The sequence below is a fragment of the Marmota flaviventris genome, chromosome 4 (genome assembly GCF_047511675.1).
Source record: "Marmota flaviventris isolate mMarFla1 chromosome 4, mMarFla1.hap1, whole genome shotgun sequence".
Lineage (NCBI taxonomy): Eukaryota > Metazoa > Chordata > Mammalia > Rodentia > Sciuridae > Marmota > Marmota flaviventris.
Window position 1 is genome coordinate 74,399,457 of NC_092501.1, and position 144,179 is coordinate 74,543,635.

At 38.9% G+C, this 144,179-nt stretch overlaps 1 protein-coding gene and 2 pseudogenes across 4 annotated transcripts; 1 reads left to right on the forward strand and 2 right to left on the reverse strand.

The window, feature by feature from the left end:
• Positions 1 to 4,736, reverse strand: part of LOC114102446 (cytokine receptor-like factor 3) — a 10,252-nt pseudogene extending 5,516 nt beyond the window's left edge.
• A 28,522-nt stretch (positions 4,737 to 33,258) lies between these two features.
• Positions 33,259 to 114,725, forward strand: Ercc6 (ERCC excision repair 6, chromatin remodeling factor). 4 transcript variants are annotated; one of them, XM_027947932.2, is made up of 22 exons: positions 33,287 to 33,332; positions 34,060 to 34,152; positions 38,639 to 39,074; positions 40,892 to 41,012; positions 43,122 to 43,233; positions 49,006 to 49,720; positions 65,197 to 65,325; positions 70,044 to 70,202; positions 76,678 to 76,813; positions 86,339 to 86,509; positions 86,984 to 87,160; positions 91,388 to 91,504; positions 95,612 to 95,707; positions 99,065 to 99,280; positions 100,112 to 100,222; positions 100,749 to 100,868; positions 101,298 to 101,392; positions 102,759 to 102,904; positions 102,991 to 103,695; positions 108,348 to 108,552; positions 109,322 to 109,397; positions 111,538 to 114,725. In XM_027947932.2, exons 3-22 carry the CDS (start codon positions 38,653 to 38,655, stop codon positions 111,958 to 111,960), a joined length of 4,452 nt encoding a protein of 1,483 aa, XP_027803733.2. In that variant the 5' UTR covers positions 33,287 to 33,332; positions 34,060 to 34,152; positions 38,639 to 38,652; the 3' UTR covers positions 111,961 to 114,725. The 4 variants fall into 4 exon arrangements, with proteins under 4 accessions (XP_071467378.1, XP_071467379.1, XP_071467380.1 ...); XM_071611277.1 differs by lacking the exon at positions 34,060 to 34,152 and having other exon boundaries at positions 33,259 to 33,332; XM_071611278.1 differs by lacking the exon at positions 34,060 to 34,152 and having other exon boundaries at positions 33,259 to 33,332; positions 38,643 to 39,074.
• Positions 114,726 to 138,851: 24,126 nt separating this feature from the next.
• LOC114102460 (phosphatidylinositol N-acetylglucosaminyltransferase subunit C-like) lies at positions 138,852 to 140,297 on the reverse strand (annotated as a pseudogene).
• Between the last annotated feature and the right edge of the window lie 3,882 nt (positions 140,298 to 144,179).

Below are 144,179 nucleotides of genomic sequence, written 5' to 3' on the forward strand. Positions count from 1 at the left end.
TTTTGCTCACAGTTCTGGAGAATGGGAAGTCCAAGAGGTTGGTGCCAGCATTTAGTAAGGGCCTTCTTGCTTCCTCAGAACAAAACAGAAGATATCACATGGTGAGACAGAGCAAGTGAGCCAGAAAGGGCTTACTTTTACAACAAAGACACCCCTCCATAACCTGTTAATCCATTCATGAACCCAATTGCCTTTCAAAGGTCCCACTTCTCAACACTGATGCACTGGGGACTAAGTTTTCAACACATGAATCCTGGGGAAGTACCCAAATCATAACATGGGTAAAGAGCTGAAGGGTCTGGGTTTGCAGCTCAGTGGTGAAGCTGCTTGCTTAACATGTGTAAGGCAATGAGTTTGTACCAACTGGTGCTATCCATGTTCAATCCTCACCACCACATAAAAATAAACAAATAAAACAAAGATATTGTGTCCATCTACAACTAAAAAAAAATTTGGAAAAAAAAAAAAGGAGCTGGAAAACAGTGAAGATGATGACCGTGTTCTTCCTCAAACAATTTCATCTTCCAGGTGTCCTCATCTGAGATAGGGAGGGACCAAGACAGAGAGTAGTTTTAAATTGGTTTAATTTATAAAATGGTTATTACACTGGTATAAAATGGAATTATATTTTTATTATACTGGGCTGCCAAGGATGTATTTATTTATTATCTAAGTATAACTAGAAATGTTATAGAATCTATCTAAGATTTTAAATTTAGGGTTAAAAATAAATGGCCTGCAGAGCAGGTTTAAAGGCACAAAGGAAAAGTTATAAAGTTAGTCTCTGCTGACATCCCATGAATCCTGTTCATTAAAATAACTGATTAAGTGATGTAAGTGAAAATACTGGAGTAGATGGTTCCCAGGGCCCATTTTTCCACAGAAAAAGGGGAAAACCCAGCAGACGCTGTCTGAATCGACTTCTTCAGAACTCTGAAAAATAGCCAGAAGTTTACAGCAACCAAGAAAATCCTGAATCAAGGGGGGTGGGGGGAAAGAACTTAGGAATAGTTAGGAAAGCTCTGCCTTGGCCTGTCAGTGGCCTTAAAGACGGCAACCTGCGCTCCCAACGTGGGACCCTGGCCCATGCTTCCAGAGCGATCAGAGTTGACCTTTTCTGATATAATTGTGATTTCATGCATGATCACACCCTGCATTCTCTATCTTATCTAAAATCAAGCTGTATGAAAAGAACAAAAGATGATACTGGCCTATTATATACATCTGCTCAGGTATTGTGAAAAAATGCAAAAATAATAAAAGCTTTTTAGATTTTAAAGATTGTTGATAATGGAATAAAAGCCAGATTCCTGAACATGCAGCACACAGTCAATGCACTCATGTGGAAAACACACAAGTGAACATGCATTACAGAACTTTAGCTTCTGTCTGGTCTATTCCTATTGATTTACTCTGAAGTTTTACATGACCTAGGATGCAGATAGAGATTTAATAAAATAAAGGTACATTACATATTTCTGATCTAATAACCAACTTTAAGAAGAAGTACAGTGGAATGATACAAGATGTTTTGTATCTTTCCAAACATTTAAAGCTAATTTGATTTTTGTTGTAATTTGATATTTTAATTAACAGTATGCTGAAGATGAAATTGACTGAATGATAGTTGGGTCCATAGGGTTCAACTGTCTTATTGCTAAGTATACAAAATGAATCCAGTAAACACTTTCCATTTCTAATGGCCTGAAAAACCTACTTTAAAAAAATTCAGGTACAGCTAAACTGGGCTGAGGATGGCTACAATAAATGAAAGTCAAGCAACCAAAACTCTAAAACACAAACACTTTCTATCCAGGATTTAAAAAAAAAAAGAGCATCCAAAGCAAAGAGAACCAAGACTGACCAAGTAGCCAGTCAAAAACCAATTCTCTGTTATTCAAGCTAATAGTTACTTCATTATTATTGGTGGTTCCTAGAGTCACAGCTTTGATGTCAAATGTGACAGTGGATCCATAGGTCACTGCAGGCAATTTACTGGTCGTTTCTTTTCCGTTTATAAAAACTGCACCATTGGTGATCTTGCTGCAGAGATTCCTATCCATTCTGCTTCTCTCTGAATGTTAATGTCTGTGCCAGAAATAGGTTGGAGCGCTGTCATGAGAACACCTGAGGATTCAGAATCATTCCAGAGTGCTGCATTTCTTCAGCTGTTCAGGCTGAATCCCTCAGAGCCAGTTGTCCACTCATGAGGCACCTATGTGGGGGATGTTCCAAGGACTCCACTCCTGTCAACCATCTCGTCCGGTGCAGACCCTAAAATGATAATCAATATTGCGGTCTCTGTGCAATACTCTGAATTCAGTTTCAAAATGATTTGAAGTATATTTATAGAATTGGAGCCTGTCATCTGGGTTTAAAGTGATCATCCACCTTACACCATCTTAGTATGATGCCTCCAGGTTTCTCTATTAGTTCTTCTATCTGCACTGGTAGGTGAGATGCTACTGTTTCATGCTTTAAAATAATGTCTTTATGTTAATAATTGAATCATCCAACTAAGCAGATAAACAAGGCATATAAACCAGTAAAGGCACTTCTGGTAAACTGCCCAACTGAATGTGTGAAGCCTTCATGGTAAAGTTCCACTGTTTCTCATTGTGCTTTTCTATACCACTAAGAATGGCAATCTTCCCTTCCTGGACCAAGTCCTCTGCAGTGTTAACTCCATGTTTCATGAGCTTCTGGCAGTCATCTAGTGGTTTAATGGCTTCCTGTTTAATGGTGTTCCCTACTTACAAAAGGGTCACAAATCATTTATCCAGGAGCTTACCAGGCTTCCCTTTAAGTCATTAACCTGCCATTCGAGGACATCCTTTGTCTGTGATGCACTCTTTTTGATTTCTGTGCCTCCTGCAGCCCCTGCAGTCTGCGGTCCAGCGCAGGCTGGTAGCTCTACACATAGTCCTCCATGTTCTTGCGAGCCTCCTGCAGCAGGAACTCTGGGTCAGCTCCATTGCTGCTCTCATCAGGCAGTGTAGCTGCTGCAGCATATAGCCTAGAGCAGGTAGGCGGAGCAAGTAACCCTTATTTTACTTAATAATGGCCCCACAGTGTAAGAGTATTTATGCTGGCAATTTTGTTATAGTATATTGTTATAATTGTTCCATTTTATTATTGGATATTGTTATTAATCTCTTACTTTGCCTAATTTATGCATTAAGCTTTGTCATAGGTATATATGTATAGGAAAACACACAACACACAACAAACAACACACACAGAGGTATACTATGAGGAGTTTGGGCATCCACTGGGGTTTTGGAACATATTCTCCCTCCATTGATAAGTAGGGACCACCATAATGGCCAAGAACTTTCCAAGTTTGACATTAAATTACACACATAAGAAGCTCAACAGACTCAAAGGATAAACACAAAGCTACCCATACAGAGCACATTATAATCAAATTGTTAAAAGCCAGAGAGGACAAAAGAATCTTGAAAGTAGCAAGAGAGAAGCAACCTGTTATACACAAGGGTCCTCCTTAAGATTAAGAGCTGAATTGTGTTCAGAAATCAAAGAGCCACAAGGAGTTGGATGACAGATCTAAAGTGCTGAATAGAAAAAAAAATCCTGTGGACCAAGATTTCAGTATTTAGCAAAAGCATCCTTCAAAAATAAAAGAGGAATTGACATTCCTAGATAAACAAAAAGTAATAGGGTTTGTTACTAGTAGACCTGCTCTACAAGGACTGTTAATGGGAGCACTTCAGGCTGAAGTGAAGACACTAGACAATAATTCACAGCCATACAGAGAAATATAGAATTCCAGCCAAGATAATACAAAGGTAATACAAAAGCTAGTATTATTAGATTTTGATATGTAATTCTACTTTTTGTTTTTTATATGATGTAAAAAAACAAATGTTTAAAATAATACTTATAAATCTACGATAATAGACAATATATAAAAATGCAATTTGTGACAACAGCAATATAAAATGAGTCAGAAAGAGTAACAGAGGTGCAAAATTTCTGTATACTACTGAAGCTAATTGATGACAATTCAAATTAGATTGTTATAAATTTAGGATGCTAGTAGTAATTCTCATGGTAACCACAAAAAATAAAATCTAAAAACTGAAGAACAGGAAATGAGAAGGGAATCAAAGGGGTAATTACAAAAAGAAACAAAAGGCAAAAAGAGGAGTAGGAAAAATATAAGATACACAGGAAAAAAAATAGTAAAATGACAGAAATAATTGTTTCCCAGTAAGTAAATACTTTAAATGTAACTTGATCAAGCTCTCTAATCAAAAAGCAGTGATTGGCAGATAGAATTTTAAACAATGATCCAACTATTATAAGCTATCTACAAGAAACTCATTTTAGATTCAAAGATGCAAATAGGTTGACTATGAAGGTCAGAAAAACATATTCAATATTCCATGCAAATTATATTCAAAACATAGTCGGAGTGGCTATAATAATATAAAAAAACAGACTGTAGGGAAAATTATTACAAAAGATTGTTACAAAAGATAAAGAAGGCATTCTATATTAAGAAAGGAGTCAATTAATTAAGATATAACAATTAGCAGGGTGTGGTGCATGCCTGTAATCCCAACAACCCTGGAGGTTGAGGCAGAAAGATCACAAGTTCAAGGTCAGCCTGGGCAACTTAGTGAGACCCTGCCTCAAAATAAAAAATGAAAAGGGCTGAGGATGTACCTCAGAATAAGGCGGGCAGTCCAGGTGAGGATGAGAGTCATCATTATGACCTGAAGAAAAATAGGGTTGTACAGGAGAAAATAACACAGGAGAGGGGTTTGGAGCCTGGGGTCTGTCCATGGATAGAGAGGACAGTGGTGGAAAAGACCATGGAGAGGGTAAATATCCTGTAAGTGGGGCAAAGGTAGATCACAGAAGTGGTCTATGTGAAAGTGTGGTTTTGAAAACACAACGTGAGCCAAGGGGGCAGATATGACAAAGGAAAGCAGTCCAAGACAAGAGTGAGAGTTTGGCAGGTGCAGCCAAGGACAGAAGTTGAGTAGCAGTGGGGCTAAGTTTGTCCAGCTCATCCCTCAGGTTCCCACAGTGATCCAAGCCAGGTCCAAGTTATAGAACCATATATGTTACCAGGTAGAGGGTCCTCAGGTCTTGTTTTCCTGAAAGAAAAATTTCAGCTGAGAGACACAGTTAGAAAAGCATAAAGGGTTTATTTAGTGGAACAGAAGCAATGCTCTGAAGTATATGGAGCACACCGCCTCCAAGAGGAAAGGGGTGGGTTTTCTTCTTTCTGTACTCTAGGGAGTACCATATAGGGTCTTATTTACCTAGGTACAGTTGTATTTGTAATGTTAAATTTAAAAGTCAATAATATGTTGAACAAAAGAGGACTGGGAAGGAGTGAAAGAAGAGAGAGAGACTTAAGGAGAAAGATGCATGATACAGTACTATATCACAGAGAGAACTGATTTTCAAAAGGTTAATTTATCACCAAATTTAATGATCTGATTCTGTCTCCAGCTCTCTCCTTTGTGCATGTGATCTCTCTCCCTCTCCCTCCTCCATCCTCTCTCTTTCTCTTTCTCTCTCTCTGTCTCATTCACACACATACACATCACAAAGTCTAGCACCTGAGGTTCATGGTTTGAAGTTTTAGTTGTGGTCTGCTCAAGACATAGAAAAGCAGTAGAGATCTTTGGAAATGATTGGGCCATTTGATATTTTGAAATAATGGTTTAATCCCACATCTTCTCTTATAAATGGCTAAAAATTACTCAGAACTCTGTGTTGACCTACCCATCCATGCTCAGCCAGGGACTGACTAGGTATAATTTAGCTCTCATGTTCTAATGAGGTTTGGAACAATCTTTCACTCTTTGGCAAAACTTGTTTTCTGCAACCTTGGTGAAAATTCTTGTTCTTAGCCATGACATTTATAAGCCTTTCATTCTTGTTTTCTATTTTCCTCCCCCATTTGATAGTTCTGGCCTCATTACACTAGAATTTTACTGTTTGCCAGTGACCACCACCCTTACTTTATTTAATAATAGCCCAAAGTCCAAGTGTAGAGATGCTGGCAATTCAGATATGCCAAAGAAAAGTCATAAGGTGCTTCTGTTGTGGTTTAGATGTGGTGTCCCCCAAAAGCTCATGCGTGAGACAGACAATACAAGATTTGAAAGAGAAATGATTGGGCTATAATCTTAACCTAATCAGTGAACTGATCCCTGATGGGATTAACTGAGTGGTGACTAAAGGCAGGTAGGGTGTGGCTGGAGGAAGTGGTTCGCTGGGGGTGTGGCTTTGGGGAATATATTTTGTATTTGGAGAGTAGAGTGCCTTTTTCTCTCTGCTATCTGATCATCATGAGAGGCGCTTTCCTCCACTACATTCTTCTGCCATGAAATTCTGCCTCACCTCCAGCCCTGAGGAAAGGAGCCATCCTTCTATGGACCAAGATCTCTGAAACTGTGAGCCCTCAAATAAACTCCTCTTCTTTTACAGTTGTTCTGGTCAGGTCTTTTAGTCACAGCACTGAAAAAGCAGACTAAAACAGCTTCCTTTAAGTGAAAAGGTGAAAGATCTTACCTTAATAAGGAAAGAAAAATAATCATATGCTGAGGTCGGTAAGATCTACCAAGAATGGGTGGGGGTGGGGGAGAAACAGAGAGCACATTCATATGATCATTACAGTATATTATTATAGTTGTTCTATTTTATCATTATTATTGTTAATTTCCTACTGCGCCTAATTCATAGATTAAACTTTATCATAGGTACATAAGGGGAAAAAACAATAGATAGGGCTTGGTACTATCTGCTGTTTCAGATGCCCACTGGGGGACTTGGAATGCATCCCCCACAGATAAGGGGAGATCCCTGTAACACTGAATTCACTCTGACCTCATCTTCTCTCTCTGCTCACCCCACTGTAGACCTTCTCATGCTGGCCTCCTCTTGGTGATCGGGGCTCACCTCCAAGATCACTTTCTCAGAGGAGCCTTATCTGACTAGTGACCAGTCTTTCCAAGTTTCCTCATCTCTCACCAGGCACAGTCCCTCTATAGGGCCTTCCTTCAATGTTCCTCAGGGCATTTACCTCTGTCTGACTTTATTGCATTATTTTCTTTCTCTATTGAAACATATCTCTCCAAGAGAGCCAAAAAAATGTGCTTTTGTTATTTACGGTCATATCCTCAGTGTCCAGAGCAGTGCAGGTTTGTAGGAGGCAAGGTAAATATGCACTGATGAGTGAAAGAAGGAAACCGAGGCTCGGAGGAATTTGTTTGCTTGCCAGGATACACATCAGTGCCTGAGCTGGAACCAGCCCACATGTTTCTACATTTGCTCCAAAGCTCCTGCCCTTCCATGGGCTCAGTGACTATCAGGAGAAGAGCCCCAGAAACTTCTCCTCTATAGAGCCCAATGAGGTGCCCTTGCAGAGGACTTTCAAGATCATCTAGGGACACATACTCAGTATCTTGTAGTTGAGTCTTTGGAATATTTGAGTAGCCAGCTTTGCTGTGGGCAGGAGTGTTCTTGAGTATGGATGGTGTCAATGGTGGTGCCCAGCAGTGTGGTCTTTACAGGGAGGACACTGCCCCACAGAATCTGGCTGCCCATGGGATCTAGGGCCTGGCTGTTCTTCCACAAGCCTTCAACCATAGAGAAATGATTTAGTGAACCATCTGGATGGTCAATAGCAGGAAGGTAGGATTCAGAATTTCAAGTGTTTAGAGAAAGCTTTCAAAGTACCTGGGTTGTATATGGTTAAGGAGTTGTGGTCTGACTTGCCCTAAAACCATATATAGGGTTCCTGGGGTTAGAGATTTACATTTTGATGGCTAAGTATGGCAGGGGCAGGGGAATCTGAGGCACTGAACAGAATAGGCCATCTTATAAAAGGGACGTTTATGAGGATAGTACCACAATCCTCAAATGATCCTTAGCTGAGTCTGAGGACTCAGGATGGAGGGAGAAAGGACATGAAGACGTTTTCAAGTCTAAGAGGTTATGTGAGCAAGAACAAACGAAGGCAGAGAGGTAGGGTTAATTCCACACGAGCGCTGGCCCACAGGATCTAGGGACAAATGGAGCATAGAATCAGCAGCAGGAGTGAACAAAGGCCACTCCAACACTTTTCTGCAGGCCAGGAAACTTGGAAGGTCTTACCCCTCAGAGGCCCTGCCAAGAATAGAAACCTGGGCAAAATCTCCCAGTGGGTCTTAGTAGACCTGAGCTTCATCTAGTCCTTGATGTGTGACTTGGGAACCTCGGCTTTTTCACCTGAAAAGTGGGATTAATAAAAACAATGAAGAATTGTCCAACAATGAAGAATTGTCAAAGGATGTGATGAAAACACACTGTGAAAGGCTGCAGAGCAGTGTCCAGCCCCAGGCCTTCCCTGAATGGCACACCCCCAGCTCAGCTCTGTGTACCTCCTTTCCACAGACTTCTGGAAGCCAGCAATGCATCCCAGAAACTCCCAAGGAAACAGCCCCCACCCCCAGATTCACTGGAATAAAAGAAGAAGGGCTCCTGATAGGAGAAGATGGTTGGGCACCAATTCTGCTCCCCCCCACCACACCCCAGCAGCCCACCCCAAGTCAATAACACCTATAAAGCCACCATTTCTTTATGACTTCTTCTTCTCTGTCAAGGCTAGTGTGCTTAAGAGCCACACACTGCTGTGTGCTTGGGCAGTCCCCCCATCTTGCTTCTTCCGAAAGTACACAGAGCTGCCATGCCACAACCTTGTATTTTTCTAGTTTTATGATGTCAAAGATGACTCATTAGGTTGGTGTTAGCTTTACTGATTAATCTTACTTATGCACATGTCTTATTTCTCCCGGAAGATTTACTGGGAGCTTTCATTTCTGCTACACTAGGAATAAAATCACAGGCAAGTCTCTGAAGCATTGTATATTGCAGACTCCATCTCTTTGGCCCTCCACATTAATTTCCTTCAAATGACACCAAGGGGCCAATATGCTGCACGCACACCTTTGCTTTGATGAAATTTTTGCTTTCATTTCTAATCATTTGTGGAAAAAGCTCTTGCTTGAGTTTGTTTAGACCTTTTGGGCAGGGAATTGATCTCCAAGCCACTTCCAAATTGCTTCCACGTTGGAAACTTGCTGAGCCCAGCATTTTCTCTGCTGGACCAAAAGATTCAGTTCCTTTATCAGATGGAAACCAATACTCACCACACTGGCTATGATTTCCAGACCTAATCCTTAATAAGGATTTCAAATCTTTAAATTAAAGCCATGATCCCAAGGTATTAATTGTTTGAAAGGAGTTTACATCTTTTTCTTGAATATTGGTTTGAATTTTTCCTGGCACATTTGCTGAGTTCTACATCCTGACTTCTGCCCCTACCTGTGTCACTTCCATGTGGAACCCCTAGGCTAGAGTAGCCAACTACAAATAAATATTAGATCTCTTCAGTGAGAAACATGAAAGAGTATACGTTCTGGAAAACAATATTACCATAATACTCCACAACAGTTATTCTGGTGAGCAGGAAGTCAAGATGATAGTCAGGAATAGCCACGAGGTAGAGGGAAACATAAGAAAACATTGGTCAACAGAGGGAACCATTCTGAGGATGTCACATAGGAGGAGGAGCTTCCTTGAGAGAGGTGGAGTCAGAAATGTATCATCACCCATACTTTCGCTTTGCAGCAGGAGAAAATGTTAAAATGGATAGGCAGGAAACTTGGGCTCCTTAGAGGGCAGTTCTCCATGTGGAGGACTGTTACACTACAGGACAGAAATCAAGCCTCAACAAGGTCAGGAAAACTCCCCTGTAAGGGACTGGGATGGATGAACTAAATGATAGTGAAACATATACTGCCTGGTGCTCAGACCCCCACCAAAAAAGGGGAGGACAATAACCTGATTGGACCACAGAGCAAGTGGGTGAAGAGCTCCTGGACACTGAGTGCCTTACCCAGGATTGGTTAGTAGGCTAGCTCTCTTGACCCTGTTTGTATGGTTACACCCCGATACCTTTATTTTAATTTATTTATTTTTATGTGGCACTGAAGATTAAACCCAATGCCTCACAAGTGCTAGGCAAATGCTCTACCACTGAACTAAAACCCCAGTCTGGAGAGTGAAATCTTTTATATATGTATATGTGTGTGTGTGTGTGTTTAGTTGTTTATTTTATTCATTTATTAATAGACGGTGCTGAGAATTGAACCCAGTGCCTCACATATGCTAGGCAAGTGCTCTACCACTGAGCTACAATCCCAGGCCCAAGAGAGTAAAATTTTTTTAACACTTTGAACAAACTTAAAGTTTTATGAAACAAAAGCATCATCCAAAAGATGATAAAATGAGGGCTGGGAAGCTGAGCTCAGTGGGAAAGGATTTGGCCGTGCCTGCACAGGGGTGAGGCTCTCCCTGGGTTAATTCCTAGGGGAAAAGGGAAGATAAAATAAAAGAGAAAGGCTGAAGGTGTGACCCAGTGATCTAGAGCATTTGCGCAGCATACACAAGGCCCTGAGTGTTTTCCCCATCATAGCATCACCAAAAAAAAAAAAAGAGAGAGAGAGAGAGAGAGAGAAAGAAAGAAATATATTATTTAGTGTGGATCCTGGAGGCCACCTCTCAGCTTCTACCCGGTCTCCAGGTTGCTGGGGAGATAAGCCCTTTCCCAGCAAACTCTGAGGATTCTTGTTGCAGTGGCCTGAAGTTGGCCTGGGATTCTGTATTTAATGTCAACACCAATAACAGTTGACATTTGATAAGAGATATATGCCAGTCATTGTCCTCAATTTTTCATATATATATATATATATATATATATATATATATATATAGTCCCTGATTTATGAAGGTTTGACTCATAATTTTTAACTTCACAATGGTGGAAAAGCAAGAGGCCTTCAGTAGAAATTGTACTTTGAGTTTAGAATTCTGATCTTTACCTGGGCTAGTGACACACAGTATGAAACTTTTAGCCATGCTGGGCAGTGAAAGTGAGTTGTAGCTCCCAATCAGTCATGTGGTCATGACAGTAAACAACTGATATGCTACTGTGCTGCGTTGCTAAGTTAGGGTTTTGATAGGCTATAGGTATTAAGTACATAGTCAACTTATGATATTTTCAACTTACAATGGGCTTATTGGGACATAACTTCAGTGTAAGTTAAGGAAGATCTATATATTAAATTATTTAGTCTTTACAAAATCTCTGTGAGGTAGGAACTTATGATAATTGGAATTCTAAGATAATCCCCAGTGACCCTTTGTCCTTGTGTGAGCCACTCGTTTGGAGTGTGGGCAGAACCTATGCCTAGGTTATCTCTCCCATGATTTTATTAAATTTTATGGCACAAAGGGGCTTTGAAGATATAATGAAGATCTCGAGTATATTGACCTTAATATAGGGAGATTATTTTTAGTGGGTGAGCCCTAGATGAATCCTTAAAAGGGCTTGGTCTCTTCTTGATGAAAGAGATTTGAAATGTGAAATGAATTGGACACGAGAGAGGTTCTCCATGCCTGGCTTTGAAGATGGAGGGGGCTATATGGCAAGGAATGCAGGTATCATTCTAGGAACTGACAATCAGCAAGGAAATGGGGGCCTCAGTTCTACAGCTGCAAGGAACTGAATTCTGCCACAACAGGTGATCTTGGAAAGGAGTCCTGGGCTCCACATGAGAATGTAACATTGGCCAATTCCTTGATTTGAACTTTGTGACATACTGAGCACAATTAGAATACAGTCATGCTGAACATGAACTTCTGATCTACAGAACTATAAGCTAATAAATAGTTGTGTTAAGCAGCTAAATTTGCAGAACCTTGGGCTAAGGATGTAGCTCATTGATAGAGTACTTGTTTAGCATGTGCATGCATACACACACACACACACACACACACACACACACACACACAAATATGGCACTTCTCATAGTAACAGACACCCAAGATGGATCTTGGTTCTGTAGAGCGGCATACATCCATAAAAAGTGCCCAAAATGTGGGCTGAGGCTGAAGGAATTATTTTGGGGGGAATTTTGAAAATCATGATAGAAAAAACTTAAGTCATCCTGAACAGACTTAGTAGAAATATGAGATTTAATGATGCTACTAGCAAGGGCTCAGAGAAGGAAATGAGGACTATTTCATTGGAAACCAGAGGGAAAGGACTCCTAGTTATGTAGTGACAGAGGACAGAGTTATCTATTGAAGTTCTGTGGAGAATTTGTGATAAACTTGAATGTTTATATATTCTTAGAAATGAAAATATATGTATGTGGGGGTATATTTCTCTTTATACTCTATCATATATATTATTGGTTATATTTATATTCTTTTGATTCTGCTTCTTTGGAGAACCCTAATTGATATAGACTCATTTCCCTAGTTGTGATATTGCAGACTTCTCTGCTATTCAGACCTTCAGCTGTGGACTCTCCAGGAAGGGCTGGACCTCAGCCCTCTTCTCTGGGGATGCTCTCAGCTCTAGGAGTTACAGCTGCACATTAAAGCCACTATTCTGATATTCTTTAGAGTTCTCTCTATGTTTTTTTTTTTACCAGCTAATCCCTTATTACTCTAATCCCCTGTTATATTAATAATTCTTTATGTCAAAAATTTCTTAATAAATGATGGTGTGGTTTTCACTCTTCTATCTGGATCCTGATTGATACCAGGAGTCCTCCCAGGAGAAAGACAACAGAGACAGAACTTGGAGTTGCTATGGTCAGGTCTTTGAGCTTGAGTGCAGTTCTCAGCTCCTTGTTCATGGAAGATGGAGTGCCAGTAACCCACAGCACGTGGATCATGTTGTCCTATGGTTGGCCATGATGAAGTATCAACAGAAGCAAGTTCTCTGTTCTCAGGAGTCCAAGTGCTTGTTGGACTGACCTGCTTTGGTAATGATGATGATTCCAAGGACTCTGATATAAGATTGTTTTCTATTTTAAGCACACTTGAATACTTACAAATAAAAAGTAGGCAGCACAGGTTCCCTATCAACTCAAGTCACAGTCTGAAAACTGGATTGCTAAAAACAAAACAAAACAAAACAAAAAACTCATTCCTTGTAACTGAGCTGATAACATTTAAAAATCAAACAGAAAGTTTAATTTTTTTTCAGAGTTGCACTTAAATTTTAGAGCATTGGTGGGTAAAGAATGTGATTCTGAAATCTAGAATGGGAAAATCTTGTTGGACTCAGAAAAGAATGACAATCATGAACCTCCAAACTGCTCTGCAATGCTCTTACCTATGGAAGAATTTTGCCCTCTGGTAACATGAGGTTTCCTTTGTCTGAAAATCTTGTGAAAAACTTCACCCAAGGCAGAAGTCTTTAAGAGGGGTGCTCATATTCCTCAGAATCTACCCACACTACCTCCTGTTGCCACTAGATCCCTAACTAATGTCAAATCTCAGCATCCTTCAGGGGAACAGGTATACACAATGACTTCTCCCCCTTGAATAACTTACACATAAAAAATTACAAGATTTTATTAGTGTATATGGTCAGAAGCCTGGGAGACATGAATAGGAGTAGATCCTAGGATGTTAGATCAAGCAGAGTAGAATATCACACTAAACTAAGCCTCATTCATTGATATGGGTGCATCTCAATGGGTGCAATACATTCTGGACTTAATGCATTAGCACATGCAGCTGGAGGTGATTCTAATAGCTTTCTTTTTTGATTGAAACTTGGGCATGATTGACCTATATTTAGTGAGGATAGCATGCTAGAACTTCCCTGGCATGATACAAAGAATGGAATTCAAAGGCTATGGAGATAGAAATGTTGGACAGGACTTATCTACTCCCTCCCAACTACATTCTCAGAGAAGGTACAAAAGATATTCCAGTCACTAAAGCACTGAGAAATACATCAGTGAGCAAAGCATCTGCACTCCTGAATGGCTCTGGTTCATTTCTTTAATAGATCACATATTTCTGTAGGAAATGTTGATAACTAAGATGAAATCCCTGAATAGCACAGACCATAACTGTCCAAGACACATATACCCTAAAGGGCAGCATAGATGTTAAGGCACTCAGAATGCCTTGACCCACAGAGATCTTTGGCAGTGGCCAACTGATCATGATATTCCTAGGAATTTCATAGGTGGGCAGTCTACTTTAATACTTTTGGATCTATATGGTAAGAAATACTTTAGGTCGGGTAGCCAAAGGTCTGAATCAAGCCTCAGCTTCTCACTCCATTTGTAGACCTAAGACAACTCACTTGCTCAGATATTGTGACAATAGCCACACCCACCAAATGCCTGAAATTCATGCAGAATGTCCCTGTTCGGGCCCAACTATGGCCCATGTCCTGCGCAGTGATGGATTCAAGGTCACTCCGTGTGAATTGGGCTGGCAACTAAAAGACCACACAAACAGAGAAATACCTTTTTCGGGGACAGGGCTGGCTCTGAGACCCCTGAGTCCATGCTGGGGGGCAAGAGGAGCAAGGGAGGCAAGGGGCAAGAGAGCAAGTGCACCCGAATCTTTGTTTTTATTAGGGGAAAGACATTCTGTAGAAAATTCTACCCAAATAAGGCAAGGGGTTGTGTTACAACAAACAAAGGGGTGCAGCCCAGTCCCAATGTGTGACACCTCATCCCAGAGCTGCACTTCCTTTCGGAGGGAAGGTAAGGCCCTTGCTTCGCATTGCCTGCAATGCCAGCTCCACGCCCCATTACTCAAGGATAAGGGGGCATGCTTAGCTCCTGTTCAGGGCGGACAATCAGAGCCCCTTGAACAGAGAAGTCTCTTGAGGTAGAACCCTATATCACACCATCAATATACACTGTAAGTCTTTTTAAGTCTTTTCCAAAGCAACTATTTATCAGAAATACTGCATGTGAAAGAAACAAATTATAAGACCTTTCCAAGGTTACTAGACATTGATTCTGAGTTGACAGTAATATTTTGGGGACCCAAAATATCACAGTGGTCTACTAGCCAGAGTGGGGGTTCATGGCAGTTGGGTGATAGACTCTTGCCTAATTCTGACTCACAATGGGCCCTGTGGTCTGTTGACCCACTATGTACTTATCCCCTCAGTTCTTGAATATATAATTGGGGTATACATACAGAACAGCTGTGTGTGAATCCCCACTTGGCCTCCTGACTGCAAGGTGAAGATCATTAGGATAGGAATAGTTAAAGAATAACTTCTACGTTCTTTAAGGTAGTAAACCAGAAATAATACTACATCCTTGGGAGAATCGCAGAGATGGACATTACCATAAAATACTTGGCGGGAGGAAGGGTGATGATGCTGTAACATCCTCATGTAATTCATCGTTTGGCCTATGCACAAGTCAGGAGAATCTAGAGAATGTGGATTATTACAGACTTAATCAAATAATGTCTCCAATTTTATCTGTCCCAGATGTACAGCTTTTCTTGATAAAATAAATACAGCTCCTGGTGCTTCTTACACAGTCATTTACCTAGCTAGTACCTTTTTTTCCGCATACCTACTGCTATTGTTTGGGCATAACTTGAGTGTCCCAAAAAAGTTCTTATGTAGAGTTTTGGTACCTAGAGTGGTACTGTTGGAAGATGATGAACTTTGGTAGGTGGGGCCTTTTTTGGGGTCCTTACATCACTAGAGAATGGCCCTGAAGGGGACTGTGGGACCCAAACTGGTCCCCTCTCTCTCTGTTCCTGTTCCAGACGAGACTGTTCATTCTGATATGTGCACCTGCCATTGCCAATTGCCTGTGTTCCTCATCAGAACTGAGTTGATGTGGTGCCATGCCTTTCAGTCTCCAAAACTGTGAGCTAAATAATGCTTTTCTCTTTATAAAGTTAGTTGCCATCACAGCAACATAAAGCTTACATATCCGGACTAGCAGTATCAGTTTGCTTTTACCTCTCAGGGTGAATAATACATGTTCATACTTTTAGAGTCAATTCTGAGCTCTGCCCTATTAGAATCCACTAAGATCTCAATCATCTTAAAATTTGACAAAACATCATAGCCTTCCACTGCATTGATAATATCACAATGATCAGATCTGATGAATAGGAACTAGCAGTTTCTTTAGATTCCTTAGTATGATGCATACAATTTTCATGACTGCACATCTACATGAGCAGTGGTTGTCAAATTCATTTGTCCAATGTACCCATTTCTATAACAAATAGATCTTAATACCCTTTACACACACACACAGAGAGTTTTCAAAATCATGATGTTCTAGCAGAAAAAAATAAAAGGGAAGTAATTTATAATGAAAGAATATTCATTTCAACAAGTAAATGCCTGGGAAGGCCTATACTCAAGACAAATAAACATTGAGCTTATATACAGAATCATCATGAGTGTGATAAGCCTCAACAAAGACCAATACAGATGTACTATACCAAAGTTGTAGGTACTAGAAAGAGTGTTGTTATTGGGGATGTCATTTTAAAAATGCTGCCAAAGTCCTAGCTACTCTCATTTCACATACCAATTGCATTTCTGGAAAATCCTTAAATATTAAACTGAGCAAACAGGACTTTATGTTTTGTTTGCAGTTCAATTCTATGCTCAAATAATTATACACAGGTTTATCACCTATAGGATGTCTGGGATATAGGATGATTCTTCTTTCTCACATCCTACTTATTGAGAATATTAGAATTTCTGACCCCTGACCACCAAATGTCTATGGTGTGCCCCCATCATTGTACCCACTACTCCCCTTCATGAGGACCAGAAATGGATGTGTGATGCCCCATCCATTTTTGGAATGGCCATGCTGTGAATGATTTCTCTAAAGTTAGTGTGTTAGGAATTTAATCCTCAATGCAACAGTATTGGGAGGAGGTATTAGATATAGAATTGAAAAAAACTCAAGATAGTGTGACCTAGGGAAAAGGAGTGAAAAAGAAAGCCATATATTGGTAGCTTTCATCTCTTTCAAGATAAATCCTTTCAAGATGCTGGCCACAAACCCCCAACCCAAAAAAGCTAAATTCCTTAGTGCCCAAACTGACTTGCTCACCATATCACCTCTCAGTATAACCTATATAAGTCCAAACTCCTCCTTTGGCCAAGGGCTCATTTTCCACCAGGAAAATGAGTCCATTGGAAGTGTAATCCTGTTCCTGAATAAAAGGCTGAGATAATCTGTGAAGTTTGCATCCAGTCCAGTCTTTTTGTGCTAGCAGGTGGGACCTTTAATAGGTGATTAGGTCATGAGGGCTCTTCTCCATGCATGGATCAATGTCATTATTGTGGAAGTGAGTTCATTATAGCAAGAGTGGGCTTATTTTATAAGTGAATTTGACTCTCTCTCTTTCTCTCTCTATTCCTCCCTCGGCCCCTCCCCCTGCTCTTTTTTCTTTCTGTTTTCCACCATGGAATAATGCAGAAGGTCCTTGCTAGATGCTTGCCTGATTCTGAACTTTCCAGCCTCCAGAACTGTAAGAAATGAATTTCTGTTTATTAAAAATTACCATATGGTATTCTGTTACAGCAGCACAAAACAAACTAAGACCAGCCAGAAAACTGGAATCATTCCTGCAGAATTAGTTACTAAGACACAACAAAATGGGGATCCCACCAACTTACAAATTGCTCCCAGAAGGAGGAGCGCTCTGTGGTCTCATTTCTGCTGCCCTTACGTTTTTGCTAAAACACATCACTTGATGTGTGACACTTTCATTATTTACTGCTCTGAGTCTCGGAGAGCAAAGCGGCCAGGCTGGTCTCTGCTCACTCATTCATTAGTTTTAATTAAACCCTCTAATTTTATTTATGCTGCCACAAACTGATTAACAATTTGCCAGCATAGAGCAGGAAGTCTCAAAAAGTACCTCAAGGAATCTGTGGGTCTCAAAACACAGACCTTACAGAAATGTGGTGGGCTGTGGGAAAGGGTTTCTGCCAGGTTGGAAAATTTGTGTCAGCCGATGGGTCTGAGATCTGGGGTTCCCCAGGGGATGGGGCATTAGGAGACTGTCTCTCTCTGCAATGCTTATGTTCATGCGGCTGTGGGAGAGGGAACATGCCTGGGCATGATATCCTGTGTCCCTGGAGGGAAGGTTGTGTGAGCAGAGATCCTATTCTCTGATCATGGGAGAAATGGACTTTGATCCAAGTAGTTGGTTACAAGAGTCTGGTGAATACTAAAGGGGAGTTGTGAACAGACAAAAAAAGGACTCCAGACAGCCTGAAAATGGTATTGGGAAAGTTTTCTAAAAAGTCTGGAATTGAGCTAACCTATGAACACCAGATTTACACTCTGAAAGAAAGAACATGAGCAAAGAATCTGACATTTATTCCTCCACTCTTCAAGGGCCAGGCACATTGCTTGTTCCAAATACTTGGGAGATAAAAATGAATGAGTGAATGTTAACCTGGTGGATTTTAATCCAGCAATGTGCAAATATGATTCTCTCTCCCAATAACCACTCTATCCATTTTACTTTTTCAGATTCCTTTTCTGTTCCTTAAAGTGGGAAGAAAAAACCCTCAGTCTCTTCCATATAATATCCAGGTCACTTTTGATAAGTTTGGTCAGTATTCTGACATGAGAGTAAAACCTCTGCATCCTTTCAGGCAAATATTCAGCTTACTTGGCTATTAAGTTCCCCTGTCCAGGGCTGGGAATGTAGCTCAGCTGCAGAGCACTTGCCGAGCATGTATGAGGCCCTGAGTTCAATCCCCTGGGGGTGGGGATCCCTTGCCTAGGTCTTCAGAAGCAGTGACCTGCTGGTAGAGACCATGTGGCCTAACTTCCTTCCCAGATCCTCCTTCTTCTTTATTTTTCTCTGTTCCCTGCCTTGGGTGCCTGAGCCCCAAGTGTGGCCAATATAGGGGAGATGTGAGGAAGGTCTTATTTAGGGACTACTGGCTCTTGATATAAAGGGTGTCCATTTGCCAGCTTTTTTTTTTTTTTTTTTTTTTTTCAGAACCTGGGATTGAACCCAGGGGCACTCAAGACTGAGCCACATCCCCAGCCCTTTCTAAAATTTAGTTTGAGACAGGATCTTGCTAAGTTGCTTAGAGTCTCGCTAAGTTGCTGAGGCTGGCTTTGAACTCATGATCCTCCTGCCTCAGCCTCCCAAGATGCCAGCTCATTCTGCATCTCCTTTCAATGCTATCTATCTGTGCACTCTTCAAGGTCCCTGGTGGTTTCCTTTGTGTGACAGCAGGTCTTCTCTGGCACTCTGAGCCCTCATAAGGCAGTCATCTGGTTGTTTTCCATCCACATCTTTGTGCTGAGTATTATGGCAGCATTCTGGGTCATCTTCCATATCAGTTAGCTTTTGCTGTACAACAAATCATTCTAAAACAGTGATAAATACAATTGAAATTCCTTAGTTCTAACAATTCTGTGGGTCAGCTAAGAATTTATCTGGCCTTAGTCATTGTTACTGATCTCTAAAGTTAGCTAAAGGCTTGATTAGGGGTGGATAATCTAGGTTGGTCTCACACATCTTGAGTTGACCTGACACCACTGGGATGATGGAGATGACCTGAACTCATTCACATGGCAGTTGTCATAAGAGTCCTTAGAGAAAACTTTAAAAATTTTATGAAGTACAATAGATCTAATTTTTTTTTCTTTTGCTGCTCATGTTTTTGGTCTTATATCTAAGAATCCACTACCAAATCCAAGGTTATTAAGATTTACCCTAAGTTTTCTTGCAAGAGTTTTATGATTTTATGATATACATTTAGGTCTTCAATCTATTTTAAATTGTTTTATATGTGGTGTAAGGTAGGGTTCGAACTTTACTCTGTTGCATGTGGTATTCACCTATCCCAGAACAGTTTGTTGAAGAGATTATTCTTTTCTTACCTTGGCACCCTTGTTGACTATCAGTTGAGCATAGATATATGAATTTTTTTTCTTGACTATTCTATCCCCAAAATCTATATGCCAGACTAATCTTCTAAAATGCAAATCCGATCATATCACTTATTTCTTTAAAAACTCCAGTGGGTTTTTTTTTAAAGAATAAAATCAAAATTTCATGCATAGCTTACAAAACTCTAGATATCTGACCCCTTCTTATCTTGGTTTCAGTCACAGAGCCCGATTTCTAGTCTTTTTTTTTTTTGGAATGGAACCATTGTACACTGCACAAACCATATCTACTGATGGAATAAATAAGTGAAAAGTTATACTGCTGTATAACACAACAACAACAAAAAAAGAAAATCATTTAAGAGGCAGAAAAAATTAGGTAATAGTAAAAAAAAGGACTTCATATTTCTAACTAGGTCCTTGACCATAATGAACTTCCAATCATGACATGATGATGGGAAGTCACCACCCCACATGAATCCGTCATCAGCTTTCCAGGTTATGGGTGTAAGTGTCAGCACTTTGTGGAATGTATAACCACAGCTTCCCCACCTTCAAGTTTTGAGGGGGAAGGCAGGTGGGGGGGGGAGAAGATTAAATTTGTCCTTGGAGCCTTTTAGGCCATGGGACCTGAAATCCACAAAAAGCTTTCGCTTAGGATCCTCCACCCCTGCCTCAGCCGGCTGAAAGGTTTGGAGGGGAAGAGGGCAAGGGGTGCAGGGCGGGTGGGGAGTAGTGCCTCATAGTAGCAGACTGCATCGAGGAGGGAACCACATTCTATTTCTGCAATCTAACCACTCAGCATGGAACGCTGTCCAGGGCAGGGCTGCTGGTGCTGCTGGTGTATGGCCTCCGTGGGGCTCAGCTGGTCCCAACCGCTGGCCCATTCCTACCTTCAGGCACTTCAGAGAAAACTAATGACAGCCTCAGTACTATGGGTGTCTTCATCCTTCACCACCAGGCCAGTTCCCCTCGCCTGTCCAGAGAAGCCAAGAGCAGAGGAGGCCCGGGCTGCCTTCCTGTCTCCATGGATGTGTGTGTTGGAGTCTCCTTCAGCTGTCTGGGTTGTAACCTCTCATTTTCCAAAAGAGAAATAAATTCCAGATTCATCTTTCATAAAAATAGAGTTTTGCTGAAAAGAAAAACAATTCTCTAAATCTGCAGGATCTGAAGGTAAAGCAGCCTTGAGATACCCTGAGACATGGTGCCTCTGGTCACTTCCATGCCAAGGCAGAGCACAGTTACCAGCAGAACTGACTGCTTGAGGGGCACAACTGATAAGTACAAGGATTTTTTTTTTTTTTTTTAAAGACAGAACCTTTCAGCATTGCTAACTTCAAAATTAAGATTTTCAAAGTTTTTTTTTTTTTTCTTCCCTTACTTCAGGAGACATTTTACATGAGGCATTTGAAATTCAGGAACATTCTGATTCTTCTTGAAGTGCAGGAAATAGATAGGCTCCCTTAAAAAAAAAAAACAACAAAAAAACAAAAAAAAAAACCAGGAGCTTCATCTTTAGAAACTCTTAGAAAATGGAAGCTGGCAGATACTTCCCATGGTGGTCGAGAGAAAGATCCGCATGTCAAAGTTGTACCTGAATATGCACCAATTAGCCAAAATAAAAACAAAAATTCCCAACAAAACCCAAAGTCTCCCTCTCACCCCCCAGTAATACACAGCTCCAAGGCAATAAAGAAAGCTTAGGAAAAGATTTAAGTTCTGAGAATCTGTATATTAATTAAGAGCAAACCAGGCCTCAAAAGTCAATAAGTAGGCAGTGTGTCCAAGGGGGCATCTCCACTTAGAGAGGACTATCCCAATGTAGGCTGGGCACGGGGTAGGGGAAATTGAGTGGCTCATTTGTGGAGGATGGGCAAATCATTTCAATTCGTTGGTGCCTTGTTTCTGGCCTTTAAGGCCCAACCATCAAGGCCTGATCCCTGGAGGAGACAACAGCTTGTCCTCGGAATGAGATTCAATCCAAGTGTTGGCTCTGAGAGTCAGAACATTATGCAGAAATGAGTGGGTTTCCTTTGCTTGCAATCTTGCCTCTGGGGGTTGAGAGAGGTTGTGTGGGGGGGGCGGGAGGAGAGTGGTGTCAGAGGGCAGCAGGTTTCTGTGGATTTGAAATTCAAGGAATATCCTAAGAGAAAGTTCAGCACCCACTATTCCTGCTGCCTGCTCTCACCTCCTGGCCCTGCTATTGTCTTAAGGAGACAAATGTTCAGTCAGCCAGAGAAGTCACTTTGACTTTGGAGGTCCAGGAGAAAGCAGTGATGGAGGTGGTCCTGATAGTGGGGGCAAGAGGGTGGAAGTGCCAGAAAAATCTAAGAACTTTGCATGTCCAACTGGGCTGCTGGGAGCTTGGAAACACCCAGCCCCCAAGGCTGGGAGGAAGGTGGGGCATGGCCTGGACACTAGGAGGCCAGCCCTTGGAGACTGGGCCCTGACACCTGTGACTCCAGGGGTTCTGGAGGCTGGTGCCAACCCCATCCAGGGCTCAGGGTGTGCCCAAGTCCCCCCCTTTCGATACTGGGCCAGCTAAGGAGGGTCAAACTTCCCGCAGTTCCACCCTGCCTGCTCCACAGCAATTCTGGGCAGGGAAGAGAGAGGTGAGGGAGGTGGTGGCTGCTGCATCAGCGGACTGAGAGGGCACTTTGTAAAGGGAGATGCAAAACAACTAAGAAACTACCAGAGGTCACCTCAAGGCCACGAGGCACTTAAAAAAAAAAAAAAAAAAAAAAAGAGAGAAAAGGAAAAAAGAAAGAAAAATGAAAAAGAAAAAACAAAGCAGAAGGAATTGGTAGAAGAGTGAAAAGCCCCCCTCCCCGCCCCGACAAAAAGTAAATTCCTGATGGGTATCACTCTCAAATAGCTTATATGGTTAAATGGAGAAGTGGGTAAAACAGCAGCAGCACAAATGTAATCTTGGCTTGGGAGACAGTCTGGACACTTCTGAGCGGTCAACACGCCTCCCAGGAGAGCCTCATCAAGATTCTGGTGTCTTGCTTCACAGCACATTCTTCAGTGTCTGAGAAGTTTCCCCGATCTGGGTTTTCTGGGATCTGCACTTGGTAAACTCGAAATGTTAGCTGTTCCATTTGTGCCCAAGAGGAATCACTGTGGCTGAGTTTTTCTGGCTGGACATCTCTGCAGCCAGCCCCGACTCTGCAGATGGCTGTGTTCTTCTTTCTCTGAACTGTTCATTGACTTTTCCATAGCAGATAGTGAATACAGTCTTCAGCTTCTTCGGGTGCTCCCTCCATCAGCCTGCGCTTCATCCACTTTGGAGTCCATGCCCTTGCTGGGTATGGCTGAGTTGGGCACTGGAGCAAGGCTGGAGTTGCTGCTGTTCTGTTTGATGGAGGAGGCTCTGCTCTGGAGCTCTGGTTGCTGTTAACGTCGCGCATGTCCATCACCCCAGGGAAGGAGTTGTTCTCCGGAGTGGTGACCTCGAAGCCACACTTGTGATCTTTGCCTTTTTTCTTTTCTTTCTTTCTTTCTTTTTTTTTTAGAGAGAGAGAGAGAGACTTTAAAAAAAAAAAAAAAAAAAAAAAGACACAACATCTTTGTTTGTATGTGGTGCTGAGGATCATCCTCTGAACCCGGGACGCACGCATGCCAGGCGAGCGCGCTACCGCTTGAGCCACATCCCCAGCCCTGCCTTTTTTCTTATTCTTGTTTTTGTCCTCAACATTGACTCCGTCATAGGGACCCACTTGTAGACTCCGTAACCCTCTTGATATCATCTTTGGCCCGGCTCCTGATCTCGGCTCCTGGACCGGCCTGACTTGGTTCTGACGCGGGGCAAGCCTGGAGGAGCGCGCCCGCCAGGTCCTGCTCGAGCTCCGCGGCCACACTCGTGCCCACACACACTCTCACACACCTATGCACACACAAAGCCTGATGCCACCGCTGCGCGCCCCGGGGGCCCAGTGCCCAATTTCTAGTCTTTATACATGCTAAGTTGTGCTTGCTTTATTCCATTTGCATGACTGTACCTTGTGGGGAATCCTTCTCTGCCTGAGGCTCTGATAACTATCTTTTTCCTGTAATTCAGATTGCAACTGAAATGTCTCCTATTCAGATACCACTTCATTCTCACTGCAATGGTCTGAATGTGTCCAAAAGTTGTGTGTTGGAAACTTAATCCCAATGCCATGGTATTAAGAGGTGGGACCTTTAGGACACGATTAGATCACAGGACTTTGCCCTCATGAATGTATTAATGTTGTTATCATGAGATTGAGTTTGTTGAAAAAGCAAGTTCAGCTCTCTTGCTCTCTGTGCTCTCTTGCCCTTCCACCTTCTGTCATGGATAATGATGCATCAAGGCCCTCTCAATCTTAGCCTTCTCAATCACCAGACCTGTAAGAAATAAATCTTCATTTTTTAAATAAATTATCCAGTCTCAGGAATTCTGTTATAGCCACACAAAACTAATACATCCACTAAAAGATAGTCCAGTTACTCTGTTAACCTATTTCAAGTTCCTTAATAGTACTTATCACTTTATATTTTTATTTGCCTAATGCATTTTTTCCTCTCTGTGCTAGAATGCAGGTCCTAAGAGTGCGGGAATCATGTCTGCTTCATTCACCTCTGTGTCCCCACATTCAACAGAGCACCTGCTTCATTGTAGTCACTTAATAAAATGAATTTGTTGAAATGGAAAATGCCCACACCTATTGCTTGGTGCTCTCATTCCACTGCTGCCTGCTTGTTAAATAGCATCCTCTGAGGTAGGCTGATCAGAGGGAGCTGCACGGATTGATAATTACAAAACAAACACGTTTCTATTTTACTTCTCCAAATTAGATATAACATGCCCATACCCTCAGACTATTTTTTAAACTATTGCTACAGTCTTTTATGTTTAAAATCAGTTCAAATCAGTTCCCATTGATGTACTCAGAATCATCGCAGTTTCATTTTCAAAATCTCCTTAATACCTAATTCATTAGTCACAGTAATGGTTACTGATAGTAAAATTATATTGAGATAGCAGAGTGTGCTAAAGTCAGGGAACACTGAGACTAACTTTCTACCTTCCAAAGTTTGAATAGAACTCTGCTTGTTTGTATCTGTTCTGTTATTTTTGGATCAGCTTTGGAAATTAAGGTGTTTAGTGGAGATTACTTAAAAGACCCTAAAAGATTGGGGGAAAAAATCAATCCCCAAAATTAATCAGGGAGTAGTTTGAGAAAAAATCAGGGAAAACAAAAACTTGAACAATATTATGTGCTGTGATTTGGATGCGGCTCATACCCACCAAAACTCATGTTGAGGTTAAATTTCTTAATGTTGCTATATCAGGAGGTGTGGCCTAGTGGAGGTAGTTAAGTCATAAGTGTACCACCCTCAGAATTCCATCTTACAGGAGTCTTGTGGTCTTGAGGGATGGGAGCCACATAGCCTCACTGGAGGCCATCAGGTGTGGTCACTGAATGTTGAAATTTTACCTTCTAAACTGTGAGCTAAATAAACCTCTTTTCTTTATAAGTTATTCTACATCGGGTATTTGTTGTCATAACACAAAACAGACTAAGAATATGAAACAATAAGATGAGGAGCAAGAAAGGAATGTAACACCAATGATAGAAGAGTGACAAAGAACTAAGGGGACTGTTCATCACCCCATCCAACCTCAACCAAATGCACACACACAACACATGTATAGATATATTTTTCTTTTTTAAAAAATATTTTTTTTAGTTGTAGATGGACACAATATCTTTATTTATTCATTTATTTTTATGTAGTGCTGAGGATCAAACCCAGTGCCTAATACTTGTGAAGCAAGTGCTCTACCTCTGAGCTACAACACTAGTCCACATTTTTCGATGTAATCATATGGTTTTTATATGCTTTTAAAATTATTTGCTCATTTTTTTTGTTTTTTTAATTGATTTTATTTGCTCATTTATTGAACATTGGTTTTTCTTATGGCTGCCAACATAATTCTAAATGGGATACTTTTCCTCTCTTTTTAATTATTTTTACAGTTTTTATTGCACTCCTAATATATTCTACTATTTTTTTACTACCTTTTTGTCATATATATCGGGGAAATAAAGCAAATTAGTGCATTTTCATTACCCTGAAGATTTAAAAAGTGAAAGTCAACTTAGCCCTTCTACTCTATAGGGGATGGAAGGAGTTTCTTACACAGGACACTAGACATATAAAGGCACAAGAATAATTTTGGATAATTTAAATGAGTTAAAACTTGTAAAGCACTCAAGAAAATGCACAGCCCAGAGTAAAGTCTTTTTTTTAATATCTATTTTTTAGTTGTAGTTGGACACAATACCTTTATTTATTTATTTTTATGTGGCGCTGAGGATTGAACCCAGGGCCTCGCTCGTGCTAGGGGAGTGCTCTACCGCTGAGCCCCAGCCCCAGCACCCCCAGAGTAAAGTCTTTAAGTGATAAATAAAATATATTAAAGTCCAAAGCAATAAATGTAATAATGGAGATGATTTATGGGTATGGGGGAGATGTAAGGGCCTAATTCTGTTTAAAGGGTCAGGAAAAGCTTCAGAAAAGAGAAACTTTGGGCTGACTCTGGAATGGTGGGAGAATTCCAAGCAGAGGGATCTGCATGCAAAGTCCAGAAACGGGAGAGTAACAAGTGGGGGTAAACATTACAACTGGTCCAAAGTGATGGTTTGTAGAGCCTGTCCATTTCTATGATGTGAATATACTCATAATAGCCAATTTCAAGCTACCAATGTGAGGTTACAAAAGGCAAAGTGCTACTATGGATGGAATTGTGTGCCCCAAATTTCATATGTATTTGTAGACAGGGCTGTTAGAAAGTAGTATGGATCATCAGTAGTTGGGATCATCAGGGTAGGATCCTAATCCAACAGGGCAGATACTTTTTAAGACGAGGAAGAGACCCAAGAGCTTTTTTTCTCTATGCCATGAAAGGGCACATTAGAAGGTAGCTACTTGCAAGCCAGGAAGAAAGCTTTCACCAGGAACCAAATTTGCCTACACATTTGGCTTCTTGGGCTCTGGAAATGTGAGAAATAAATGTCTGTTGATTAAGCCAGCCAATCTATGAAGTTTTGTTATGGCATCCTGAGCTAAAACAATTAAGAAAACATATGCAGGGAACATTAGGCTTGGTAACACTAGGAGCTGACTGCAGCATATCCTGAAAGACACAGTAGTGAGTAGTTCCCTAAATTTTGAGCATAGAAACCCCAGAAGTGAGGGAAAGAAATGATGCAGAAAAATAGATGGCTCAGAGAAAAAAGGGGCTTGAATGAAATGTTAAATTACTTGAGTTTTATCCTTCAGGGATTGGATTTGAGGTAGAGAAGGGATATACCTGTGGAGGGCTGGCAACTGCATGCAAATAAAAGAGATGCAACAAGACTTGGGGTAGAAGGCTGGCTGCAGTAGCTAAGGCAACCAGAGGAGATGGAGAAGGTGGGATAGTTGTGTAAGCTACAGAGGAGGCATAACTGTTGCAACTTGGGGGACTGATTGGATATAGGTAAGAAAAAATAGATGACTTTGTTGACATACAGGTTTCTAAGTGCATAAGTGCATATCACAAACTTGACACTAAAAATCCCACCACTTCTTGTATCTTTTTAAAAATTATTTTTTTATTCTAATTTGTTATACATGACAGCAGAATGCATTACAATTCATAGTACACATATAGATCACCATTTTTCATTTCTCTGGTTGTACATAAAGTAGAATCACACCATTCGTGTCTTCATACATGTACTTAGGGTAATGATGTCCATCTCATTCCACCATCTTTCCTACCCCCATGCCCCCTCCCTTCCCCTCCCACCCCTTTGCCCTATTCAAAGTTCCTCCATTCCTCCCATGCTCCCCCCCTCACCCCCATTATGGATCAATATCCATATATCAGAGAAAACATTCAGCCTTTGGTTTTTGGGATTGGTTTACTTCACTTGGCATGATATTCTCCAACTCCATCCATTTACCTGTAAATGCCATGATTTTATTATCTATCTATTTATTTATTTATTTATTTTAATTAGGTATATATGACAGCAGAATGCATTTTGGTTCATTGTTGACAACTATAATTTTATTCTCTTTTAATGCTGAGTAATATTCCATTGTGTATTTATACCACAGTTTCCTTATCCATTCATCTATTGAAGGGCATCTAGGTTGGTTTCACAATTAAGCTACTGTGAATTGTGCTGCTATAAATATTGATGTGGCTGTGTCACTGTAGTATGCTGTTTTTAAGTCCTTTGGGTATAAACCAAGGAGTGGTATAGTTGCGTCATATGGTGGTCCCATTCCAAGTTCTCCAAGGAATCTCCATACTGCTTTTCAGACTGGTTGCACCAATTTGCAGTCCCACCAACAATGTATGAGTGTGCCTTTCCCCCCACATCTTTGCCAACACTTATTGTTGTTTGTATTCTTAATAGCTGCCAATTTGACTGGAGTAAGATGAAATCTTCGAGTGGCTTTAATTTGTATTTCTCTAATTGCTAGAGATATTGAACATTTTTTTTCATATATTTATTGATCAAGTGGATATCATCTTCTGAGAAGTGTCTGTTTATATCTTTGGCCCATTTATTGATAAGGTTATTTTTTTTTTTGGTGTTAAGTTTTTTGAGTTCTTTACATATCCTAGAGATTAGTGCTCTCTCTGATGTGCATGTGGTAAAAATTTGCTCCCATTCTGTAGGCTGTCTCTTCAACTCACTGATTGTTTCTTTTGCTGAGAAGAAGCTTTTCAGTTTGAATCCATCCCATTTATTGTTTCTTGATTTTATTCCTTGCACTTATAGGAATCCTGTTAAGGAAGGCAGGGCCTAATCCGATATGATGAGATTTGGGCCTACTTTTTTTTCTGTTAGGCACAGGGTCTCTGAACTAATTCCTAAGTCTTTGATCTACTTTTTTTTTTGTTGTTCATTTGGAAATTATATTTAAACTTATTTATTTACATGGGCACATTACAGAACATATATATTTACAAACAAACTGTCCGAGATCTTGATCCACTTTTGAGTTGAGTTTTGTGCATGGTGAGAGATAGGAACTTAATTTCATTTTGCTATATTTAGATTTCCAGTTTTCTTTTTGGAGACGCTATCTTTTCTCTGATATATGTTTTTGGTGCCTTTGTCTGGTATTGAGATAACTGTATTTATGTGGGTTTGTCTCTATGTCCTCTATTATGTACCACTGATCTACAAGTCTATTTTGGTGCCAATACCATGCTGTTTTTGTTATTATTGCTCTGTAGTATAGTTTAAGGTCTGGTTTAGTGATGCCTCCTGCTTCACTCTTCTTGCTAAGAATTAATTTGGCTATTCTGAGTCTCTTATTTTTTCCAGATGAATTTCATGATTGCTTTTTTTGCTTGTATGAGGAATGTCATTGGGATTTAGATTGAATTGCATTGAATCTGTATAGTGCTTTTGGTAGTTTGGTCATTGTGACAATATTAATTCTTCCTATTCAAGAACAAGGGAAATCTTTCCATCTTCTAAGGTCTTCTTTAATTTCTTTTTTTAGTGTTCTGTGGTTTTCATCATAGAGGTCTTTCACCTCTTTTGTTGATTCCAAAGTATTTTTCGAGGCTATTATAAATGGGGTAGTTTTCCTAGTTTCTCTTTCAAGGATTTGAAAGACTAATGTATAGAAATGCCTTTAATTTATGGATATTGATTTTATATCCTGCTACTTTGCTGAATTCATTTATTAGTTCTAGAAGTTTTATGGTGGCATTTTTTGGATCCTCTATGTATAGAATCATGTCGTTGGCAAATAGTGATAGTTGAAACTCTGGCTAGAGTTTCAAGAACTATGTTAAATAGTAGTGGTGAAAGAAGGTATCCTTGTCTTGTTATAGTTTTTAAAGGAATGCTTTCAATTTTTCTCCATTTAGAATGATGTTGGCCTTGGGCTTAGCATAAATAGCTTTTACAATGTTGAGGCATGTTCCTATTATATCTTATCTATATTGTTTCAGAGTTGGTGAGGCTGACAGCAGAATTTCCATATTCATATATCCTATTGGTAGGCTTCAGCTTGAGCTATTTGCAGTTTGGTCTTAAGTTCTTATCTCTTTCATGATGACTGTAGTCAGGAGAAAATATGTTCTCCAATGTTGTGGTTTTTGACAGATTTAGCAAAAGAGAGAATTTAGCATCTGGAAGCTGCTGTTAACTGAAAGAATTCTTTGAATATTTCTCTCTAAAAGTTTCTGGTGTCTTATTAAAGAGTTGTGGACCAACTGCACATTTTTGGACATTTTTTTTATCTGGCTTATCCCATTTTGGTCCTTGGCATACTGTTTCCTTCCCACCTTTAACCCTGAGCATCTGGTTCTGAGTCATGAGCTCTTTTTAGCCATCTCATGGATTCCCAAGGGCGCTGCAGTTCCCTCAACCATCTAGCCAGTTCTTTGCAAGGAAATAAGACACCTGCCTATACAACCAGTTAATAAAGTCTAAAAATGGAATAAATGATGATCCACATAGGTAAGTGCTGCTAACTTCCAAACCATATAAGAATTCCCTACCTGAGGCTCAAAATGAAAGTCAGACATGTCTCATGAAATTGTGGGCTCAGCCTCCATGGCTCCACTGGCATGTTACTGGGGGGAGTGCTGAAGCTGGAATAAACCGTGGTGTGTGTGTGTGAGAGAGAGAGAGAGAGAGAGAGAATGTGCACATGCCTAGGGCAGAAACTAGGTTGAAGAATGCAATGAGACGGTGGGTGTCTGCACGTGCAGTGCTCTCCTTGGGGACAAGATATCCTTATGTATGCTGCTGGAAGTGGATGTGGGGCTACTGTGAGGCTCAGGTGATACTGACAGAGTCTGGGGTCTATTCCCCGTCAGCCTGGATACAGGTTCAATTAAGACCTCAAAGAGTGCCAACAGGGAGTGGTTTTGACAGAGCTTTTGTGGCACCCACACAATGATGCTTCCACTCAGTGGTGGGCATTGGAGGCTGACATCATTCTCAGGATGTGAGAACAAACAGCAGATAGCAGCAAAGGAGGCCTGATCAGGAATGATCAAGAGACTGGGAAGGTATGAATAAAGAGTTGTCCTTAATATTCAGGTGAGCACAGAAATGATCAAATCTGACTTATCACAGCTCATTGGACCTTATTACCATTATCAGAGGAGGGAGGGCAGGAGAAACTTGGCTTAGACAAAGTATATTGATCTTTTAATTAACTAAATACTAATCCATTTAAAAAGCTTTATTGAATTAATAGTGAATATTATTCTGCTTCTTCTAAAGTAAGAGGATACAAAAGAATAACTACAACTATGTGAGGAATGATGCATAGTTCCTGTTTGCTACTCCAGCTTCACTTTTCATTTTTCTCCACCCTACTCTGTGCCCTGGAGGCTGATCTCTAAAGTCAGGCATCAGCAGGCTCCTTAGCCCTCCAGCTTTCAGTTGGCTTTGACAATGGGAGACAACAGCATTGGAAATAATAGTGGAAATTGAGGTCATTCTGTATTTATTTCAAGAGGTCTTCTCCATTCTGCTATTCACTTCTGTCTGGGTCCTCCCACTTTTCCTCCAGGCCTATTTGCTAGGGCTGCTCTAACAAAATATTAAAGCCTGGCTGGTTTAAACAAGAGAAATTTACTTTCTCCTAATTCTGCAGGCTGCAAGTCTGAGATTAATATGTTGGCAGAGTTTTTTTTTTTTTTTTCCTGAGACCACTAACTTTGGCTTGTCGATGACTATCTTCTCTTTGTATTCTTAAATGCTCTTTCATCAATGCATGCCTCTGCGTTTAAATTTCTTATAATGGCAGCAGTCACAATAGATTAGGACCTACCCTAATGACCTCATTTAACTTAATTTCTTTAATAACCCTATATCCCCAAACAGTCACATTCTAAGGTACTGGGGGTTTGGATTTTAACATATGAATTCAGGGAGACACAATTTAGTCCATAACAAATGGGCAGAGCTCCTGGTCCTTACTAGCCCCAGGGTTATTTACTGTGCCATAGAGTTTTCCTAAACCATGCCCACATTTTTATAAAAGTTATTAATGGTCAACTGCCCCATTTGTGGATACAATTTGTTTCTTCTGATTGATGCATAGGTCTCTAAAAATAGTCCGTGTTATATGGGTAATCTCATTCTCAAAATTGTTGGGAACTGCTGGGTAAGAACTCTGCTTTCACTTTCAAGCACTAAAATTAATATCTACCAACTATACCTATTTTCGGGTGGCGGTGCTGCGGATTGAATCTGAGGCCTCTTGCATGGTAATCACTGCCTCTACCACTGAGCAATGTACACAGCCCCACTCAACATTTTACTTAAGAGACCACTAGAATTTTCCTTTTTAAAATACATTACAGTTTCATGTGGGATGACCAGAGTGGATATCTATCATTAACAGAAGTAATATGATGGTGTTACAGAACATTATTAAGTCTCCTTCCCAACTCATTTTCCCATTGTCTAATTTTAGGCTTCAAAATGAGAAAGATACACTCTCTTAATCAGGCTTCAAATATCTGTTTGATAGATACTTCTGCTCCTAGAGGACTTTTGCTGCTGTGTCCTCTTCCAGTGCTGGCATTCCTGAGTTGAAAAGTTCCAGTTTGATATTCCCACCATTTCTTTCCTTGGGGGAAGTTCAGCTTCCTTCTTTTGTTCTGAACTAGCCTATGAGCGCATATCTTCTTTCTTTCTTTTTGTGGCCTGGAGATTACCCTACATCCCCATCCTCTTTATATTTTGAGAGAAGATCAGGCTAAATTTCTCAGGCTGGCCTAGAACTTGCGGTCCTCCAGCATTCCATGGTCAACTTTTTCCTCGAATGCTCCAAGCTAAAATTATTATCTGGTTTAAAATCTTCCCTACCACTAAGATCTAAGGACAGATACATAATGATTGACTGAAAGTAATAAGAAATTTATGCAGGTTCATATGGGTTGCCTGCACTGCTCATTGCCTTAAGGCATAGGGAAGAACAGAGATAAGACCTTTCCCAATTCTTCAGGAGGTCAGAGGTGCCAGAGAATAAGAGAGGTAACAATTCCATTGGTCAAGGCGATTTACCAGGGAGGCACTCAATTGGAGCTGGCTTGCTTCCACAAGCTTACTTTCTCTTTAGGGTTCACGGTTAAGTAGCAATATTTACATTTAAATGGCCAATTGCATATCCCTCTCTCCCTTAGAAACAACTTTTAATTCTTATAACCGCTTTACTAATGAGTTGTTTTTTTTTTTTTTTAAACCAGGGGTGATACACTGTTCTCTAGCCACTCAATTAGCCAGTGGCCCAGGTGATAGTAACACCACCCTGCCCCGAGGTAGTAAGACCAGACAGTCCGCTTGCTTCAGACCACGTGGCCTAATCGGTGCTTCCAAAGCAGGTTGGCAGGCCAGCGCGTGCGCCGTCACCCACGCCGCGATGTTGGGGGCGGGATTTACGGCGGGCGGAGGGCGCATGCGTTACAGCCGATTGGACTGTGTTCCGTGGTGGCAGCGGCTTTTCGCTTTACGTGTGTTGCAGTTACGTGGCCCTGGGGTGAGTGGCGACCAGGTTTACTGTCGGGTGGCGGGTGACTGGTGCCGGCTCGGGCTTTTCCAGCGGCCACGTCCCGCGCCTTTGGCTTCTGGCCGCGGCGATGGAGCCTAAAGGTACGGGCGGCCGCGAACCGGTCCTCTGCCCGGGCGCGCGCTCTCTGGTAGGCTAGCCTGCGACCGGAAGTGACGCAGCGGCGCGCGCTCCTCTGGGGTTGCCCTGTTCTGGGGCGTGGAGCTGGTAGCTAGCTGTTGCGGGTCTTGGCTCCCGGCGGGGCGGGCTAGCGACCGTGCATCTACTTCACCGAATCTTTTGAGGCCCCGCGCCCTGTTTGTTCTCTATTAAAATACTAGAGTTGTTCGAGAGAGGTTAGTGTGGTGCAGGTCTGGAGTCTTCTGCGTTGCTGTACTCAAGTTGGAGTAGGGGAAGTAGGATTGAGCAGTCCGCTTATATATGCCGTAACCTGGTTTTCTTCACAGCGACCATCTTCACAGCTGTCACCCTGTTCCAAGCTGTCGTCATTTTCCCTTCTGAACATCTCCCAGTTTCTTCTCATTGCACTTTCTCCAATCTATTATCCCTTCAGTAGCCTAACTGGTTTTTAAATCGGGTCACAATGTCATCACTGCTTACAACTCTTCGAAGCCATTCCATTGCACTTGGAGTAAACTCCAAACTCAGCTTTCCCAGACCTTGTGTGACCTGACTCTTCTTGCCCGCCTCTTCACAGAGTTGTTCGTATGTACAAACAACCCTCCACACCAGGATTCAGCTCACCCCTGGCCACAGAATCCCCTAGTGCTCAAGGGAGAGGACACTGAAGGTAATGTTTTCCCAGATAATTAAGGCTTACAGTGTGTTAGGAAATGGATGAATCGAGTTCTGATAATTTCTGTTTAACTCAAAATTGGAGATAAAAAAATCCTCAATGTTGCCGTGGCATACGCCTGTTATCCCAGAAGCTCGAAAGGTTTAGGCAGAAGGATGGCAAGTTCAAAGCCAGCCTCAGCCCAGGTGGCGAGGTGCTAAAGCAACCCACTGAGACTCTGTCTCTAAATAAAAAATATAAAAATAGGGCTGGGGATGTAGCCCAGTGGTTGAGTGCCCCTGAGTTCAATTCCTGGTACAAAAAAAAAAAAAAAAAAAATCATTGTTTTAGTCTTCTTTCATTTTCCCAAATTCACCAGCTCTTCCTGGCATTAGCAGCTACACATGTTGTCTCTTTGCAAGATGTTCACTCTACTTTTGGTCTGAGTAAATCCTGTTCATCCTTCAGATACTGGCTTTATCAGATAGGCCTCATTGACCTTACTCCTACCTCCACAATGTCAGTTAGGTTTCTCTTATTTTTTTTTTCCTAAAGAGCTCTGTATTCTCTTCTTATGGTAGTTACCATGATTGCATTTGTATATCCCTGTCTCTATATAGACATACTTTTTAAGATCTTTCCCAAGAGACTAAACTCTGTAGGGAAAGGAATTAGTTTGCCTAGCACATTTTTTGGTGTAATTGACTCTTAATTATTTGTTGAACTAATGATTTATTTCACTTCTGAAACTCTTCGTTAGCTTTCTTTTTTTTTGGGGGGGGGGCGGTTAATCCAGGGGTGCTTTACCACTAAGGTACCTCCCCAGTCCTTTTTATTTCTTTATTTTGAAACGGGTTTTTGCTAAGTTGTTGAGGCTGAGCTCAATCGATCCTCCTGTTGAAGCTTCCTGAGTCTCTGATATTAGTTGTGTGCCACCAGGCCTGGCTTTAACTTTCTGATGAAAACCTTCTGGTTTCCTACCATGACCAGATGCTAGGTGCATTTTCCACCTCTCTATCCCATTTCCAATCCAATCCCTTTCTGGCTTTTTTTTTTTTTTTTTAAATAAACCTTCCAAGTATGATTCATAACCTGTTGTATTACCTGCTTTTCTCAACATCAACTTCAGGAACCTTTTGTTCTACCACTTCTACTTTGAAAATCCCCCATAGTGAAAGTTTCCCCAAGGAACTACTCATTGCTAGAGAAGGAAATTATACAGTGTTAGGAAGTGTTGGCAGTTCTTGGTTTTGGGGAGCCAACAGCAGGTACCCTTAGTATTCATTCTGCATTAGCCCTCTTGTGTTTTTAAATAGACATTTGTTCCAGAATTCTGTTCTTCTCCATCCCCCATCCCAACTTTGTCCCCTGACCCAGGAAGTGCCCAGATGTCCTATCTGATGGGATATTTTTTCTGTGGTCCACTTCAGCTTCTTTCTGTATCTACAGATAGGTACATCAGGAGTTATTCTTTTGCCAGAATCAGAGAAATAGGCATCCTTCTTTCTGTTCGTTTACACCCTGGATCTTCTGCTGCTGCACAGCTTTCTGGTTAGGTCGTCTCTGTATCTCTTTCAGTCATTACATTTTCTCATTTTTCTTGCCCTCATTTTTCTTTCCCCACTTGCCAATAGATCTCTTATTACTTTATCATTCCATCTACTTCTCTCCCATAACCAACCTCCTTAATTAAAGGAATAGTCCACTCCCTTATAGGGTGCTCATCTTCTGCTGACTTCATAAACCACTACAGTCTGGATTTTGTCTCCATTGCTCCATTGAATCTTCTTTTACTAGATAACCCAGTGACCCAATCATGTCCAAATTCACCAGACCTTTTCTTGATTTCCTTATGTGAATATGCCCTGTCATTTTCTACTTTTAACCATTCCTCTTACCCTTTTTTAAATTATTATTTGTTTCCCCAAAATTTCTTTATTTTAAATCTTGTCTTTGCACTACAATACTATTAATATTTTTGGTTGAATTGACTCTTTTTTTTTTTTTTTTAACTTAAAAAATAAATCTGGCCTGGGAAGTAGCTCAGGCGTATGGCACTCACCTAACATGCTTGAGACCCTGGGTTCAATCCCAAGGATTGGGAAACAAACAAACAAAAAGCCCCCCCCCCAAAAAAAAAAAAAAAACAAAACAAAAAACACCTCTTGCATGCAGATAAGAAAAATTAAAACAGAAGTGTTTCTTATTTAGAGGCTCTTAGAAAAGCTCTGAACAAGAATCCTGCCCCTTCTGTTGCAAAGGGAGGCCAAGCTGAGCCTTTCTCTAAAAGATAAACAGAAGGCCTCAGAAGGGAGTAAGTTTCTCCCTCTAATGCTGGGAATTGAACCCAGGGGCGCTGAACCACTGAGCTACATTTCCATCCCTTTTCACTTTTTATTTTGAGGCAGAGTCTTGATAAATTGCTGAGGCTGGCTTTGAACTTGTGATCCTCCTGCCTCAGCCTCCCAAGTTGCTGGGATTATAAGTGTGCACCATTGTACCCCGAAACTTTCATCTTTTCAGTGTTAGCTTCTTTTTACTCTCTAAAATGATGACCTCTGGCACTTGTTAGAGCCTTGAAAACTCTGGGGCTGCTTGCTCTGCTGGTGTGTCCATATTCTTTCTAGAACTTTCCCTTGAGCTCAGATTTGCATCCTGACTGCATTCTGTACCACTATGGTGACTTCTGAGCTCCTTGCCAGCTCTCCCTGCCCCCCCCCCCCCCCCACTTTTTCCTTCTGCTTCCTTTCTGACAGTCTTATTTTTTTGTGTGACTGGATTTACTGGTAACTCAGTTACCCAAACCAAACTTTATACTTTAGATCTATCTGAACCTTACTTCCTTTCAGCAGATATTGAACACCTCCTCTAGGTATTAAACCATGGGCCAGAAGTTCAGGTCTTAGCTCATCCATGATGTTTCTTGAGCCCCAAACACAAAGCATTTTTCCCTCTTGTTAGTTCATGTGGCCAGTAGTTGACCTGCCTTATTGTGTTGTTACCCCACATGCTGAATCTCCAGCACAAAGTGAGCCACTTTGGGGCAGATTATGCTAAATTCATGGCAACTTTGTATCTTAGTGTTTTGTCTCTGGGATTGTTTTATTCAATGAGGAATGAGTGGGTGGGTGGGAGGAATTTGTGATCATTTCATAGAAATAAAGTTTCAGAAAACCTTAATTTATTCATGGTTAAAATCAAGTCTGTCTCTTGATTATTATATTACTTTTTAATATATTTATATGTTACACAAGTAATTGAGTGAATATATTCTCTTTCAGGCAGTTCCTAAGTATATGAATAAAATGTAGATGCTTCCTTTATTTTTTTCTGTTCCCTTTACTTCCTCCTCCAACTACTGTATGTTTAGTATGCATCTTTTCAGATCTTTGTGTGCATTCCATACACACAGATGCCCACATGTGTCACATATGCCTACATGTGTCAAGAACCATAAATGTGTTCATGGTTTTATATCAACACCACAGAAAATATATAAAGGCTACCTTAAACTATTAAAACCTGCTTAGTAAGCATCCTTGTACTGATGTATAAGTAGAAACAGTCTCTGACTTAGAACTTAACATTTTTTTAACTTTATGATGGTGTGAAAGTAACTTGTATTCAATTTGAATTTTGCTCATTTCCTGGGCTAGTGATATGCAGTATGATCCTTCTCATGATGCTAGGCAGCAACAGTGAGCTACAGCTCCTAGTCAGCCACATCATGAGAAAGAATAACTAAGGCATTTGAGTGTTCTATATTTCTCTGGAATTAATACCTTGAGCTAGAATTAGCTGGGCAAAGGTCAAGTGCAATAAAATTTTGATAGATATTGCTAATTTGTCCCCCAAAAGGGATGTATTAATTTATATTCCCACCATGAGTGGGTGAAGGTGGGTCCTGCTTCTTGTCTGTATTGAATATTACCATGCCTACCAAACTGATGAGTGAGAAATTATATTGTATAATGAAATGGAGATATTTTTGATAATATTTTTGTTAATTTCTCTGAGATTCTCATTTGTTCAAAGTTCTAGATAGATGTTTAGCCTCAAAATTTTTAGTGTCAGATTCATACAGAAATTCTCTCCTTATGTCACTGACTCATAAATTTTAGTTGATTGTGCTACTCTAATGTAACTCATTTGTGTCTTAGCACAGTGAAAATGCTAACAGGAAAGACAGCAGCCAGACCACTTCAGCTGTTGGGAATGTTCATAGTGTCACTCAGGATTGTGTTGCTGGCATGCTCAGCTGGCTGCCCAGATGTCCTTGTTGATGCTACTGCATTTTTTTTCTTTTGTTTAATTTTTCTTATTTATTATCAGAAGATTTATAATTTGTGCCCTTTTTAGAAATTATTACTTGGAAATTTCAATTTATGTAATTGGAAGGTTATTACTTGATACTTTAAGAAATCAGTGTATTAATTATACAATGTTGAAGAAACTATATAATGATCAAATCTCTATGATCAAAATATTTCTATCCTTTTAGATAGTCTGTACAAGATGCCAAATGAAGAAATCTCTCACTCAAGTCAAACTCAGGAGCAAGACTGTTTACAGAGACAACATATTAGTACTAATGAAGAATCATCAACTGAGCAAAAAAATGGTGGGGATGCAGAGAAGAAGGAGCACCTCCCTTCTCCTTCCTCCGACTTTGGGCCCTCTACTTCTACTGAGGGCTGTACATCGACAGCTGCAAGGAGAGGTCCAGCCCTGCTGCACATTGACAGGCATCAGATCCCGGCTGTGGAGCCCAGTGCACAGGCCCTGGAATTGCAAGGCCTGGGCGTGGATGTTTATGACCAGGCTGTGTTGGAGCAGGGTGTGCTTCAGCAGGTGGATAGTGCAATCCTTGAGGCTAACCGCGTAGCACAGCTCGTTGACGCTGAGAAGGAGTATCGTTCAGTCCTGGATGACCTCATGTGAGTGTGGCCCATATCTTTTTTGAGAGTTTATTTTTAAACATGGCAGAGAAATCTAGTTAATACTTATTAATAATACTTCCAGAAATGTAAGAGATGTATAGAACCTGTTTTTTGGGAGGTAGCATCAGTAAGGGCAACTCTCCACTTTGACTTTGGTCCTTGCCCCTTCCCTTAGGAGCAGTGATGCACACAGTGGTGTTGCACACAGTGGTTAGGGGCTCAGCTCAGCCCAGCCCACAAAGGCCTATCTTGTGCATAGTGTCCTGAAGAGGTGCTATTTAGGACTCATTGCCACGTGCTGTGTGGTCTTAGGAGAACTATGTCTGAATTTGGGCAGTTTCCTATTTGAGATACCAGAAATATACTGCCCCTTTATCACAACCCTGTAGTTTCTTTTCAGCTTGCTGTCCTCAGATTGAGTGTTCAGTCCCTTGGCAATTTTTTTCAGATTTGCATTTCTAGAAATAATAACTCCCTTGCCTTTCCTTTCTTCTGTCCTACTTTTGACTTTCTGTAAGGAAAGATGAAACATGGAGACCTCATTTTCACTGACATGGGCTCTGTTGAGCATAGTGTATTGGTGGAGAAGAGAGGGACTGGGCCAGGCTGTGGGGTGAGGACAGGAGTGGGGAAGTTGTGGAGAGTTAAGCTTACTCATCATTGTCATAGGGCTGAGTTTGGGACAGGTCAGGCAAGCAAGAAAGAGAAACTGAGCACTAGACTGACTAGTGCTCAGGCAGTGTGAGGCAGTATTGAGGTAGCTGGGGAGGGAGTGTGTGGAATCTGTGGCTGTCTGGTTGGGGAGTCTATAGTAGTGGTGCTGTTGGTACTTTAAGCATGTATCATCTGCTAACAGAAAATTTGTAATTTGTGCCCTTTTTTAGAAATTATTACTTGGAAATTTCAATGTATGTAATCGGAAGGTTATTACTTGATACTTTAAGAAATCAGTGTGTTAATTATTACAGTGTTTCTGGTGTGTTCTCTTGGCCTCTTTTTTGTTTTAATTTAAATTACCTTTTTGGGGGGCCTTTTGAATAGTGGGTGCTCTTGCATAGTTGTTAGTGACCTTGAGTGTTGAGGACCTCAGTTCCTTATAATGACATACCTTTTACATTTGATCTTGAAAATGTGTCCACTTCCTCTGGAGGTTAGAGATAGGAAAATGCTGTGGATTCTTAAGGCAGAGGACACTATGGCTGGTGATGTGGTACTTTAGATGGCCAATAACTTGTATTGTTTATCCTGAAATCCACAAAGGATACAAACAGCAAATTGTACAAGTGTCCAGAAGATTGAATTTGTGTTTTGAAAATTGGAAGCTATAATTCTGTTATTCCTGTTTTAGGAATAATTTTGTTTTTTTTCTTTCACATAATGAAAGAAAAATATTGTCACAGATTTACAGTTTATATAAGAAAATGTTTAGGAACTTTTAGGACTTTCCAGACTTTGGGAGGTTTCCATAATGGGCTTTAAAAACCTGTGTATGCATTTCTTCATAAAAAAGGGCAATGTATTACATGTTGTCCTAGCAGCGTCTTGAATAAAGTATACACTTAAAAAATGATTGTAGAAGGAATGAATCAGTTTAAAAATGGAAATGAGCTGATTTAAATCAGAAAAACAAAAGAAAACCACTAGTAGTTATCTTAAACTTCTAGTCTATTTGTGACCAATAAGAATGTGCATTCTGTTTTAGTTTCTTTTTAGTTCATAAGAAGTAGAAGAGACATGTTTCTAGCATTTGTCTTATTATTATATGATATAAATGTTACCATAGTGGAAAATAGATAATTTATCTTATTTTTCAGGTCATGTACAACATCTCTAAGGCAAATCAATAAAATTATTGAACAGCTTAGCCCTCAAGCTGCCACCAACAGAGACATCAACAGGAAACTAGATTCTGTAAAACGACAGAAGTATAATAAGGTGATTCCAAATAATGCATAAAGTATTAACACTTTTGAAAAAGTCACCATGTGAGCCCACTTAATAATTTAAAACATATTCTGGGAAGTATTTGTAAGATGTAAAGCAAATGTTTTTCCTTGTAGAGAAATTTTGAGTCACTTTTATATGTTTAAATTGTTTCCCTTATACATCCTTTGTTATACAATATTTTTAAAAACCCATACACAGACACACATATTTATACACTATACATGCCTGTATGCATCCTTGTGTACATAGTTGAGAGTAGTTCCTATGTGACTTTGCATGCTTCCCCACTCTGTTCACTTACATAGTCTTTCTAAAGTGACCATTTCCTTTTGCTCTAGTCTGGTGTATTGGTCTCTCACTTAAATCTCCTTGTTTCCTGTGGGCTTTGTTTTTCTGTTTAGCTCTTGGTAACACTGATTGTCTTCACCCCTGCACAGTGCTTCTGCTTCTTATTCTGAGAGGCTGGTCCTTCATCCTTACCTTAAGTATTACATTCACTACCCAGATGCATAAGGTCAGAGAACTTAGTTGGAAAGATCTATTATGTAGGATGTTGTTTTTATGAGTTTTGGTAGGAATTATGTATACCTTTATGAAAGTAATTGCAGTAAATAGGAATGACTAGTTTTGTTCATTTCAATTCTGCCTTGACTTATAGCCTTATGCTTACAGTTGATCATTTGCAGCAGGTGGGGGTCCTTGTATTTTTAAGTTCTACTTGTGGGGGCATACAGTCTCATTTCATGTGGTTCTCCTTTTAATTTCCACCCATCAATTGATTATCTTTACCGCCTGTCTCTCTTACTTTTGGAATTGCAGCCCACAAGACAGAGCTAGTATTTGTTTTATACAGAGAGGATCCCCCCAGATCAGAAAGGGGGCATCTGGCCTCTTGTGGGAACATGTGAATTGATGTGCAGAGACCTTTGAACTTCTTGGGCTTCTGGGAGACTAGGATTTCAAGGATGGAGAACAAACTTTAGGCCACTTCAGAACCTTGTCTAACTTAATTATATTTTCCTGTCTTTCTTTTTTTTTTAATATTTATTTTTTAGTTTTCGGTGGACACAACATCTTTGTTTGTATGTGGTGCTGAGGATCGAAACCGAGCCGCACACATGCCAGGCGAGTGTGCTACCACTTGAGCCACGTCCCCAGCCCAATTTTCCTGTCTTTCTTTATCAGCATCTTGATGTTTAGAGATAAACTATTCAGAAAGAAAATGTTTTAAGTGGGATTTTGTTGAGAGAAAGACTAAGAAAAAATTGTAAGTCATTGTAGTGTAGTGTTTATGTTCAGGTTTCCTCCTTGCTCCATACTCTTATTTAGAGTTGAAGCGTTCTTTTTTTTCCAGTGGTGCTAGGGATTGAATGAGGGTCTCATGCATGCTAGACAAGTGCTCTACCACTGGTGAAGTTGAAACATTCTTTTTCTTGTAAAAATGATCCAAGTACTCTAGGCCCAGTTAATTGGGAAGCTGTAGGAAGGCCACAATATGAATTTTGATGATATCAAGGAAGATAAGACAGAGGAATCTACTGCAGTCAGGGTAAAGAAGCATGGCGATATGTATTTGCTTTTGAGTTTTGTGATTGGATAGAACACTATAAAGGATGTCATAAATACGGTAGGTTATCTAAGAAGAGTGATTTTTAAAAATATTGAACTCTGTTTTTTATGTCTTATCCCTATGTCCTTTTGCCCTCCATAGCCCATTGGCTGCTCAGGTCAGAAGCACAGAGAAGTTTAATGATGTATCCAGTATGCAGTGGGGAAGCGGGTAGGCAGGGAGGGCAATTCCACTCTTCCTCAGTTGGTACATGCGATTTAAGTGTCCAATTTAAGTGCCCAAGAATGGGGAAAGCTCTATGCCACACAGTGAGGAACACCTGTGGGCAGGCATGTCTATACAACAGGATTGCTTCAAGATTAACTTGCTGCAGGAAAGTGAGAGTTGTTCAAATAAGGCTGTGTGTAGTAATAGTAATGTAAAGTTTATTTTACTCTTCATTAAAGTTTTTAAATTTCATAGCGCTGTTTTATTTAACAATAAACCACTGCATTATCCTGTTCTGTATTTGGTATTTATCTTTCAAGGAACAACAGCTAAAGAAGATCACTGCAAAACAGAAACGTCTGCAGGCCATCCTTGGAGGAATAGAGGTAAGAGTGGAACTGGATCATGCCAGCCTGGAGGAAGAGGATGAAGGTGAGGACACTGGGAACAGTTTCTTTGTGTTCTTGAATTAATGCCTCTTTATATATGCCTGGGCTTTGAGAAAATTGCCTTTCTTTGTCCTAGTATTAGACTGGATCTAGGAATATTTTTCTCTCTACACTTGCAAAACCAAGCCTTTTCAGTCAGATCAGGTTTTTAGAGAATTTAAAGGAAAAAAAAAATGTGTATATATGTGGGTGTATATGTATACACACACACACACACATATACACATACACACTTTTTTTTTTTTTTTTAAAGGCAAGGGTGCTTTACTACTGAGCTATATCTCCAGGCCTTTTTAAATTTTTTGGCCAGGGTCTTACTAAGTTGCTGAGGGTCTTGCTAAACCTCTGAAGCTGGCCTTGAACTTGGGATTCTCCTGCCTCAGCCTCCCAAGTCATGAGGACTACAGGCCTACACCACTGTGCCCAGCTTGAAAGTAAATTTTTAACTCAGTTCTCTAGAGGCTGCTGATGGACGTTTAGTGATACATTTAATAAATTGGAAATTCTAAACATGGTTATATAATTAATTTGATAATGACACTAATATCTTGATTGAATTACATTTTGAAAGCCCAGCATCATCAATCAGCATCTGTAGAATTGCTCTCACATTTCTTTAAGGATCATATTTGGCAGGCTTTCCAAGCATCCATTCTGTTATATAAGAAAAGACATTCAGGTTTTATCATAGCCATGATTGCATTAAATTACTGCTTTGGATTATTGTCTTTTGGAAAACCTTTTTGGAAAATGCATAAGCTCTGGAACTAAATATCTTTGCAGGTGTGTGTGTGTGTGTGTGTGTGTGTGTAGAAATTGTTAGTCGCTGCTCATTTTACTGCCTGAAATTTAAATTAAGCTTTCTTAGTATAAGCGCTTCAAGCAAATATTTCCTACTATCTCTAGTATTCACCAAGACAAGAGTATTGTTCTGAGATGTGCTTTTTAAAGTTCAGTCTCACAATATTCATTATCTTAGGATCAGTGCTTTCTGCAACTGTGGTACATACTTCTCAATTGGTAAAGGGTATTTGTTCCTGTCTAGCTGTCTAAAATCTGCTTTTACTTCCTATTGTTACTTTGGTAAAACTTTGTCCTGGGTTAAAAGATACCTCTTTAGACCTTGCCTCCCTCAGTCTTTTGACAGTGTTTGATACTTCTGTGCCATCTGGGATCCTTATCTTTTTCCTGGTTTTCCTTTCTGCCCTCTGCCTAAGTCTGTTGCGTTGTTTTGGTCAGCTTTTCTGGTATTATCACAAATGCTGATTCCTCAGGATTTTTTTGTTGAGCCCCTTTCTCATTTGATTTCCTCTCCCCAAATATCATCTACTCACATGGCTTTGCAGCCACTTACTATCTTAGAGATATGTTGCCATCAGTTTTTGAGTTCCTGATTCTTATGATAGCCCTCCATCTGGACACCAGCCATCACCTGGGACTCTGATCTCTCTTACCATCCTATCTCCTCCTCTCTCTCTGCTGAGGCAGTAGAGCAGAGGGCCTGAGAGCACAGTTTTAGCTCTGCATTGCCAGGTGGAATTTGGCTGTGTTCTTTACCTAAGTCTCTCTGAACCTGCACAGTATGTGTAAGTGTAGCAGCCCTCCCTCATACTTCCCTGAGGCTTCCTTTCCCCAGCTCTCCACATAGTGATCCATTTCATAAGGTGATTGTGAGAATTACCTGATAGTAATTTCTTAGAAGTGGATGAGAACAGATTATAAACAAAAGGAAACTTTGACTTTGCCACTGTGATCTGGAGGGTGACAAGAGTGTATACCCACACCTTTCCTATGTATTTAGTATAGGAACTGAAGAAAGGAAATACAAAGTGTAAAGATGACAAAGAAGAAATAAAACCATCATTAATCATAGAATTTTTGATTGCTTATGTAGAAAATTCAGAAATTGATGTGCTTAGCGATATCATTGAATATAGGATCAACATATAAAAACTTGTCATTTTTATATGCCAAGAAAAACAAAATATAAAATTTAATAAAGATGCCAGTTACATTGAAAATCAAATACTTAGAAAGAAATTTAGCAAAAAAAAAAATGTGTTTTTTCTCAAAGTCCAAATGTTCTCTCTGATATGCAGATGTTAACTCACAATAAGTAGGTGGGGTAGGGAAAAATAAAAGTATATTGGATTAGACAAAGGGGAATGAAGGGGAGTGAAGGAGAATGGGAATAGGAAAGATAGTAAAATGAATTGAACATTACTTTTCTATGTTCATATATGAATACGTTACCATTGTAATTCCACATTATGTACAACCAGAAAAATGAGAAGTTGTACTCCATGTATGTGTAATGTGTCAAAATACGTTCTACTGTCATGTATAACTAAAAAGAGCAAATTAAAAAAGAAAAAGAAAAAAAATGAGGTTTTCTGCAGTGTTTCCTACATACAAAACTAAAAAAGGCCACTGAAAAATCAAAGACAAGTAAATGGAGATACACTGTGGTTGTGAATTGAAAATACAATGTTGTAGAGATGTCATTTATCCTAACCAGCTATAGTTCCAGCGCAGTCCCAATATACATTTCAGGTTTTTGTTTTGTTTTAAGGCAAAGGACATGAGGGAGGAAATCTAAAGTTGACGTTAGAAGTCATTAACAATCCAATTCTAAAATTTGTATAAAGGTGTGTTGGGCCAAGAATAGCCAAAGCAATCCTGAAGAACAAATATCAAGAACTGTCATATAGCTGATGTAATTAAGACAGTGTAGTATTGACACAAGGATATACAGACAGACCCCTGGTATAGAAAAGAGGGCCCAATAAATAGGCCCATGCACATAGTATCACTTGATTTATGGCAAAGCTGGCAGGCAATGCTGTTGAGAAGAATGGTCTTTTCAATCAGTGGTGCTGGGTTAATCCACATAAAAATAAAAGAAATCTTGACCTGTTTCACTGTGCACAAAGATAAATTCTGAGCAGATGATATATCTGAATGTTGATGGTAAGACAAAGCATTTAGAACATCACATAGGGCAAACATTTTCATGATTGTGGTGTTAGCAAAGACTTAAATAGGACACAGAAATGCTCTCTGTAAGGGAAAAGATTTATTAAATGGACAGTATAAAAACTAAGAACTGGGCTGGGGTTGTAACTCAATGGTTGAGCGCTTTCCTTGAATGCGTGAGGTACTGGGTTTGATCCTCAGCACTACATAAGATAAATAGATGGTATTGTGTCCATCTACAACTAAAAAAATATTTAAAAAAAAAAACTAAGAACTTCTGTTTGTCAAAAGATAGAATTTAGAGGGTGCAAATGTAAGCTACAGAGTGTGATAAGATATTTGTAGAATATGAATGAATCATAGGACTTGAATCTAGAATATATAAAGAACTAGAAATCTTTATTTTGTGAAATGTAGATGGATTAAGAGAAAAATGGGTAGAAGACTGAAACATTTTCTACACAAAAGAGGCTGTCCAAAGGATCAGTAAATCTATGAAAGGTGCCTTGTTTCATTAGTCATCAGGAAAATTCCAAGTTATAGCCACAATGTGGTATCACTATATACCTATTAAATAGCCAAAAAGAATGGCAAGAATATAGACCAGTTGGAACTTTCAAACTTTGCAAATCTGTTTGGCAGTGTCTACTAAATCGAATATACTCAATTATATATGTTTATTGTAAAAGGGTGTGTATGAGAATATTCATAGCAACATTATACTTAGCAGCCCAAATCTAGAAACCACCCAAGTACATTAACAGTGGAATGGAAAAATTATAGAATACCAGCAATAGTAAGAGCTAACAAATGGCAGCTTCATTCAACAAGTTAGTGTGGCTTTCACAAGTGCAATTCTGACTAAAGGCAGACACATAGAGGAGCACAAACTTTCCATTGATATGAGGTACACAGCCAGGCATCACTCATCCATAGAGTCAGGCCTGTCATTATCCCTGGGTCAGCTGGAGGTGGCACCAGCTGCACCTAGGGGGATGCTAGTAATTTCTGTTATTTAATCTGAATGCTGGTGCATAAATATTTTTTCTAAATATCCATCGAGGTTATAATTTGTGTACATTCTTGTATATTTTATTTCAGGAGAGCAAGTTTAAGGAAAAACTGGCTTGTATAAGAATTATAGATTTTAGAATATGGATTCCTTCCTGTTAAATCTTAAGTTTTTTGGTTTTCAGATTATGTGGTAAAGTAAAGTAATTTTTTTGCTGGAGATTAATTTCAACTAGTGAGAGAGGGATTTCTTTTTTTTTTTTTTTTTTTTAAGAGAGAGAGAGAGAGAGAGAAGTTTTAATATTTATTTTTTTAGTTTTCGGCGGACACAACATCTTTGTTTGTATGTGGTGCTGAGGATTGAACCCGGGCCGCACGCATGCCAGGCGAGTGCACTACCGCTTGAGCCACATCCCCAGCCCGAGAGAGGGATTTCTACATGACTTTATACTTACAGGGGAAGATTCTCCATGTTGAGGGGAAAGTTCTCTGTATTGTTAGGATGGTAACCATTATTCACATGTAACTGTAGGACTCAGTTAATTTAATTTTTAAATAGCTACAGTTGACTGGCAAATACTTGCTGAGCAGTACAGAGATAACACTTTGAATTTTTCCTGTTTAGATACATGGTGATACCTGAGATGTCTGTTTTAATTTTACTGTCTTGAATTTAGGTCCATCTGAATGTTGATACTAGCAAAAATATGGAAACTTGGATATTATTTTTTTCTTGTAGGCTACTCTTCTGTTGATAATTTTTATAGTTCTAGGCCTGTCTTTAGTTATATAAAGTATATTTATAATGTGATATTTAAAACTAAAATTCAAGTGTATTTTTTTTAACTGAAAAAAATTTATACATGTTTTTAGGGTGCTATGTGATATTTCAATAAATGTGTATATTGCATAAGGTATAATTCAGGTTGAACATATCTGTCTTTTCAAACAGTTATCATTTTTCTATAGTGAAAACGTTCAAGCTACCTTTTCTTGCTTTTTGAAATATACAGCATGCTATTGTTATGAAGGGTTACCTGCTGTGACACCAAAACTTCCCAACTATAACTCAGTACCTTGAGCAAGACCATTCTTCCTTCCCCCTGCTCTCCCCAGCCATTGCCACCATTCTGATTTCCACTTTTATGAGCTCAGCATTTTTAGATTCTGAATATGAATGCAGTCATATAGTACTTATTTTTCTGTGAGTAGCCTATTTCACTTAGCACAATGATCTTCTTTTTTTTTATTATTTTATTTTTTTTTTAATTTTTTATTGTTGGTTGTTCAAAACATTACAAATTTCTTGATATAGCATATTTCACACATTGATTCAAGTGGGTTATGAACTCCCATTTTTACCCCATATACAGATTGCAGAATTACATCAGTTACACATCCATTGATTTACATATTGCCATACTAGTGTCTGTTGTGTTCTGCTGTCTTTCCTATCCTCTACTATCCCCCCTCGATGATCTTCATTTCCATTCATGCTGTCCCAAATGAGAGAACTTCATTTTTTTTTTAATGGCTGAATAGTATTCCATGTTGTATATATACCACATTTATATGGTAGGATATTTTGAAGAAAAGTTACTGAGAAGTCATCTTTTTGAACAGGAATATATTAAGTGCTATAATATTTATACTTTATTACATTCATGTTTTTATGTGAATTATTGGTAGGTACCTAGTTGAACAAGTGAATATTTCCAATGTACTCTTGGGAAGTTTTATGCTAGTCACATTATTGTTGCTCTTTCAGAGCCGGGGCCGTCCTGTCTTGGCAGTATGCTCATGCCTGCCCAGGAGACTGCCTGGGAAGAGCTCATTCGCACTGGTCAGATGACACCATTTGGTACCCAGGTCCCTCAGAAACAAGAGAAAAAGCCTAGAAAAATAATGCTCAATGAGGCATCAGGCTTCGAAAAGTATTTGGCAGATCAAGCAAAACTGTCTTTTGAAAGGAAGAAGCAAGCTGCTAATAAAAGAGCAGCCAGAAAAGCCTCAGCCTTGGTCATGTCTAAGGCTGGCCCAGGACCACATGAAAACAAAACAAATCAGAGAAGCAAAGTTCTCTCAAAAACAGACAAGTGCTTGAAAAAGCACATCAGGAAGCTCCAGAAGAGGGCACTGCAGTTCCAGGGGAAGGTGGGGTTGCCAAGAGGGAAGAGGCCCCTTGAGTCAGAGGCCAGGCCAAAGTCAGAGGGAGATTCTGAGAGTGGGGAGTCTTGGTCCTGTCTCACAGAGCAGGAAGAGGAGGCAGAGGCTGGCCTGTGTGGAGATGCCACTGACTATGAACTGAGGTCTGTGCTCAAGGGCAGGAAACGCCAGAAGAAAGCCTCAGTGCAGGAGGTTGATGACGATTTTTTCCCAAGTTCTGGGGAAGAAGCTGAAGCCAATGGAGGAGGAAAAGGAAGTCGAAAAGTAGTGAGATGCCAAGATGATGGAGATGAAGATTATTATAAACAGCGATTAAGGTGGGTCTGCAGGAATTGTGAGTACATTGTACTGCTTACTTGATGTTAGGCAGCAGCTTTATTAATGACACGTAAACATTCTAGGTCCAGCTTACTTTTCTAGACTCCCATGTACAAAAGGTTGGGCTTCCTGCAGCTCTAACCTGCTAGAAATAGGAGCCAAGGTCTCAGTGGACCTCAGACCCCAAATCCTTATAATTCCAGGTCTTGAGCCACACTTGGGGGCAAGTCTAAGGTGAAGAGCTTAAGAGAAAGTCTAGGGAAAGTGCATAGAGAATACAGATGTGAGAGTTGTGTGGCTTCTACTCAGAGTGGTCACACTGTAGTAAGTGTAACAAAAGCAAAAGATTGTGTTGTGTATACTGTTTTTTTTTTTTTTTTACTTATTCATTTTGAAGCAGAATAGTAATTTTAGAAGTCTTTTAAGCTTACTTTCTTAAATCCCTCCTTTCTTGTCTTGAGAAAATAGGCATCTACAGAATTATAAATCTCTGTTGTGTTAGAAATGTACTTTGTGTGTACAGTGTACCTTCCTTTTCACTGTGATTTTTTTATGCCAGAGACTGACTTTGTCTTTTGCCTCTGTGACTTTATTGGTATGATACAGGTGAGATGAAAAGGAGTGAACAGGTGTAATATGAAGTCAAAATTGCCATCACCACATGGTTTTTTTCGAGCCTGGCAATCTGTACACTGCAGGCCTCTCTGCCATATCTCACCGAGTGCTCTAGATTTCTAAGGAAGTCAGAGGGAAAAACGAATGGCAGTACTTCTTGATTATTTAATATTGGGGGGCTTTTTCCTGCTTCTCAAGAGTTTTTCCTTATTTCTCAACGTGGGAAGATCTGGTTTATTGTATTTCTCATACAATAAATAGCCTTTTTATTTATTTTTATTATTCATTTTGAAGCAGAATAGTAATTTTTAGAAGTCTTAAGCTTTCTTAAATTCCTTCTTTCTTGTCTTGAGAAAATAGTCATCTACAGAATTATAGACCACTTTCTTAAATCCCTTTAAATGATGCTAACCTACTATTTTTCTTCTGTTTGGAACCACTAATAGCAGGGACTGGAGGTACACGTCTATAACTCCAGCTCCTTGAGAGGCTGAGGTAGGAAGATCGCAAGTTCAAGGCAACAGAAACTTAGTGATACCCTGTCAAAAAATAAAAATGGCTGGGAATGTAGCTCGGCAGTAGAGTGTCCCTGCGTTTAATCCTTGGTATTGCCAAAACAATAACAACAACAAAAAATTCTTGGACACTGCTTTTCAGAGTGGATGCAGCTCGGTGATTTTAGTAATATGAAGCCCTGTGACTTAAATCCAGTTTTTGAGAGCTGTTATTCAGGTTCCAATAGTACCTCACATAGTACTCATAACTGAGGAATGATTTTTGTCATTTCTCACTGCAACTTTAGTGTGCATACTTGATATCTGTAACATTGTTTGAGGAATATTGCTCAATACTCTTGAACAGTGAGCAATGTCAGTCTTCTTAATTACTGTAGAAAATTAATAAAAGTGTTAATCTCAACATATTGATTATAAGTGGAGCAATATATATTCTCATTAAACTGGGTCAATATTAAATATATTTTAAGTATATCAGTATTTTGATCAAGAGCAATTTATTTTGATTGAATTTTAAATGTGGGTGCAGTTTAATTTCATGGCAGTAAGTTTTTCTTAATAATGTTAAGATTGTAAAACAATTTATTATTTCCAGAGCCATATCATAAGCCAAATTTTTTTGCTAAAGTTACAGTAAAATCTCAAATGAATTTCAGAAATATCAATAACTGTAATTGCCGCCAAAATACGATAGCTCTTAAAATTTTATAGCTAGTTATTAAGGCTGTTAAGCTGCAGATATCCACATTGAAAGGTTTGTATTACATCTCCTTTGGTGCTCTTTGGATTGGGGGAAGTTAAAAGAAAATAAAATGCTCAGGATTGAAAAGCATATTAAGAACATTTGAGAACTGCCAGTCACTCTATATTTTGTTGCTTGTTGCTAATCTTTGTAGATAGATTGAAATAATAATGGTATTTCTTTGAGTGAAGAAGAAAAAGGATTATGTATTTTAGCAATGATTTAATGATGGATGATTCCCCCCAAAAGTCACATAGTTTAAAATTTGGAAACTGAATTTTTCTTAATGGTTAGGATTTAGGAATATGGACTCAGGCTGAGAACCTTGTACAGAACTTCACAGATTCACATTGGTTGTAGCCTGCTAATTGTAATACACTTTCAAACTCTTGGAAGTGAGAGTGGGTGCCTCCTAGACATCTCATCCCCTTTATCCTCTCAGCTTGAGAGTCCATAGGCCTTTCATTAGCTATAATGAATAGTTTGTCTTGACTAAGCATCTTTGTTTTGCCTGATGTTCAGCAGGCATTTCCTGTTGGGCCTTTTGAATAGCATGATCTTTTCTGGAACTAGGCAATAGGAGTAATGATCCTGCTTCCTTTGAACTGGCCTAGGACCTCAGCTCAGTCTTGGCGGTTCTAACCATTTTTCAACTACCTGTGCATTTTCTCCTTCCACGTGTTTTTCTTTCCTTCTGTGTATCCAAGTGCATATGAAGGTTGACTCCTCAGGGGTGTGCCCCTGGTGTGTGTTTCTCTGCTAACATTCAATGGTGGGGGGGTGGTGAGTCATTGCTTAGAAGTAAATATTTTGTTGATTCCTATTCACGTCAGTGTTCTGCAGGTTCTATCATTTTCTGTTAGGATATGGCACTTAAAACATACCACTGTTTTAGAAATCGCAACACCAAACCCTTTGGTTCAGGGCATTAAATTCCATTGGTACCTGTGCCCAGACCTTGCTGCCTCAGTTTTGACTTACTTCCCAGGCGAGATGTGAAGTCAGTTCCCATTGCTTCATCTCTGCTTATACTATGTGAATGCACGTCTTCATTCTAGGACTGACTTTTAGGGTTCCTGGCAAAGAATCTTCAGGCTGTTAGTGACACGAACACAGATAGGACCTAATGAGATGTGAAGGGCATAAATGAATTTAGACTGAGGTGTCTTAGGATGGGGAGAGACTTTGTGGAGGAGGTACATTCCAGTGCAGAACCCTGTCAGAATATTGACAGAGATACAGGTTAAAAACTTTGCATTTTTCCCAAAATTTTAGGTGTATCACTGAGAAGAAAAGGACTTGCTTTGCTCTAAGATCCTTAGAGATCTCATTTGGATTACCTTAAGAGATTAGAATGGTGGCATGATCTGCAGAGAGGCCCAGCTTTTGAACTGTCCACATCAGGACAGGGATTCACATGTACTTCACTTGGCCTACTGTCTTCTATCTTAGGGGAATGGACATCTGTTCAGTGGGAGGTTGAGGCCCTGTTTGGGTTCACTGGGAGAGTGCCACAGTTCCTTAGTGATCTCTATCCTGGGTCAATGGGTGAAGAAACCAGCAGCATTTATACCAGCTATTTGCTACCTTTAAGATAGTCAAACAAATGCCACTGATTATTCTGGCATTTTTCCCAGCAGTAGTCAGAACTGCTATGGGCACAGACCAGGCCCACTTCCAAAGACTATTCTGTCGTCTCACTGAACCAGACCTAGTACTTATCACTTGAGTTTAACCCGAAGCTCACTCTTCTGTTTTCACCTACCAGTTGTTATTTAAGTTGCTGAGTTAACTGCAGGTGCTTCCTTAGCAAGAAACCATGCTTCCTGGCCCACAAACCGATTTTGTGGCCCCTGGGACCCCCAATACTGGAGGTGCAGACTCAGAAGGTCTAGTGTGGGGCCACTGGGCAGGTCTTTGAAACAGCTTTCCCATGTCATTCTGGTGCACTGCGTTGGGAACTACTGGATGTATATAAACTGATTTTATATACTGTTTTCCTTTTTGAAGCTGTAGTTGTTAGCCAACTTGGTTTATATCAGTTTTTCTAAAATCTTCCCTTTTGTGCTCTGCACAGTTGTATTTACATAGACAAAGGCCTGGAAGGGGACTCAGGGTTAGTTCATTCAGCTAAATTAGCTGCACTAAGCTCAGCTAAAAGCAGCAGATGTTCTGGTTGTTATGGGTGTGTGCACATAAGAATCACCTGGGCACGTCTTCAACAGGCAGGAGCTTGACTCAGCTGCTGAGTCAGGGGCAGCAGGTCTGGGTGTGGAGAAACTGGGCGTGCACTTGTGCTTTGACTGAGCTTCACTGATTCTGATGTGAGGTCTGTGGCATTCTTCATTATCATAGGCTTTGGTTTAGAAAGAAATGTGCTCCCATTTAGGGGACCTTTGAAGTGGTTGGAAAGAATTGTAAGGATTTTGGGGGTTTGAGATGTAATGCTTTTATTTTCCTACTCATCCCAAAGTCAGCATAGTATTGCTTCTGTGATAAATCTCCAACCCAGCCCCACCGCCAGTCAGTAAAACATAAGAGTTCAGAAACAGACTGTTCTCTAAGTGCCTGAGTCTCCTCAAATTATCTGGTACATTGAGCTAAGCTGCTGAGATCACAGCCTGAAACTGATTAGAGTTGGTACCTTTTCATGGTTTTAAGGCTTTCCACTCTTTCCCCACCTTTCTGCACTTGTGATGATGTCTTCTGTTTTAATTTATTTTTTTAGTTTTTTAGGTGGACAAAATATCGTTATTTTATTTTTATGTGGTGCTGAGAATTGAACCCAGTGTCTCATGCATGCTAGGCAAGCGCGCTACCACTTGAGCCACATCCCCAGCCCTGTCTTGTGTTTTTAAATTGTGAAAATATAACAATATTAAGCTGGGCTGTGGTGGTGCATGCCTATAATCCTAGCTATTGGGGAGGCTGAGCAGGAGGATGGCAAGTTCAAGGCCAGCCTGGGCAACTTAGTCACACCCTATCTCAGAATTAAAAATAAAAAGGGCTGGGGGAAGAGAAAAAAAACCTTTGCTGTAGAGCACCCCTTGGTTCAATCCCCAGTACCACAGAAAATATGAATAACAACAAAAAACAATTATTAAGATGAGAAAACTACCTGTATCTGTGTTTTTTGTTTTTATTTTCTACATTATTCCAGCTTTTGATTCTAGACATATATATCTTTACATTGCTGTAATTATTGTGGGCTATACAAACACTGTATCATAGTCCTTCCAAGTTAATCATTTTGCATATAGTCTCACTGTTAATAAAAGACAGAGCTGAGGTTTGAAGTGTCAATACCATGTAAATGTATTTCCTTCCATTTTGAGATTGGGTGGAAGGTGCAATATCCGGGTGTGACCACACGGTGGTGCCAAGAACCAGCACACAGCTATTCCCATCTCCATGGCCTAGAAACCAAACCTGAAAGCTGGGATCTGGGAGTTGGGTTGGAGGAGGGTATGAAGAGATGGCTAGGGAGTCTAGAAGACCTGAAAAGTATGGTGTAGATCATGTTGGGATTTGCCTCGTGATCTGGTGCAAACTGAATCTGTATGATACCTGTTGCTAGAAAGTGTTTTCAGTAAATTTTGATCCTAAAGGTTTTTCTTTTTTTTGTTGACTCATTGAATATTGAGTTAAAAAAGGCTGATGGGGACTCCATTCATTGTGTAAATCTTATAGAATGTCTTCTAACTGACCAGTAGGCTTAGTCATCTGGGAAAATAATGTTCCTCATTGTCTTCATTCTTCTTCAGTGTTGCTTCTATGGCCAGGGAAGGTTGGATCCTGGTTTGTAGGGTTTGCTTATATACATGCACGGTTCTGAGAAGGGGCAGGCCGTCATCATTTTTAGAGACTGAGAGGATTGAGCAGTCACTAGACAGGGGTCCAAGGAGGTACCTCCAAGGTCATTGCGACCTGAACTAGACCCTGGTAGGTTCTTGACTCGATATGGCTGAAAAAAATTCTAAGATGCATCAAAAACGAGGCACAAGTATAGATGCCCCTCACCTCTCAGAGAGGAGCAGACCATTAAGACACCATGGTTGAACCGTCTGGCTACATATAGGATTTTCTGGGAAAGAAAGTGCAGGTCCCCAGGCAAGCTTTTGTGAAAATGAAATTCCATGTTAATCATTTGATATTTGGGCTTCAGAATATTTCTTGGTTAAACAGTCTACTCATAAATCAGTTGTGGGCATGTTGTATAAATCTTTGAATCTGGTGATGTTGAAATCAATTATGTTTTTGTCCTAGTTGATCTGTTATAAGCAAACACTATGGGTTTTTTTCTTCTAACTAAAGAGACAGGCAGGACTGGTCATGCTCAAAGATTTGGTTCTTCATCTAGTAAGGATCTTTTTGTCTTCCCTTAAGAGCCCACCTATCTGAAAGCCAACCAGAATAAATATTTAAAAATGTCTTAAGGATTTGCTTGAGCAAGAGTGACATCAGGTATGGGTGTGTGGGGGAGAGCGTATAAGAACACAGAGTTAGTGTGTTTGGATGTTTACCACTTGGTGATGTTTCACATCATGTGTGGGCTATTCGGTTTAGTCCTTACGGGCTCTAGGAGATAGGAACCTGATCCCTGAGGGTGATGTCATTTAGCCAAGGTAAGATTAGTGGAGGAAACTTGGGAAGGAGTGTGAAGGTGGAAGTGATCCAGCATCTGGTCTGCTGCAGTGGACTCAGATGAGCATTGCTGCAGGGACTGGTTTCTCTCCTAACTTGGTGGGACCAGCTCTCAACTGTCCAGAGACCTTGCTGAAGGCCATGTCTGCAGAACCTCTGCTCCATCTCCATTTTGTTGTCTCTATGGAGCCTCTTTCTCTTCCTTTTGCCAAGAGCCCATTTTTACTGGGAGTGTTCCCTGTCTGCCTTTTGGTTGGATCCTTGATTGCACTGGGTGAGCATTCAGCAATTTTATGCCCCACTTAAGCAAAAACCAAATTGATTACTTGTATGTTTTGTTTTAAAGCCCAAATTACTTGATCTCTGAAAAATCTGAGTTTAGTGAAAGTTTAATCTACATTTGATCCAGAAGCCTAAATACAGTGACTTAAAGATTGTTTTTATCTATTTCCAGGAGTTTGTTTCTTTTTTAAAAATAAGCCAGTGTTCTTTTTTATTGTCTTCTTCTAGGAATCTGTATTTTAAAGAGAAAAGAAAAAGTTACTCCCTTAAGGATGTTTTCTTAGAGAGCACTTTGACTTCTTTTAAATGACAAAACTGAGACACAAATGAAGACTAATTCTGCTTCCTGCTCTGTGCACACCTTTCATTCTCAGCTCTGGGCATAATTGTCTGCATCAGTCTTAATTTACTCTGTGAGATCTGGACTCCTAACTGAGGGTATTTCATCTGCTCGGATGTGCCAATTAAGTCCACCCAGATAGACCATAAAAAGGCAGATAAGAAAAGTAAAACACTGAGTATCTCAATTTAGCAAATTAGACTAATCTGTAAGGAATTCTTAGCTGTCTGAAGTAGAAAACCTATTGCACTACAAAAATGCAAACTATATTAAATACCCAGCTTGGTGCCTGAATATATTTTTAAAAATCAAATTGTACTCATTGTGCTGCTGTTGTAGAATTTCTTTCATGGAGATTGCAATAAGTGGAGAATGATTCTGAGGTTGAAATTTCACTCCATATTAAGAATAGTTTAACTCTGTGGTGTATAGTTTTTTCTTTCCCATCAGTATAGATTTAAACTGCTCTAGGCTCAGTGACCTTTGTAACACAAAAACAATATAAAGGCAGAGCAGTAAGGACAATTTTGAATTTTAAGCACCTCAATGTGTGCTTAAATTTTATTGAAGTTTTGGAGGAGGCATGTTCATTTACTAATAAGTGATCCAAGGCTGCTCATATTTGACAATCCCCATCAATAGGTGTACCTTGTCCCTTTTTTATAGGTTGGTATAGGCAATGTATATGTCGATTTGTCTGGTATTAATGCATCTCATGTGATGGTTCAGTCGAGATTGTCTGTGATCAAAAGAACTGCTATGCTGCCATTGCTTTTACTTGAAAAAGTTTGCTGGTGTCCAGTGAAGAGTGAATTTTGACTTAAATTTGCTCAGTGCTGAGGCAGGAAGGGATCATGTTATCGTACAAAGATGAAGGCAGTTTTTTTTGCCCCTAGTGCTCATATTTTTTAAAGATAAAATTTGAATCAGAGTTTTAAAATTTGGTTTGCCCTTGTATAATTGTTTTCCTTATGTGAGAAAAGGGAAGTTCTATGGAGTGGTTTTTGTTTTTTGTTTTTTTTTTATTTTGGTACTGGGGATTGAACCTGGGGCTCTTAACCACTGAGCCATATCCCCAGTTCTTTTGTATTTTGAGACAGGGGCTCATGAAATTGCTTAGGGTGCTAGCTTTGAATTTGCCATACACCTGCTTCAGCTTCCTGAGTAGCTCCAATTATAGGTGTTCACCACCACACCAGCTTCTGTGGAGTTTTTTGAGACTATATTATGTCATAGAGAGGACAGATTCTAGAGTCTGATTATCTGGGCTGGAGGCTTCATCACTGTCTTATTGGTAATCTTTGGCAGTTACCTTCATGTTTCCAGTCTGCCTTTCTTTAACTATGAAATAAAAAAGAATAACAATAGTAATAATAGAGTATCTGCCCCATTGGATTGTAAGGACTAAATGAATTAATAAATGTGAAATACTTAAATCAGTGCTTATCACATGGTGAAATCACTGTCAGCCATTATCACCTATATTTGTTTTTTGACTCTGAATTTACAAATATATACACATGTACATATGTGTAATCTCAGAAAAAATTTGTCCAGAACTAGCCAACTTTACTTAAGGTGACAGTATATTCGTATAGGTTGGAACTCACAGGCGGTGGGATCTGAATGTAGAGACTCCTCATCTATAAAATGGCAACGGTGATAATATCAAGGGTGGTAGAACTACAAAGATAATGCTCACTAACTCTTAGCTATTCGTATTTTCACATGCCACTAGCTGAAACAGGACAAAGATTCCACAAGCCAGTAAGATGCTTGAAAAGAGAGTCTGTGTGAGCCACAAAGAAGTGCTCATAAACATTGAAGTATATGAAAAGGAGATCTCTTTTCCAAGTAAAAGACAGTTTACAATTGGTACTATCTAGTGTGTATAACCAAATTATTAGCTGTTACACAGTTAATTTTATTGGTGTTATGCTTTTTGTACCTTTCACACATTTTTGTTAATGTGATTAAGGCTTACTTTTACAAATACAGTATCAATAGTTGTCTTATTTCTCCTTTGAACACACTAGGGGGCACTGGATTTCTTTCCAGGGGACACTGAAACTTAACTGTCTCTTTACTTTTGAGGGCAGCATAAGTAAAGATGGCACTGTGGGTCCTCACAGTTATGTTCTATGGCAGATGTGCCAGAGCCTTCCCTTGGGAGTTTTCTTGTTTCTTCTCCTGGGACTCAATTTCCAGACTTCTTGTAATTCTAGATGCATAGGATGGCATGACCACAATGTTCTGTTCACCTTGACTGGCCAGTGTGGGGTTGGGTAGCTTAGGGGCTGAACTTAAATCCTGCCTGCCCAAAGTTACAGTAGGTGTTTTGACATTGGTTACTTTTAATTCACATTAACGTGCAATTAATTAAAAGTTTTTGATTTCACTTTTTTTTGTGAATGTTATGTAATCTGCCAAATATTTCAAGATAGCTTCTGATATTTGTGTAGCTTCCCAAATGTATTGTACATATACCATCTCACTTAGTCCTTAGAAGACCGTGTATTTGGCTCATTTTGTGATCAAGAAGACAAATGCAGCAGTGGTGAGTAACATTTTCTAAAGTTTGGATCTCCCTTTCTCAGGTGAAGCCCTGTAATACAGCTGTCTGTGTACATCTTGTTTTCATTTTTTTGTAGTTAGCACAAATCTGTGTTTATTATTGGGTTCTGCTCTAGTAGCCACCATTGGAATCTGATGGGGGCCTTAGAAGGTAGAACATCCTGTGGAAATAATACACTCACTTTGTTTTCTTTGTGTCTGTGACTGATAACAAGTCTTTAGTAAAGACAGATGAATATGGGAACAACAAAAGCATTATTTCCTTCTTAGGAATGTACACATAATTTAGGACTAGTTAAACTCCTTTTCCTATCATAAGAAGAATTCTTTGGTAAGCAGTTGAATCTTTTGACCAGCCTTTTTTACTTGTCCTGAGGAAGCTTGGACCAAACTTGGAGTTTTTGATTTCTTCCCATTGGCTTGGATACAGAAACCAGTCAGTCTTGTTACAAAGTGGACCCACTGGTGGACCCAAAAAGTGGAGCTCAGGTTTGAAAATATGTTAAACAATTTTCATTTCACTTATTTTATTTTTAATTATTTTTAAAAATGAGTTTTCCCTCTTTTTTAAATATTTATTTTTTAGATGTAGATGGACACAACACAATGCCTTTATTTTTATGTGGTGCTGAGGATCGAACCCGGGTCCCGCCCATGCTAGGCGGGCGCTCTACCGCTGAGCCACAATCCCAGCCCAAGAGTTTTCCCTCTTTTCCTTTTTCTTTCTATCCTTCTCTCTTTTTCTTTTTTGTTTGTTTTTGGTTATAAGATTCTAAATTACGAATTTCTTTCTCTTTGCAGTCACTCTCTTCCAGGGGTCATTCTTTATCATAGATTGTAACCATGTTTATTCAGTAGATAGAGTTAGGTGTAGGACATCAGAAGTCACACATGTAGAAGAAGCAGAAGATGAGCAGGAGGTAGTCTCTAAATAAGATGAAACAGGAAGTTTCTAGAACCATTTCTGATGACTTACTTTGACAGTTTTCAAGCCATGTCCCTCTGTCTGCTTGTCTTTTATCTGTAGCCCAATTCTGAACTTAATAATTTGGCATTTATTAAGTGTTTGCCATGAGGAGAGCATCGTGCTAGTCTCTCAGAATATAAAAATGCCAAAGTCAGTCTCTGTCTTAAGACTAATGGGAGACCAGATGCGGATTTCACAATATGCTAATACTTGGTGGGAGTTATAAAGGGCACTTGGAAGAGAGGATGTTAATTCTGCCTGGTCAGGGAACATTTACTTGGATCAGAGGTGCTGCTCTGGGTAGGGATTTGAAAGGTTCAAAAGATGGGTGGATATGCATGTTGATTATGGTACTAGATATGCAGGTGGAGAGAGTTGAGGAAGCCACATACAATACATGGCATAATGGTGGCTAGCCATGTTTTTCTACTTATATGAACATTCTTGAATGCTGGAAATTCTAAAATAAATTAACTTTAGATGGTGGCAACTTGCTCTTGGGTATATTCTTAGGTTCCATTGATGAGAGACCTATCAGTTTACACTGGTTCTGATGCAGTTGAACTAGTTTTAGGCTGAGGTGCATCTACAGGTCATTGTTGCAGGATTAGCACTAGACCCTGCAACCTGGACCAGGGTCTCATTCCTGCACAAATGTGGACAAGCCAGGGAGTGTTTTCTGGGCCTGCATCTGATTGGAATTATAAGTTTATGTTTATTACTGGCTTCTTTTCTAAGTGGCTGCCAGTGGAGTTGATAGCAGGCTGAACATGGCAGCCATGCGAGGAGTTAGAAACCCTGCCAGGGAACACCAGGCCCACTTCGTTTTATGTGGCTGCAGCTGTGACTATTACATGTGCGGATTTTTTTAAATGAGAGGATAGAGAACTTGAAAAAGTTATTTCTTTTCTAAAAAGGTAAGTATTGGATAATTTACTGCCCCCTTCTGCTTTCTCTCAGTTAGCTGGTGTATTTATTGAAGTAACAGAATTTAGACATTTTGGAGCCATTCCTAATGGTCTGGATTCCAGCTCACTTAGGCATAGATCTTGACTTTGACCTGCCCCTAGCCATTTCAAGTTACTCTGTGTCTGCATCTGCCTTTGTTTCAGCCATATAGTAACCTACCATACTTCATGACGGCAAATTGTTTACAAATTTATGGAAATTTTTAAAAATTTATTTTTGGAGCTGGGGATTGAACCCAGGTTCTTGTGCATGTAGAGCTAAGCATGTATTCAACCACTGAGCCACATCGTCAGCCCATGGCAAGATTTTTTAAGTACGATAGTCCAGCAGGTGTCTTATGAAGGGCAAATATCTACGTATATATAGTGATCACATTCATAATAATTTACTGAACATCCCATTTGATGTTATCCTACTTTTAATTCAAATATGCATGTTCTATTAAACATTTGTGGTGCATTGCGTTGTCATGTGCATATTTTGTTGCATTGTCTATTGCCTGTTTCTTTCTCTATGTGAATGTGGTAATAGTGCCAGCTGCAGGGTTATAGTGAGGATTTTAGCAAGTTTAAGTAAGTGAATGTAGTACCGTTTTAATTGATTAAGCACTTCTTATATTTTAGGCTTTGTTTTGAGTCTTTGCATGTGACACCTAGTTTAACCCTCCCCAAACCCAGTGAAGTAGGTAGTGGTGGTCTCCCCATCACAGGATGGAGGAAACGTAGGTGCTAACAAGATTGGTCAACTTGGTGAGGGTTAATGAGCTAATAGCAGCAGAATTTGATTCTAGCCAATGTACACCCAGACTTTTGTGGGCCTGTGCTTTTGCATGTCTAGCCTATAATGTATATTCATAGCACTGCTTCCTCTTATGGTCAGATAGCTTGCTGAGCTCAAGGCTTCAGGATAACCTGGTTAATATACTGAAGAGGGCATCTTTAAGATACTTGATAGCACCGATGGTGGGGAAAACTTCTCTGTGTCTGTATTCAGGTGATATGAGCTCCACCTCTCCCTGGTGTACCACATTCTGTATAGCCCTCTTGTTGGCCAGCACCTTGCTGCATCACTTCTGTGGGCATGCCTTAAATGGTCAGCTCTAAGCCACACGAGGAAGCAAGGAAGCGTTGCTGTAGCTAACAGAATCTCTTGCTTGAGCTACATATGCCTGAGATTCTATCAACCTGGTATTTTGTCTGTAACGTGTATGTGATTCTGCTGGGACAATTTGTCTTCACAATGCTACAGGTACTTGTAGGTCATAATGATTTTTCCCCGCCACCTTTACTCATCCTTTGGCCAAACTTAATAAATGTTCAGTGCTTTTTGTCTTTGTGAAGCGGAAGGCACTGTGATGCAATCACTTCTATGGTGGCTTATGTGGTTTTCTAGGTACTGAGTTCTGTGGTGACATGATGCCTGTATATTTTAGGAGGGTGAGAGAGAGGAAGGAGTAGAAGGTGAAACCTTGTCAGTGCAGAATGATGTGGTGGGAAATTTAACAGCCTCAAAGATTTACTGGTTAAGTCCAAGGAAATAGCTGTCATCTATCAGTGAAGTTTAATACATGATACTCTGGTATGGAAATTTGAATGCTATTATTGTGTCAAACTTCTAAAGCCTGTATCTTCTGTGTTTTCATTTCTCTTCCTGTAAAGTCATCTTTGAGAAATTGCAAAATGAAGTCTTTTTAAGTGGCTGTGATAATTTTTGCGATTCTTTCAATTTCACATCATCCACAAATTTTCTAAATACAAGTATTTTTTATTATGCAGATATTTGGTACTGAATTGATAGTAAGGTTGGGTACTGAGGAATTATCTCATTATCTGAAACTGTTTGATTGCTAAATTTCAGAGAATGAGTAGCAAGAATTTTGATATGTGCACCAGGAAAAAAATACGTGTGTCTTTTTAGTTTCTAAGTTCTGATATTAAGGGTTTCATAGCCTCGGCATTATTGGCATGTGAGACCAGATAACTTTTAATTGGTAAAGGTGAGGAGCCTGAGAGTTGTAGGATGTTTATCTGGACACCACCTACAGGATGTCCCCCTAGTCCTCTCACACTTACAGTAACCAAGTGTGTCAGATTATCTCTGAGGGTAAAAGGGCAGAATTGCCCCCTTGAAAACCATTGCACTTAACTAATTTATAAATAACATGAAACTCAAAAGAATAGCAAAGACTGTCATAACCACTTAGAGATACTTCAGTTTGTCAATTGCATGGAAATATATATATATATATATATATATATTTTGGTACTGGGGATTGAACCCAGGAGCACTTAACCATTGAGCCACATCCTTAGCCCTTTTTTTATTTTACTAGAGACGGGCTCTCACTGAGTTGCTTAGGGCCTTGCTAATTTGCTGAGGCTGGCTTTCGACTCAAGATCATCCTTCCTCAGCCTCCTGAGCTGCTGGGATTACAGGCATGGGCCACCGTGCCTGGCCAGAAATAATTTTTAAGGAAAAAAAATACTAATAAAAGAAAGGGAGAGATTACCTTTAAAAGTTAAGTACATTAAGTTTTTTATATAAAAAGAACATCATATATTAAACCTTATGATTGTATGAGAACTATTTCCCTAGACCTGGTCATATCCTGCCTCTTCCATTTGCTGTTCTCAAAATTAACAATAGTGCTTCATTGATCTTATTTCTAAGTTCTCTTCCTACCCTGCAGTGCAGTTTCAGATAGCCAACTAGTGCTTTCTTATTGATGACAAGTAAATTTCAGCTAGCCCTTCTTTGTGTTATTTTAAAGAGTTGAAATTTTCAACCAGGGAAGAATTTATCAAAGGATGGATGTGCTTTGAGGTCTACCAGCAGCTCTCTGGATGGGAATGCCAATCTCTCTGGCAGTTGGCCTCCATGCTGGGTTTGTAATGTGTCCTGGAAAACATTCCCTACCTCTCACTGGGCAGTATATAATCCTTTCAGTTCTCTCTTCCTTCCCTCAGACAGTCTCTATTTTTATTGCATAGTCAGTGGCAGATAAATGCCTTCTTTGTATGTTACTGTTCTCATCCCTTCCTGTGAGATTTTTTAGTTTGAAGGCATGTATTTGTATTGCTTTATTCCATTCCAACCATTTTCCAACATTCCAACAGAATGTCAGTTGCATGTATGCTGAAAAAATTAATTTATTTTAATGTGAATAGAATCTCAGGCTATTTACTGTGGGTTTTTTTTAAACAACGTCAGAGTCCATTTTAGTTATATGAATGCAAATAATTTGTAATTTAGATTTTATTCAATGAATACATTTTTTTTTTCTGAGTGGTATAATTATCAGTCCATTTGTTGATGCTTCCACTTCAGTTAAGTGAATTATTAGAGTAGTTATGACTAAAAAAGTTGCTGTATGTCCAAGATACTGTGTTGTTTTATGCTAATGACTATCATTTTTAGTACAGAAATAATAATTATAAATAAATAAAATGTTTTTATACTGTATTGCTGTTTTGGAGATAATTTGTTATACTGAAATTTTTCTGAATCTTTTCTAGATCTAAGTTTACATATTTTTAGAAATTTTCCCTTAGTGTATGCCAGAGAGGAGTGAGTAGTTTTGATAATGAAATGAGACCTTACAGGAATATTTCTGGGGCAGCTATAATACTTCAAATAAGAATCAAATTGAGAAGGCAGAAAAAGAGAATTATTTTCCATCTTTGACTATCAATAAAATAGGAGTAATGATGGCAGCAGAAACCAGAAATACTGTTCTAATTTGCCAGTTTTTTCCCAGCGTGTGATCTAGAACTACCTATTTTTATATAACCAAAGTAATGGAAATATAATTTTTATTTTCATAATAGGAGGTGGAATAAACTAAGACTGCAAGACAAAGAGAAACGTCTGAAACTTGAAGACGATTCTGAGGAAAGTGATGCCGAATTTGATGAAGGTTTCAAAGTGCCAGGCTTTCTGTTCAAAAAGCTCTTTAAGTATGTGCCATGTGTTTTGTCCTTTAAATTTGTCATTGAGCCATTGGGTACAAATTAATATTTTAGGAATTACACATTAGTTACCTGTAGGCCCTTAAGGTACTTGCAGCAATTTACTGCAAATACAAACACTGTCAAATGAAATTTTAGCCACATGCTGTTCATTAAAATTAGATGATAATAAATTGACTAAAGTGCGCGTTGGGTATGTTTGTAAACTAATGAGTCTATATAGATCTAAGCAGACTAAAAGCAACATATTTAAAAACCTCTCCATTGAATTATTTTTTTGTTTTTAGTAATTTTAAGGAACCAAACCGCTAATTCTTACTTCAGACTAATTTTAAAAAAGAGTTGTATACTAAAATCAATATCAAGAGTTGTATGTTAAAATCAAACCTCTGGAAGGACCCCCCCCCCCCTTTTAACTTCTGTGTAGAAATAAAAAAATGTTCACATGATTTTCTGAGTGTCCTATATCATACCTAAGGGTATAATACGTTTGAGTTGACCAAATGTGCTTCTAAATATTTTATGTAGATGTCGTTCTAATGTCAGAAGAGAAGACTTAGGCAACACCTCGAGGATTAAGTTGCTATTTGAGGCTGACTTGTTTCTTATGTAAAATGGCTGAGTGTTAGGGATGAACAACTGCTGCCTGATAGATGTATGCTTTGAGTCTATAGGCTGGGCATCTCCCATGATGAATGTAAATAGTAAGGAACATTTTCCATCTCCTCACTCCTAGGATTTACTTAACAAGATGCTTAGGAAGGCTTCTTAGGTGCATACAGGAAATTAAACCATTAAATAGCTTCTTTCTCTCTTTTTCCTATCAATTCATAGTTGGTAGCAGGATGCAAATTTCTCTCTGTGAGATGATTAAGTTTGATGTCCTTTATAGATTCAGGCATCAGCCATGTCCTAAACTTGTAGAAAATGTCTGCTTAAAAATAGCATGCTCTTTGGGCTGGGGTTGTGGTTCAGTGGTAGAGCACTTACCTAATTAAGCATGTGTGAGGCCCTGGGTTTGATCATCAGCACTACATAAAAATAAACAAATAAGTAAAGGTGTTGTGTCCAACTATATATATACATATATATATATATATAGATAGATAGATAGCATGTTCTTTATATTTCCTTTCAAAGAGTCCATGTATATACACATATACATACACACACACACACACACACACACACACACCCTCCATATATACATGGGATATGTGTATTGGGCTGGGGATCGAATTCAGGGCTTCAGGCATACCAGGTGAGTCCTCTACCTCTGAGCTACATCCTCAATCCTTTATTTTGGTTTTAATTTCTCTATGCAGGGTTAGGGGAGAGGTAAAGAGTAGTTATTTCATCTCACTACACTTAGAGCAAAGAGGAGTCCTTAGAATAGGTGAATTGATGCACTTGGGTGACCATAACTGAACAGAGAAGAATTGCAGATAAAATTTGAATCTCTAGTAATTTCTGCAGAGAAGTCATTTCATAGCCTGGAGAGGTGGCTGCTTTGTTTATTGCTTCTCCCAAATGAAAACCAACCATGGGAAAGTAAATAAAGGCAACATTTAATGGCCACTCTTTCATTTTCTCTAAACTGATTGCTTATTAAGGAACAGGCGAAATAGTCTGAGTGTTGTACTGGCAAAAGGAATACCCACATTATAGATTCAATTGATTTAACAAAGACAGGATGCTTCTGCACATGTAGTAAGTTATTTGGCAAATAACCTGAGGAGTCCAGTTTGAATATGCATTTTTATATAAATGTCAGGTTTTCTAGCAAAGAAATTTCACAATTAATAGAATCAAACTTATGCTTACTAAGAATGTTTGTACTTACTAAGAGTCAATGTATTGACTATTAACCCTATTGTATTAAATATTAAATGCATGATGTTTGTGTTTTTAATTAGTTTTAAACATACATTCTTAGAAAGCATTTAATTGTTTATCAAAACCAGAATTTTAAATATTTTATAAGTGTTTTAAAACTTCTGTTCCTGTTCTTCTGTATAAAAAGATTAATAGGAGTCTCCATTTTTCTTTTATGATTAAGTTTTACCAGGCCAATTTAATTTTAAACTATAGATATGTTTTTACTGTGCTCTGTGGAATTGAATTAACAGGGTGTATAGTTGTACACCAGGGAGTCAGAAGGTAGAGTTATCCACTTAAGTGCTGTTTTCTTCAAGATAATGTCTAACTTCTAAATTTCTGTTTTGAAAGTTTGCCCAGCAAATGCATTCATCTGTATAATTTAGCAGTCACATGACAAACTTCTATCTTTTGACCTTACTTTTAGCCAAACTAGTAAACACAGTATTGAGTTAATATGGCAGTGCTAATATACACTAATTTTTGTGGTTATTTTGGGATGTTTGGTATCATGGAGATAGCAGAGTACAATATTTTGTTAATATTTTTAAATAGTTTATAAGAATCTTTCCTTTTTTAAAGAAAAATTTTCATGCTTTTCAAAGGCTTTGAAACTGGATTCTGTAATCTGTTTTCATCTCAACTGTGTAATTGTTTTATAGTATTTTACACTATTTATTATTTGAAAAGTGGAGCAATAAAACCAGTCAGTACCTTTGCTGGAACCAGAGCCCAGGCCTCCTCACTCCTCACCCAGCATACACCCCTGCTGACCATGGTGCATGTGTGAGTGAATTTCCTTCAACTTCAAGGATCTACCTGTGCTGTGGGTGTAAAGAACAAGCTACTCTGTACCATCTTTGTGCAATAGCCCTAGCTATTGGAGATTTCCATGTGGAAATGTGACTTACAGATTTTTCCTGAAGTCATTTCTTTAGTGCTACCCATCTTCTTGTAAACACACAATCATGCTGTTTGAGAGCTCTTAGAAATGAGGTTGGGGATGTGATAACAACTGGCACATTGCCTTTCGAGGGTCATGTGGAATCCAGTGTTCTAGCTACCTCCCAGACTACTTCTGGGATACCATACTGATTACCATTCTTTATCAAAATTTCCCAGTTGCTGTTCTCCAGATTCTTCCCACTTTTATTATGTTTAGGCCCCAGATAAAGAGAGGTGTTGGCCCTATGTTGGGTGGAAGTAGTATAGGTAGTATGCCAGTGGGGAGATTCTGATTCCTGCCCTGAGGAGCTGCTCCCATAGTACCTTAGTTAAGAGGAGGTTAGTTGGCTAAAATTCAGTGATTCTGGAAACTGGTTGAGTGTGACAAGTTACTTAACCACTCTGAGCCTTTGTTTCCTAATTTAAAATGTACTGATAACTGCTTCTGTGCAGGTTATTTGATTCTGTGTCCAAACCACCAGGCCTAGTGCAGTAGACTCATTATTCTCTGTTTACATCCAACATATTTATGGAACATGTTCTTTCTGAATTAAATGATCTTATACACATACTAGACCATTATGTTTTGATTTTTAACCCTCTTCTCCAAAGTGCATATCCAGTGTGTATTTTATAATTAGAAAACTAAAGTAGAAAAGTTCTCAAAAGTTTTCGTTACATTGTAGGTAATGGTAACAGCTAGAGGAACACTTCTAGATTGATCTGCAGAATACTGGGGGAAAGTTAATTACTGGAAAGAGGTTAAATAAAATCAGCTCAATAAGAACTGAGGTCTAAATGAGATTTTAGGTAGACATACCAGATATCAAATAGTAAATATTGGGACAGTGAAACAACAAGAGTAATGCCATCTTCTTCTAAGGTGGATAGCTCATTAAACTTGGTATCTTCTTTGGAAAAAACTTAAGTAGTTTTTATTTTAGATTTTTAAACATGTCATAAAATCTTCATATTATTGAGTGATGTTAAGTCTTTCATAAAAATGGTTTTGTATTATTCCTTTAAAAAAAAACAAACTTCAGTTTTGGATTTATAGACTGACTGTTCCATTAGTGGAGATAAGAAAATACCAGCTCCTATATTTTGTTTTTTTTTTTTTTTTGAGAGGGATAGTGATATATTATTTCTCTTTGACCTGTTTTTCTTATTTAAAATTTTAATAGCTCTAATCTTTTTGTCCTTATGATAAAATCCCTGAATCAATTTCTATTTTAAAATATTAAAAAGAACTTTTGTATTGTTGAGTCTTTAAACTTTCTTTTTTGCATCTGGTAGTGGTACAGCAGAGTCATCTGTTATATACTAATTTTGAGAGCAACCCTATTATTCAGACTTGTTTATTGCCTTAAAATTTAATTTTTCCTATAAAAAGATAATGTGATTATCAAGTTACTTGACAGTTGTATAAGTAAATTGTGGTGTTATCTGTTTTGCTTTCTTGATGCTATTCAGATTGAAAAAACAAACATATTGCCTCATACAAAAAAGTATGAAACTTTATAGACTAAAAATATTTGGAATTTTTTTCCTAGAGAGTGAATAAAAGATAATAAGTTTATGCTTGTTTACTAAGCTACTCCTATTGTTGAAAAAGAAATGAAATAGACCCTAATTACCCTATCTATCAGTTTAATTAGAAATGTGTTAATGTTCTGTAAAGAAAAATTTGTGATTTTATGCCTAGGTGATCAAAAATGTATGACCTTATAAATATAATACTCATGTAAAACACACATCCAGCCTCTTTCTCTGACTGGTACTAGAACCTAGCCAAATGATTAATTCATGAGTACTTTCTGTTATGATCCGTATTATCTACCATTTGCCGTTTTCTCTTTTCTTGTTGGTATTTTTTGTTGTAGGTACCAGCAGACAGGTGTTAGGTGGCTGTGGGAATTGCACTGCCAGCAGGCAGGAGGAATTCTGGGAGATGAAATGGGATTGGGCAAGACCATCCAGATAATTGCCTTCTTGGCAGGTCTGAGCTACAGCAAGATCAGGACTCGTGGTTCAAATTACAGGCAAGTGCTCCTCTGCAGACTGTCAGTCTGTGGAGCTCAATTAATATTTCATCAGATGTATTGCTGTGGAGGAGGGTCTTGTGAATTATTGATGACATTTCAATTACAATATTCCTTTAATTCTTTTAGTGGGGGACATCAAAGGAAAAATTTTACGAGACAATGGAGCTGTAGGGCAGGAGAAATTAAACATGTAACACTTTTAATGAATTCCAGGCATTGATGCTTCATTTTGCAGATGAGCCCCACTAGATATTTTGGGTCAATACAATGTCTAAGGTTAGCTCCTGCAAATGGATTGTTTACAAACTCAATTATGTTAATATCAATAGTTTACACAATATGGAATTTTAAATTAGACATAATACCTTTAGTTCCATTTATTAAATTTTACATTAAAATATTTGTTCTGGCAGAAGACCAGGTGAGCATTACAGTAAGCACAAAGTCTATTCATGGTGAAAGTTGGAGCTTTGAAGAAGCCATTCTCCCTAATTTCCTTTATAGTCAGTGCTTGTGATAGCATTTATAGAAAGCATTCTTTTTCTTTTTGAATGAAGTTACTTGTCTACTCACTATGTTCCCCTTGTGGCTCCCCTCCCAGTCTTTACGATTTCATATACATTCCAAGGCCAAGGCCAAAAAGACTGTGTAGATTTTAATTTTTATTGTCCTTAAAAATGTGAATAAACTTTAGTATTCTAAAATAATATGTATTTTATTGTTCAGTATGGTAGGACTGAAATACCTGATCTTGAAGTAAAGGACTTGAGTACATTTCCATATTTAAGTTGTAAATGGGCTTTATGGAAGTCTGTATTAGTAAAAATATTTCAGGTAAGTTATATAAGATGTTTAATCTTGAACCCAGATAATCCAAGAGCTCCTATGTTTTGGTAGACTTATCTAATGAGTGAGAGATGGTTGTGACCTAGGAATCTCAGGTACTCCCAACATATGATTTGGAAATGCCTTTAAAACAGTGTCTGTGTGCCTGAAATCAGCAATTACAGAAAGTTACTGTCCTTCACTTCAGTGTATCAGCAGAGAAATGTTTAATAGAGAGTCAAATACCGACTGTGAGCTATTGAGTAAAGTTATTTTTAGTCTTCAGAGTTTGGCATTTTGCTTTTATTTTTTGTTCTTTCATTCAGTTAGCAGATCAGTACTTCTTGTGAAGAATGTTTGAAATTTTTTTAAAAATTGGAAGTTCCTATTGTATTTATATGGATGTAAGAGGAGGGAAAACTATTTAGAGAGTTTTAAATGCTACATATTTTGTCAATGTCATTATAAGGAAGTTGTATTGAAGCAGAGGATTTTCTCAAATGTTAAAATTCTGTTATGTTTTGTCTGGAAATATGTAAAAACATTTCAACCCAAGGGAAAAATCAAAGTTGAAAATGGGCATATAGGGTTTTCTTATTTATGACTGTCATTAGTTTAGCATTTAAAAAATGATTTTGTTTAAATTAGCCCCCCACCTTTTTTTTTTTTTTTTTGGTGATGCTGGGAATTGAACCCAGGGCCTTGTTCATGTGAGGCAAGCATTCTACCAACTGAGCTATGTTCCCAGCCCACAGATAAGTTCTTTGATTGTCCTCTCTGTTGGTTTTTTGTTTTGTTTCTGTTGTTTAGGTAACTAGAATGTCCCAAGTTGCCCCAGATGGTTTGTAGGATTGTCTTTCCTTAAATGATTTTTGGGATTTTCTAATTTCCCACCGCTTTCCTTCCCTTCCCTTCCTTTCCTGTTATGAAATTTGTATGGAGTCTAGTATTCTGGGCCTAGGAATCCTAAAGTTATCCCTGCAGTGTTGTTTTAATCTAAAAATTAAAACATGTTCTCTTGAGTGGTGACAATCCTACTAGGAGTGGAAGTCAGGACTAATAATGAGCATCATCTGTAATCAATTAACTATCAATGCCCATAACCTCTTCTTCATAATGAAATAGTGCAGCATATTGGACTAGTGCCCAGATCATCTTTATTAAAATAGTATTGGTGGAAGTGGCTTCTGAGAATGCTGTAATATATCAGCCAAACAACTAGGGTCTTTACATATAGAGGTGTACTGAGGAGCTTGGTTCCCTTCCACTTCACATGCCCAGGCAAATTGGTTAACATTTCCCTAACAGTTTTAAAACATGACCTCTCCTGAAACTAGGTGAACTTAAGAGTCCTCCTCTTTGCTTGTGTCCTAAAGAAAAATCATCAGCCCTTGAGGTCAAATGAAGTTATGCATGAGCTGGCATTGCTTCATTGGCTATGTACATTTTTTTCTGAATTCTTGCAGCAGAAGATGTTGGGGGCCAAATTTGAGATGGTCTTAGTGTTGCAATTTTAAGGTTCATGAACACTGGAACATGAAAAGTTGTGTGATACCAAGAAACTTCATAGTAAAAGAAATTTGGTTTGTTGTTAGGTGTTTTTAAAATGCGTATTGTATGCCTGTTTGTTTTTAGAAGAGGGAAAAACATTACATGTGGTTAATAAAAATCTAAACCAGTTGTTTTATTTCTGGTTTATAATGGATAAATTGCATTCTTTTCACCTTGCCATTTTTATTATAATGATGGGCCCCTGAATGTTATGATGGAGAGGAAATACAATTATTTACCTTTCAAACTTTAGTACTTTAATGTCTTGGTTATCATTTAGTTAATTTCTAATTAAGAATGAACATCCAAAAAAGTTAATAAGCTTTTTATTGTACTTTGTAATTCCTGGCTATGACTAGCAGGTTTCCAACCTTATGATTTAAATATTTGACCATGAAGCTGTTGATGTACCAAATTCATTAGGTAATCAATGATGATGAAAGATAAAAGGAACTGGAGTCTGTTTGGTAATTGATGCTAATCACTCTAGTACATTTAGCCATTTCTTAGGCTCATCTCATTGATATTGAGGTTGGAAAGGGTGGTTCAGTTGTTGTGATTGTTAATGGGTTTGATTGCCCATTCTGTGGTCCAGGAACAATCTGCCTCAGCTCTGAGATTTCAACTCAGTGTGAAAATCTCCCTATTTTAATGAGGGAGGTGGGGAGAATGGCAGAAATTAAAGGGTATAATAATGTCAGATAGATGTAAAGCAGAAGAAAATAGTTGCCTTAAATGAAAAAGTGTGAGTCATCAGTGTAGCAGTTTGCAGAAGGTGTGTTATAAAGAGAAAAAAAAAAATGGTATACAACCTAAAAAGCCATATGTATGAATTCATGCTTATTTGAATGTGAGCTTGTTTTTAAATATTTTAAACAGCCCTTGATTGGTTGTTCCCTAATCCCTGCTAAGTGCATATTGATGATAATTCTCTTTTATGACCCTTGGAGGATATAAAGAAGCTTGTGCTTTTAATCCTTTTAAAAAGGAATGCTGTTTTGGAAGGGGCCAGGGGCCAGGGCAGAGTCCCATTCTCCCCAGGGAGCTTGAGGGGCATCTGTCAGGGCCCTGCCATTGGTGAAGATCTCAGCTTGGATAGTCTGAGGACATTCTCTTGGAAGTGTTGAGTCTATTGTGACCTCTGGCTTCTTCTGCTCTGACTCTGAGAGCCAGGGGCAGTAACCATGCATAGCAGGAGGTGGGAGTATTCATAAGCAGACAGAGGCATTTTGTCATGTTGGAGTATAGGGTAAGCCTCCTTAAAGTTAGGGCTTGGCCCAAAATCTCATTTTTCTGTTAGAACCACCAGTTTTCATTTGCGTAGAAGATGATGTTGAATATTTTAAGCACCGTGTGGTTTACTCTATTTATAAAAAAAATTTCTGTTCAGGAGTCAAAAATCAATCATGATCCCCCAACTTGGAAGTAATCTCTGAATACTTTGACCATATTTTCTTCCAGTATTTAAAAAGTGTTTTCATGTAATAATGCCAATTTGAGATCATTTGAAGAAGAGGTTATTCATAGTCTCAAGAAGCTCAGGAAGGGTAACACTATTACGAAAGGATTACAGTGGGGTCCTAACTAGCATAGGTGCTCTAAGGAAGGGTCCTCAACATGTCTGGAGAGAACGAGACAGGGAAGTCTCTATGGAGGAAACTGAGGTCTTGAGATGAGTAGAAGATAGCTGGGAGGAAGAGGAGGGTAAAAAGCAAGTGAGGGTTGAAAGGTCAGCAGAATGTGCTTTGTAGGAACTGAGGACAGTTCAGGCTGGCAAGGTGCTGGCCATGTGGGCAGGTATTAGGGTCATGGCAGTGAGAGAGGTGAGGCTGTAAGAGTGAGTAGAGATGAGATTCTCATGGTCTTACAGGCTAGACCTAGGTGTGCACTGTCCCACAAGCAGTGGCAGCCATTGGAGGCTTTGAACTGGGGGTATGAGACATTCAGATTTTGCTCTGAGAAAGGATCATGTTGGAAGGTGCCATAACTCAGATGAAAGATGATGGTGGCTAGAACTGTGACAGTATATAGAACTATGACAGTATGGAGTGAGGGACATGAGAACTTGGAGAGGAATTTAGGAGGTGGAAATATTGGGAGTTTGGTTGCTTCTGCTGGAGTACAAGAAGGCTGGTTAAGGGATAAGGCCTGGTCTTCAGAATAGGCCCTGGAGAATGGATGTTCTTTGTCCACTGGACAGGGAAACTGGGGTGAAGGGGACTTTTGATGTATGCTGCAGTGGGGACATACGCATCAGCAATTAGATATCTAGTGCAGGATAGTTTAGAATTAAGGAAAGAAATCTGGCTGGAGACCCAGTCTTGGCATCCTGGGTGCACAGATAGAGTTGAAGCTGTGGGGATTAGGGATATCTCAGAGGAATTTGTGTACTGTGGAGTAATTCAAGTGCATTTTGCTTCACACAGGCAGAAAGAGGGAGGGGAGGGATAGGGCAGTTTAAGATGTGACTGTTTCAGATGAGAGGGAGTCAGGCCAGGTGGCATCCAGGGCCTGGGGCCTTGATCAGCCTCTTGGAGCTTGAGCTGAGTGTGGACCCTGGTGTGCATGAAATTGATGTGGTTGGTTTTAACTTGTACTTCAAGCATTAACTAGTACTTGGCCACCTGCTATTTGGCTGTACATGTAGCAGGATAAACTGAGAGAGAAAAGTCTCCCCCAACCTGGAGTTTATGTAAGTCCTTCCTCCCTAAATTGGACAGTCATACTAGGCCAGTTCTGTGGACCTGGGAGAGTTGCTGGGATGTACTGTGCATTGAATGGCTTTAGAGGAACAGAATTCCAGCTTCATAGAGAACATGTCTGTGGGAGGTGTGTGTGTGTATGTGGGGGGATTGGCATTTACCCAAACTGTAGTTCTGCTAGGAAGGAGAGAGAAGAGGAGGACATTGACATAGTGGCCACCACCAGTCTCCTGGCTACCTGTATGTCAAAAAATTGGGGTGATTCCATAAATGATTTTGTTTTGTAAGAATTTATTATGAACATTTCCAGGTTATTAAACATTCTTCAAAAACTATTTTAATGGTTATATGATATTCTGTCTTAACAAACTCTTATAGTATTTACTGTTTGACCCTGTTCTAAGCACATGTTAACTGATTTAATCTTTATAGTAACCTTATAAGATCAGTACTGTCATTGGTCCCATCTGAAGATAAGTGAGGTTCAGAAAGGTTAATTAATGTGCCCAAGATGACAACTTAGTGCAAGTAGAGCTGAGGTTCAGACCCAAGGCAGCGTTCCTAACTACTGACCTGCGCTGTGCAAAAGACATGAGATAGTTCATTCAACACTTTCTTTTTGAACTTTTAGGTTGCCTCTGCTTTTTCTGTAGTATAAATAACACTAAAGTGTGTGTTCTGGTACAAACTGTTTGTATTGGGATTGCTGGGCCCCTGGGTGACTGCTCATAAGGCTCTTGCTTGTCCTGTGCTGCTCAGCTGCTTTCCACACAGTGGTATCAGTATACAGTCTACCATATAGCCTTTCCTGGGGAGAACAGTCACTGGCTGCTTCTCCAGGTGTTGCCATATGGAGAAGCAGGCAGCATGGTGGACTGAGAGCAGGCCATAGCAAGTAATAGACTCACTTCAAAGCAGTTCTCCGTTTCCTGGTGGTGATGTTGCTCTGGGCACACCAGCCTTCCAAGCCACTAGTTCTGTCCTGCTTGTCCCAGGATGGTGAAGATATATTGAAATTCTGTGGGTTAAAAATTTTGGTAGGTGTAAAGCTCCAAATTTAAGATGCTATTGTGTTCACTTATATAATTTCACTAATGTGGAATAGAAAGGAAGAGAAAAGTATTTTTGTTATGTAATATTGTTCAGCTTTCCTTTACTATAGATGTTAACTTTTAATATTATTTGGTGTTTTCTCTTAATTCCTGCATCCACTAATGATTGTTGGACTCAGATTTTACTTACTAAGTTATAACCTCACTGAGTTTTTAATATCATGAAACTTCCACAGCTTGCATTTTCTTTTTTGTACTGTTAAGGGTTTTTGTCTTTAGCAGTAGATCACTCTATATGCTGGCTTTCATGGTTGTGTTTTCTTCTTGGACATTTGGGTGCAGGTTCGAAGGGTTGGGTCCCACTATACTTGTCTGTCCAACCACAGTGATGCATCAGTGGGTCAAAGAATTCCACACATGGTGGCCTCCATTCAGAGTGGCAGTTCTACATGAAACTGGCTCCTACTCCCACAAAAAGGTAATGCTATAATACTTCAGTACTTTTTTTGTTTTGTTTTAAAGCCCTCCATTACATATTTGGTTTTTCTTTGAACCATGTATTTCTCAAATATATATTCCTGTATCTTTCAAGCATTTAAAATTATTTTATAATTACTGACAATGTAAAACTCAGTGATTATGAATATGTACTTATTGTTCTAACATCTGTAGTGATGCCGGGATATGTATGTTGTCCAGCAAAACACAAATCAGCACAAACTAGTACCATAAGCCTGATATTATGTGCAGGATCATAACAGGTGACTTAAATGATGGCTCACTGGAGAGTTATCAGCTTTAAACAGTTTTAGGAAAGTGAATACAGGTTTAACATTCCTAATCCGATATCTGAGATGCTTCAAAATGTGAAGCTTTTTGAGCACCAATATAACATCAAAACTGGAAAATTCACACCTGACTTCATGTGACAGGATGCAGTAAAAATGTAGGTGGACTAAAAATATTGTATAAAATTACATCAGACTATGTGTATAAGGTGTATATGAAACAAATTAATTTTGTGTTTAGACTTGGGTCTCAACCACCAGATATCTCATGTATATGCAGACATTCTCAAATCTGAAAAATTTCTAAATCTGAAATAAGCATTTTGGATAAGGGATATTTGACCTTAATTGGTAAATCCATTTCTTAATGTGCTTATTTTTAATATACTTTTTTTAGTTGTAGTTGGACACAATATCTTTATTTTATTTATTAATTTTTGTGGTACTGAGGATTGAACCCAGAACCTCACATGTGCCAGGTGAGCTCTCTACCACTGAACCACAACCCCAGCTCCTGTTAATGTGCTTTTACAACATGTTTTTGATGAATAAAAGCAGCTTGACAATTTGCGATTTTTACAAGTATTCTTTTTTAGTTTGTTACTTTTTGTTTTCTGAATCCTGTATCATCATGTATTGAGAGTTGTATTTCCTCCCTTATTTGTAGTTCTGTTACTAGCTGCATTATCAAAAAGGGGGTTTATCTCTGCTCCTATGGCTAGCATTATAGAAACATTGTGCTATGCTTTTTTTCCCTTCCTTCTCACTATCTAAACTGTGAACTCAATAGATAACACTGTGTCTCATTTTGCATTCCAGTTGCCCTATAAGCATTTGCTGAATAAATAATAATCGGTTTCACTGTTGGTTTTGCCAGTTACATTACTGATAAGAAGTGGGAGGTTTTTTTTTTTTGTTTTGTTTTGTTTTTTTTAATGAATTCTGCCTTTTCTGAATCTTCTGAACTCTTCTCAAGTGAGCTCTCCTTCACCCTAGGAAAGCAGTGCCAGCTGTAAGGGCCATGGACGTTTGGCTCACTGACTGACGAACTCCAGTGGCTCCCTAATTTTTCCCATTTCCCTTTAAATTCTTATATGTTCACAATCATATATGAGCAGAACTTTTGATAGAAATTAATCAAGAATACCTGATTTGGTAACTGAATAAGGTGAGGTGGAATCTTGTTTATACTAGCTGTTACTGTTAAATCAACAGATTTTGACCATGATTTAAAAGATAATGGAAAATAGAGTTAAGATAATTAATGACAGTGAGTAAATGCTGTGTTTTAAAAGAAAGTGAAAATACTAAGTTTAAGTTGTTTGCTAGCCAGACTTTCACTTGTTACAACTATCCTGTTATCACCCATTCAAAACTTAATGATTCTTGTTTTCATTTCCATTATCTGTTGACATCCTTAATGTTTTGTGCTATAAAATTCTGTAGCAGGATTCATTAGTAAATCTTTGTCTTATAAAGGCAAATTTTTTCATATGTTTCTTCTTTATCCTTTTATTTTCTTTTGGGTTAGCAAAGTACATGTACTTCAAACTTTCACCTGGATTGTGCTTACCTACAGTCCCTCTGTAATTATAACCTGAAGAACTACCTTCCTGTAAATCACCTACATTGACTCATTAGTGGAAAGAGAATTGATATTGAACTTGCTGTTTTGACAGCAAATTGACATTGAACTTTGCTGGGAAAACTTGATTCCTTAACTCTGATAGAGGGCAAAAACTTAAAGCCTAGATATTTTACTTTGGGTTAGAATAGTTCCACCTTCTGAGGTGGATTTACACCCAGAGACAAATGGATGGTGGTTTCTCTTTTTGTCAGTGCTTTCCAGTTTACAAGGACTTGAGCTTGAAACTTTTTACTTTTGAGGAAATGCAGTATTACAGTTACTGTGTCTTTTTACTCTTAATTTTCTACTATTCCTTTCCTATTATAAAGTACCTAAGATTTCTGAAGATTAAGCTGCTATGCAAAGATTGAAAAGATATACCTTTTATCTTTCAGACTGTATTCTTGACTTAAAAACACAGTTTGTTATTTATTATTAATGTCAATATCAGTTTATTATTTGTGGTAGTGTCACATTGAGAATGTGTTAATTGTTCCTTTGCATAGGCCTGGTTAGGGTCATTTCCAAGATTGTGACTTTGCTTTCTGAATTCAAGTACTAAAATGATAGTTGATCCTTCTGCTCCTTCCTTTCCTATCTGTGTGTGCATATCTTGGTCACTACTCCATGCACACCTGGTAGCTTACAAATATGTGTTAGACTGCAATAAAGTCTGTGTCTCTCTTTCACATTTCAAATATTCTGTCAATGCTGGTCTGTCCCCTAAGCCAGCATTTAATGTCTGACTTCCTTTCCTTCCTTATCAGCTGAGATTTCTTTTTCTTGTGGTTGAGGGTTCTATACCCACTGGCTCTCCTATCTGAATTCAGTAGTGACACTTTGGCATAGGGACATGCAATACTGGACTAAATAGGGGAAAGGAAAGAATTTCTCTTTAGAAATATTTGAAACACTAATAATGACAGTTGTTTTCCTTATAATTCAAAAGGAGTATCATTATTTTCCTAATACCTATTTGTAGCTGGTGTAACATAAAAATTTGAAGATTTTTTTCTTTTGGAAAACAGGTGATTGAACAATTTCTAAATAGTGAACATCTATCATTCTTCTTCCCTAAATTTTTTTTTTAGCTTCTCATTACTCTTACCACTTAATCCTATATTATCTTTGTTAAAAGTCTCTTTGATTGGCAGCATGATTTAGCATTGTCAAGTGCAAAAAAAAAAAAAAAAAAAAAAGAATTGTCAAGTGCACACCCAATAACTATATAAAAATATGCATCTATCAGTTTGAACCAAATGGTCATGTCTGATAAGGAAGATTTCAGACTTCTGAGTCTCCTTTGATGGTCACTTGAAATCTCATTGAATAGGAGTCTAAGATTTTCCCATCATGACTTGTGATCTCTTTTTTTCTAGCACAGAAAAAAATTGTGTGAATTGATTAATATTTATTTGTTGAACAAGTATAAATGCCACATTTCAGGTGTTTTGATATTGTTAGGGCTCTAAAAATGGATATGATAACTAAACTTGAAAATCCAACTGTTTTCTTGGGGAAAGAAAAGAGGATATATGAAAAGATAATGAAAGAAGGCAGTCTTGTGAGACTTAGCACATAACTCCCAGTGGGTGGTGGCATCGTTAGCACTATGTTGTAAAGCTTATTTAATGATTGAGAATTTTTTTAGATTTGTCGGAATATGGATAATGAGAAATTGTTTATATCCTGAAATAATTATCTCTTTATCTTTCCTACCTTTTTCTACTGTGTAGGATCCAGTAATTCTGTGGACTGTTTTAGATTATTCAGAGAGTTTTGCCTTGTTTTGATCAGTTTGTGCTATTTACAGTCATAGGAGTGGGAAAAACAACAATGGCATAGTTTTAATTGCATAGGTTTGGTAGTTACCGCACCTGGGTTTGAATCTTGGATCTGCCATTTTATGCCTTTGTGACCTCAGGCAAGTCACTTAGCTTCTCTGAGCCTAGTTTGATGTCCTATAAAATGAGAATTTTTTTATAGATTAGTGAGGATTGCTTGGATTAACATGTATGCATAAAAAGCTCAGTGTGGTCCTTGATATATAAAGTTACTTAAGTATTTGTTGTTCTTGTCAGAAAGCACAGCCCAGGCCTCTTCATTTTAGTGGTTGAGGAAAAATTCTGAAAGATGCATTGCTGATTGATGTGATATGTATTCTAGATAGAAAGTTCATTAACTGCTTTATCAGAAAGGTTTATGGTCATTCAGCTTCTAGATCTGTTTTTCTCACATCCAGATACATTTGATCCCAAATAGAGTGTTGAATTTTGGGGAGGGAAGTACAAAATTGGGAAGTGATTAAAAAGCAAACCTCACAAAAAAATTTGCCATCTGATGAAATTGCCATCATGGATTTTTTAAAAACTCCCCTTTCCTGAGATACTAGAGCAAAAAAAAAAAAAAAAAAAAAGGCTTTTTAAAAAGCTGAAGGGGGGTCAGGAAAAAAACCTTAACAAGTAAAAATGAAAAGGGAACCACCAGTTCTCTCAAGCATCCTAAATATTTCAGACCCATTCCATGTACACAATTATAACACAAAGTGATATAATTTCTATTAACTTCAGAGTCAGTATATACACCTGATATAAGAAATGATAGATGCTAGGCTTGTTCCATAAGTTTTATTGTAAAATTATGTTGCTGGGGTCCTTTTTTCTTCATTGTCAGCACAAATCCTTGTTTATTAAAGATTTAGCTTGAAGGAAATTTTAATTAATTACAGGTGCAGTAAATCCTGCCTGGGAAGCTGCCGTGCTGTGTTTACCGTGAATGGCCTTCATGTGCCTGTGCTTCACTCGCTCTCCCCGCTGCCTGACAGTGTGATTTATGGCTGTTGTTTTCTACCAGTCCACTGTTTGCCCTCTAGGAGGGATTGGTCTCCTGAGCCTCCATAATAACAGCAGCATTTCCACAGACATCTTTTAATGACAACAGCACTGCATTCAGTAAGTCAGGCTAATTGCAGATGTACCCTATTAATTGCAAAAACTAGGAGAGGTTACATATTTTACAAGCTTTTAATTTGAAACCGCCCGAGATGATTTGTCTTAAGTGTTTGGATAGAGACGTCCATAATATTCAACAATTCACCATTATTGAAACTCCAGTCGAGGCAGTTATAGAATTCTGAGATTGAATCAGGTGAAAACAAATAGTGTGAGGTGTAAGTGGCTAAGTGGAGATTATTTTTGCAATGGAGACATTTTGCACAACTTACTCTTTTTATAAAAGCATTTTCTTAATTCTTGTTAATTGTGCATCTCTTTGAACACAGTAGGAATTCTGTATTTCTGTAGCCAGCATTACAGAATATTCCAAATAAACTTTGATTCTTAAATAAGCAAAAGAAACTACTCATTGCTCCATTAGTGTACATTTGAAGCTTGGCATCCCATTTATTTAACTAGGGTAAAGCTCCCAGCTACACAGAGTGGTGTCCAGAACTCACTCTGGGATTGTATTTCTTGAATGTTAATGGGATGGCCATGGCTGGTCTGTGCATCCAACAAGAGTTCCAGGAGCCATGAGCAAGTAGACCCATATTTTCAGGTTTGGCTATACACAGTGGACATTTTACAAATATGAGTGGTAATTTAACTTCCACTTTCTTTCAAGCCCCAGATAGCCGAAGTTGTTTCCTCTCACTATCTGAGTGCACATGGCTTGTTCCTAGAGTGGACTTGGGCATAGTCCCATGGCTCAATTTGCTATTGCCTTACCCCACTTGCTGGTATGGCTTCTCGCAGCCCCTGCTCTCTTGGAGGGGAAGATAGTGATAGACTCAGAGGGGAGCTGCCTGCCTACAATCTCAGTAAAAAAAATTAGATGTGGAAGAGCTATAGAAATCAGCTGGCTTCTCAAAGTTATGGAACTGGCCAGTTGAGGTACTAGATGTGCAGCCTGTTTCTCTGGTCAACATTTTTCTACACTGGGCATCGGCAGCCAAGGCAGTATCAGTGTAGTCCAGTGAGTGGGATGAAGGTGAGTCCTGGGCAAGCCTGTACATGTTTGCAAGGCTGTGCACCCGAGACATTTACTGCTTCATTTTCCTAAGATAAAAATTAGAACATGGTTAAAACAGGTGTGACCTTCATTATAGTACTATACAGAGGTTGAACTTTGTGAATGGGATGATGGAAAAGAGTGGTTATAATAATACAGTTCTCACTTGTCGAACCTTTTTAAAGGTCCCAGGTATTGTTTTGAATCTCCAAAACAATTTTATTAACTCTTTAAATGTGGAGTGTGTTATGACACATGAGAAGATAATTCTTCTCTGTTTTATTTCTTCAAAATTTTTTGTGCTCTTTGCACTCTTTTATGCTCTGTTGAATTAAAAAGCATTTTAATCCTAGTTCTTGGAGATGATATTAGTAAAATTACCATTTTTTAAAATATTTTGAATTCTATATAGTTTGTATGAAATGGTTTTAATTGCTTGATGATATTAGACTTTCCAATATTTAGCTATTCTGATATTCCTTATGATAAGCCTTATTAGGTTAATGTATTGCTGGGCTTTAAAGTAATAAATTTTTGATTTGGAGGTATGAACACATCTGTCAGTTTTGGAGACTGGGTTTTGCTAGCCTTGTAATAAGGATTTGAAATGCATTCTTTTTCTGTATTTGGGAACAGTTCTATAGCTAGTTCTATTCCTGTGTCACTTATAGAAGAGCATACATCTTTTTCAAGTTCTTCAGTATTATTCTGCTCAGTTGGTCTAATTTTTCTTGGGTCCATTTTCATTAGGGTAATTTTTTTGTAACTATTGTCTTATGTCAAAATGTTCAGATTTTTTTGGCACGTGGTATTGGTTAACATTTTTGTATTCTCTACATTGGTTAGAATGTAGAGAATTTCTAAAGCTGTACAATGAGAATGAGTCTGTTCTTCTGGCTGAGTTTTCAGAAATTGGTTTGGTCTTTTCAGAGAGTTTTTTTTTTTTTTTCTCCTCATCAGTTCTGCCAGGTTTTTTTCCTGTGATTTTTTTTTCTTTTTTCTTTTTTTATTCTGTCTTTTCTCTTTTTAATTTATTGGGTTGATTATACATATTGATCTCGGCTTTTTAAATTTTTTTACTTTTTCAGATTTTAACCTTTCTGAGTAGCATATTTGTAAAGAATGGGTATTTTTGATTCCTTTTTTTTTGGAGGCAAAGAGTAGGAACTATGGAATGAAATTGACCAAATTATGCCATGTGCATGTATGAATATATCACAATGAATCAACTCACTTTTATGTATAATTATAAGGCACCAGTTAAAAGTAAATAAATAAATAGATGGAAGACCAGTAGAGGAAGGGGGAGGGAAGAGTGAAGAGAAAAGGGAAATGTTGAAGGGGGAGACCAGGTATTCTTTGTGCAGGCTAAGGCTCTGTTGATAGCTATGAAGGGAGCTTCTTGGTGGCACTGAAAGCCTTTGTGTACCAATTTTTAAAACTGTTTCCTTTAAACATTCTTTTCTCAGAAGCTGTGGTCAGGCCTCAGGACAGGTTGTGGTTCTCAGGGCTTTGCTTTTGTGTTTGTTGCTGTGTTTTTTGACAGGTAAAGGTGAATGCTGCTTCTTAGTATTTTACTCCCTTTAAAATTTAAAACATCCCTCTTGTTTCTGTTCACTTGTTTATCTCATGTTCATTTTGCTAAAACTACCCTTTTTTGTTTGCAGTTCTCAGTGTATCTTTGATTAATTCTGTTTCAGCTTTCATTGTGGGCCTGGTTTGGGTCTCCTTTAAACTCAAGGCTAGAGTTTTGCCTTACTCCAGGGAAAGTCTTGCTGTTAATAATCTGCCATCGTGGTGACCTCTGGTATATCTTTAATCTGCAACTTACTAGCTTGTTTTCTGTTTCTTACATTTTCTGTTTTTTTTTTTTTTTCTATTTTTAATACTTTTCCCCCTATAGTGGTCTAATAGTTCTATATCCTTTATCTTTTCTAGTGTTTATATAGAGTCAGCAACCATTAGTCAGTAATAGGCTTAAATTTTTGACAAGTGTAGTTTAACATATTTTTCTCTCACAGTTAAGACTTAGTACAGTATCTATTCTGTGTTTCATTTTGCCTGTGGATAGGGTGTGGTTTATAATCCACTTTTATTTTCCACCAATTTTACTCCAAGTTATATTAAGCTAAGCAGGGATTATAGTATAATTTAAAATATGTTTTATATTTTAGATCATTTGTTAACAGTTTCATTTATATTTGAAAGTGTTTAATATTTAGACTATTATGTTCTAATAATTTATTTTAAGATACGTAAGTATGTATATTACATTTCCCCATTTTAAATTTTTAAAAAATTTATTGGTGCGTTATTAGTGTACATATTAATGGAATTCTTTATTATGTAGTCATGCTTTATTTTCCCTTTTAAAGTTTTTCTTTGTAGTATAGTAAGAGGTAGTACAGCTTAATACTTAATAGTTCCAGCTTTGGAATGGACGACCTTCTGCTTTGGAATTCTGACTTTACCACTCCCATCTTTGTGACGTGGTATATTGGTTACTAAACCCAAGCCACAGTTTCTGCATATATAAAATGGGGTTAGTGGTGGTTGCTCTGTCCTCACTCAGCGAATTGCTAGGAGCATGCTGTCTCGAGAACATATAGGGTAGAGAGTGTTGCTTTAGCTCTTCCCAGAGGGCAGCATCTGCCTATCTGTGCACACCTCTCAGCTTCTGAATTCAGCACACTGTGTATCTAGCCAGCCTCTGGTTGGCCTATATTCTGAATCTTTGCCTATCTGAAGCTGGAATTTAAAAATTTTTTTCATCAAGCATAGCTGCTTGTTGGATTGATGCAGAATTCCAGGGTCTCCACTTCTCCTCTCCCCTGAGAACTACATAAAGATTTTTTTCCTTTGCTTTTTGACATATTTAGTGTTATAGAAAGAAATGCCCAGTGCAGGAGGTCTTTCTTCTCTGAAAGGAATCTTCTCTTTCTCTGTTTTGTTTTGGTCAGAAGCCATGGCATTCTCTTTCTTTTATTTCTCTTTTTAGAATTCCGACATCCAGAAGGATGTGCCTTTTCAGTGTTTCTACCTGACATTCTGGGATTTTTTTTTTTCTTTAGACTTACATCTCTCCTCAGTGTATTAAGTTTTTTCCTGTTTATATCCTTTTCACTCTAGTCTCCTGGAATTCATGTTATATATGGTTAGAAGTTCTAAATTTGACTTCCTTATCCCCATGAAGTTTCTTTCATTTTCTTTCTTTATTTTAAAACAATTAATCATTTTCCATTCACCTTGTTATTTTAAGTTTAACAAGGGTGGAGACAAAGAAGAATGAAAATTGAGGGCTTAACGTATTATAACTTACTCTTATCTTTCTTTTTGAGAGCTCCCCATTCCCTACCACCAATAGCTTTATTAGTCAGTGTTTACTGCCTTACAGATTAAACAAATGTAAAATACACTTTTACTGCTGAAAAGGTACTATTTAGGATGTGTGTATTATGTTTATACATTTTTATAAAGTGCCCTAAATTGTGTCATGATTGAAAGGGTGTCACTTTAAGTCATGTTCACTGTATTTTACTTCCTTTTTAAAATGGGCCTTCCTATTTTATTATGATTTTAGGAGAAACTAATTCGAGATATTGCTCATTGTCATGGAATTTTGATAACTTCTTATTCCTACATTCGTCTGATGCAAGATGATATTAGCAAGCATGACTGGCACTATGTGATCTTGGATGAAGGACACAAAATTCGAAATCCAAATGCTGCTGTCACACTTGCTTGCAAGCAGGTATGACCTCTCATAACAAGGAGTTTATAGGTTGGCAGTAGTATTTAATTTAGAATAGGCTTTCTGCTTTTAATAACACATTAATTAATTCCTTATGCTTAAGAAATTAAAAATATACATTTTACCTAAATGTAGAAAATTCTGTATGCTCACCCTTAATTGTCTTTTAAAACTCTGATTGTTCACATTACTTAGTGTCTCTTATAAGGATCAGTTGTTAGAATGTAACCAAATCCTACTCTAACCTATATTATTCAGCATGATATAAGAAAAAAATTCCCCCATTTTTCATCTATATGTAATTAAAGAATTATAATTGCATAAAATGTTTTGAGGAGGACGAAAATGATATAAGAATTAAAATGGGTAAAATGTGTTAAATAATGGTATTACATGGGAGTGTTTGGGGGCAGTGATATCCATCATCTGTTAAAAGGCGAATTTATTAAGAAGGTGCTTTATTTCCCAAACTAGTTTCGCACACCTCATCGGATCATCTTGTCTGGCTCACCGATGCAGAATAACCTCCGGGAGCTCTGGTCCCTCTTTGATTTTGTCTTCCCGGGGAAGTTAGGCACATTGCCTGTGTTTATGGAGCAGTTCTCTGTCCCCATCACCATGGGGGGATATTCCAATGCTTCTCCAGTACAGGTAATGTAGTAGGCAGGTGACAACTTTGGCATCTTAGTATTAAAATGTTGTTACTAATATTGTATTTTGTATTTTGTAGCCAAGTCATTCAGAATGTAAGGGAAATGGCCAGGCTTATAAATTGGTATCTGATAAAAATCAGATAATTATTTCTGCTTGATATACTTTTCCAGATAAACTTTTTTAAAAATCGTGTAAAATATTTACTTAGAGGAACTACCTAAAATTAAACTTTTCTTTGCAGAACAGAAATGAAAATTTTGGGTTGGTTGTTCCTGGGTTTTTTCTGTCAGATAAATTAAAAAATGATACTATGTGTGATCACAAGAACAGTGAGAAATCATGAAGTGAGAGCAAATCAGTTCAGCATATAATTTAGTGCAAATTGGGTAGTACATCTTATGAAATAGTGAAAGACTTAAGAAAGGGGACACCAGGACAGATCGGATTGGATTGTTAGGGGAAATGATATGTCCCTTATCCCAGTTCTGGGTAATAGGCCATGGAGAATGAGTGCCTTCTCAATGAGGCAGCAGCTAGAGTATAGCCACACTTCATGGCTAGAACAATGAAGAGACTTGCTTGGTTGGACTGGAGATGTTTATTTGGTGGAAGGTAGTAGGAAGTTGTGGATGCTGGAACTGGGGCCCAGAAAAGGAGGCAGTGGTGCTCAGGGACAACAGGAAGGTGTCTGAGCAGGCTGCTGGAAGATGGTGGTTCTCAGGGATTGCTCAGGCTGCAGTAAGGTCATGAGGAGAGAGGCTGGAACTGAGGGACCTTTGGGGACTTTTGGTAGTAAGGACAGTGAGGACATGAACTTGGCTGGTAGTCTGAGAAAGACCATGAGGAACAAAGAGACCCAGGTGGTGCTTATACTTCAAGCAAAATGTAGAGACTAATAGAATAAAGGAAATGGTGGGACGGGGGTTGTCATAGGTAGGAACCTTAGGAGCTAAAGCTAACCTGACGAAAATTTGTGGCCTTTGGGGGCAGGCTCCAGCCTTAAAGGGAGGCAAGGTTTCTGCACAGCCCTTCTCAGGTGGAGGGTGCAACTGTGGGGGCATGCCTGGGCCAGGAATAAAGTCTTCCATCAAAAGAGTTGCTCACATGTTTTGAAATATTTAACTAGAAAAAGAATTTTAGACCATTTTAATACCTTTACATCAGTACCTTTATCTTTAATACCTTTACACTTTAAGATCGAATGATTTTTTACTTAACTTTTGCAAGGGCTCTCTTCTTCCTCTCAACCCCTGCTATCCTTCAGTTAAACCATTTTTTTTCCCTTTTAACTTGCCATTTTAAATCATTTCGAATTGAATGAAATGTGGCAAGAATTGTAAAAACAAACTCGCATGTACCCTTCATCCAGATTTACTGATTATTAGCTTTTTCTAACATTTTACTACATTTACTTATCATCTTTCCATCTCCTCAAATAGATATCCACAGATTAATGCTATTTTTTTTTCTGAAACTTCTGAGTAAGTTGCAGTATAATGCCACTTTCTTTCAATCCTTCAGTGTGTTTCCTAAAAATAAGGGCAGTTGCTTACATAATTATAGGAGGCAATTTAGCATTGATACAGTTGTGTTACCTAATCTATTGTCATTCATATTCTGCCAATTGTTCTCATAGCTTCCATGTCTCTTTAGTCTCTCTCTGTTAATCTGGAAAAGTTTCTCTAATCTTTCTTTTGCCTTTCATGACCTGGACAGTTTTTAAAACTATAGACCTATTATTTTTCTAGACTATACCTAAGTTTGGGTTTCTCTTTTGTTCCTTCATATTTGGATCAGATTATACATTTTTGGCAGAAATATTGCAGGAGTGATCTGTCTTTCTCAGTGCATTCTACTTGGCGACACCAGCTGTTCGTTTGTCCCATCATTGGTGACTGCTTGATAAAGTTTTGGCTTGATTTCTAAACTCTGAAGTTATACTTTTGCTTTGGAATTAGTCTTTTGTGGAGAGACATTTTGAGAACATGTAAGTACAATCTTTCTTCCTTGAAGTCTTTGATTCAGGAGTTTGTGTAGTAGTTGTCCTCCCCCGCCCCTCATCATCTGCAAGGCTTGTGTTCTAAGGCATCTGGTGGATACCTGAAATCAAGAGTATCCAACTCTATGTCCTGTCTTTTGTGATATTCCATTTAATATTTTTGGACTACAGTTAACCTCTGATTCTGAAACCATGCAAAGTAAAAGTGCAGATAAAAGAGGACTCCTTTTCCCTTTCTAGTGTTTTTAATTTGCTTCTTTTTGTGTTAGAATAGGGTTGCCATGTGCTATTGAGTCCTAAGAATAAAAGATTGTTCATTGGTAATTATTGTGTCAGGCTGTGGGCTAACATGACGAGAGGGCTCTGGAAGCCATAAGCTTCCATGAATAGTATTTCTGGTCCAGTGTGGGGCATACAAAAGGAAAATGGTAAATGAAAATCCCATAACCGAATAATGAGGACTGTGACTAGGGGAGATATCCATTATCAGAGACTGTAGTGCTCAAGAAAGTCCTCCTGAAGAAGAAATGAGGAAGCCAGGACTAATAGGGCTGAGGAAGGTAAGGGCAGAACACCAGTAGCCCACAGGGTGGTGCATTCAGCTTTGGTATGGAACTTCAGAACTGCAAAGAACCTCAGGAGATGTCTCATTTTATAGTCAAGATAACTGAGACTCCTTGTTTTGGTGACTTGTCTAAGAGGCAGAGCTGGGGGATTATAATCACCTCTCCATCTTGTCAGGAAGAAGATTGATATGTGCAGTGAGGTATCCATTTTCCATAGCACTGGGGGCCTGGGAAAGTTAGAGAAATACAGTTAGATCACCCCCTTATTATTATTATTATTTTTAATAACAGGCAGCCATGGGAGCCAGGTGGGAATTAAATATAAGATCATTGCCTTGGAGTTGGCCTGCAGGAAAGAGCAAAGCTGAGGGACTGGCCCCTCCCAGCCAGCTCTGTTTTAGTTTACTAGTATCTACAACCAGCAGGAGAGAGATGTGGGCAAAGGGAGGATGTGGGATATCTCCTCAGCATATTGAAATACTTGCTTCCTCCGTGAGACCATAATGTATTGTTAAATTCTGAAATTTAATCATCTCTGCATCACAAATCATGTACTTCATGATTATCTTAAACGTAATTTTGATCAGCATCCAATGATACACTTGAGGTGCTGGAGATATAAAAGTTGTTGATTAGTTGAATTCTTTGTTAGTTTATGTTATCCCAGGTAACACCTTTTTTGGGGGGTGGGAGTGCACACCCATTCACATGCCTACACACTGTACATGTATGGACATGGGCTTGAGTGAGATGTTCTTATGCTTTTTAAAAATGTTTTCTTTTTTTACATGTTAATATTTTAACTTGAACTTTTCTTTGTGTATTATGGTCAAGCTCCTCAGTATCATTGATTTTATAGCTAATTTTTTTGCATTAAAACTTTGGACTTTTTTCTTGTTCTGTGAAATAGTAATTTACTTAGTTCTTAAGCCTGTTTTTTTAATTATTAATAATTTATTGAAGTCTTTGTTTGCTTTTAAGTAAATTGCAGAGGGAGGGGTTTCCTGGGCTATGGGTCTTTGTTTTTCTATGTACAGTTAATACCCCTCTCGTGTGACTGTGTCCATTACGAGAGCCATATGTTCCATTTTAGGCTAGAGTGACCTTTCATTTCTGGGATCATAGGGCTCCTCTTGAACTTAGTCTCCTAAGTCTCCAGTGGGCAGTAATCTCTGCTTATTAGCTGGTGGCTTCCATTGCTTCAGCTTCCCCCACACTTAGCTTTTGATCTTCAGTCTTGCAGAGTAGCATTTCCTTTGTAGCTTTTGGAGAATACAAGATTATAAACAGTCTTGTTTGAAAGCGGTTTTTCCCTGGAGGGTGGTTAAGAATCACATAAATCTCTACTTTAAGGTCTAACTATATAATAATAACTAAAGCAAATATTGAAGAGGAATAAGGTACAAAATTATTGGGTTTTCTTTTGTTGTACATTTTAGTTAATGAGATCAGTTTTGCACCTGGTGATATTATGAAAGCCACCATCACCTAAAGTATACAGAACTTTCACAAATTTTTTCAAGCCATTTTCTGACCATTTCCAACCACTTTTGTACAACCATAGTCATTCTTTTTGTTTTTAAGCAGTGGAATCTGTTCAGAGGTAAGAACAAATGCATTCCTTAGATGTAGTAATTTCTCCTTTTTCTTTTATTACAGGTGAAAACTGCTTATAAGTGTGCATGTGTCTTACGAGACACCATAAACCCATACCTTCTGCGGAGAATGAAGTCAGATGTCAAGATGAGCCTTTCTTTGCCAGATAAAAATGAACAGGTCTGTAAATATAGAATTTAACCAAATAGTCCTCAAGCACAGGTGTGCCTGCCCCTTCACTCTGATTTTCCTGTGTATAACAGATGAGGGGGGCTGGGGATGTGGCTCCAGCAGTAGCATGCTTGCCTAGCATGCGTGCGGCCCGGGTTCAATCCTCAGCACCACATACAAACAAAGATGTTGTGTCTGCCGAAAACTAAAAAATAAATATTAAAATTCTCTCTCTCTCTCTCTAAAATAAATAAATAAATAAGGTTCAGAATGAAACAAAGATTTCCTCAGGAGATTGGTACATGTGGATGTGTGGGTAAAGAGGGATTGCTGTATAGACCTGACATTTCCTTAAAAAAAAAAAAAAAAGATTAGGCCAACAGGTGGGTCCTGTTGCTGCAAGGCAGGCTGGTCCTAATTTGCATGTGACAGGTGTACCTCTGTGGCATCTGCCCTCAGTTAGACTCTTCCTCTGACCCATGGACTTTGTTTTCTCTCTCTTAACACATGGATTTCTTTAACTACTTTTCTTAAAAGCCTCATTTTCCTTAGGCCCCCAGTTCATTCATACTATACATTGTATTAGATGCCAACCATGTTTTCAGCATGATTCAAGTCTCTGGTCACATTAGGTAGCAGGGCAAGTTATCATGGTTCTCACATTTATTCTTAATGTAGAGAGAGACTCACAAATAAGTATAGAAGATGGCAGGTGGTTGAGTATGGAGAAAATTGAATCTGGGCGAGGAGATGGGGAGTGCTAGGGGCAAGGGTTTAGGCTTTTTATGAGATAGTCTGAGAAGATCTCTGATCCAGTGGCATTTGAGCAGAGACCTACAGAAGGTATGCGAGTGAGTTGTATGGGAGTTGAAGAAAGACTATTCCTAGGGATAGACTGGAGCAGTGCATTGGTACTCTTGAGGACCAGTAGGGAAGCCAGTGTGACCAAAGGAGCAAGGATAAGAACCACAGGGAGGAAGCCAGACTACTGGCTAGAGGCCAGATGTCAAGGCCTGCTGGTCATGGGGAAGACTGTAGATTTTACTTTTTGCAAGGCGGAAAGTCATAGGATTATACTGAGCAAAGGATTGATGTCATTTGACTTGGTGTCAAAAGAATCGTCCTTCTAAATTCCATCCTGGTATTCTGTAATCTTAAAAGATAATTGTACCTTTGCTTGGCACCTGTAAATGCATTATAGATGTTGGATGTTTAAACTGAATAGGACTTTTGACTTCTGTCATCAAGGCTACTTTTCCTTTCATTCTTGCCTCTTCTCTTCCCACCACACTTATCTCTACTTTGAGCCTTTTATCTTCACATTCTCTAAACATTCTCCCCTTGTAGCCAAGTCCCCAAACCACAGTTGTCTGAGCTGGTTAATTCCAAGTCAGCCACTGCTGTAACATTTTATTTGTCCTTTTTCAGTCTTACTCTCTTCTGTTTCACACCCATGACTTTGGTCATAAACTGGTGCAGTTGATGTCTGACAAGCTTCCCACCCAACAAGACTTCCTGCACCATGCAGTATTTCCCATTGTTGCTGGATTAATTTTGCCCAAGGTTATTCCTATCAACATACCTTCACTGTTCCTTTCCCATCACCTGTTTAAGATCACCAATTTGATTTATTCACACCATTTATTTTCACTATGGAATCTCAACTGTGTTTACTATGCCATAGTCAAACGAATCACTTTCTGCTTCTTCAACATGTGTCTCTCTTCTTTGCTTTTAAGTCCCTCCACCTGAAGATTCTGACACACTCACTCCACCCTCCAAAAAACACACGCAGAGAAGTTTCTTTATTAAGATCCTCCGAAGGGGCTGGAGTTGTGGCTCAGTGGTAGAGTACTTGCCTAGCATGTGTGAGGCACTGGGTTTGATCCTCAGCACTACATAAAAATAAATAAATAAAATAAAGGTATTGTGTCCATCTACAACTAAAAGTATTTAAAAAAAAAAAAAAACAAGTGTATGATTGCACAAATGGTGTGACTCCACATCAGGTACAACCAAGAAATGAAAAGTAGTGCTCCATTTGTATAAAAAATAATTAATTAAGCAACAACAACAAAAAGATCCTCTTAGTCTCTCTACTAGACTGGAAACTCCTGGAAATCTGACTCTGTATAACCATCTAAAAATCCCTTGTAAAAAATATTACAGTGATTCCTAGGTGCTAAGCACCTGGCAAACTATTGGTTTAGTTTTCTTTGTGTTTTAGAGGAAGGGCTTTTTTTCTGTTGTCCTTGAAATTAAGACTGAAATACAAATGTAAGAAATTGAGAATTGTAAACCCTGAGGTTAATATTTTAGAAAGACTACTCATGCCACAAATGAAAGTTTTTTGAGGGAAAGAAAGTAGAAGCAGAAGGATAAGTTAATGAGATCTTCCAAAATCTTTGGAGAGAAAATGTGGCTTGGACTGGTAGAAAGTTGGGGCTGACAGAAGGTACTTGAAGGGCCCAGTGATGTCCAGATTTCCCCCTTAGGATGCTGGGATATATCTATTGCTATAGAGGCTTCAGAAGGACATGACTGACAGGTTTAATTTATGATGCATGTGAAGTGCCTATGCAAACACTCCCTTGGCCAAGAGGCTGTTGCAAATGAGTCTAGAGGTTTGAGGAGGATCTTAGGATGTAACTAACACCTATGAGCTAGGAACATGTTAAACAGGGATTGGTTTGCCCGTGGAGTAGGTGGAGAATGAGAAAAGACAAGCAGCCCAGAGGAGCACTAACACCTAAGAAAAGGGTAAAAGAAAAGAAGCTAGCTAGGAAGATAGGGAAGCCCGGGCAGACAGGTAAGAGTTGGGTTAGGAGGAGTGGAGGCCAGGGCTGCAGAGCAACAGGGTGAATGGACTGAACTGGAAAGAACCTGATGATTTTGGCAACTCTGAAGTCATTAGTGACAGACACATAGGAACAAAATCAGTGGCATCAGTCGGGGTGCCGATCAGACTTGCTATCTGCAGAAACACCTAGGTGAAACAGTGGAATGGAAGTAAGGATTATCCCCTATTATTTCAGGAAGTTTCCTCCCTTTTTTAGAGTGTCTAATGGTCATGGTTTTCAGATATGGTGCAAAGGTTGAGGAGTTAACATTGATCCTGTATTGGATTCTGTTCCTCTGGAATAAGGGAAACTAAGGTGAGGTAGATGCAGAAGTAGAAACATTTTAGGGAGTGGAAACTAGGGAATTCTGCCTGATTCTGGTGGCTTCAGGTTTGATTTTTATCATTTTGTTTTTATATGATTGCTTTTAAATAGAAGTTGAGACAACGGTGGCTGAAGTGGAGTAGCTTAGGGAAATGAGTGTTGGCACAACAGTTCTCATGCTGCACTGGGCTTTAGGAAGGTACTGGGCAGGGTGTGTGTAGAGGCGTTCTCTGAAACAAGAAGTGGCAAGCTGCCACAGGATGGGAGATGGTGCTAGATATTGACCATAAAAAGTCGAGAAGGCAGGTGGGAGAGTGGATCTGCCTCTGGGAAATTCATATGGCAAGTAGATTGAAAAGGGCCCGTACTGGTGACACAGGGTAGCTGTCTGGCCATACAAGGGTATTTGACTGGCCACAGAAGAAAGTCAAGCCATGAGGTGATGGTGGTGAATTTAGAGAAAGAGAAAGGTTGAGAGATAGGAAGTCCATGAACCCAATGGCATGGAGTAATTGACCTCAGAGATGAGTCTAATTAACTTATGAACTTCAGGAAAAGAGGAATTCTAGGTGAGGTGAAGGTCCCTGTCAGGTCTGCTGAGCAGAGTGCACATAAGGGGCATGGAAGGTGGAGTAGTCTGGGCACGTTGAGGCCAGGAATGGTCTGTACTTGGATCCTGAACTTGGCCTGTGAACAGGAAGCTAGTCTTTAGGGACTGTTGGGGTAATAGGGCAGGGACCAGGAGATAGGTAGATACAAAAATGGAGAAATGGTCTTTGTTCAACAATGAGAGGTATCATCATTTTTTGTTGTTTTAGTAAGTAGCTTTGTTAAAATTGCACATGTTGTATTCTTTTGATTAGGGAACCAAATGCTTATGTTGTAATATTTTAATTACTTTATTCTAATAATTTTTTTTAAATTATACTTTCTTTGTTTTTTCCCCCTGTAGGTCTTATTTTGCCGTCTTACAGATGAGCAGCAGAAAGTCTACCAGAATTTCATTGATTCCAAAGAAGTTTACAGGATTCTCAATGGAGAGATGCAGGTCAGCCATAGAACAGAAGCTGTATAACTTGTGTATGAGAAGAGGTGGGGGAGAAAAGGAAACTGGTGTCTAGAATGTGCCAGGATTTCTATATCATGTCATCTCAGTTGATTTGTTGGTGAGCTGTGGGGAAGTATGAAGTCAGAGATCTAGCATGAAGACAGTAAAGTGCAAAGGAGGGAGGTCACTAGTGGGAGATTGGTAGCCATGAGCTATGGAGCTGGAACCCAATTGTGGGTGTGACCACGAGGCCGATAGTTCCTGTGGCTCTCAAGGGTCTCACCTAGCAGGTGGATGAGTGTCAGGTACATTGCTGGGTTGTCCTGGGAATGATGGCAGAAATTATATATAATGAGAGGATTATGAGGATTCATGATTTTCATCAGTTTCTTAAGGGAGTCCTGAACCCTAATAAACATGAATCACTACCAGGTTAGAAGGAAATATAATTCTGATTTAAATGTCTCTGGTTCTAATTCTCATCATCCCCAGTGTGTGTAAAGAATTTATGGGCTGGGATTGTGGCTCAGCGGTAGAGCGCTCGCCTAGCATGCGCGGGGCCCTGGGTTCGATCCTCAGCACCACATAATAATAAAAAAATAAAGATGTTGTGTCCACTGAAAACGAAAAAATAAACATTAAAAATTTTTCTCTCTCTGTCTCTCTTAAAAAAAAAAAAAAAGAATTTATGTCACTCTATTCCTTCCAAAACTCTAAAAACTCCTTCTGTGGTTGTCCAGAATTCAGAAGTAGATAATGTCTTCTTAGAAAAAAACCAAAATAACAACAATGGAAAAACATTATATAACTAAATGAGTGTGCTAGAATTTAGCTCTCTGGAACATGTTACCATGGTGGACTGTCCCTGGGAACTTTTTAAATAAGAATGTGCTGCTGAGATTGTATGCTGGAAGCTAGTATCTAAATGCTATTTAGATGGCATGTGCTTCTGCTGGGTTAGGAATTTTCTGTGACCCTTTGAAAACATTTTGGTGAGAATTTTGACTAAATTTCAAGCCTTGAAGAAGTGAAAGAACACATTAAATTTGTGTATGTTCCATTTCATCTCTACTGCAGTACTGTTGTATTTGAATCCAACCCTGTGGTCTAGTGGAAGAATAGCTAAGTATTGGCATCTGCAATGATGAGGTTTTCAGGGACTGGGGCTCCCATGCAGAATATAGGGAAACAGCCCCAGAGTGCTGGTGTGAGTGGACACATTGAGGAAAAATCATTTTTACACATTTTTTTCTACAGTAACATTGTAACTATAGATAGCACTAAGTGCTCACATACATATATGTGGTTATATGTATGTTAAATAAGTAGGTGCAGAATATAATCAGCATTTAGTCTAAAGCTGTAGGGCTTTAGACTAAACTGTACCCCTTCTTTGTGTATACCCTGTGAATTTTGTCTTATTGATTTGATATATAAGATTCCTAAGGCTGAGGATGCTCACTCTGCTTGCTGTCATCCTGAGCAAGAGCCATTTCTGCGAGGTGCTTTCAAAACAAGCCTTAGGAATCCAGGTTTAGGAATACAGACCTTTCTGTATCCTTTAATCCATGCTGAGCTTTGAAGTCATGGTCCTTGTCCTGTCCCATTGGACTAGTGATGTGTGTGGATCGAGATGAATGCAGGCAGTGTGGCTGCCTGTGTTCATAGTATCTGAGTGCTTGTGCTTCCAGATTCAGTAGTTTCTTTCATTCTTTTAACTACATCTGTTTCTTACTTCATCAGTTACTGATATATATAAAGGCTTCTAAATCATTCACATTTCTTCAGCTCTTAAATCTCCCCTTCACTTCTTCATTTGCCTCCAAGATCAAAATGATAGATAGAGAATGCAAGCCACACCTGTAAGTTTCAATTACATTACAAAGGTAAATAGATAAATAGAAAATTAATGTTGATTGTGTATTTTATTTAACCTAATATATCTAAAATATCATTTTAATGTATAATCAAAGTTTCAGAATGATTAATGAGATATGTTACTCTCCTTTTTTTGTATTAAGTTTCTGAAATTGGGCATATATTTTGCATTTGCAGCACATCTCAATTCAGACTAGCCACACTTAATGTGCTTCATAGCCTCATGTGGCTAGTGGCTACTCTGTCAGACAGTGCAGGTCAAAAGGAAAAAAATGAGTTAGAGATGTCTCTTTGGGAGTTTTCACAGATTTCTGATTTGTTCAGATCTTTTATTATTTGCTTGTGTAACTGTTTGGGGGTTTAAACTGTCATCCCTTTGATTATTCACTTAATTTATTAGCTCTTTTTTTCTTTTTGGTACTGGGGATTAAACCCAGGAGTGCTTAACCACTGAGCCAATTCCCAGCTCTTTTTATTTTTTATCTTGAGATGGGGTCTCCCTAAGTTGTGTAGGGCCTTGCAAAGTTGCTGAGGCTGGCCTTGAATTTGTAATCATACTATCTCAGTTTCCCACACTGCTGGGATTACAGGTGTGTGCCGCCACACCCAGCTGATATCTCTTTTTCTACTTGAGCTCTCATACTAATGAATTTTATTTGAGTCACACTCTGAAATCTGTGAGAAGGCCTGTTCTTGCTGTTTTGTTAATGTCCTCAGGCAGGGGCTGAGGCAGGGGTTAGGGAATACTTACCCCAGCCTCTTATACTTTTCTGTTGCATGAACCTTTCTTCATATCCTTCTCATTTATGCATTTGTCATGCAGATTCATTTTCTTTTTTTAGTTATAGGTGGACACAGTATCTTTATTTTATTTGTATGTGGTGCTGAGGATCGAATCCAGTGCCTCATGCATGCTAGGCAAGTGCTCTTCCTTTGATCCACAACTCCAGCCCCAGATTAATTTTCTGATGTAGTAATAATATACAGGTAAATGAAACTTCAGCCTCTGACTCACACATTCAACTGCAGAATTTCATTGAGTTGCTTAGGAATGTAATATTTAAATATATCTGATAGTTAACATGACTGATTTCTCTAAATTTAGATTGGTATGATATTTCAGATTTTTATTTTTAAGGAGTCAGTTTTTATATAAAGATTACAATGCAGTTAACCACATACCATTTTTTACTAGTAAAGAAAGTAAATTATCAGCAGTTGAATATGACCCCTGTAGACATGTTCAGTCCAATAGAATTGTTTTGTTTCCAGAGAATTGCCCTATCAGGGATGAAGATGAGCAAAAGTTAATGTCTTCCAGCTCCTAATAATGCGATTAGGGAAGAAAATAAGAAGCTAGTAAAGAATGATTTTTTTTAATCCATGTCACGTATGGAATAGCCTCCTTCCCTTCCTTCTTTCCTGAATATTATTTTTACATGGGTAATCTGAATGCACGTATGTTCTTTTGTATCACAGATTTTCTCTGGACTTATAGCTTTAAGAAAAATCTGCAACCACCCTGATCTCTTTTCTGGAGGTCCCAAGAATCTCAGAGGTCTTCCAGATGATGAACTAGAAGAAAATCAGTTTGGATACTGGAAACGTTCTGGGAAAATGATTGTTGTTGAATCTTTGTTGAAAATATGGCAAAAGCAGGGTCAGCGAGTGTTGCTGTTTTCTCAGTCAAGACAGGTGAGTGAAAGAAAGAAGTTCTATCTGTTCTTCATATAAGAAAGAAGTCTGTTCTTCATGCCTTAAAAATAGAATATAATAGCCATGCACAGTTGCACCTGCCTATAATCCCAGTGACTCAGGAGGCCGAGATAGTAAGATCGTAAGTTTGAGGCCAACCTCAGCAACTTAGGATCTCACTTATTTGCTGAGGGTTGTGCTATCTCAAAATGAAAAGGGCTGTGGATATAATTCAGTGGTTAAGCAACCCTGGATTTATTCCCCAATACAAAAAAAAAAAGGAGTGGTGGTGGTGGTATATAATAAACTAAAATGCTTCTAAAGCAAGTCTGCCACTGTTGTTAAGATGGCAGCCTGCAGATCTCTTTAGGAGTTTGGATCTTTCTCTAGAAATGGCATCTAGAATTGTTTTGTTGTTGTTGTTGTTGCTGCTTTTTGTACTAGGGATTGAACCCAGTGGTGCTTAACCACTGAGTCACATCCCCAGTCCTTATTTATTTAGAGACAGGGTCTTCCTAAGTTGCTTAGGGCCTTGCTAAGTTTCTGAGACTGGCTTTGAACTCATGATCCTCCTACCTCAGCCTCCTGAACCACTGGGATTACAGGCGTGCACCACTGTACCTGACTAGAGTTGGTTTACCAAAAAAAAAAAAGAGATATGATTCTGGTATTAAGGTGAGTTTGGGCCTGAGGTAGGGCTACTTAAAAAGTTTTAAGAACTAATCCCAAGGAAATAGGCCCACTGGGGAAGATATGGCTATTTATACAGGTAGAGAAAGACTCACCAGGATGTATATCTTATTTGCATGCTCTTTTCTTCCCATCAAACAGATGCTACACATACTAGAAGTGTTCCTGAGAAGCCAGAAGTATTCCTATCTCAAGATGGATGGAAGCACTACCATAGCATCAAGACAACCATTGATTACAAAATACAATGAGGTAACAAGGAGTCAGACTGTGCTGCTGTATGTAGAGGGACAAGAGTGAATACATCCACAGCCACCTGAGCAGTGTTTATGTTTCCTAGGACTGGGTAGCTGCTGAAGGGAGATGTTGTGCTTCTGTGCACTTCAGGATCTTTGGGAAGTGGGATATGCATGTACTTAAAAAATGTCCTTCTTGAAAACCCAGTTTTGTTTTTTTTTTTTTAAGATGGACACAATATCTTTATTTTATTTGTATGTGGTGTTGAGGATTGAACCCAGTACCTCACAAGTGTGAGGCAAGCACTCTACTGCTGAGCTATAATGCCAGCCCCGAAAACCCAGTTTTTAAATGTTACTAATATAATTAGTTGAGTAGGAATTATGAGGTGAGCCTCGTTCACCAAAGGTTTCTGGGACGTCACCATTCCTCATACTGGGAACAGCCTAGTAGTCCACATATAGAATATGTGTTTGGCAGAAACAAAAAGCTGTAGCTAGTCTCAGATGTGTCTGCTAAGTGCCATGTGTCTTTCCTGTAGGACACGTCCATCTTCGTGTTTCTTTTGACCACGAGGGTTGGTGGCATAGGAGTCAATCTGACTGGGGCCAACAGAGTCATCATCTACGATCCTGACTGGAACCCAAGCACTGATACACAGGTCTGTCTTTTACTTTAAAACCAAAATGTGTTAGTAGAAATGGAGTTTCTCGGTTAACACTGTGATCATTCTTTGATGTTCTAATTGATTCACAGTCCAAATTTTGGTAGTTTCCTGTTCTTTTACATGAATGAACACATCCTTTAGGGTTCCATAGGCAGAGGAGTTTTCAGCAGTTTACCACAGCATCCATTTCTAGATATGGAGTAAAAAGAGCACAAGCAAAGTTAGGATATTTTTCAGATCTAGATGTCTTGGTTCAGTTTTTGGCAACTGACTGTTCATGTCCTTTAAAAGGCCTTAAGTGTCTGTGGCCTCATTAGTCAAAATTTTATCTCAGAGAGTGAAAGCACTGACCAGCTGTCTTTATTTCTAATCAGCACTTGCAGGGGAAGGGTCCTCATTAAGATCTCTCTTTCTCTGTTGCAGGCCCGAGAGCGAGCATGGAGGATAGGCCAGAAGAAGCAGGTGACTGTGTATAGGCTTCTGATGGCAGGCACAATTGAAGAGAAGATTTACCATCGGTTGGTATAGATGGCTGCCCAAGTTTTGACTATGCACCCAGAGTTTTGAGCAGGGAGTATTTTTAAGTGTTGTTTTAAAAATAAAATAATTGCTATAACTTAAAGGATATAGTTTTTCTTCTATTGTGATTTTTTCTTTGACATAAGCATAGATGGCTTAATGGTGAGTTTTCAAAAATGTCTTCAAATTTGATCATCATTGTACCTTATTCTACTTCAAAGTCCACTTATGTGTAAACTTGATAATCTTATCTGAGAGAACTGTTTCTGCCTGCTATAGTATTCCCCTTTTGGAGGTGGGAGTTTGTGGGATTAAACTCAGGGGCACTTGACCACTGAGCCACATCCCCAGCCCTATTTTGAATTTTTATTTAGAGACAGGGTCTCACTGAATTGCTTAATGCCTCACTTTTTCTGAGGCCGGTTTTGAACTTCCAATCCTCCTGTCTCAGCCTTTCGAGGCGCTAGAATTAAAGGCGTGTGCCACCGTGCCCTGCAATATTCCACTTTCTTTTAGGAAAATTGTGAAAAGTGGCAGAGTTGAAGTTAACATTGGCATTTTCACATGCCTTTCAGGTGTGATCAGCATAGTCTTGGGCTCAGATGCCTCTTGGAGAGAGGTTGATGGGACATCTGTTTTTTCCTCTATCTTTCTTTAGAATGCAGGGGTTTTCAGCAGTGATAAATTCAGCAGTCCAGACTTTGCCACCCACTGGAGAGATCATTCTTATGTGCTATACCCTAGTTGCTAAGGGGAAGCTACTACTCTCCACTGTGCCCTGGATTATTCCTAGAATGTTCCATGTCCTTAAGTCCTATTGTGGAGGATTGGAGATGAGTTGGATTTTGTGAGAAGAGAGGTTTAACTTGGGGGAACAGTGCTGCTTTCTTGAGATGACTGTAAGAGGGACAATGGTATGGGGCTTTGGCACAGAGTGTGGATCAGCAAGTGGGAACTGACAGGGCAGGTCAGAGTCAGGACTTTGCAAAACCCAGGTCAGTTTCCTGAACCCATCATAGGAAGGTCAGAGCAGGGCAGGAGATGGGACCTTTGGTCCATGAATCAGGGAGACCCTTGCAGCTTTGAGAAGCTTTTAGCTGCATGAATGTGTATGAAAAATATTTTTTGAAATGTTTTAAGGTTGTAAAAGCTCATTTTAATAAGGTATTCTTTCAAATCTAAATTCTATGAAACATGGAAGATCAACTGATATATACATCCAGAACTATAATTTTATAAGACCGAAAGTTTTGGGGATGATTTAGGCATTTATACAGATGCAGTTATATCTCATGTTGTTTTATAACTGAAGTTTTGAAGTGTATCTAACATTATTTTATACTAGCATAATTTTTATCTTTATAGACAAATCTTCAAGCAGTTTTTGACAAACAGAGTACTAAAAGATCCAAAACAAAGGCGGTTCTTCAAATCGAATGATCTTTATGAGCTGTTTACTCTGACTAGTCCTGATGCATCACAGAGCACTGAAACTAGTGCTATTTTTGCAGGTATTACATAAAGTCATTTAATTCAGAATTATCAATTTTATATGAATAATGTAATGTAACATTAGTGTTGTTTTCCCTCTTTAAAGGAACTGGTTCAGATGTTCAGACACCCAAAAGCCATTTAAAAAAAAAGATTCCATCAGCCTTTGGAACAGATAGTGGAATTCCAAAATGCAGAAAATTTCCTGATTCTGATACATCTATAAACGATGCCTTATTGACTGAAGAGAAATCTAAGGCAACAGAAACTGAAGGAAATACAGAAACTTCTACTGAAAGTAATCCTTTAAAAAGTAACCCTCATAGAAATGGGAACGTAACTAGCAGTGATGGGCTTGGAGAAGAGACAAAAGCAGTATCTGGACGGGAGGAGCCAATAGTGATTAGTGGAAATAGGGACTGTTCAGATTCTGCAAGCATTGGTGGAAAATCCCAGCCATCTGGTGAAGAAAGCACCGATGAAAAGCAAAGTCCTTCTTATAAAGGAGAAAGCTCCCAGGTTCAGTCAGAACGTCTTAGGAAGAATGAACAAATTGAAAGTCATTTTTATAAGCACAAGTCAAAAACAAAACATCATAATGTGTCAGAAGAAGAGATCTCAGAAAAACATCTGCGGCAGCAGCCAAAGGCCAAAAACTCTAAGCATTGTAAAGATGCCAAGTTTGAAGGAATTCGAGTCCCACACCTGGTGAAGAAAAGGCAGTACCACAAACGAGACACTGAGCCTGCGAGTGAGGCCCAGGAACGGAGCAGTGATGATTATGTTTTGGAAAAGCTTTTCAAAAAATCAGGTAATACTTTAGATGCATTTACCAACAGGTGCTAGGAACAGAGAACAAGAAGCCATTTTTAGTGTGGCATCCTTTAACTGATGATACAGAGGGGGGTCATAACCAGAGATGTTTTCCTTCTAAAATTTAGATTTCAATTGTATTGACATTCTGAAAATTATATTTACCCCCTTTTCTGAAGAACTGGAGGAGTTTGAAACTTTGGGAAACAAATAACCACTCACAGGCAAGATGTAATGTTTTAAATAGACATGTTCTGTCTGAACTTTAATAGGCAATTTCCCAGCCAACTACATAGGGTCCTTTCCATACTTGTGATTCTTCTTTTAGACTGAGAAGTATTAATCATCATTCTCAGCAGCTTGACTTACTTTATCAATCCTAGAATACATAGTAGCATTAGAATTCCCAACCTTTACCCCCACAAAAGACAACCATACTAACTAGAGTTCAATATTTTTTTATATTTCTTTTTGTCTTTGGTCTGGAGTTTTTAGTCCACACAATATGGTCAAAAGTTTCTTAGTTCCTCTTTTTCCTCTCCTTTCTCTCTGTGTCACAGTTGATAACACAGGTTAGTTTATTTCTGCTTTTATCCATTTTAGGGTCCCCCTATCCTTGTTTATTTTACTTTTTGAATATATAATACATTAATATAAAGTTATAAAGGTCAAAACTATACAAATAGATATATTCAAAGAATACCTTCACCTACATTCCATCACTTCCTCCCCAGTTATATGTGTTTATACCTCTTCTTTCCTGTGTTTCTTTGTGTCAAAATATATAGCACATATTAGTCTGATACAAACGGTACCTCCTATAATATCTTATATTAACCTTTTAAAAACTGTCATACATCCTGACAGTCACTCTGTATTTATTAATAGAAAGCTTCCTACTTTTTTATTGCTATTATGTGGACATACCATAGTTTATTCACATTTGAGCATTTAGATTATTAATACCTTTTTTAAATCTTCACTTTGCAGTAATCTTGTGTTCATGTTATGGTTTGCATCTGGAAATGTCCCCCCTCCAGAAGTTTTCATGTTAGGCAACGCAGCAGTGTTCAGAGGTGAAAAGATTGGATTATGTGGGCTGTAATCTTATCGATGAATAAATCCATTGATAACTGAACTATTGGGTGGTATTAATAGGCAGGTAGAGCATGGCTGGGGGAAGTAGGTCATGGGGTATGTGTCCTTGGACTGTGACTCTCTGTGGATCTTTACTCTTCTTTTTGCTGCCACAAGCTAAGCAGCTTTCCTCTGCCATGATATTTTTGCCTTGAAGCCAGCTATGACCTCTGAAACCATGAACCAAAGTAAACTTTTCCTCCTCTAAGTTATTCTTGTCATATATTTTGGTCACAGTGATAAAAAGCTGGCTAGCATAACCTATATACTTTAGTACTGTGTTAGAGATAAAATTTTCAGAGAAAATTCCTGAAAGTGAGATTGCTGCATCAAAAGGTAATATATATATATATATATATATATATATATATATATATATATATGCGCGCGCGTGTGTGTGTGTGTGTGTGTGTGTGTATGTATATGTATATGTATGTATATGGTTTTTTTTGTTCTTTGGAGATAATGTCCTTTTCCCTTTCATAAGGTTTATATCAAATTGAATTGTCACCAATAATGTATAAGTGTCTGTCCCAGACCCTTGCTAAGAGAGTTTGCTCTATGTTTAACTTTGGCTATCTAAAATTTGAAGAATGATACCTTGTTTTATTTCACTGAGTGAAGTTGAACAACATTTATAGAACCATTTATATCTTATTCCTTTTCTTTTTTTTTAAATTTCCATGAGAATTGTTTGTTTATGACTTCTGCCTGTTTTCTAAATCAGTTTTTTGGCCTTTGTTCCCCTTTAAGTTTTTTTTGTTGTTGTTTTAATAAATTCAAACATTCCTATTTATTGATTTATTTATCATATATGTTGCATATATTTTCTCAATTTGTCTTGTTTTACTTATAATGATTTTATTGATGAAAATGTTATCTAGAAAAATATACAGGGCTGTGGATATAGCTGAGTGGTAGAACACTTGTCTAGCATGTGCAAGGATCTGTGTTTGATCTCCAGCCCCTTGAAAAACAAAACAAAAAAAAGGTAATTCAAATTTATCAGTCTTACCTGTTATTTATTTTGAGTCATGGATAACAAAAACATTTTCTACACTTAGATAATAATGGAATTCACCACATTTTCTTGAACTTGTATCATGTTTCACCACATTACTTATATGACTTTTTTTTCTACATTTAAGTCTGTCTAATCCACTTGGATTAAGTAACTCCTTACCTTTTCCAGCATCGTTTATTTAAAATCTGTTTTTCTCCAGTGACTTAAGATGCCACCTTTATCATATAGAGCATTTCTATATCCTTTGTAGATTTGGTGACTAATACCCTGCTTTATTTATTCCTGCCTTGGCAACACACTTGGAATTAAGAGTGTTCTACTGTTTGTCTGCTGTCAGTTAAGGCATAGCTTTCTGGTGTTTTCCTAGCTGATTGTGCTTGTTTGTTTTTTCATATGTCAGAATCAGTTTGTCTAGCTTCATAAAAGCAGTTCTTGGTGTTTTTATTGGATTTACACTAAATGTATAAATTAGCACAGGGAGGAAGGTTATAAAGTCATTCCAGTCAAAAGCAAGGGATGTCTTTCCATTTTTTCAGGCCTAACGTGTCCTCCCAGGCATGTTTTAAAGTTTTCTCGCATGTAATGGCTTTACTTGTATCTTGGGTTTATTCCTGTTTTATGTTCTTTGTTATTGTAATATGGAGCTTTTCCCACCATTGTGTTCTTTTTTTTAAAAAAAAATCACCTGTATGCAAGTTGGAAAACGAAACAAAATAGACAGTTTCTAAGGAAAACAGACCAGCAACAGAAGAAATAGAGAAAGTTATCAATGATAAACATAGCACAAAGAATATAGATCAATATCATTTATGAACATCAATAAAAATTACTAAGTACAATACTAGGGAATAAAATTTTAGAAATTCTATTGTTTGTGAATAGAATAGGAAGCTTATAGATTTCCGTATATTAATTTTTATGTTTCATTCTTTTCTGAGTTATTGTTAAAGTTTTGTCATTGATATTCTAGGATTGTCTAGATGGGTTGTCATTAAAAACTTCAAAAAGAAGGATCGGGGACATAACTCAGTGGTAGGGCACTTGTCTAGCATGCACGAGGCCCTAGGTTCCATCCCCAGCACTGGAAAAAAAAATAAAGGAAAAAAACTGCAAAAAGAAAATTTTACTTTTTCATTTTATGTCTTTAATTGATTTTGCTTTTTTTTTTTTTAATTGCCTGGCTAGTAACTCAATTAAAATGGAAAGTGAATACTGGAGATAATATACATCTTTCCATTCTCAGTGGAAATAACTTCTATCGTTTACCCATGAAGTAAGATTCTGGTGTTATGACTAAGGTATATGTTTTATTATATTAAGGAAATATCATCACTTCCCAATTTGGGGGGTTTTCTTCTTGCATGGATGTTGAATTTTGTCAAAGGCATTTGCAGCATCTATAGAAATCTATGGATAATACTGAAACCACCAGCATCATAATATGGTTTATTAAATAATGGGATTCTTAATCTTGAACCAACCTTGATTTCTAGAATGACTCCCCACTTGGTCATAGAGTATAATTTTCTGACTGCTATGGGGTTCTATTTCCTAGTATTGTACTTAGTATTTTTTATTGATGTTCATAAATGATATGGATCTATATTCTTTGTGCTATGTTTATCATTGATAACTTTCTCTATTTCTTCTATGTTACTGGTCTATTTTCCTTAGAAATTGTCTATTTTGTTCAGTTTTCCAACTTGCATAGAGGTGATTTTTTTAAAATTCACTTTGTTCCATGATAATTTCTCCCTTTTTATTTATAATTCTGTAAATTTATTTTTCCTTTTATTTCCCTTGATTAAGCCATGCTAGTTAGTTGTCTATTTTGTATTATTTTTCAATAAACTAGGATTTTGATTTATTAAACTGGATCTGTGGTTGTTCTCTACCTTATTTTCGCTTTTTTCTTTATTACTTTCTTCCTGGTATTTTTGTTTTTATTGTATTTTGGTTGGAAGTTTTGTTTTATTTTTGTATAGGTTTTTTTTTCTTTTTGTAACTTGTACTTGGAAATTTAATTCACTTTTTATTCTTTATTGATATAAGTGTCAAGACTATGAAATTGTCCACTGATCACTGTATTAAGTTTGTCTCAGTGATTCTGATACATAGCATTTTTATGATTGTTATTTTTTAGAAATTCTATAATTCTGGTTTATATTTTCTCCTCATTGAAGAATTTATTAATAGGTTTTTGCTTTTCTTCTGTATAGCAGGGGAAAGGGTAAATATTAAAGTTGAGATTAAAGCATTTTCCTTAGTTATTTTAAAAGAGGGATAATTAATAACTCTCCCCCTTAGGGTAATAGTGAGTGTGAATAGAAGTGGTTTTTGTGAAGTTCCTGAGTTCTAACAGCCACTTCGCAAATAGCAGCTAAAGATGTTCTTTTCATCTCCTACAACCCTAGACTATTATAGAGGAAAATAGTATCCTGTTCAATGAACTGAAATGTGACTCTCGCTGTTTTCTTTGTTCTTATCAGTGGGTGTGCACAGCGTGGTGAAGCACGATGCGATCATAGATGGAGCCAGCCCGGATTATGTCCTGGTAGAGGCAGAAGCCAACCGAGTAGCCCAAGACGCCTTGAAAGCCCTGAGGCTCTCTCGACAAAGGTGTCTTGGGGCAATGTCTGGTATCCCCACCTGGACTGGCCTCAGGGGGACTTCAGGTGCACCAGCAGGAATAAAGTAAGAGATTGCTCCCTGCCATGTTTACAAGCAGGACAAACAGTGAAGACTAGCAGAAAAGTCAGGGCAGGTGAACATGCTCACCTGCTTGCTTATCTGCAGTAATAGGAAATCTCTCAGGGAAGCATTGTATACATCAGAGTGGGTGATTTGGGAAATACAATGGTCTTACCTTCTTCCTCACTTTCATTCCCTGCTTTCTAAAGCTGAATTTCAGGAGAAGTAGTAATCAGTTTTATTTGAAAGATGGTAAAGTTAAAAATAGTACAAAAGGGTTGGGGTTGTGGCTCAGTGGTAGAGTGCTCACCTAGCATGTGTGAGGCTTTGGGTTTGATCCTCAGCACCACATAAAAATAAAGGTATTGTGTCCATATACAACTAAAAAAATTTTTTTATATAGTGCAAGATTCAGAATAATGATTAAACTTTAATAAGATGATTAGCCAACTTACACCAATCAGTAATTACTATGCTCTTCAGTTTGCCATTTTTAGAATAACTTTCCTACCTATAATGTGAATGTGATTGCTTTCGTGTGCTGAATGAGGATACTGAGTGGGTCTCATTCCAAGATGCATCAGTTACTTCCCAGTAGAACAAAGTGGAATAATCAAAGCAGACAGGTTGAAAACCAAAAATGACATGCTTTTGAAACTATAACCTTGATGATGATAAATTTCCAGAACAAATTTAGCTGTTAAAGAAGTGTTTTGATCATCACATCACAAAAACTAACATTTTATCTACTGTGATTCTTTTTCTTATTTAGGAGTAGATTTGGTCAGAAAAAGAACTCTAACCTCTCTGTGCAGCATCCTTCAACATCTCCAACAGATAAATGCCAGGTAATAAGATAGCATGTTTGCTTTTAATGTGGGGGAGTTTCTTGATTGAATTGCCAGGAAAATTTCACCAAATTCTGGATATGAAGATGGTTATTGCCCTCAGAAAGTTAATACAGGGAAAAAAGTATTGCTGGGAAGACAGCCTGGAGGGAACATGCCTAGAGACCACCGTCCTCTAGAATGAAGCTACCAAAAACTACCTTGAGTGTTGGAGTTTATATTGACTATGTGCTTATCTCTCCCTGTTCTGGAGCACACCATATGCCCTAAGCACTTCAGTAAGAGGAAAACTGGGTCAAACTGCACCATTCAGCATTCTTTGTCTTTCTGCGTTAATGAGAAAACTTAAAAATTCCCAGGTTCAGATTCCAATTTTAGATTAGTATAAACACATTTAGGAATAGAGAACCTTTCTGACTGTCTGTTTTGTGCTTTTGAGTATTAGTTTGAGGCCCCTTCCAAGTTAGTTTTTATTGTTTTAGGGAAATTCACATGAGTTATAACATAGTATCACGGGAGAAGACATGTCTCCAAAGAATCCAAGGAGTTCCCAAAGAGAACTTGACTCAGGACCACCAGGGTTCTTGGCATATGTGATAGAAAAGAATTTGCAATACACGCCAAAGGCACAAAGGTTTATTTAAGAAAGTAGATAGAAATTCAAGGAAGAATGGGGCACTCTCAAAAGAGATGCCTTTGGGATAAAGCAAGGAATACACATTCAAGAGAAAATGCAGGAAATCTTTAGAGGGAGAGACGGCAATCCCTTGGTGTGGGATGTTAATATTCATAGAGGGCTGGTGCTAGATACTGGATTAGAAGTGGATCCAGGTTGGAGCTACACAATTTGTACCAGTTTTCCCTGCACTTGCACATTGCCCTTATGTTACAAGGGCATGGATTCAGGGGCTTGCCAACCAGGAGTTTGCAATTATTCATGGTTTCTTTCTGCATTTCAGTGGTATTTGGACTTGTCTTTTGGCACTCAGTATCTCTCCCTTTATTCCCTAATTCCTATCTCTGTAGGAAAGAGTGAGAAGGCTTAAAAGTGAAGAAAAAGTGTAGCTGTGATATTGCTGCTTATCTCACTGAGTTTCAGTCAGGGTGCATGAGAAAATAAGAACAGAATAAGACTCCTAGCCACAGAAAGTGTCTCCAGGAAGCCTCCTGGGAGCAGTGCCTGAAGGACAGCCCTTCCACCCTGCCTCCCTCTGCTCTTGTATGCAGAGTGGAAACCCATGGAGTGGCCTACTGTTTCTTCCTTTTTATTTATTTATACACACACACACACACACATAAAAAATTAGTTATGCATGACAGTAGAATGCACTTTGACACATCATACATAAATGGAGTATAATTTCTCATTCTTCTGGTTGTACATGATGTAGAATTACACCAGTCATGTAGTCAGTCATATATGTACATAGGGTAATAATGCCTGATTCATTCTATTGTCCTTCCTACCCTATACCCTCTCCCCTCCCTACACTCCCCTCTATCTAAAGTAACTCTATTCTTCCCTAGCCCTGCCCTGTATTGTGAATTGGCATCTGCATGTCAGAGATTCATTCAGCCTTTGGTTTTTTGGGATTCGCTTATTTGGCTTTGCATGATATTCTCCAGCTCCATCCATTTACTGGCAAATGCTATAATTTCATTCTTTAAGGCTGAGTAATATTCCATTATGTATATATTTGACATTTTCTTTATCCATTCCTATGCTGAAGGACACCTAGGTTGGTTCCATTGTTTAGCTATTGTGAATTGAGCTGCTATAAACATTGATGTGGCTGCATCACTATAGAATGCTGATTTTAAGTCCTTTGGGTATACACCGAGGAGAGGAATAGCTGGGTCAAATAGTGGTTCCATTCCAAGTTTTCTGAGGAATCTCCATACTGCTTTCCATAATGGTTGCACCAATTTGCTGTCCTAGTTTTAGGAAATATTCTTTAACTGTGTATGGACTCAACTGTCTGGCTTACTTCCTTTCCTTTGGTGTTATGTGGAGTTTCATTCTTTCCACCATTACCTCACCACCTGGCACCTGAATTATTTTTCAATCCCCCACAGCCTTTGGGGAACGAAGTAGGGACATAATCTAGAATTCCACCTATCAATGCTCTTTTTCCTGCAGGATGGTGTCATGAAAAAGGAGGGAAAAGATCATGGCCCTGATCACTTCAGTGGAAAATTAGAAGATTCAGAGTCTTCTTCTGGGGCTCTTGCTTCCTCCTCACTCTTGGCCAGAATGAGAGCGAGAAATCACCTAATTCTCCCAGAGCGGTTAGAGAGTGAAAGTGGACACCTGCCAGAGGCTTCTGCCTCTCAGGCGCTCACCACAGAACATGATGACCTGCTGGTGGAAATGAGGAACTTCATAGCTTTTCAGGCCCACATTGACGGCCAGGCCAGCACTCAGGAGATTCTACAGGAATTTGAGTCCAAGCTATCAGCGTCACAGTCTTGTGTCTTTCGGGAACTATTGAGAAATCTGTGCACTTTTCATAGAACTCCTCGAGGTGAAGGAATTTGGAAACTCAAGCCAGAGTACTGCTAAACAACACTAAATTTTCAGTCATGTCTTCTACTGGAAGTGTGTGATTACCAACTTGTGCTTAATAATCATATGTTTGTCAAGGAAAGTTGGCTGCCCCTATGTTTACTTTAAAATGGCATCTACCTCATAACTAAAACTTTAAAGAAAAAACTCTTCTCCAAAACTGAAAAGTTTTAATAATGCTATTAGAAGAAAAATACTTGGATGGATTGTTTTTTTCCATTATGAATTGTGTTCTAAAATCAGGGACTTAACAGTTGCTTCTTGGAGCACATTTGTTCCTTTACCCAAAAGATGGTGTCAGGGAGCATATAACTATTCATTTAGAAGTTTACAGAATAGAGCTGCGTGCTGTGGTGCACTCCTATAATCCAGTGACTCAGGAGGCTGAGACAAGAGAATCTCAGGTTGAAGGCTACCATCAGCAACTTAGCGAGACCCTTTTTACTTTAAAGTAAAAAGTAAGAAGGGTTGGAGATGTTTCTCACTAGTAAAGCTCCCTGGGTTGGATTCCCAGTACTCAAAAAAAGAAGAAAAAGAAGAAGTTGTAGAATAGAAGTCTCAATTCTTTTTATTGGTGCTAAAAACATGTCTTACATTTAGTCAGCCTATTCAGTAAATTAGTTTATCAATATCTGATAACAGTATTTTGATGCATAATTTTTAAATGTTTAAATTTATCATCTGCCATACATGAAAAGATAATATTTCAAATTTACATCATATTAATTGCCTTTAAACAATCCTTCTTGAAAAAATATAATTAAATTTGCAGGTTTTTTCCCCCTTTTTTGGAAGCTGGGGAGATTTAATCCAGAGCCTCACACATGCTAAGCATGCACTGTACCTCTGAGCGACATCTCTAGTCGGAGAGCGTTTTTATTAGTAAAGCATGAAAGCCTGGTAATAAATAATAAAGCAGATATTTGTCGAAAGTTTTAGTGTACTCATTTTACTCTGGCTTTAAGCAAAACATACATTTTCCTCCCTATTCTCACTATTGGTTTTAGGAAAATAAAATGTGTTATCATAAAAAAAAAAAAAAAAGGAATATCCAAGAAAAACCAAAAGTACATGCATGAAAGAACACATGAGTGCTACACTGTACTTCACTGTACAGGACCACCACGGCCAGGCATCCCTTCCTCACCATGAGGTGACCACCCTGCAGTGCTCTCTTTGTCCTCTTGCTGGCTGGTGTCTGAAGATCTGTTGTTTCATTTGTTGAGCTTGGTTTGCTGAGGGCACTGATTGTTGTAGATGTGACCACAGTTGTCTAAGTCATCTTCTTTCTAGTGGCATTCACCTCTTGTGCTGACATTCACTGTGATACTCTCCTGTTTTAATGGTTTGGTTTTCAGCTAATTGTGTACTTAGAGACTGTTAGAGTCTGTTATATTTATGGCTCTGTGATCGTGTAACCTTAATCCTCAGTTTATTTTCTTAGCTTTGCTTTTCTTGTTTACTTCTCATAGTTTTTTTTTTTATCATTTCAAGTCTTGTTTTCTCAAGTTCATTGCATTCCTTAAATTTCTTCTAAGCCATCACAGTGCATTTTTTTTCTTGGATGTGTTTTCTGCAACTTGCTATTTTTTTCTTTGTCATTTCTTTGTATTTTGCTTGCCTCCCTCCCATGCGGTATTCTTAAATCTTAAACTCATGCTTAAGTGAACAGCTTTTCCCTGCAACACAGAGGGGAGGGTTCTGTGCAGGTGGTGCCCCTGCCAGGATGCATGTGGCTTTGGTTGGGGAACCCTGGTTTGAGACTTGCTGTTCTTTCTTTAGATAGCTTAGGCCAGGGTTCCCTTCCCTTAGCAGAGTTATATTCCTATCAGGATTTTCTGCTTCTTTTCTTGGATTCTGGCTTATTCATTTTGTTTGCTTTTAGTTTGATTCATATATATATTCATATATATTCATTTTGCTATTATTATCTAGAAGTCTTAGAATGGATTTCTAAACCACTCAATAAATCCTAAAGAGAATCAAAACGTGTGACTGTTTATGGGGTACATTTTTATTTTTGTAATCATTAGCATATAAGAAAATTGTATCTCCCCCTCCTGGCTTGTTCTCAGGGTAAAATACTGATCTGGTTCACTAGTGAGGAGCATTTGGACATTTTCCTTATAGAGTCTGAATCTAAATTATATTGAGCTAGAGAAGTTGTAGCCTTCTCTTTGAGCAAGAAATAAAAGTATGATGCAATAAGTGCAAGATAGTCCTCTTTCCGGTTCTGCTGCTGACAAGCCATGGTCTTGGGTAGGTTGTGTACCTGTGATCTATAAACATGGTCTTTATGCCTCCGGGGTGAAGGGCATTGAAGAACAGTGCTCTAAATGGAAAGGTTTTAACAATATAGAGTAACTTATTCATTTAGATGAAAGTTAATTTTTGGAACATGAAGTTCTTTGTACAATGTGAATAGATTTAATGTATTGAATGTATTATATTAATACAAATAAAGGACTTGAATTTTTTTGTCAAGTTTTTAAAATTCCTTAGTTACTATGTGAATGTACCGTCACTGTTAAAAAATTTCAAGCAATACGCATGCTATCTATCTTCCCACCCATGCACCAATCTTGCTTCTGTTCCAGAGCTAAATTCTATATTTGGAATGTATATAGTTCCTATACAGATATGTGTGTGTGTTCTTCTAGGCTGTTTTCCACACATTTATGAAACAAGTAGCAAAAATTTGTTGCCATAATGTGTGTATTTCCCCTTTCTTCCTTTAATAAAATTCCTGAACTTTACTTGGACACATGGTTGTTCAGCTAATGATTATACGTCTCAACCTCTGTGATAGTTGAGTATGGCCACATATTGAAGTTTGGGGCTGTGGGATGTAAAACTTCCAGATAGGGTCTTCAGTAAGGAATTGGAGTGTATACTCTTCTTCATATTCCCTTCTTGCTGGTGGGAATGCCCATTGGGAGCTTCGGCATGCCCTGGCATCTCCAAAGAGGTTATGTGTTGAGGATGAAGAAATTGATCTGCCAGTATTGAACTGTGCTCTTTGCTCTGTTACTTAAGAGTAAAATACACTACTGACTTATTTAAACCATTGTATTTTGGAGTTCCTATTATAGGAGCTAATTTATTACATGTAATTTACATTAATGGAATTATATCATCCTTATTGCATCTAAAATTAACATTATATACAGACATCTTCTCATTCTTACAGCTATACTTTCATGGAATTGCTAGGTTAAAAATAATAACAGTTTAAAAAGTTTTTTAGTTGTGAATGGACATTTATTTATTTATATGTGGTGCTGAGAATTTAACCCAGTACCTCACACATTCCAGGCAAGCGCTGTACCACTGAGCCACAACCCCAGCCCTCATTTTAATATTTTGCAATGAATGTAGTGAACTTATTTCCTCCAATTCACAATACATTGAAAGGACCTGTTTCTCCACACCCATGGCAGCAGGAGGTAGACAGTCTCAGGCTCAGTAGGTTTTTGTGAAAATCTTGTGGTTGAAAATAACCTTGGTTTAACTTGAATATTCCTGATTACCATAAAACCAAACATTTCTATGTTTATTGATTATTTGTAGATCTCTGCTGGGAGCCATTAGCCAAGTAGGTATGACAATTTCCTTGCCAGCGTACCCCATGTTGCAGTGACATTGAATGTAGGTGACCTTGTTCAAGGACCAAGGCGGATTAGGGCGTTCCCGGTTTAGGTTCCAGGTTTAAGGTTTAAGATTATTCCTGCTGGGAATAGGGCGTATCCTGCTGCCTGAGTTCCCCTTGAGTTCTCACGGGATTCAGACAGTATATTTTGGAGATAGAAGCCCAGTGGAGGTGGATTTGGGCAGAGAACGTGGATTTGGGCAGAGAACTTGGATTTCCCCAGAACGTGATTGTAGACGGCTGGTGTGAATTCAGGAATAAAGAGTTGCTGTTTGAATCTACAAGCTGTGTGGTGGCTCGTGATTGTGTGCCCAGCCAGACTGTGGCAGATCTCTGTTATATCATGCCTGTTCATGTCATATTTGCCTGGGTTTTTATGAGTTATTAAATTTTTTAGGGTTGTTCCACACAGAAATAAAAGGCAGTTTTCACAGCTATTAATGAATAGTCTATTATTTTTTCTGACCAGTTAAAATCCCAAGTTTTAACTCATCATATATTATGTCATTTACTTCTAGAAATGTATCTAGATGTCTATTTTACCACACTCTTCACACTGTCATTTGGTTTTGCGCCATATTTTGCCGCTTGTGGACAAGTCCCACTTCCTTTTTTACTCTCTTTGGTGTCTTGTGCATTTTCAGTTCCAAATTAATTGTACAATCAGCTTATTAAGTTCCACTAAAATTGTGTTATTCTTTTGATTGGGATTGTATTACTTTATTAGTTTAAGGATAATAGACTTTTTCATAAGTAATATAATTTTCCCCATTAGTTTCATGATGGGCCTCATTTTAAGTCCTTTATATTCTTGGATAAAATTTTAATAACTGTTCAAAATCTTTTATAGTTCATATTAGGCTTACCACTGGGTATTTTATAGATTTTTGGGGTTGGAGATCTTTTCTTTTTTACTTTTACATAAGGAGATTAAAACATCCATAGATCTACTTTTTGAGTTTTATTATTCAGGAGTTTTAAAATTTTAAATATAGTGAATTTAGTCTTCCCATGTCTTGTCTCCTTATTTAAGAAGCTGTTCCCTAACCTGGTTTCCTAAAAAGTTCATCCTTTTCCTCCTAATATATAAAATCATCTTTACATTATATACCACTTCCATATAATTAATGGGAAAGTTTCTGGGTTGTTTATTCTGTTAAACTGATAAAATTGTGTAGATCTTCATCTTTAATGTCACTCTTAGTGTGGTGAAGTACACAGTTAAATTTTCCAACTTCAAAACATCCCTTAGACTTCCATTTCCAAAATGTCAGTGTGACGGGCCCTGTAGACCCATGAATCAAACATAATCAGTGAAATTTGTAAAAACATATATGATGTTTTTGGAAATTGTCTTAAAATTATATGTGAATGAAGTAATACTTATTCACGAAAACCTACTAAACCTTGGTAAGAACAGTGAGTCTATGATGTTTGAGATACAACATTTCCCTCACCTAGAAGCTCCAGGTATGTATTTCAAGAAAATGGAGCTCCCTCTCAGCTCCCAGTCAAGGGATAAAGTATCTCATTGGCAGGGGTAGGCTGTCAGCATTTCTCCAACTCCCCTAGCTCCAAGTTGTAGGAGCTAAATTAATGGAGTTTAAAACTATCATAAAAAATGCAGTAGGGAAGTCAACAGTAGATTTGAATTAGTAGGAGAAATATTCCATCACCTAGAAGATTGACAGATTATGCTATCCAAAGAATAGGAAAAAGCAGAAAAATGAACACAGCCTTAGAGAAATGTGAGACATCACCAAGTACACTATTAAGACACAGTTAAATGTATATGTAATGGATTTTTCAAGAATAAGAGGGAAAGAAGAAAAAATAAATAATGACTGTAAACTCCCTGAATTTACTGAAAAACATCCAGGAAGGTCAGTGACCTTGAAGCATAGTAAATGCAAAGGGACCCACAGACATACCATAGTAAAATGCTGAACTCAAACAGAAAAATTTGAGCAGTAAACAGAAAGTGGAAAGGCAACTTCAGTAAGAATGAGAGCTGACCTCTCAGAGGGTAGAAAAAAATGGAGGCCAGAGGCAGGGATGGCATTCAAAGTGCTCTAGAGAGGGGATAAAAGAAAAAGTCAACAAAGAATCCTATCAAGAATGAGGGCTCAGGGGTATAAATCAATGATATAAAGCATTTGTCTAGCATGAGCAAGGCCCTGGGTTTGAACCCCAGCACTGCAAAAAACAAAAATAAGAAAAAAACCTACAAGAATTAAAGTTTTTCTCAGATAAACAAAAATAAATAAAAATTGTTGCTAATGGATCTTTTAAACAAGAAATACCCAAATTTGGGTTGAGAATATAGCTCAGTTGGTAGAGTGCTTGCTTATCAGACAAAATCAAATTTCAAACAAAATGTTATCAGAGAGAGAGAGAGAATGCTAAAAGGGTCAATCCATCAGGAAGATATAACAATTATATGCACCTAATACCAGCACCAAAACACATGAAGCAAAAATTAATAGAAATGAAGAGAGAAATCAATAACACTAATAGTTGGAGATTTAAAATACCCGATTTCCAATAATTCTATCCAGTAATGGCTAGAAAATTAGACAGAAGGTTAATAGTGAAATAGAAATCTTGACACTGCAAACCAACTACACCTAACAGATATCTATAGAACATTTCATCCAACAACCACAGTCTGTCTTATTGATAAGTTTCACCAGAAACTTTATTCAACATAGACCATATGCTAACCCATAAAACTTCAATAAATTTAAATAGAAACAAATACCAAGCATATTCAGTGTTCACAATCATGAAATTAGAAATCAAAATGGCAGAATTTAAGAAGCTTATAAATTTGAGAGAATTAAATAACAACCAATGAGTAAAGAAGAAAACCCAAAGAAAATTATAATATACTTTGAGACAAATGAAAACAAAGACACAACATATTAAAACTTAAGGGATGTGCTTGGGAAATTTATAGATGAAATTGCCTACATTATAAAGAAAACAAGGCTTAAAATCAAAAGCCTTACCTTCCATTTAAGTCACTAGGAAAAGTACAGCAAACTAAACCTAAAGCAAGCAGAAAGAAATAATAAGGAGTGGAATGGAAATTAAGGAAATAAAGATAGAAAAACAATAAAAATCAAAGTTACAAAAACTGCTTCTTTGAAAAGATCAACAAAATTGACAAATCTTTAGCTAGTTTGACCAAGAAAAAGAGAACTCAAATTGCTAGGATCAGTTGTGGAAGAGATTACTGCCAGTCTTAAGGAATAAAAGCAATTATAAAAGAATACTTCAGTTTTATGACAAAAAAAAAGATAACTTATGGACAAATTCTTAAAATGACATGAACAACTGAAACTGACTCAAGCTGAAATAGGCAATCTGAATAGACCTATAACAAGGAAAAGGTTAAATCAGGTTTTGAAAAACTGTCCACAGGTGGCTTCACTGCTGAATTCTACAGAGCAATCAAAGACTTAACTTGGATTATTCAAAAAGAAATAGAAGGGGAGGGGGTATTCCCACCTTATTTTATGAAGCCAGTATTAGGATGCTAAAACCATTCAAAGTTGTCACAAAGAAATAAAACTACAAACCAATATAGCTTATGAATATGGATGGTAAAATCCTCAATAAAATACTAATGAACCAAATCTAGCAACTTAGAAAAAGAATTGTACACCACCATCAAGTGATATTTATCCCAGGGATATAAGGTTGATTTAACATCTGAAAATCAACTAATATAATACATCATAGCAATAGAGAAAAAAAGTCACACAATTATCTCTATAGATACAGAAAAAGCATTTGAGTAAATCTGACATTTTATTACAAAAATGGTCAAAAAACTAGAAATGGATGATAACTTACTTAATAAAGGGTGTCTATGAAAAACTGACAGCTAACTTAATTCTTAATGGAAAAATACTGAATACTTCTCTCCTATGATCATGATTAAGACAAAGGTGGCCACTCTTATCATTTCTCTTCAACATTGACCCATTGCAATTAGACAAGAAAAAGAAAGAAGAGGAATCCAGGTTAGAAAGGAAAAAGTAAAACCATCTCTATTCACAGATGACATGATCATGTATACAGAAAATCTTAAGGAATACATTAAAAAGCTATTAGAACAAAACAAATTCAGCAAGATTGGAGGGTACAAGGTCAATATTTTGAAAATCAGTTTGGTTCTATATATTTGCAATGAATAATCAAAAAATAAGATTAAGGAAGTAATATAATTCACAACAACATTGGAAATAATAAGATTTTAAGAAATAAATTTAATCAAAAGTTCAGAACTTACACACTGAAAATTACAAAATACTGTTGAAAGTAATTAAAGAAGGTTTAAATAAATGGAAAAACATTCCATGTTCATGTGTCAGAAGACTTAACACTAAAATTGCAATACTCCCCAAACTGATTTATAGATTTAGCACAATCCCCATTAGAATCCCAGCTGACTTTTTTGAAGAAATTGACAAGCTAATGCTAAAATATGGAATTATAAGGAACCCAAAATAGCCAATACTATCCTAAGGCGTAAAAAAGTAAAGTGAACATTAAGAGTAGCCCAATCTTCAAGAAGGATCCCAAAACTAACAGCCTAATAGCTAAGTACACTAATTTAGAGAAGAGCTTGGTAACCATTTGCTGATGGGGGGCGGGTGTCAAAAATGTGTCCTGTATTCCTGGAAGAACTGTGGACTAACTGCTGTCCTTTCCCAGGCATGTTCCTGTTTTCAACTAGCAAGATAAACAGATCCCCAAATCTTCATTTTGCTACCCAGATCTGGCCAATAAGCTTTGATCTACAGTCAACCACTCAGGACTGAGTACTTCCCACACACTTTCATTTGCATATGTGGACTGGAGTGGGAACCTGGGAGCCAAGTTTCTCTATTTAAGCCAGTCCCACTCTTCATTTCTTCAGATCCACTTTCATTTTGTATGCAGGGCTCCATCTCTGGCTTGCAAACTGTCTTCTTTATTTTATTTTATTGGTACCAGGGATCGAACCCAAGGGTGCTTAACCACTGACCCATGTCCCCAGCCCTTTTCTTATATTTTTATTTGAAGACAGGGTCTTAGGGTCTCGCCAGGTTGCTTAGGGCTTGCTAAGTTGCTGAGGCTGGCTTTGAACTTGCAAATTTTCTTCTCAGCCTCCTAAGCCACTAGGATTACAGGCATGTGCCACCATGCCCAGCACAAACTGTTTTCTTTCTTTTATTATTATTTAAAGGTTCCATGCCTTTCTTAATTTTTTTTATATTTTATTTTATTTTTTTTTAGTTGTTGTAGTTGGACACAATACCTTTATTTATTTATATGCAGTGCTGAGGATCAAATCCAGGGCCTCCCACGAACTAGGCGAGCTCTCTACCCCTGAGCCACAACCCCAGCCCCACAAACTGTTTTCTTTTAAAATAAATCCTCCACCCTTCCCCCCCCCCCCCCCCCCCGCTCTTTGCTTCTTGTTTAGTGAATTTTGACAATAGAAAGACTCACATTTTCTGATTTCAAATTACTACAAAATAATAGTAATTAACTGTGGTACTGGCACAAGGATAAATATGTAGATCAATGTAAAAAGTTGAGAGTCCAGATATAGACCCATATATCTATGGTCAGCTGATTTTCAGTAAAGGTGCCAAGTCCAGTCAATGGAGTATAAAATAAGCTTTTCAACAAATGACACTGGGATAACTGGATAGTCACATGCTAAAGAATGACATCGGATCTTTATCTTGCATCATATAAAAAGGTGAACTCAAGACACAAGTGGTGGGTCAGACCTGTAATCCAGCACCTTGGAAGTCTGAGGCAGGATGATTGCAAATTTGAGGCCAGCATGGATAATTTAGTGAAACTTTTCTCAAAATTAACAACAACAACAAAATTTTAAAGGGCTGGAAGGCTTGGGGATGTAGCTAAGTGGTAGTTTATCCCTGGGTTCAATCCCCAATATAGGAGAAAAAAACAAAAAAGCTAAAACAGATCAAAGACCTGTATGTAAGAGCAAAACTATAGAAAACATGAGAGTAAATAGGAAAAAACATAGGAGTAAATCTTTATGACCTTGGATTTATCAAAGCCTTCTTAGATATAACACCAAAACCTAAGCAATAAAAATTTTAAAAATAGGTAAACTGAACTTCATCAAAATGTGAAATTTATGTGCTTCAAAGCATACCGTCGAGAATATGAAAAGATCACCCACAGAACTAGAAAAAAAGACTTGCAAATCACTTGTCCAGAAGAAACTTGTATCTAGAATATATATTTTTTTAAACTCTAGTAACTTAATCATTAAAAGACTAGCAGTTCCTTTTTAAAAAATGGAAAAGGCTCTGAATAGACATTTCCCCAAATAATGTATAATAATGGCCAATAAGCATATGAGAAGATACAGATTGAAACCATAATGAGATACCATTTCATGTCCACCAGGATAACTAAAATTAAAAGTCAGATAGTTACAAGTGTTGGCAAGGAGGATATAGAAAAAAAATGCAACCTACATGCACTGTTGACAGGAATGGAAAATGGTGCAAACACTTTCAATTTCTCAAATGACTAAACACTGAGTTGCCCTTTGATCTAGAAATGCCACCTCTAGTTCTATACACAAGTGAAATTGAAACATATGTTTATTCAAAGTCTTGTACATGACAGCAGCATTGTTCATAATAGCCAAAAGGTGGAAACAACTGTAATGTCCACTGTAATGTCCAACTGTAATGTCCTATTCATAGGTGAGATGGTTAAAAAAGTGGTACAATCATATAAAGGAATACTATTTAGCTCCAACAAGCAGTGAGGGACTTTATATAGTACAGCGTCAATGAAATAAAAAAAAAAATAAGTGAATAAACTCAATCATCAAAGACTATCTAACACACCATATGACTCCATTCATATGAAGGTCCAGTATAGGGAAATCTACAGGGACAGAAAAAAGGTTAATGGTTGCTTAGAAAGGAGTGGTGAGTGAGATGGGGAGGGCAGAAGGACTAGGTAGAAGGTTGAGGTTTTTTATTTTGTTTTTAGGGAATGAAAATATGTCAAATTGACGTGGGGATGGTTGCATATATCTTTGAATACACTAATAACTATTGAATTGTATTTTTTAAATAGTTGAGTTAGATGGTATGTGAATTGTATCTCAATATGGTTGTTAATATATAATTAACATTGGGTGCAAGAGAAATTGGGAGCTCAACAGCAAAAGATAAACAATCAAATATAAAATAATGGGTAAAGAATCTGGGTGAGCCTGGTGACTCATGCCTATAATCCCAGTGGTTGGAGAGACTGAGACGGGAGAATTTTAAGTTCAAGGCCAGCTTTAGCAATTTAGCAGACCCTAAGCAACTCAATGAGACCCTGTCTAAAAATAAAAAGGGCTAAGGATGTAGCTTAGTGGTAAATTGCCCCTGGAAAAAAGGAATCTGATTAATTTCCCATATATATATAATGGCCACCAAGCACATGAAAGATACTTGACATCATTAGTCTTTAGGGAAATGCAAATCAAAAGCACAGTGAGATACCATTTGATACTCCTTAGGATGGTTGTAATAAAATTTTTAAAAAATCAAAACATAATGATTGTGGGTGAGGATATGGAAAAAATCAGTTTGATGATTCTTAAAAAATTAAACAGAATTACCATATGACCTAACAGTTTCACTCAGTGAAATGTTCCCAAAACAACTGAAAATTGGTATTCAGAAATAATTTTATATAAATACTCACAGAAACACTATTCATAATAGCCCAAATGTGGAAAAAACTCAAGAGTTCATCAATAAAGGAATGGATTAAAAAAATTAATGTACCTATACAGTGGAGGTTTCACTAAGCCACCAAAAGGAATGAAGTATTGATGAAGTGTTGACACATTCTACAACATGGATGAAGGTTGAAAACACGCTAGGTGGCAGAAGCCAGACAAAAGATGACATATTGTATGATTCTATTTACATGAAAAATCCAGTACAGGAATTCTGTAAACAGAAAGCAGATTGGTGCTGGCCAGGGGATTGCGTGGGCAATTTTTCCTGCATTTGGGGTTCTTTTTTGTTGTGATGAAAACATTTGGGATGAATATTTAGACAGACATGGTGATTGTACAACATTTTTAATTGGACTAAAGGGCACCTGATTGTACACTTCAAAAATATTTTCAGGCATTCCATATTGCTTTCAGTCAATTTTAAGTTGCATTTTTTCAGAAACTTGTCTATTTTGTCTAAGTCTTCAAAGTTGTGTTGTGGATAACATCTCTGTCTTTGGTGTTCTGCATTTTCATTCTGCTTTGTGCAGATTTATTTTTATCCTCTATGAAATTCATGCTTCCTGAATTTAAGGGTTCATATCTTTCAACACTTCTAGAAAAGTACAGGCATTATCTTTTTTTAATATTGTCTCTCTCCATTTTCTCTCATCCTTCTGGAACTACTTCTTTCTAACCTAAGTTACTCATTGAATTTTCAATTTTCTAACCATGATTTATTTCTAAAGCTTCTTTTCTCTCCCTGTGAGGCTTCCCAATTTTATCTCAATGCTTTTTCTGTTTTTTTAATTGAATTTTTATTTTGTGTGAATTTTTATTTAATCTTAAAAACATTGTTTTATAATCTGAATCAGATTATTGTACTGGTTAAAGTTCTGGGCCAGCAATCTGCTCTCTGTCGTGTCTCTTGCCCTCACTCGTGGTAATTGCTTTCTTGTGTGTTTGCAGTGTTGGGTGTAAGTCATCTCCAGGGGGACTTATCTGTGGCTATAAGCCTTGTCTAACCAGTGTTTTATTTATTTATTTACTGTGTCCCATGAGTTTTATCAGCCTGGGATCAATTTTTCTGTTCATGTCTGTCTTATTCACAGCCCAGCTGTGCCAGGAAAGTAGAGCAGGTTGCAGACAGGTCAAAGAAATTGCCCAGAGACAGCATAGGAGATCTTTGGTTTTATTGGGGAAACTTATAAGAGATCAGGGACTGCTCCAAGAAGAGTTCAGTGGTGACAGGCTGATAGCGTACCTCAGCCTCTCAGTGTTTGGCCAGCAGTGCCTCTTCTCCCTCATGGTATTTTGTCTAGTGGTGGCCAACTGAATGAGAGACAAGTATCCTTTCCACAGTGCCCTTGGTTCTGCACCTGTGCCCACTCGGTCCTGGCATTCATGCAAGAAAGTAGCTTTTTATGGATAATACTAACTTGCCCTAGTTCCAAGTGTGCATAAAAGAAAGCCATTGTCCTTCAAGATAATATGTATCTGGACTTTTTGGCCCAAGCCTGCTCTCATTGTTCCCTTAACTTGGCTAGGTTTTTGGGAACAGAAAGGGACATTCAGGGAAATGGTGTTTTACTGTCCTTTTGCTTCAGGGATGATACAGTGTCTCGACTTGCAGCTTTCTGGATCATGTGGTGATGTAAATTCAAACCCCCAAACTATATAATCTTCTCATTATGAATTCTCAGCAGGTGAGTGTGGGATGAGGGATGGGTGCTATAAAGTCCTTCACTAAGAATTCAGATCAGAAAAAGTTGTTTGTACCAGGAAGTAGATTCTATTCCCGCCCACCATTTTTCTGAGGACTGTGGCTGTGTACAAACCTTTCCCCCACCACCAGTTCTGACTCTTTTCTGAAGTAGGTCCCTATCCTTATCTCCTTATCCATACCTTGGAGTAGAATTCAGTCTTCTAGATTTCAGGAACAGCACTTTACAGTGAGCATGTACAGCTCCATTTTTTAAAAATTATTTTTCACTTGGAACTTTACTAAGGTCTTAGCTTTGTTAAAAGAATTTTTGTTATATAACATTTTTGTTGTTTACAAGTTCTTTGGGGCAATCTTACTTGTGACATTGCTGAAACAATTACATTCTCTATTTGGTCTTATTGAATTAAAGAGCTTAAAATAGTACCTGGCATAAAAGCTAGCACTGGTGGGTTGGCTGCTACCATTTTTGTTGTGAGGTATTCTTATGACTATTTTTTAAAAATATTTTTAATTGTAGATGGACATAATACCTTTATTTTATTTATTTATTTTTAGGTGGTGCTGAGGGTCAAACCCAGGGCCTCATACTTGCGAAGCAAGTGCTCTGCCACTGAGCCATGATACCAGCCCCTATTCTGACTATTTTATTGTGGAGTTATCTATAGTTCTAATACTTTAGCAGCAGATTCTCATGCCTACCAGGTATTGCTGAAAGACACCATCCACAAATAATGAAAGGATTGTCTCTTTCTTTTCAACATTTGGAAGTCTTATTCTTTTTTTACCATGCCACCTCCCTCTTCCATCCCATAATTAGCCAGGCACAGTGATGGGTACGCCACATGTGCCATGCTCCTTATTTGAATCAGAAACTCTTTGATGCACATTTGCTCTAAGTTTCTGGTTGACACTTTTGAATGAGTTAAAAAACTTTTTTTCCTATAAACAATTTTTATTAAGAATGAATGTTGAAAGCCGGGCGTGGTAGCACACTCCCGTAATCCCAGTGGCTTGGGAAGCTGAGGCAGGAGGATCACAAGTTCAAAGTCAGCCTCAGCAAAAGTGAGGTGCTAAGCAACTCATGAGACCCTTTCTGTAAATAAATACAAATAGGACAGGGGATATGTCTCAGTGGTCGTGTGCCCTGTGTTCAATCCCTGCTACCCCTGCCAAAAAAAACAAAACAAAAAAAGAATGTTGAGCCAAGTGCAGTGGTGCACAACTGTAATCCCAACCAGTCAGGAGGCAGAAGCAGGAGGATCATGAGTTCAAAGCCAGCCTGAACAAAAAGTGAGGCACTAAGCAACTCAGTGAGACCCTGTCTTTAAATAAAATACAAAACAGGGCTGGGGATGTGGCTTAATGGTGGAGTGCCCCTGAGTTCAATCCCCAGTACCTCACAAAAAAATGAATGTTGAATTTTTCAATTGCATTTTCTGCATTTACTGACATAATTCTTACCTCCTTTGCTGAATTTCTGAATTGGATTAGTACAAATTTTGTTTTTTGTTGTATCAACTATTTAATTATTCCTGAGATGTTCTCAATCCTGGGACAGGATGGGGGAATTCCTATTTGGTTATGATGTATTTTGCTTTTAATATAACATTGGCTAATATTTTATTAGATTTTCAACCTCTTGGTCATAGAGAATTTGCTCTATAGTGTCTTCCTTCCTTCCTTCCTTCCTTTCTTCCTTCCTTCCTCCCTCCCTCCCCCCCCTCTCTTTCTTTCTTTTTGTACCAAGGATTGAGCTTAACCACTGAGCTACATCCCCATCCCTTTTTCCTATTTATTTATTTATTTTGGTACCAGGGATTGAACTCAAGGGCACTCAACCACTGAGCCACATCCCCAGTCCTATTTTGTATTTTATTTAGAGACATGGTCTACTGAGTTGCTTACTTAGAGACAGGGTCTTACTGAGTTGTTTAGCGGCTCACTGTTGCTGAGGCTGGCTTCCTATTATTTAGAGACAGGATCTAGTTGAATTACTTAGGGCCTCACTAAATTGCTGAGGCTGACTTTGAACTTGTGATCCTCCTGCCTCAGGATCCTGAGTTGCTGGGATTACAGGCATGTGCCACTACACCTAGTTCTTTTTCCTATTTTTTGATGGTCTGTGAGTCAGTGTGTGTGATGGTTATTTTAGTCTTTGGAAATGAATTGGAAAACTTTCCACTTTTTTAATGTTCTGAGAAGAGTTCATATAACAGGGATTTTATGAACACTTCATAGAACTGGTGTAAAACTGGACTTCGTAGCTTTGGGGAGAATGTTTCAGCTTTATCACCATATCAATAAATTGTTTCCTGAGAGCCAATTATGTTATTCTGTTCATGTCTTACGGTTTCTCTTTTAATTTTACAAAATATTGTTCTTTTCTAAGATTTGTTCTTGGGCATTCTCAGTCTTCTATTCTGTCACAGATATCTGTCTGTCTTCTCTGAGTGCATTCATTCTATTTTGCTTCATCCAGCCACTCATGGTGGGTAACCTCCAGTACTGGCCGCTGGTTGAATGGTAATTCCTTTTGTGGTGTTGGTTTCCTTATATCTTGGGTAATTCTTGGCTGTGTTTGTGAGACAGAACAGGGAGGTCCCTGATTCCCCCCTCCAGGTTTCCTGGGAATGTCAGCTGCTTTCACAGAATTGTTTTCACCAATGATGGGGTTCTGGAGCTGCAGACTCCTCCCCAAGCTTCCTAGCAACCCTCACAGGCACTAGAGGTCTGATCTTGACCAATATTTGACCTTCTTGGCACAGGTAGTGAGCATTTTTGTCATTCTTTGCAACCTGTTGAGTTAAACACTTATTGTGCATAGGAAAGATTACTCTAAAGAATTTGATAAGGAGAGGGGAAGCTTTATCTCCAGTCTTTAGGTGAGAATTTTAACAGACCTTGGTTGTAAAGTAAAGGAATTTACTCAAAGGACATCTGAAAAAATCCATATGCTGCACTCAACACACAAGTGCAGATCATGGATCGCGGTGTGGGGTGCAAACCCTGGTGTGGAGAGCAAAAAACTGACAAAGCATGTACAGAAATCCTGACAGCTAGTGCAGCGACTGACTCTGAGCCTGAGCAAGCCTTTTTTTTTTTCCCCCTGTAGATTTTGCTCCTCAGATCTTCAGAGAATAGTTCAGGCACCCTAACCTATGCATTGTTTTCCTTGTGTGCAACCCCAATAAAACATCCTCCAGATGATATTGCTTGCCACTTCATAATTTTTATCTCAAATTGAGTGAAAGAACCCTCTGATGAGCTGATAGAACAGGTAACATCCAAAAGAGCTGCCTTTTCATGATTTCTAATCGAGCAAGAGAACCCCACTGTGACTGATAAACATTTGCATTGATGTATTTGAGGTCCCCTGTTTGCCTGTCCATGATGCTCTTGTTGATCCTAATCTGGGGAGGGTATCCAGAGCCTTTCAGACTTACGTGGACTTCCATTTCTCCTGGCTGCTTCCAATTCTTAGGACACCACAAGGCCTCATTGCCCACCTGCTCTTACTAATAGAGGCAGAGATGTCAGGGCTCTCTGCTTGGCAAGGAGGCAGTGGAAATAGGACCCAATCCCTAGCTGATCCTAATGCAGCCACCCCTCTTGCCCCCAGCACACTTCTCTTGGCTGCTCCTACCTTGACAGCTGCCACCTGCTCCATCTGGGGTGTGTTTTCCTTCTTATCTCACCATGTGATACTTTCTCATTCACAATTTATATATGTATATACACACACTATATATGTGTTTATCCATAGTATAAATTTTATGCATAATTTACATACATATATGGTTATATATGCACGTGTATATATATATGGTTCAAGTATTTATGAATTTTTGTATGTGAATTCTTAGGTATATTTTTTCCATTGTCTTGAAATTTTGTCTAGAATTAGGCATCAAATATTTATTTATGCTCAGTCTTGATCCAATCTCCATTGAATGATGCTACTTTAACTTCAAATTATTAGCTTTTGTTTTTTTCATAGACAGATTTATTTAGGGAAGTAGATACACATTCAAGGGAGAATGGAGGCCATCTCAAGAGTGAGAAGGAGCCAATTTATTAGCATTCAATTCATGCAAGTAATGTTAGAACATTTTTAAAAAATTCTAATCTTTATTACCCAAATGACAAAAAGTTTTTTTCAAAAGTTGAATTCACTCACTATCTTCTGCTGTTAGATGTTTGGGGAAATCATTTATGCCAAGGGGGAAGGGAAGGTAACCCCCACCAACCAAATCAACACTACAGGTACATTTCATACCCCCACTGTCACAAGTGTCAAAAGGGCATGTAATGAAATAACTCTATTTGGAGATGAAGAATGACACTGATATTTTTAATTTATTGGATATCTATTAATTTGAGGAAATTAATAACTGGGTTACAATTTTGAAATTATTTTAACTGGAGAATGAAAATTATATTTTGTTGAGCAAATGACCTGAAATTAATATGAAAAACATTTTTCATTAAAGATTATTGGCTACTTGGGAGGCTGAGGCAGGAGTATCACTTGTGCCCAGGAATTCAAAGCCAGCCTGAGCAACATAGGGAGACTGTGTTTCAAAAACAAGCAAACAAACAAAAAATAATTATGCAAGAGGGAAATGGGAAAATTTTGTTCATCCTATGAGAAATTCTTCAGAGTCTTTTGAAGTGCCAGCTGTATGACCACCTGCCCCCTAGCATATTCAATGAAGTAAAAGTGCAATGTGTGTATTTTCTCTTATGTGTATCAGGGATTTCAGATTTGAAATAAGACTGGAATTAGCTTGAATTGAAATTATTGTTTTGGGTAGTTTCTGAATCTAAAACAGAAAAACTGCAACTAATGCTTCTCATTTGCATCATTACTCTCAAGAATCTCTAAGTCGTTAGAATTCCTGGTGGCAGCACCTCAAATTTGTATCTTGATTTCAAAATTGTGTGATTTTGAATATTGGCCACTATGATTAGTCTTTTTTTTTTTTTTTTTTTCAAACAATGAATCTGGTGCCCTCTGCCTTGAAAGTATTGCAAAGTAATAAAAATTTACTACACCTGTAAACTTACTTTTTGCTTTTCAGGATAATTATGGTATTACCAGAGCATTGAATTCCCTACTTGCTTAAGATTTTAGCCCCAGCACAGAGCACAAAGGAAAAAGACAGTGGGAGAGGGATGTGGTCCTCATTCTTTAGTACCCTGGACTTTACCTGGGCATAGCTTATTTAGAAGACAGTGATAAAGTCAGGAAAACTAAGCATTTGTTTGACGATTCTGCCTGGAAAAGAAGAAAGAAAGGTTGGGGAAGGAAGGAAGGAAGGAAGGAAGGAAGGAAGGAAGGGAGGGAGGGAGGGAGGGAATGGGCTATTTGCACCTCTGGCTATTCATTTGGGTATTCTTGGGGGGGGGGGGGAAACATCTCTGCAGCAGGCTCTTGTTTGGATACTAACACCCTGAGGTGCGAGTAAAGCCAGAAAGGAGATAGTCATGAAAGAAAAGGAGGCAGGTCAGATTTCAGAGGCTCCCAGGTGAGTTTCAGGACTGCTCTCACAGAAGTTTTACTTACAATTTTAAGTACCCTGTGGTTTCCCTTCCTTTATCACTTCCAGTTTTCACAGTTCTGCCTTTTCTCCTTTTGGTTTTCAGTTAGTGGTAAGAAGTGGTCAAAGAAAACAAAAAGCTGTTTTTATACCTATGAAACCGGGGATTTGCAAAGCAGAGATGACATTCGGGATCCGCCATCCCACGCTCTCTGCGCGGGCTGCCGGCGCCGGGAGATCCCGACGCAGCCCCGGGGGTTTGGGGTCTGCAGACTCCCGGTTGTGCTGCGCTGCGCAGAACGGAGTCGGTGACTACGACGTCCCACCAGCTGGGAGCAGCTGCGGAGAAGCTGGCAGCCGTGGAACAACGTATTTTATTGTTAGGATGTTAAAATGTGACATTTTTACACCGTGCAAAATGAGTCCATGACAAAAGAGGCACAGAAGAGGGCACAACGTAAACGGGTGTTCTAGTTTTACTAAGAGGGCAAAGTAGGTTGAAGGTTTTCATTAGTGGTGTGTTTATAGCAATCCCATTTTAGAATATTGTGATTTGCATTAAAAGGGAGGCAACTCCCTCCTAGCTATTTGATAACCACAGTTTGGAATCTGAAACATGACTCAGACAGGGAGGTGATCGGTTTCTTAGACCCTCTCTAGGTTTTCTGGGCCTCCCCCAATCCCCACCCCATCTCCCACCCAATTGCCCCCATCCTTCCCGCCTCCAGTTTCTTCTCTCACAGATTTCAGTCCCTCCCCATTCCCATTTATGAGTAAGTTCTTATTAAGTTCTCAAATCTGCCTTCATTTTCATGCACTCACACTGAAGTGGAATTAAATGTTGACATTTCAACATGAATCTTTTGCCCAAGTTCAGCAGGTGTCAAGATATTATGCAATATTTACTTCAGACCCTTTTTCCTTAAATAAATAAATGCAATGAAAAGAATTAACCGCCCCAAATTTCTTTTCATACACTTCTCTCCAGAGTTACCTCGAGATACCTCTCCCCAGAGGTAACTAATCTTTGAAAGTTGACATATATTAATCTCAGGCATATTTTCATTCATTGACTATGCACACATAAGTATACTAAGTATACTACACTAAGAATTATATTGTTTAATGACTTTTTTTAAATGAATAGAGTTTTATGGTGCATTTTTTAAATTTGCTTTATACCTCACTATGATACCGCTGGTTATCGGTCCTGCTTCCCCACATGCTGAAGTTTGAACATTAGAGAAGCATGCTGAGGCAAGCACATGAAGCAGGGTTTATTTAAAAAGGGGTAACACAGACTTCTCCCGTGAGGGTAGCCTGGTATCCCAAGAAGCTAGGTATTCTGCTCTTTTTATATGTTGTAGGATTCCTTTGTTCTCCTGCCTTTTCCCCCTTATCTTTCTCCTTCCTGCCTACGTGACTAGGCCCAGGAATGCTCTGTGGGAGGACCAAAAGGTGGGAAACAGGTGGGCTGAAGGGGGAATCTTTTGCCCAAGTTCAGCAGGTGTCAAGATATTATGCAATATTTACTTCAGATCTTTTTCCTTAAAGAAATAAATGCAGGGTGAAGTAGCCAAGGACACATTAACAACCTTATAGAGAGGGGAAATTCCTGGGACAGGTTACCTTGGCAACAGGTTGGAGCAGGGGCAGGTTCTTCATAAGATCCCTCAGGGGATACTCTCCAACTTCCCAGACTCACTCAAAATTGGCCTCTTAGGTCTGACCTGACTCAATTTACCTATCTACACTGACTGCCTACTAAATCTGGCTTCAACTATGTGTGTTCTTGAGATTTATTCCATGTTGGTAAGGAGTAACTATTATTTTGTTCATTTTAACTACTCTATAGTATTCCATTGTAACTCAGTTCTCAGCTGCTGGTAGGCAGGTGTTTACCCTTGTTTGCTATTACCAGGAATGATGCATTGACATATCATTGCACCTATCCCCTCAGGTACTCCATGAGAGCTTCCTGAGACCCAACATCTCAGATGTGGGGCAATCTCTGATTTCTCTGGGAATTTAGAAGTTGCTTTCTACCATCAGGTTGATTTACTTCCCCAGCAGCAGTTTGTAAGAGCTGTTCCTTTAACAACAATTGAGTTACTAGATTTTAAAAATTCACATTAAAAAAACCCAACTTATTTTAAATGGGTGGATAGTGAAATTGTTTCTCTTTGTTTGATTTTCCATTTTTCTTTTTTTTTATTAGTTGCTCATGAAAATACAATGTTCTTGACATATCATACATTTGAATTAAATGGGGTATAATTTCCATTTTTCTAATGACAAATGAGTTTGGACATCTTTTCATTTGCTCAAAAGATCATTCCTGGTTCTTTTCTATGAATTGCCTGTTTATAATATGTTTATTACTTTTTATAACTGACTTTAGAACTCATATACCTATTTAGGTAATATTCTTTGCTTGCATTTGTCCATTCATTGACTATCTATAGTATTGCTTAATGACTTGTAAAAGTAAATAAATAGATCAATGAGGGGGGATTGAACTCAAGGTTGCTTAACCACTGCGCCACATCCACAGTCCTTTATAAAAAATTTTGTTTAGAGTCAGGGTCTCATTAAGTTGCTGAAGCTGGCTTTGAACTCTTGATCCTCCTGCCTCCACCTCCCTACCCTGTGGAATCACAGGTGTGCGACACCGTGCCCAGCAAAATGGATTTAAATTAGAGTTGCAAGTAATTTGTAGATTATTTCAATGAGAATTGCTGTATTTATGATATGCATAATCAAACATGCTATACTCCCCATTTAGCTAAGTCTTGTATTGCCTATAAAGTTTTATACTTTTTGCAATAAAAGTTCACACATATTTTTGTTAGATTCATTCAATAAAATTTATATCAATTTTATTGCTATTATGAGTAATCCTTTGAGTATGTGTGGTACTGGGGATTGAACCCAGGTCCTTGAACAAGCTCAGAAGTGCTCTACCACTGAGCTACACCCTCCAGCCCTTTCAATTTTTAAATTTTGAGGCAGTATCTCATTAAATTACCCAGGCGGCCTTGAACTCACCATTTTCCTGCCTCAGTTTCCCAAGTAGCTGGGATTACAGGTGTAAGCCATTGTATCTGGCTCATTTTGTTTTTAATGTGGAACAGTGTGAGTTTCCTTATAAGATGTATGGTTTGGATATGAGGTGTTCCCCAAAAGCTCACGTGTGAGATAATACAAGAAGATTCTGAGGAGAAATGATTGAATTGTGAGAGTCTTAACCCAATCAGTGAACTAATCCCTGATGGGATTAATTGAGTGCTAACTAGAGGCAGGTGTGGCTGGAGGAAGTGGCTAATTGGGGGTGTGGCTTTGGGGTATATATTTTGTATCTGGAGCTGGAGCCTCTCCTCCCCTCCCCCTCCCCCTCCCCTTCCCCTTTCCCCTCCACCACCCCTTCCCCTTCCCCCTCCCCCTCCCCTTCCCCTTTCCCCTCCTCCACCCCTTCCCCTTTCCCCTCCTCCACCCCTTCCCCTTCCCCCTCCTCCTCCCCTTCCCCCTCCTCCTCCCCTTCCCCCTCCCCCTCCCCTTCCCCCTCCCCCTCCCCTTCCCCCTCCTCCTCCCCTTTCCCTTCCCCCTCCTCCTCCCCCTCCTTCTCCTTTTTTTGGGTGGGTACTGGGAATTGAACTCAGGGGTGCTTAACCACTGAGCCACATCCCCAGCTCTTTTTTACATTGTATTTAGAGATAGGGTCTCACTGAGTTGCAAGTGGCTCACTAAATTGCTGAGGCTGGCTTTGAACTCTTGATCCTCCTACCTCAGCCTGAGTTGCTGGAATTATAGGCATGGGCCACCGTGCCCAGCACTCTCCCTCTGCTTCTTGATCACCATGATGTGAGCTGCTTTCCTCTGCTATCCTCTTTGGCCATGAGGTTCAGCCTCATCTCAAGCCCTGAGGAATGGAGCTGGCCTTCTCTGGAATAAAACCTATGAGACCGTGAGCCCTCAAATAAACTTTTCATCCCCCACAGTTGTGCTGGTCAGATCCTTTAGTCACAGCAGCAAAAAAGCTGACTAAAACACAGGAGTATATCTGTCAACGCCACTCTGATGAGCAAGGGGGACCCCACCCCAGGAGACTTCTGCCAGGGGCCAACAAAGGCAGGAAGGTGGAGACACCCAGCTCAAAGGAGGCCTGGGGATATATCAGAAGGAGGTACCATGAGAGGCCCTGGTGTGGGGCTTGGAGCCCCCTGGTGGGTAATCTGGGGCAAATCCCTTTTGCTCTTGGGGCCTCATGCTGCCTTCTGACTGTAAAACAAACAAATAAACAAACAAAAAACACAGATGATTCTCTGTTATGGGTTTCAGCACTATTTCTCTCTGCTGGACTTGCTGCTCTGCAGGAGTTTTGGAAATTTGTTTGTTTCCCTCCCCATATGGGAGGAGCTGCCTGGTTTTCAGATGTCTCCTCTGGGTATGAAGAGGCAAACTCAAGGATTAGCAATTAAGTGGAATTAAGCTTATCTTCAATTATCCATTGATAAATGAGACTGAGGGAGGGGAAGGGGCAAAATCTCTACTGTTGGTACTTAGCCTGGGTGTTAGAGATGATCCAGCAGGACAGACAAAATGGGTAAAGACACTTTGAGAAAGAAGGCTAGAGAGAGGGTCTAGCCCTACAGACACTTGAACAGATCACAAGGTATGACAATAATAGTAATAAAGTGTCATTGGTCCAAGAAAAACACAAATACAGTCAATCCTCAATATCTATGTGTTGGTCAGCTTTCTATTACTATAACATAATACCTAAGATAATCAAATTACAAAGAGAAAAGGTTTATTGTGGCTCACAATTTTGTACGTTTCAGTTCATAGTCAGTTATCTCCATTGCTTTTGGGCCTGTGGTGAGGCAGCACATCATGACAGGAACACAGGGCAGAGAAAGGCTATTCACTTCATGGTGAAGGAAGAGAGAGGAAGAAATGGATGTTCCCATAACTCTCTTTGAAGGCACATTCTAATGACCTAAGACCTCCTGCTAGGTTCCAATTCTAAAAGATTCCACCACCTTGCACAAGTACCAAGATTAGGACCAAGACTTTAACACATGGGCTTTTGGGAGACCCTTCAGATGCAAACTATAGCACCTGGACTCCCCATCTGTGGATTCAACCAACCTCAGGCCAAAAATATTCCAGGAATGCTGAAAGAAATCAGGAAAACAATCTCATTCACAATAGAGTTCTAAAAATACCTAGGAATAAACCTAATCAAAGAGGTGAAATACCTCTATGATGAAAATTATAGAACACTGAAGAAATTGAAGAGGACGCTACAAGAAGAAAGAACATATTCACAAATGGACAAAATTAATATTTTAAAATGGCCATATTACCAAAAGCAATCTACAGATTCAATGCAATACCCCCATACCAGTGACTTCCTTTACAAAACTTAAAAAGAAAAAAATTCTAAAATTTATATGAAAGCAAAAATGATTCCAAATAGCCAAGACAATCCTAAGCAAAAAAGATCAGTGCTGGAGGCATCACAATGTCTGATTTCAAAATATACTACAGAGTCATCATAACAAAACCAGCATGGTACTGGCATAAAAGCAAACACATAGGCCAACAGAATAGAACAGAGGACACAGAAACAAACCCATGTGGCTACTGCCTATTGATTCTTGACAAAGTTGCCAGAAACATACATTGGAGAAAACACAACCTCTTTGACAAATCGTATAGAAAAAATTGGATCTCCTTATGTACAGAAATTTGAATCTAGATCCCTCTCTCTCATCCTGTACAAAAATCAAGTAAAAATGGATCAAAGACCTTAATATGAGATCTGAAACTTTGAAACTGCAGGAAGAAAACAGGAGGAAACGCTTCAAGAAACAAGCACAGGCAACAATGTCCTGAATAGGATTCTTGTATCTCAGGAATAGCAAAAATTGACAAATGGAATAGTATCAAGTTAAAAAGTTTCTGCACAGCAAAGGAAACAACAGAATGATGAGACAGCTTATAGAATGGGAGGAAATCTTTGTAAGCAACTCTTTCAACAGAGGATTACTATCCAGAATACATAAAGAACTAAAAAACTTAACACCCCCCAAATAACCCAATCAATTATTGGGCAAATAATCTAGTCAGTTAAAACTGAATAGATTCTTTTCAAAAGAAATATAAATGGCCAATAATTATATGAAAAAATGATCAACCATTGGGAAATGGAAGTCAAAACTACATTGAGAATCCATCTCATGCCAGTCAGAATGGTTGTCATCAAGAATATAAAAAACAAGGGCTGGGGATTTAGCTCAGTGACAGAGCACTGACCTAGTATGCACAAGGTCCTGTGTTCAATTCCCAGTAACACACACACACACACACGCGCACGCGCACACACACACACAGAGGAAAACAAAAAAATACAAAACATAATAAATGCTGATGAGGATGAGGGGAAAGGAACTGTTGGTGGGAATGTAAATTCGGATAATCACTATTGAGATTGGTATGGAAAATGCTCAAAAACTAAAAATAGAACTACCATATGATCCAGCTATACCTCTCCTGGATATATACTTAAAGTAATTAAAGTCAGCATGCTATAGACATACACATTTATCATGGCACAATTTACAATAGTCAAGTCATGGGATCAGCCTAGGTTTCCATTTGTGGATGAATAAATAAAGAAAATGTGGGATATATACACAATAGAGAACTCTCAGTACATAAATATGAAACTATATAATTTGTAGGAGAATGGATAGAACTGTTAAGCTAAATAAGCCAGACACAGAGAGACACATATGGCAAACTTTCCCTCATATGTTGAATCTAGGGTGTTTTAGTAAGCATTTTCGATGCTGTGACTAAAAGACCCAACCAGAACAATGGTAGGGGAGGAAAAGTTTATTTGGGGGCTCATGATTTCAGAGGTCTTGGTCTATGGGCAGCTGGGCTCCATTCATTGGGGCTCAAGGTGAGTCTGAACATCATGGCAGTAGAGTGTGGTGGAGGCAAGCAGCTTAAATGATGATCAGACCTCTGAGGGACTCCACTTACCAGATATAAAATTTATACCATGCCCCCAGAGATCCACCTCCTCCAGCCACACCTTACCCACCTTTAGCCACTAGCTAATCCCTAATTCACCGATTGGATTAAGCTGTCATAATCCAATCATCTCCTTTAAACCTTGCCTTGTCTCACACATGAGCTTTCGGGGACATGTCACATCCTAACCCTAATGTAGGGGAAAAAAAGATGACATAAAAGTAGCAAGGAGACTATCAAAAGTGGGGCAGGAGAAGGTAAGGGAGGGTAATGGGGAGTGGATATGATCAAGGCATGTCATGTACATGTACAAATATGCCACAATGAAACCCATTGTTCTGAATAATTGAAAGGCACTAATAAAATTGGAGGAGGGTTCATGTGTATTGAACATGTACAGACTTTATTTTTCTTGTCATTATTCAAAAAACCATACAAAGTATAACAACCATTCATTCAGCATTTATATTGTGTTAGATATTAGATGTTATCTGAAGATGATTTAAATGATACAGGAGGATGTACATAGTTTATATGCAAATGTTATACCACTTTATATATAAACTTGAGTATCTATAGATTTTAGTACCCATGGGGGTTCCTGAAACTAATCCCTCATGGATACCAAGGAATACCATGCATCAATGAACCAAAAGGAAATGTAGTAGCAGCCCATGCATTCAATCAATGGGTCCAGAAAGACAAAGCTGCTTTTTTTAAATAAACACTACTAGGACCTAAATATATATATCTAAAGCATTGCACATAGTTGTAGATGATCATGAAAAAATTTTCAAATTAAAGATTTAAATGTAAAAATAAAAGCCTATAAAGGCATTATAAGAAATGATTAATCTGTGTATAAATTTACTATAGAAAAGGTATTCAAAAGTAAAGCACACAAAAGACAAAACAGAAGAAAAATGATGGATGTACTTGATTCTGACAGGTGTTTAAAATTTCTGAGCCACAATAGACACTCTAAGCAAAGATAAAAGACAGGCTGGGAGAACAGATCTGCCACATCTACAACACAGGATGCACATCCAAGACACAGAAAATCATGTAGGAAATGATGAGAAATTTTTTTGTGTGTTGCTAATAGAGACAATTACTTTAATAGATACCATCACTTCATCTGTTATAGTGAATAACAGATGGGCAGTAATTCAAGAGGACACCAGAAAGCTTTTACATCATAAAATGAAAATGACAGAAGGGCAAACACCTTCACCACCCCAGCCTTTGATTAATTTTTTCTTCTGATCTCTGTTCTCTCATCCACATCAGCCTGCTGCTCCCAGAATGGGCTCTGCCTTCAGATTTTATGCTGGTTAGCATACCAGTCTATGAGCTTGCCTGAATAGTGTAATGGGGTCCCTAACTTAGCTGAGAAACCTGGACAAGTCTTCTTTGATTTCAGCTTCATCCCAAGGCCCATGAATGTTCTCTTTAAAAAGCTGCAGGCGAATGAGGTAGAAAGGGCAGAGACAGGAGATGGAAACCAGCAGAAGAGCCAAGAGTATGGCTCCCACGGCACTAATGGACAGCAGGCCTCCCACGGCACTAATGGACAGCAGGCCTCCCAAGGCTGAGAAGGCAAAAAGCAGCGTGACCCCCACATAGCTGCGGGGAGTACAGGCCTTCAGTTTCTTCTGTAACATGGGCCACAGTGCAAAAATCTGGGTGGCAAACGACACCATGATGAAGGCATGCAGGGACCGAGGAAGATGTGAGGCCAGGCAGACAGAAGCGAAGGTGGCCATGGTCAAGGACAGTGTGCTGGATACAATGGCAGCATTGGCCCCATAGTCAAAGAAGATGAGGTGGCCCAACAGCATGAAGACTGACATGGCATAGATGGTGTCAGTGCTGACGGACTCTGTCTTCAGCACTGGTGAAAACCCGTAGGTGAGAGCAGTGAAGACCAGGGTGCTCTTCAGGTCAGCCCACTGGGTCCGCCGGCTCTTCTTCCGCCCTTCACCACCATCAATGAGATCAAACAAAACACATCCCATCAATGAAGATGCCAGGCCAGTTCCAAAAAGCCAGTGGGGGGCCAGAAGACCCTCATCCATATACCACCAGATGACCCCAAAGACGCAGACGCTGCACAGCTGTTGGATCCCCACACTGGACTCGAACACCACTGCCCAGGATTGATATTTCCAGGCACAGATGTTCTTCCGGAGCTCTTCCAGGAACCGTGGGTCCACGTAGTTACCGGGGAAGGGCTGCCGCTCTAGAGGACCTTCTGCCACGCGGCCTCCTTGGTGTCGATGACAGGTTGGGCACGCGTCATCTTATCCTGTCCCCTAAACTCAGGCCCCTTCAGACTCCCTGCAAGTCCCTGTGGTTCTCCTTCTTTGTGAAATAAGACTCCTCCGGAAGGCGTCTCCGACCGTTCCTTGTATTCAAAGGCTCCAGCCCAGGACCGGCTCGCAACAGAGGAGTCCCTTTTGTGAGGCTGGGCAACACAGACACATTCCCGCCCTCGTGTCCCCGGGGTGTGCTGCCCAACCGCCCACCGGCTCCCCCTTCGGGTCGCTGCGCGGAGCTGCCGCGAGCACTTCCTGGAGAAAAGGTTTAATGAGGACCCGACCGCTCACCTGGGCAGCAGCACGAACTAATGAACACTCCTGGCAGCCATCGGAGCCAGATGATCTATAATGGCCACAAGGGACCCGCGTGTGCTAACCGTTCTAGGGGAAAAACAATGAAAAATGAAGGATGTCCCATGTGGTAAAGGGGGACTTTCCGTTAAAGGACCTGTAAGCTGACGCTGCACTTGGAATGGTTAGCTTGCTATGTTTACTTAAATCGCAAGTCTAGGTTTCTATTCTTGTCAATTATTGACAAAGAAGATTACAGGAGATCCCTCCCTTCTTCCCTTCCCTACCCTTTTCTCCCTCCTCCCCCTCCCTTCCTTCCTTCTTTCCTCCCCTTTCCCTCTTTCTGAGATGTCAGGAATTGAACCCAGGCCCTCATGACAAGTGTTTACTTTCAAATTGCAGTGGCCTGCTGTGTTTAGGGGTGCAGGTGGTGTGGTACAACACTGAGTGCTGTATTTATTTATATACTGAGATGAAGTTTAAAAAGAGCATGAAAGACCTTATTTACTGATGCAGAAAAACTCACAAATTGTGTGTGTGTGTGTGTGTGTGTGTGCACAAGCACGTGCATGTGAAAAGCTTTTTGTGAAACTGCATACAATATGATATTTTTTCTGTTTTTAAAAAGCCCTTTTATTAAAAAAAATCTGAGCTACATTCTTTAGAAATGTCAATGTCATAAAAAATTCCAAAAGGCTATTCTAGATAAGGGGAAACAAAAGATGCAAGGATTAAAGGCATTGGCAGACAACTCTCATTATAGAAAAACTTAACATTTGAATGTGAACTGTGTATTTTTTAATTTTCAATTGACACATAATGTACATATTTATGGGACACGGTGATATTTCCATGTGTGCATACAATGTGCAAAATCAAATCAGGATAGTTAGCATTTCCATCGCTGGAACCATTTATCATTTCTTTGGTTGGAAAATTTAAAATCTTTATTTTAAAATATATGATAAATTCTTGTAAACTATACTACACCTCATATTTTATTCTGTTAAGTTACTGTGAACTTTCTGAATTTAGCAACTGGACTGCATCCTTGTTCCTAGGAAGTGTACCCTAAAGTATTGAGGGTTAAAGGTAATCCATCAGACCAGCAACTACCTCTCAAATGATTTGGGGTCAAATTGTGTCTTGTTCCAGAGTCACTAAGTTTCCCCACCAGCAGAGACCTCACAGTGACTGCCAGCCCCAAGTAATGCAGATGGCACAGAGCTGCCAGGAATTAACAAGTACAGGGAGCTGGGAGCTGGTTCACCCACCACTGGTGCAAGGAGAAACCTGTCTCAAGTCAGGAGATAGTTTCCAGACATCCCCACACATGCCAAGATATTTGTTCATCCCATTGGGAAGTGGCTGTGTTGGGTAGGGCTGAGCAGTTGGGCATGGGGCTAATGGTTGCCCCCAGAGTAATCAGCAAGTGATAGGAAAGAAGGCTCTAATGAGCCAGGAAGCTTTCCTGAATGAAGTCACCTGCTAAAGGCACCAACAGCCCCCAGCCATTAAGTCTGAATCCAAGCTGCCTGGAAGGGAGACCTAGAACCCCTCTTTCCTGTCAGTCAATTAAGCTCCTACATGAGAAACAGAGTTAGAGTGATTTTAATGTTCTAAATAAGCAATAAGGTGTTGTGAAAGAAAACTCTGAATCTCTGGATTCTTTCACTGTGCAGTATAGTTTTTTTACTTTGAATTCCTTGCATGGAGAGAATAGAGGGCTCCAAGAATTCCTGCTGGGCCCAGGGATAGTGGTTTGGAAGAGCTTCCAGAACCTGCCATCCTCCCTGGATGTTTTCTCCTGACTGTGGGTGACTGTGGATAGCAGTAGTGGGTGCAGCCCATGCCCTTCCCACAGAGATGAGTGCAGTAATTTTGATCATTGATCCTCACAACAACTCTTGGAGGGACAGTTTTGCCTCTTTTGTAGATGAAAAAGCTGGTTTGCAAGTGATGGAGGGAGAGAACAAAGTCTGATGCCTCTGACTCCAGACCTGGCCCTTGTTGCCAAACCAAAACGACACAAGACTTGCTTGTATTTCTCCTCAAACAGCGATTCTTAGACTTTACATTCAAAAAAGATTGGAAGTCAGCCAGATTTTTCAGTCTTTTCTTTTGTAAGTCAGGAAATTGAAAGAACCACAGGGTGAGCAGAGATTCTTTTATCATTCATTGCAGCTCCGTAAGTGAGGGTAAGTGAGGTATTAATCCCTCGTTTTTGAATGGTGAAACCCAGACTGGGCAGAGCAGATGATTTACCCACAACTGTGGGTGGCAAGGCAGGCAAAGTGGGGCCCACATTCTGCCATAGGAGAGGTTCCCGTGGGGGGCCTCCTGGAGGTGAGGTAGATGGGGATTTTCAGGCAGGGCCCTAAGGACCTTTGGTGCTGCCAAACCCTGAACATAATATTATGCCCCTTTCCTATAAGCAAATTCAAAATGTAAATCATACTAAACTGAAGTGTGAGGAGTCCCCAAACAAATTGCTGATTTGCCTCTTGTTCACTTCTTGTATTTGCTTTTTTTTTTAAATTGAAGTACACAATGTGAAATCATTAAATTAGTTACTGTTTTGTGTGTGGGCTTTGCTGCTGCTCTACTCACAGCCTCAGACTGCCCACTGAATAACCCCCTGTGTTAATAACCCCCTCCATCAGGAGCTCCTTACTAATGGAGAAACTGGTGGTCCAAGGCCACAGAAGGTGCCTCTTCATCCCTTCAGGAGAACTTCTTCCCAGGGGGGACTCTTTGCAGTCCCTAGTTACCATCCTCCACCTTTGTCATGGGAATTCCTAGAGTAGAGAGTGCCTGTCCAACAGGCAGCCCATCCTAGGCTCAGAGAATGTAAGGCCAACTGAGAGGGAGTACCTGTTCACTTTGGAGGACTTTGACCATGTTTGGGCCCCGTCTCACCCTCCAGCTGGCTTCATGCTGTACATCTTCCAGAAGGTGTCCACCCCGTGGGGCCACCAGGGACCCCTACACCCTCACAGGCAACATGGAGAGGAATGAGCTGATCTGTCTGGTGGGGTGGATGGGAATGAGGAGGGAAAGCCTCTGGTCAGGGTAGCTGGGGAAGCCAGAGGGGAGCTGAGCACAGGGAAAGGTAGTGAGGAAAGAGGCCTCAAGTGAGGGGGCCTATCACTTCTCCTTCACTGGCCCAGCCTTCCTTGGCCTGATCATTCTTGTCCCCATGCCCACATGAAGGTGAGAGCAAGGACCCACCAGCTTTCCACCCACACTCATGCTCCTACCCTTCACTTCTGAGGCGCAGAAGACAAGTTCCACTTTTCATGGCCTCAAGACTGAACGGAGGGAAGGCCCTTAGGTTGATCTGGGAGTCCTGCAGGGAGAGAAGCTATGGAGAGCAACTGCTCCAGGAGATGTGAGAGCAACTGCTTTCAAAAGAGATATGGTCTCCTCAGCAGTGGGCAGGATGTGGCACAGGGTGGGTGCTTCCTGTGAGTAAGGAAGACTTCCCGCCCTCCTCTTCTAGGAGTGTATGTTGAGCTCATGACTGGACTGCTGTCTCCTGGTGATCTAGCTCAGAGTCCAACAGAGAAAGCCTCCTAATGGCAAGCTGTTATTTGATGTTACCCACACAGTAAGAGTAAGAGGACCTCCACTCCTGGGGCAGGAGGGAAGCAGCCATGTTGACACCTTCTGCAGCCAGACCTTACTCCTGAAACAGGCCTTGTCTTAGGTGAGCCCCCTCCATCCCTCCACAGCCTGAAGCCCAGTTTATCTGGCTCCAGTATCCAGATGGGGATAGGCCGGGACGGGGCATGGCAAGGCAGACACTTTATAGAAGTGTAGGGCAGTAGGTGCATCAGTCACACCCTCTTTCCACTCTTCCTGTGAT

Bases quoted from the DNA above. Each gene is read 5' to 3' on its own strand.
- Ercc6 (XM_071611277.1), top strand. From the start codon at position 38,653: ATGCCAAATGAAGAAATCTCTCACTCAAGTCAAACTCAGGAGCAAGAC. The intron at 65,326-70,043 runs GTATGTGCCATG...TTTTTGTTGTAG, and splicing joins CTGTTCAAAAAGCTCTTTAA to GTACCAGCAGACAGGTGTTA. The intron at 102,905-102,990 runs GTATTACATAAA...CCCTCTTTAAAG, and splicing joins AACTAGTGCTATTTTTGCAG to GAACTGGTTCAGATGTTCAG.